A 142,359-nucleotide genomic window follows, 5' to 3' on the forward strand; every position below is an offset into this window, starting at 1 on the left:
GATCTTTTCTCTCCAAGTTGCTTTCCGATTCTCTTGTAGCCCATCCCAGCCTTGTGCAGATCAACAATCTTGTCCCTGATGTCCGTAGAAAGCTCTTGGTCTTGCCCATGGTGGTGATGTTGGATGCTGGTTGTTTGGGTGTTGACAGGTGTCTTTTATACAGGTAACGAGGTGAGGCAGGTGTATTTGATGTAGATAATTGGTTGGGATTGGGGCTGTGTCTTAAAGAAAGACTAACTGGCTTGTAGGAGCCAGAATACTTGCTGTTTGGTAGGGGGTCATATACTTGTTTTTCCTCATCAGATGGTTATCAATTTTTATAAATTCATATGATGTGATTTTCTGGAATTTTCTTTGGGATTCTGTCTTTCACTGTTAGAATGTACATATGATTAAAATTATAGATCGTTGCATTCTTTGTAAGTGGGCAAACCTGCAAAATCAGCAAGGGGTCAAATACTTTTTTCCTCCACTGTACATGTATATGAAACTAGTAATCACAACTGTCAAATAAGTGTAGTGGACAAAAAAAGCACAACATTTATTTTTTAAAATGTAGTGGTGTATATGTATAAAGCTGCATATAATGGAAATACTCATAAGATTTGTACTTTATAGTCTATTTAACGTAGATCTTTTAAATTCATGTTATTCATCTAAATTCCATTAATTCCTACAGATAACCTTCATAACACTAAAGCTTCCTTTTTGCTATATTTGTTAAGTAGAAATATGCAGTTTCTATTAATCCTTATCATTAACTTTTTGCTGCTTCATACAACCCTTCTTTTGTCTTACAGTAATTTCTACCAATGATTTAGCCTGCTCCAGACATCATGTGACAAGGAAGAAACAGAGAATCAGGAAACGACCAGCCGCTGCTGCAAATCATAAGAAAGGTAAAGTCCCAACATTTAGACTACTGAACATTTAGGAAGGATTGACCACACTGACAGCATTAGCATGATAATCACTATCGTGTGAAGCTGATTCATTAAGTCATTAAAAGAAGTTGTTCTCCGGAAAATGACAGAGAAATATCTTCAAAAATGTGCTGCGACTTTGATTATAACTTACTGACGTCTGTAACCTGCTTCATGTTGGAGTCAACAGTGGAATAAAGTTCACACGAAAAAAGCAACTTAAATTCTGATAAGAAGTTACTCAGTTCTCATAGTGATCTTGTATGCCTTCTTTTTCTCGTCAGTGGAAATCTGTTGTTTCCGCATTTTCTCGCTAGCAGTTACTGAAGTAAAGTTAAACGGATAGAGAGGGAGTGTGCAACAGGTTAAAGCAGAAAGCATGGATCAATGTATTTTATCTTAATCTTTAAGTAAAACGCATTTTGCAGTTTTACGGCACGATAGCCAACGTTTGAGAGTTTCTAAGCAGGTGGTTATTTGCATAGGCTACTGGCCATAGTTTCAGTCCTCTTGAGAAAAAAGCACAGGAAGTCTGCGTGACTGGGCTGTAAACATTCCTCACCCAACCCTGTTTCATATTAGGATTAAAGCAGTAAATGAGAGTGAGTGTCCCATTAGAAAATAAAAAAAACTATAAATTGCATATGAAATTGAAGAGTAGTCAATTTAAAGTAGACCGTGTGCTTCAGGTCTATGTGGGACTGTTTTAGTGAGTTAGGGCTAACCTTAGTCCCAGTCAAATGAAATAGTTTATTAATGCCACAGCATAAAATTATATTTTACATCTATATAACGATGTTTTAGACAAGTTGTTGCCAACCTTTTCTGTCAGGTTTTCTAGTCTGGGTCTGCCAGGACAGAGTCACGGGTAATTAAGAACCAAGCCTTCTAAATTGTCAAAAAAACAAACAGGCTTCTGTGGCATGTCTGTGGGAGGTCAGGTTATGATGCCCGCATCCCTTAGCAGTTATCTTACTGTAGCGTTATGATAACCTTAAGTGGGTTATATTTGACGACACGTCGAGCTTGGGACTGTTAATTAGCCTTAAGGTGGAGTTATTTTCATTTAGCTAACGTTAGCCATCACAACGTTAGCTAGCGGTGTTATTCCAGGTGACGTCAGGGCTCTGGGATTCCTCGGTTAACGTTACTATAGTTACGTGATGATTCCTTTGTCTTTATTCTAAGATAATATTAGGAAGTCTAACACTGATAAAACCGCGACTTAATTAAACAATTTGGTTTGAGATTTGTTCTGGCACATGGAACAAATCTTTTAATAGACCTAGATTTAAAGAACAAAAATAACGTTAGATTTTATTAAGTATCCTCCCACGCAGGATGTTCTGTTTATATAACGTTATTATATAGAAATGTCTCTGCATGTTTGCATCCATGCCTTCTCCACTTTAATGTTCCAAATGTGTTCATTTAAAATCATTTAAAGTGGATGTTTAGTAGTGCATAAGAGTGAATATGATATTTTTACAGGAATTTTTCATACATTCATTTGTCAGTGTTTAGGCCGGTTTAGTCAAATTTACATTTATATAACTAACGTTACTACTTTGAGTGTCAGGAGCTGAGCCTTTCAACCATTTATTTATTACTTTTAGCTAATTATTGAAGGCAAGTTTATTTGTATAGCACATTTTAACAACAAGGTAATTCAAAGTGCTTTACATAAAACATAAAAGCAACAGGGAAATATAAAAAAGTTTAAAAGCAACATAAAATATAATAAAAGTTACAGTAAATATTTAATTAAAAGCTGGTATGTGCTGGTATTCATCGGTACTGTCACTTTTACATTTTACTCTTTGGCGTACCGGCAGCGGTTCACTCCTCTGCTCTCTCTAAATCAGGTTCTCTGGGCTCTACGTGACGCTCACCTGTTCCCGCTCTCACCTGCCTGCTAATCTCCGCAGGGAGATCGGGAGCCTTTCACGTAGCCGTGTGTACATTGGCTCGTCGTTAACCAACCAATCACAGCCTGGAAGAGCCGGAACATCAAAAAAAAGTTTGAGGCACTACCGCAAACTTTAGAAATGTTTAGCTTGTCGTTCTGTATGCACAGTTTTTATTTCTGAAAAGTTAATTTGTATAAACAAAACGCCCCCCAGAGGCCCATTCTGAGCCAGGGAAAACCCTGTTTTTAGCTAATTATTACAAACATTTGTCGATTAATTTCAGCTGACTATTTCAAAAGTGTATCCATAGGTTTTAGCTAATTACTTCAACTGTCTATCCTTTATTCAGTTTTTTCAAATGTTTATCCATTACTTTTTAAGTAATTAAACTTCTCTGCTAGCTTGCTAACTAGGTGTCACGTTCTCAATCACATCATGTGTCAGGCATGTGCCGTGTCTTCAGCCATCTGGTAGTTTACTGCCTACTGTGACATTACATTTACTAATGATCAGACCACCATTTGTAATCATTTTTGCATGTTTATTTTCCCCTTAAACACAAATGTGTGGATATGTATTTTTCAATCAAATCAGTCTCTGTTTTTTCAATTACTTGACTTATCCTCCAAAAATAACAGTTGACATTTTTGGTGTTTTGCAGTGGAGAAGACGTGTAGACTGGCTGAATACTATGTTTTTTTTTTCCAGATATCTACAGTGAAGCCTGAACATATTGTCATGTTCAACTTTATTGCTTCTACTGTATTAAAGTTTCAATACGTTAGCCACTACAGTTGTGATAAAATGAGGCAAATTGGCTACAGAGAGACAAAACTCACCCCCACTAACTAAACTGAATGCTTTTAGCCCAAATACCAAAATGTGTTTTCACATGCGAGTCACATGACCCCAGCAAACACCCCAGAATAATGTCTCTGCCTGACTTTATGAATGAATGAAATAACAAACTGTGCTGTTGTGTGTCCTCACAGCTCCCCATCATGGCCTACCAGGCTGGGATACTCAACGAGCCCAGTGCTTTGGTTCAGAGCATCAGCTCCAACATCCAGAAGCTGACACTGCTGAGTAATACACACAACACATACACGCATACAGAAGAAGTTGTCGTCATCAGCTGGAACATTCAGATTACAACCACTTTACTGACTCCAGTATTTGAATCATGGTAGACATGTGGAGATACTTCAGTACAGGTAAACAATGTCTGCACTCTTTCTTCCTCACCAGCCTCAGAGCTGCAGAGGACAGTTTCTCTGCTGGGAACAGAGAAGGACAGCAGCCATCTGCGTCAGACGCTGTGAGTTATGGGGGCTCGGTTGTATTTGCATAATTGGTCTGTTGTCATGTAGATGGGGGAAAAGGATAAACCTTGTAATCAATCATAAAAAAATTATGTTGGACAGATACTGATACTGCATTTTACACATCTGTGGACAGTATTTTTCTACTCAAACAAAACGAAGAAAATATCTGTCTTTGGTGACCAGGCAACAGAAACAGCAGCAAGGCAACCAGCTAGCAAAGGAGACTGACAGACTGATCAAGGCATTCGGTGTACTTCCCGTTGGTCCTGATCAGGTATTGAACTTCTTCCTTAACTATTCTTCAAAGTCACAGTTTCCCTGCTTGTTAATAGCAGTTTAGTACCATCCTGTTAATTTCCCAAATGTTTAAGTTTTGTGGCTTTTCTTTTGGTCAACATTTTTATTCTATGTGTGTGTTTCTTTTAGCGTCAGAGAAAGATACAAAAAGAGCGTCTGCTGAATGACTTCTCCGCCGCCTTGAACAGCTTCCAAAAGACCCAGCGGCAGGCAGCCGACAAAGAGAGAGAGTTTGTGGCCAGAGTCAGAGCCAGCTCCAGGGTGTCGGTGAGTAACCTGCTCTGCCTGCAAGGTCACCAGGTCAAGGTGTAGACTTTTAGGCTTTTTTTCTGTTGACTCTGCCACATAGCTCAATAAAGATATTGAGGCTTTAGATAAAGACAGCAGATTTAGGTAAGAAACAGTTGACAGCAGTAACAAAGGAGAAGACTACCATCACCAAAATGGATGAAAACTGATGTCCACTATGTCAGGTGCTGATGAGCCTGTACTTTGGCATTGGTTTCTCTACTTAAGTTGTGTGTTCATATTTATTTAGAGAGTTTTACAAGAGAAGCTTCACAAGGTATAGCGCACATTACTGTGCCACAGACAGTGTAGACACAGATTCTTTCAGGAGAGCGTGCCTTCTTAGCAACATCGTCCCCTCACACCTTATCTCAATGCACAGAACAGTATCATGTGTTCATGCTGATAAGCAGGAACAGTTCCTTATTGCCTTAAGTTGTTGATTTAAGGAACATTTCTTGGCTGGGAAACTAAAAGCAACGGGTTTAATTTGCTTTAGGTCCCCATTCCATGTTATTGACAATGGACTGTTATGCTGGTATTTAATCAAATTATATTTAATGAGATATTATGTGAATTACTGTGGGATTTATAGCCCCCTGTACATACTGAATTGTTGCTGTACCCATATTTACAGTAAAGAACGTCCTCTGCAGTCACATGTGCAATAACAACCACATTATGTTTATTTAAACTCCTTAATTTCCTGCGACAGGTGGGACAGCCTGAACCCAGTTTTGGAAGTGGGCCTCCTTTCCCCAGGTATGTCCACTATTTATATTCATTATTGTTTCAATCATTATTATGACTATTATTATTTGATCTGCATTTGTTCCTCAGTGAATCCCAGGTACAGGCTCAGGCTGAGGCCATCACTGAAGAAGACCTGAGGCTCATCCAGGAGAGAGAGTCGTCCATTAGGCAGTTGGAGGTGCAAATAAGAATTAACACAATATCAGTATCACAATATCTGCTCTTTGTTTTTATGTTCACTGTTAACCCATGTACTCGAGTGCCCCTTTCACATGAACCATCTGTCTTTATGCTTCTTCAGGCTGACATCACAGATATCAATGACATCTTCAAGGACCTGGGGATGATGGTCCATGAGCAGGGAGACATGATAGGTGAGCTTTTGTCACTTGTTCATAGATTGCTCGTCTGTTCCTCTAATAATGTAACAACTTGCAACTGAAAGATCTACTTAATGACAACAGGAATGTGGGCTGGGTCAACAGTCTTCTCTCACATACACCAATGTTATTCGATGCAATACAATTTTTGCCCAGAACGTAAAATAAAAAAATAAAACACAAACTGTATAAATGTAATGGAAACATGTTTTCTTATGTTCATATCCCACCCTTAACATAATAGCTGACAAAACAAAAAAATAGAACTCTCAAGCTTACACCACAGCTTCCTCCTTACAGAGTAGATGATCAAATTACTTTGTAGTACTTTGTAGTTTGTGCTATATCAATCTGTACATTAATGAAGAAATAGTAATTTCTGAATGTGTCAACGTAACAGTGAAATAGCATTTTAAAGCAATTTTTAATCCAAATATTTGGGAAAGACAGTGGAACTCAAATGTGTTGCAGGAATAGTTTGAAATTTGGGGAAATATGCCTGTGCTCTTTCTTACCGAGAGTTAGAAGAGAAACTCAATATCACTCTCATGTCTGTGCAGTAAATATGAATCTTCAGCCAGTTAGCTTAGGTTAGCACTCAGACTGGAAACACGGGGGAACAGCTAGTTAGATAATAACATGAGATATAACATGCTAATTAGTCTTTGTGCTAAGCTAAACAAGCTGAGCCAAGCTAAGCTAACTATCTCCTGGCTGTGCTTCACACAGAACGGACAGATAGGATTTTCTCATCTTACTCTCTCTTAGACCCTTGGATAAGGAAAAACTACACACAAAAAAACATTAGTAAAATTTTTATAGTTACGAAAAGAAAGATAATATCAGGGAAATAATGAGCATAATAACATAAATTAAGAATATGACTGTGCTGACCTGTCTAACCATCTAATGACTGTGAAAACACAAGTGTGTGTATTTGTGCTACATGATCTTCCCCCGTCTTCCAACCTGCTGCATGAAAATGTATGTGTTTCCTGTGTGTTCTGCAGACAGTATAGAAGCCAATGTGGAGAATGCAGATGTGCATGTCCAGAGTGCCACACAGCAGCTGTCACGTGCTGCAGACTACCAGGTAAAAACTCAATAGGACAATCAGAAGAGAGGAAGGGCAGATACACAAAGAAGAGATTAAAGAACAAGAAGAGGCATTCAAATGTATAAATGTTCAAGAAGTTTGATTGTTAGCGGTGCATCAGTGAAGAAATCTAAGAAAGATTGGTTGCTCTGGTGGTCTCTGGGGTAGCAGTAGATATTCATATGTGACTCCTGCACAGGGGCTCCCTTATCTAACCAAGTTCTTAGTCAGTTTGCTTGAATAAATAAAGGAAAAAAGAAAATTAAAAGCTGAGTCACAAGGTGATCTGATTCATGCTATGTCTTTGAGTCACTTCACTGCATCAGTTAAAAAATCCATCCCTCTATTACAATTCACACTTTATCTTATACCTTATTACACAAACAATCACTTTGTGCTTTCCCCCCCATCAGCGGAGCTCCCGGAAGAAGATGTGTATCCTGGTGATAGTGTTGGTTGTAGTTGCTGTTATTATTGGACTCATCATCTGGGGTTCTGTCAAACAATGAAGGCTTCTTCTTCTTCCTCCTCTTCTCCTCCACGTGTCCTGTTTAGTCATCAGCCTGGACAACGGATCAAGCACATCCTTCCTCTCCCCCTCCTCTTCTCACCCCCCTCATGAGGGGAGTCATCACGACTGTGTGTCTTTCTTTGACCTGATTATATTTTTAAGATATTGCAGTCCTCACTGACAGGACCACACACTCCTTCACTGTGAAAATAAAACTAGCGCTGGTAGCTTTATTTATGTAATCAGCTTGAATTAAATGATTAGTGTCTGACTGGGGCGTGATTTACTTGGACGGAAAAGCTAAAAGGTGTTTTAGCCGTCAACCTGATTATCAGAGGGAGATTATTGCTGTGTTCAGTGGCAGCTTTGTTGGCTCCACCAGCTCTGAATGTTAAAATATAGTACAGACAATGCGTCTGGGTGCAATGAAGCAGCCGGTTGCAGTAGGCCGGTAAAAGTGGATTAACCCTCAGTCTCTCATCGTTTCTTATCAATTAAACTATGAGTGTGCACTGTAAAATTGGGAATAAACAAAAGCCACCCTTGGTTTATAGTGCAATTTAGCCAAATTATATTCAGCAATAAAGTGATCTGACATACATTGCCCTCTTTCTTATCTATTATCTCCTGTATTTTAAGTTATAATTCATTCAAATTGATAATTTCTATTCAAATTGACACTGTTGTATTCTAATGATAAATCAAGAAGTACAGTACATACACATCCTAAATGCTTAGGACAGTATATTACACTCTTCTATCAGCCAATTGTTCCATGTAATAAGATTTTGTTGTTACAGTAAGTAGGTGGTGTTTCCTTCGGCCAGACAAATCATTTTTAACTGTTCTTTCTTCTGTGTATTAAATTGCCTGTCACATCACAGATGATCCTACGCAATGAATCTACATGCAATATGTTAGTTAGTGCAGGAGAAGGTCAAGTGATAGTTCAGTTTTATGGTTTGTTTTAACATACAGTACATAGGTATGTTGATTTTTAAAGGCCCCGCACACCACACAGGTGTTTTCAATCATCTGGTTGATTAATCCTCCTTATGCGTTGATGGTGGCCATAGCTATGTCAGTCAGTCACGGTCCAGAGGAGAGGTCTAATCAGTCCCATTAAGTGGAAACATCTGTGTGGCTTGACGGCTTGCGTGTGGGGCTTCACTTAAAGTACAGTTATCACTATTGTTCTGTGACTGACAACCCACAGTACCTGTCTCTATCGCTATATTCCCGAAAATGAAGAAACCAAACTTAGTAGTAACCTGAAGTAAAATAAATTAAAGCAAACACTAATAATTTTTTACTAACTATTTCACCCAAATGTAAAGTTATGATGACATGTATATTTTTAATACTGAGATTTAGCAGCCTACCATGTGCTGAATAAATTACCCAAATGTACTGAACCTGAAATGAGAAGAGTCATTTTTAATTTGAATGAAATTATAGTTTACCACTTAAAGTTCTTTTTTTCCAACACAAAGCCAAATCTAGTATAACAGAGTCCTTAAGTATGTGTGCATGACTACATTATTCTGCAGTAAAAATACAGTTTATTAGATTTGTTTTTTATTTAAATCCATACTGCTTCTTTGAGTTAGGACTGTTTTATGTCATTCCACCAGTCCTACATAGCACAATTCTTGCAAACACTGCAGAAACAGATTTGTTTATTCAATAGTTAAAGTCAAAGATTGGCAGGTTGCTGGATGAGAGTCAGTGGTCAGGTCGCTTTACAATGTTTTATTTAAGGTGCAAGTGACTTCAGGAACAAAGATTGAATGTCATTCCCTCTTTTTGTCAACATCACAGTATTACTGTGAAAGTGCTAGTTTCTTATTGGAAGACATTTAATGAATAATTCAGGATGGACATTACTAAAATAGTTTTAACAAACTGCAATTTAACAATCTGATGTGACACAGAAGGTTAAATATCTTGGTTGGAGACATTACCAGATCTAGGTTTAATAGCTTCTTTCATATTAGAAGATATTAGAGATCCAGTGACCTCTGCGTGCCTACAGTTAGTCTACTTTTAAACTTTGCAGATAAAACACAAGTGATTTATGAGTAATGCTCTTTCCACCCTCAGTAACTGTTAGTGACCATCTTTTTTTATTCTTGATCAAAGCATTTAACTCAACTGTTTTAGTATAGCTCAGTATCAGTACAGGACAGTAAATGTATATTGGGAGTGAACCTGGAAAACAACATGTGTACTCAGTTGACTGTCCTGGGGAAAATAAAGGTTCAAATAGGTTTTTAGCCCCAGTTATTAACTGGACAAATATAGGCAAGGTCAAATGGTGTACCGGCTGAACTTTGTTGCATAATAGAGAATGTCAGCTCATGATGTTGCCAACATCTGGTCATGTAAGACAGTCATCACTAGTATCTGCCCATGATGCATGACCGTGTTCCTGTGTCTTGAGAACAGCATTAACTCAGCATTTTCTGCATATAAGAACAGCCTACATTCTCAAAGCTAAGTTTGAACCCTATTAAAGGTTAACTAAAGTTGAGTAAATACCTCATTTGCTGGGGCTGAGCCAAATATGTCATCTGTCACAAACAGCATTTTTAATATAGAAACATTAAAAAACAGATCCCTGTGGTACACCTTTTCTGGTCTGATAGGAGTTAAAAATCCCCATTAAATGTCATCTCCATGTTTACCCCATAGACTGAAGAAAGTAAGCTCCAAGCAGCGATGAGAGGATGAGATCAAGGAGCAGACAGGATTTAGCTTGTATACTTCAGAACAGACAGTGCTGGAGTTGGATTTAGATGTGGAAGTAACAGACTGCTGTGACGCAGAAGGCAAAAGTTTCCTTGGCAGAGTGAGGGATGAGGACATTTTGGACAATGTTGTGAATACATCACTCGGGAAGAGAACAGGTTGAAGTGGACGTCAGTAGGACAGGGAGTATTCTGGGGTGGTTACACACAGAAAGTAGCAGCTTTCTGCAAAGAGCTGAGCAAGATTTTCCTTCCCAACAGAAATGTCACAGCTGAGGAGCATGAGGAAAGTTTCACCAGGTGCAAAGAAAGCAGGGGTGTTTGTTTTGAGGTGAATAGACACATAGGAAATTATTAAGTTGTTTTTCAGTTGACCTGTCATTTTCCTTTACATTTATTTTAATGTCTCCTTTAAGAAAAATGCTAAACAGCAATCCACATGTGATTATATGGCAGACAGGAATTGAGGTTGAACTTGTAGGTGGAAGTAATCTGTTGATGCGTCTCCTTCTTTATAATAGTGTAATGTGTCTTGGGCACAGAGGCGGTTTCTGCCTGCTGATGTAGAAAATCACACGTGATGGCAGAAGTTGGACTGGAGGACTATACATATAAGTTTCACTCTTCTGTGATGCAGATAAATGGGATAAATAACTCATCAGTGGGCAAACACTGAGATCACTGAAGTCAGGTCGTTCAGGTGCGTCATTAGAAAAAGGATTGGAGGAAATAAGTTGCTGTGAGTTTTTCTTTCCATTGAAGGACACTCTCTAGGGCAAAGACACTGTGTTATGTACCAATTCAATTTTGTTTTTATACACTTTTCATATCCATTAATTTGTGTTTTTCTTTCATGTCATTTGTGTGTATTTTTTCAGGAAGAATAGCATTAGCAGAGGCTAATAGGGATCCTATAAGATTTGAACAATTGTACACAGCATGTAAGCAATTATTTTGTAAAACTCTCAATGCACTTTTAATCACATCTTCCTGAAATGTGAAGTTGCTGATTGTGGTAAAAAGTCTGTCTTTTCATCAGAAAAAATATATAAGTAAGTAATTATTGTTCCAGCAGGGGGCAGTGCTGAACTGCTTACCATAACCCTCATATTGTGGTTGTAGTTAAGTCTTACCACCAACATACCACTATGTATTGCTATTACCTTGCACCCATGCCTAGTATTGGTATTATTGTAAGTACAACAATACAATAGCCACACAGTATACTGTCATTGCCCGCTATTTACAACTGTGCAAGCACGCAAAGACGCATGCATAAACGTGTTAATAGAATAATACATCTCATATATTAATAGAATAAAGCCAAGCTCTAATAAACTTCATTAGATCTTTATCACAGCCAGTCAAGGCTTTGATCTCTCCCAAGTGAGATTTTTCTGGTCCAGGCCAAGTTAATTAGCTTAGATCAAAGTCCAAACTGTCCTTCAAAGTGGCTGCTCAGTTTTTAAGCCCTTCAGCAGGCAGCATGTAGAAGAGTCCTTGAGTGAGACAGCTCTGCTCAGGGTTTCAGATCAGCACAATAATAATTATCATCAGATGGTGCAGTAAAAGTTATAGAGTAGTACATTATTTTCTCAGCTGAAATCGTGTTAGCAGCAGAATTGTGCTTGTCGTTACTGAATTTCCTCTCCTCTCCTCTCCCAGCACATCTACAGTGTGCTGTATCAATGGCTGCAGATGCCCTCTATTTATAGGGCTAGCTAAAGCCTGCAGGATGTCTATTCTCTTTCAAGACAATAATGTTAATAAAAGATCAATTTACCTGTTGATTCAACATGTATTTTGGAAGGTTACTAAAATGTGAAGAGTGAGATAATTTGCAGAGCACATTAGGGTTTCGTTATTGAGTATCACACCGGTATCAAGATTTAATTAGACTCCACATTCAACAGAAAATCATCAACTCTGAAAATTAAAATCAGCATTTTGCCAGTGTTCATTTGATACATTCTGAATTTTTAACAGCCACTCCAGAGCCAAAGCTGCTACGAGTGACAAAGCAACTTAAAATTATCACTAAAGTATCAATACTTCTGCAGATCTCATCAGTGCCACACAAAGTGCAAAGTTAAAGTCTGTCTAAATGAGCCTGTGTTTGGTGACACCTTCACAACGTATCTGTAAGTGAGAATCCCAGTCTCCATCCGTGATCCCTGTCTTGTAACCCTCAGGTCTCGTCCAGAGCCCAAGAGGGCAGAATTCCTCTCAGCAGCCCAGAAATGTAAACTTTACTTTGGAGTCCAGCTACAGTCCGGCAGGAGGAATGCAGAGTACTTTCTGTTAAAATGTCCTCCTTGAAGTGTACCCTCTCTGAAAAGGAATATTTAGAAAAAAAAAGTCATAAATAAAGATGTGGTAGAGCTGGCACTGGTGGGAGGGCAACTGGCAGTAGAACATAAAAACATGCTAGGAGGAAAGGCCTTTTTTAGATTTAGAGGCATCTGTGTATTCTGGTAAATATTGATGTTTTTCTGAAGAGGAAGTTTCTCTCAGGTATGTGACAGGATGTTCCACGATGAGAGGAAACCGCTGTACTCACCTGCCGTTTCAATGTTAAAATTCCAAGCTCACACAACAAAACCTTCGTACACCTGTTCAGAACTGTTTATTCCATCTGCGCTGATAAACAAACAAATAAAATCAAGTAAGCGCAGATACTGTGCTTTTGAACTTGGATAACCTCTCATATTTAAGCTTACAGCGGGTAACTTAATAGTCTGGTGGCTGCTGGTGGGAGCTAGTGGTAAATGATGCTAAACAACTTCAATAAGCAGAAACCATGTGATGTGGTGTTGGTAAACAGAATGCAGCATGCTCACATTTACCAAAGTGGCTGGGCCTTTCATGCCAAGGGACACCAAAGGGACAAGAAAGTCAGAACATCTATTTATGTTACCCTCAGTCAACCCTCAGTCCCATATCACATTTGCAAAAAGGACAAATTAAAATTGTCTTTGTTGAATGTCTTTGTAGTATGAAAAGGGCCTTGGTCTGAATTCCTGCCTCATGTGATATAGTATGTCTGAGTTCCTCACCTCTAATAAAGTATCTTTAAAGCTGCACTAATGTAACATTTTTAGATAAACGATGGGAACAGGGTTGCTCATAGTAACAAACCTACAGAGAATTATCACTCGTCTGCGGTTCACCTCAGCCCTACAGGATTTTTTTTAGCTTTCTTTAGGTTCATTGTTTCATTTTTTTTCATCTTGCTACTGCACTGTTTTGGTTCAGTCTCTCATCAAATTTGTTTCCAGCTGCACAAAGCAGCTGTTTTCTGCAAAAAATTAAAGAAGCTCTGATAATCCCACGGTACCCTTCTCGCCCAGCAGCATAGAGCAGACAAATGTAGAAACTAGCTGGTTAACACAGTGGAGCATTAAGCATCCAAAACAGACAGATTTTTGCCTCAAGAGTTGGCAGAGAGTAAGAAAGAGCTAAAAGGTCTCCAGTTGGCCAGAAACAAGCCTTGAAATGAATGCTAATGTTGGTCCATCTGGTAATAATATGTCAGTGTTGTGTTTACAGCATGCTGCTTTGCCCCCAAGTGGCTAAAGAATAACGTTATGCAGGTCTAAGTAATCTTCAAACATCTGGAAGACTACAATTAAAATGTTGCTACTTTTGACTTGCCACTAAATAGCCCATGAACTTATTCCCTTGCAGTTTGTAATATAATTTTACAGTTTGAGACTCTTTCAGTTGTGGCTGTTGTCATTTAGCTGTGCTGCTTTTACCTATAACCAATTGTTCCTGTCACCTAGCCTGCAGTTTCTCAAGCTATTACTGTAAATGTCTCACAGGCCTATGTGTTCCACATCTCTGCATGACTGGGAATGTTTTCATGAGTCTGGGTGGCTTTCAGAATGAAAAACACGTCCCAGTTTTAATTTTTTGTTTTCTATAACTACTTGTTCCTTACAGTTTAGCCTTGTGGTTTAAATGCTGACCTTAAAACCAGGAGTTTTATCTTAGGTATGAGCTGATATTGGAGATGATTTCTGTTAACAATTTCCCAAACTCCTACTTTCTCATCCTGCAGACATCTCTTATTACAGCACAAATTGATTTATTCATTTGTAACAAAGGAGAAAGTAAGGGAGGCTTTCATTAACCTCCACCTCAAATATTTTTTGGTACAAGTTAAATACCATTCTGGTTTGCTCACCCCAAATCATCTCCTATATGTGTAGGGGACTGTTTATATAGAGAAATGTAACCAGGAGAAAAAATGCAGGAAGACAAACTATGGTGACCTTGTATAACGCAACGGACGTCATAACCTCCAGCCGCCACACCGTTGGTGGGAATGAAGAATGGAGGATGGAGGAAGGCAGGGAGGTAATTGAGGAATGGATGAGTGTCTCCTAGGTGGCCATGTTGTTGCTCTGGAAGGATGTGGGCACTGGTCAGACCACACACACATACACACAAACAGAGACACACATACGCACACTAATAGCAGGGCCTCGCCAAGCTTCAGCTGTAGTTATTGTTATGCAGTGGTGAGGATTAAACTCTGGGGCTTCACCATGGTGGGACCATAGAAATTAGAGTCTGCATTATTACAGTGGTAGGTATTTGATTCTCGGTTTCTATAATGGTAGGTAATAAATTGTGGGTGTTTGTCATGGTGGGACTAGAGGAATTTGGCTCTCAGTTGAAGTTCCTGTTGAACTACAGTTACACTTGGAGGATCTGCATGAAGCAGGAAAAACCTGCCAGCGGAGTAAGCTAGACGGCTTCCCACCCAAACAACATATTTTAAGTAATCAGGAAACCAGATCTACATCATTTTCTGTTTGTTGTTCTTCCATGGTGATGGCTACGTACAGTCTACCATATTTGGCTATTTAGACTATAAAATGTAATTATAACAAAAAAGCCAGAGAATAAGGTAGCGTGCTGGACAGAACACACCCTGGTAGTCAAAGTCACTGATGCACTGTCACGTCCAATCAGTGAATTACTAGGGCATCATTGCAAAGCTTTGATTATAAAGCCCCTGAAATTTTTTTTTTTATTCTTCAAATATTAATTACTAAATAAGCAACTTAAAACTGAACTATGAATTAAACTTTGGAAAACTCAGCTACTCAGCTATAACTCAGCAGATTCAGAGCAGAACAGTGTGGGTGTGGTTTGACCAGATGTTTGACCAGGTGTGATTAACAGTGATGGCAACATGAGAGGAAACAACCCTGATTGGTGCACAGAAATACAGGGCATCTTCTTTTGTGGAAAATTTTGTGTTCATGTAGGATCCCATCATTTACATGTACTCTTTAGTTATTAAATATCAATTCAAATATTGCTCTGGTGACTGTAATATTATAAAGACTGTTAACAGCATTGTAGACTTTGCTAAATGATTGATTCCTTACAGATATGACATTTAAAAGATATGTGTTGTTTATTTGCACAAATAAGATTTAAAGCTGAGAGTCAAAACACTTATTGAGATAGATTATTCTTCAGTTATTTATTTCAATGTGGTCGACTTACCGGACAACACCACACAAGCAGGAATGCACACACATTATTTACAGATCCTGGCCCTGAGTCATGAGTGACTTATACCTGTTAATCAGCTGCATTGAAAGGCGTTTGACGTCAGAGGGGAAACAAGAGGTGTGAAGAGTGTGTTTGAGTAGGCAGGTGGGGCTGTCAGGGTCAAAGGTTAAGAGGGGTTGATGGGTGGAGCAGTGGTGGTATGGTGAAAGCTGTTCAGCAAACACAGCTTGCTGTCACAAACACACCAGATATATGAATAGTCTATGAGAGAAACAGAGGAAGGACAAGTGTGTGAGAGGAAGCCAGGGAGGTAGACAGAGAGCTCACGAGAGGGAAAGAGTGAAGGCGGAAGGCCCTCGGTTTACTCACAGCTTTGTGATATGTTCGTCATGTTTTCACACTGGGGGGATTCTCAGGCTGCTTGTTTCCATTTCACTGTCTGGCATTTACCTTCAACTGTCAAGATGTAGTTGAGTTGTGTACAGTTGATATATGAGACCAGACAAGCTGAGACACATATTAGAAGGGACTAAGATCGAATAAGGATGGGGAGAAAAAAGAGATAATGGTATATGTATGTATGAGATGATATGTGTAATGACATATAAGAAGAGGTGGGTAGATGAGTGTAATTTAACGAGATGAGACAAAATTCATTGATAAGATGAAATGAGACAATATTAGCGTAGAAATAATACAAAATGATGATTAGATTACATTACATTAGATGAGATTAACTATACTAAACTTTAAATAAATAAATAAACTTTATTAAGGAGGCAATATGAGAGGATGTTAGATGAGATAAAATTTAGATTGACACAAGATGACCTTGACTAATGAGATGAGTGGAAAAAAATAGATAGCAGGAATTTATATGGCAAGATGACATGGTATGAGATGAGACAAGATAAGAAGTCATTAGGTTAGATGAAATAAGACAAAACTATATATATATATAGTATATATATACTATAATATTAGTGATAAGATGAAATGTGAGATTCATTTTATTGATGATGAAACCTGTTGATGAGAAGAAAAGAGACATTACAAAATGAGACACAATTAATAATACAATCAGAGAGATTGATTGCTTGATATTACTTTACATATCATGAGTTGTGATTAATTGTACTGCACATATTAGACATGACTGGAATGAAAAGATATGAACTTGAGCTTGAGATGAGAAGAAATGCAAAATGACAAGATAACACACTGAGATTAGATGAGTGTCATGATCTGGCTCTTGGACCGTGGCAAATATGGAGACACACCGTATTGAAAGTATAACAGACATTTTTAACAAAGGATAACCAATAAATTTAAGTAAAATGCAAAAAAAAAGCATGTAGTGAGAAGTATGAATGAGTGAAAGTATGGTGTATGTGGAGGTGTTGAGGTATAGAAATAAAACAACAACTCAAAATGGCCTAAGCCACATCCGTGGAGGGGGACGCCTCTGTTATGATGGGAAAGAAGTGAGCACGACACTGCATTACTGCCAGGCTCAAGTGATGCGCACACACTGGGGCCCTCAGGTGTTCACCATTTACCTAATGAATGTAAGCAGAGGAATGTGTCAAAGGACATGAGTAATGATGATGTCACATGAGTAGAATAAAAATAACTCCATAAGATTTGATTAACTTTATGATGATGATTTTCTGAGATGAGATGAACTCTACTTATAATGTGAAACTAGATGAAATGAGACATGGTGACGTTTACTAATAAGATGAGTTAACGTGAACTTTACTGAGGAAGCAAGATGAGATGATATGAATCAAGATGAGAAGAGAACAGGGTAGATGAGATTAAATTTAATTAGTTTTACTTATGAGATGAGACGAGATAAAATATATTGATTGAAACTTTACTAATGAGATGAAAAAGTGATTACATGATTACGTGAAGCGATTACATGATGACGAAATTATCATCATTTTTGAGGCTGTGGCAGGCTTTGACAACAGTATTTATCAACAAGTACTCCAACCTGAATGACAACATAGGTCTTTTTAACCAACCTCCAAACCGCCAGCTAGCTAGTTGGCTTGTTACTCCATAACTTTAACTTTTACTCCATAACTTTAACTATGTTATTCTTGACAGCCCCCTGAAGCCAATTACCCTTACCACAACCACCGAGTATGTGCTTAAACTTAAGTTATTGACTATATGCATGTCGACCGGTTAACTGTGCTAGCAGACAGGGTTAACCTCCTTCATGTTGCTGGGCATTACCACCACCACTCCACTAGATGCCGTTGTCGCAAACAAACTACGGTCCTAGAACTGCGTACCCAGGATCACAGGGGTCCCGAAACTACAGCCTCCGGTACTACAGCTACATAATATTGACCGGACCTAGAAATCATGTGACCAACCAATCTGCACAGCTGTTGGGTTCACCGGTCAACATGCATACAAACACTGACTTAGGTTTAGGCACACACCCTTGTGAAGGTTAGGGTAAAGACCTTTTTATATACAGTCAATGGTAAAGACTCGAACATACTCTGGAGTGTACGTGTACACAAACAGCTGTGGACAACACGGACACGGACTACATCTGTTTATACTACTTTCTGGAGTCAGCTTGGCGAACTTGTTCCACACATGCGCAGTAGATCGGCTGGTGCCATGGTAGCGTAGTCTTTGCACAGACATGTCCACGCAGTCACAAAAACGGGAGGTACGTGGACATCCGCACAGAGCCTATGCATACCCCCTCTGATTTTTTCGTCTCACGGACTAGCTTTCGCATTCGCAAAAGCAGAAAGTATATTCCTTGCTTAAGGGTTAAGGGCTATGGAGAGCTGTCAACGCCTTTAAGACTAACATAGTTAGCTAATTAGCTAATGCTACAAAGCTAACGCTACTTAACTTTATTAAAAAACAAATTAATCGTGTTTGACACTGGAACCAAACCCTGGTCTCCCGGGTAGGTTGCTATCGTTAAACCCAACCCACCACCACCCAAGTAGAGGTTGCTGCTGCAATAAACGTAAATATGAGTCGCAATTTTGTGCGGTTAAAACGACCTATAGCCTATGGTCGTTTTTCTGTGGAGAACATGCTAGGATTAATTGGTGCTGTTTGGTAAGACTGATTATTTGTCTTTCTCTCTTTGGGCATCTCCTCAACCACAGATACACAACAGGCTAAACAGCCTCAGGTAAGACTTCAGCTAACTCCATCCCCATGCTTCTGTTCTGGGACCGGTTCAATCCGACCCTCAAATCACAAATCTGCCACCACATCAAACGTTTTCTTTTTAGGCCTCAGTATAGACTTTTGCTTTTTGACTTAATTTATCCTGGGAATATTTGCCAAGCACACATACTCTCTTTCATCAACACCCTGCTTCACATGTACACAGATACACACATTCATATCTGCCAGCTGCCCAGTGCAACCACAGTCTTCTAGTGTCAGCCCACTAGGCAGCTCCACCAGAGCAATTTGGGTGTTAGGACATTTGCGTAGGGACATTTCTATGGTATTAGCAAAAGGAGAAGAGAAAAGGTCACATTCACTCCCATGAACTACATTTTTCTTGGCAGATCAGTAATCCAAAATCTCAATCTTCTCATCAGCCCACTTGTCTAAACATAGGGCCTTCACATATTGGAACTAGTTACTTTGTATGAAAGACATTTATAAGATTCAATTCAGCATTCGGTGAAAAGATTTTGAAAATCAAGCAAATCAAAAAATACTGTCTCTCTAAAACCATTTTATTAATTCTGTGATCCAGGTTATGATCCCTAACCACTTTTTCAAAGCAGCTGAATAAAAACATGGCTTTGATGTGACATTCTTAATTATCACATTTTCATTTTACTTATTATAAATGTAGTTTATTTTAGTGTTGTTCTGGGTTTTGTTTCCCTTTAGTTGGATGCTGTGAAGACAGAGCACTGAGCTAAAAGCTAATATCAGAATGCTACAATGCCACAACATGCTGATGTTTAGAAGGTTTAATGTTTACCATGTTCACCTTCTTAATTTAGCATGTTAGCATACTGACATTTGTTAAAGGTGCAGTAAACGATTATGGAGAAATTCACCACCATGACAAAAAATGTATACAGTGCGAACAACAACACAGCAAGTATTGTAATTGCCAGCTACTTGCGGGTTAGCATACGTTTGTAATAGTGGCAAAGCTAACATGAAGCTAACATGCAGAGAGGAGGAGACTGCTCTCTATAGCTAACATCACAACAACAGCATGTCCTGGTGGACTAGAAAGTAAGCTGAATGTTTTGGGCAAGTCATTTAACTTTACCTGACACACAAATCATCGCTGGAACAGCTGGAATAGTGTTGTGTGCTTGGTCTGAGCCAGGGGTAGAAATGAACTTTTCCAAGGCCAAGCATATTTTTTACCAATAAATAATAATATTTAATAATAAATAAAAAACGTTTTTTTATACTTTTAATTGAGATAATAAGGTATTATGTCAAATACAAACTTAAAGAAGAGGCCAGAGTGAAATTTGAAGCAAAATTATGTTATTGCCATTAATGTTAATATATATTAATTGCCATGTATTTAAGACATAACATAGGGTGACCAGACGTCCCCGTTTTCCAGAGACAGTCCCCAGTTTTAGTGGCCTGTACCCTTCTGGAGCTGTCCCCGGAAATATCCCTGTTTTTAACTGTATGTTCTTTTAATGGAATAATCACATTGTGGCTAAATAAGTGCAGTTTGTACCGTAATCAGGCGTGACATTTACGTGATTATAGGCAATAATAGAAGCATGTTGTTGCCAGTGGAATATTTATTTGGTAGGCCTATGTCTAATATCCTTGTTTACATTTGTAAAACAGACTGTAGCCTGTAATTAACATGACTTACTGCTGAGTTATATATAAAATAAAGACATGATCTTTTTTTTAATCATCCTTATGACTCTACATTAATTAACTTGCTGTGTACCAACCAATCCAGTCCTTTTTACCTGTTGAAATAACTTTTAAATGGCCAAAAAAAACATAACATGCAGTATTTCACTTGCATGAAAGTGATTGCAGCTTCTACTTATTGACTGAAAGGTAGATTCTGTCTCAAAATGACTCACCTAGAACTTTTTACCTCTTAAAATACCTTTAAGTGGCCGAAACAACACATAAAATGCAGTATTCTACTTGCCAGAAAGTGATACAGCCTCTATTGAGTGAAAGGTAGATTCGGCCTCAAAATGGCTTGATTTCAGTCAGAAGTTATATTTGACAGATTATAAAACCAAAATTGTCCCCCTTTTTTATTATATTTTTTAATCACATACTGACCACTAAACCAAAAAATGTCCCCGGTTTTAATAAAAGATCTCTGGTCACCTTAACATATCTGTAAATTGTTTTCTAAACTAATATTCTTATTAATCAGTCACCTTAAACCTCATCACTGCTCACTCTTAATCGTGCTTTATCATTCAACTTAGACCTCCTCATCAGACTGCTCACATTCTGCTATCACCCTCTTCTGGCTTCCTGGTTCTGAGTCATGGTGCCAAAGCATCACAGCTTTTGTGGGATCAGTCTATGGATCATACTGCTTGATCTCTAGGGAGGACAGCATGACCATTCGAAGATCTGACAGTGTGTCAGACACTGGCTGGGCCGCCAACTTTATTATGTTCTACTTCAGCCTCCTCTTTCTCTGCTTAATTTTTTCGTTTTGTTGGTTTGGTGGTAATGTTAAATGTCGGCAGATTGCGCTGGTGGCTAGCCAGCTAAAAGCTAAAAACACTAGTACAAAGTACAACTTTTGTAATGTGCTCCAAACCCTAGCAGCTTTCACGCTGCCTTATTTCATGGGGGTATTGAGCCAATCTGCCGCCTCGCTGTGCTGTATGAAAGGTACGGAGCCTGAAAAGGGGGGTTTGATTTTATCTGCCTCTGAGCCGTGAAAGTTGGTGACAGAAATGAGATAGAGAGAGGGAACGATCTCTGTGTGAAAAGCCACAACCAGCATGCTGGTGTTGTTTTTATATACAGTCTATGGTTACATGTGACAGTCCTTTTTCATGCCGCTGGTTCTGGTAAAGCCAGACCACTATGTGAAAGCACACACGGTTGCGGGATAATGTTGCGAACTTTTGTTTAGTATGAATTAGTGTTGTAGTACACAAGACCGGTCTTGGTCTTAAGACCGGTCTTATCAATAAATCAATATCAATAAATTGATCTTGCATTGTCTTAACATTTCTTAACATCCTAACTTTGATTGGAAGTAAAACTTATTGCTTCAAATGCAACCAATAACCCTAAAACATGTTGTTACCGTTAACGACTGTCTCCCTGCGATGCTTACGTTGATTTCAGCTCTTAGTGTTTGCATGTGGGTGTTTTAATGGGAAAGTGGATCTTTCAGATCACTTTGAGAAGTAGCTATGATCTCGTTTCACATTTTATTGCGTGCCATGTAATGCTGGAAACTGGTCTTGGTCTTGACTCGGTCTCGCCCTCCCTCGGTCTTGACTGCTCTCAGCCCCTAAAAGTCTTGTTCTCGTCTCGGTCTCGATAAACTCTGGTCTTGGTCTTGACTTGGTCTAGGTTTGGGTGGTCTTGACTACAACACTAGTATGAATTTGCGAATGCGACATATATATGTGAAGCAGCGGATATTCTTTCCACTTTGATCTCTGTTTGAAAGCAGCTATACTCTCACTCTTCACTCTTCCCCTCCCGAGTCCTGTCCCCTAACGCCCACCCCCTTACAAATCTACGCCAATCAAACACAAGTAACATGAAATGAACATAAACAACAACCAATGACCCAGCCTAATCCGTGTGTTGTTGCTGTGTGATTTTAGATCCCTTGGTTTTAAGTGCGACACACAACAAACAAGAACGCCAGTTGGCTAATCGCTATTAGGCGATTTCATGCTACATTTACCTGCCAGTGGGGCGGGCGGCCTTCCAGAATTTATGTAAACAAGATTTTTTTTCAGAGCACACACAGAACGGACAGCTAGGACAGTGAGGAGATATTTGCTGAATTTGAAAAAACTACTTATTTTGGATTAGAATCGCCTACTCCACCTTTAATTAGCACAAAACACAATGACCACCAGAGACTGATGGGAGTGTTTTATTGGTTGTGAAGATATTTAATTTTTGACCTAGTTTTGAGTGAAAAGTTAAGTAATCTTGCATTTCCAGGGTACCCCCAGGGTTCTCAAAGTTAAACTTTAGACCTTTTTAATACTACTTACTACTTGTACTTGTTGCACCCCTCTCCATTACCTTACTTAGCGCTTCCTTTTTTTCCAGTTGACTGACTCCCACCAGAGCTTGCACACACTCCACGGTCAAGAGCGTACTGTCGTAATTAAACTGACTAAATCTCTCTGCTTTATGAACTGCACATCAGCTGATTTCCTGTCAGCTCTACAGTACCGTTAACTGTGTGTGTGTCTGTTAGAGACACTCTCTCTCCTTATGTGTATATGTGCAACACCGAAATAACAATAATCAATTTTCTAGCGTTATTTGATATTATTTTTAGCAGCAGTAGTATATATTGTTGCTTAAAAATAAACTATATTGTGTTCAGTGAAAAAAAAGTTGATGTTTTTTACCTAGACATTTAAAAATAATACATTTTAGAGCTAGAATCACAATACCGTGAAAAACCGTAAAACCGTGATATTTTTCCTTATGGTAATCATACTGTAAAAATATCATACCGGCCAGACCCTCAGCTAAAAACAGATTAGCCATGTAACAGCTGTATGCGATTTCAGTCCATTATGCTCGAAAAGTTGGCACATTGGGCCTCATGCAAAAACATTTTCATATTCTAATCTAATCATATTCTAACTTAAATCTTAACTTTTTTCATACGAGTATACCACGTCAAATTCAGCAAACACTTAACTGTGTAAAAATACAGTATTTAACATAACATTATGAGAGTTGCAAATTAGCATAATTAAAGCCCCAGTCTATGGTCCTGCCCCATATGTCAGGAAGTGTTCAGTTATGAAAATGAAGATGATGATGTTGAAGATTAGAAAGAAGAACTTAAGGAATTCAGAAATTAAAGTCCTGCTGTCGGAGGTGCATAAAGGAAGGTCTATCATTTTTAACAGCATCAGCAGAGGAATTAAGGGAACAGAATTGGATTGGGGTGTTTCTCTGCATAGTTGAAGCTCTAAAAGGTTTCACATTTGCTCAGACAATGGTAATCTAAACCATAACGATAACAATTCATCTGCCATCTACTCTACCAATACATCAGCACGCTGTCACTCTCCATTCAAAAGATTACACTTCCAGCAGACCTTGTTATATCCAGAGACAAATTAAATTTCAATTAGTGCACAATCTAAGTCGTTTGCAGTTTGACATGTTCATATTGATTTTGTGGTGTTATAGCATCAATAGCCAATTTAAATGGATGATAACATTAGGCTATATGAATAAATTTTGAATTGTATTATAATTTCAATTGCAGAGTCAAACAGGATTCTTATTTATGAAGGATTTTCAAACTCATTTTATTTTCAAAGCAATACAATCAATTAGTAAAAAAAACTCTGGGATCACAGCAGACTATTTGCAAAGGACTCCTACTACATGTCTGAACCACCTGTAAATTGTGTTCGTACCTAAAAGAAAATTTAAAATACGGGAAAACTGGTCAATTCGCAAGTTCTCCAAATCACTCGTACAAGCCACTTATGAACAAATCTGTTCGTACGAGTGGTTCTTGCATGCGGCCAATTGTCTAACAACACTTGGCTTCTAGCAGAATTTACATTATATAAGTGCCAGACAGCACGGATGATCATTCTCAATGGTTTCAACTGTGGCTCACTGTTCCAGGCAAACAGCTCGGTGCTCACCTCTTAAGAGGCCTCCCTTCATGCGGCAACATGTTGCTCTGCTCAGACCAGTCTGAACTGCCCCTTGCTAGGACACGGCCGCTCCAGCATCAAACGATATTTTTAATCAAGTGGTCAAAAGGTATTGCACAAACATTCTAAAGTAGCTTAGGTCAACAGTGTCCCAGAGCCTGTTCTGTTAGCTGGAATGCTCCTGTACGCTGCGAACAGGCCTCTCTTTGTGCTTCAGTCCAGCAGCCTCACGCCACACCGCACTGCTCTGGAATCCTGTTTGTTTTCTTTCAAATTTCTCAACCTAGTTCACTCCGACATGCAAGCGCAGTGTGCTGTGTGTGTGTGTGTGTGTGTGTGTGTGCATACTGTGTTGTAAGGTGTGTGCTAAGTGTGCATATGTGTTTGTACACATGCAGCAACAGTATGGCTCATTGAGCATGTGCTCATTTTAAGCTGTTGCCAAAGTTCACAAGCTTTAAAGTGGAACATACTGGAGGGTTAAAAAATTATAAACTTTGAGCCTGTGTAAATCCAGCCAGCCCGTGTATGTTGTCAATATGAAGAATTACAGGTAGATGCGTATTGGACCAAACTCTGCTTTCTGTAGCCAACAGGTATGGTTTTTAATTCACAACTGAATCAATGCAGGGTTTTCTTTAACACAGTTTGCTCTGGTATTTTAACGTGTTTGTCTGACTGAAATACCAGGATTCCTGAAGAGTCGTACATGTTGAATTTCCTCTATATTCAGGGACAAGACAAAACCTTGAACTGCAATCTGTTATTTTACAGTTCTGCACTCCCCCACATTAATTTTTAGTCTAATCCACTTATCTAGCCAGTAATCTGCAATTATCCACAATACAGAGAGCTTGTTAACGCCCTAAGTGCTTACTGGATAAACACCCAAGGCCTTCCTCTCATACTTTTAGTCCTCATCCCCCTTCTCCTCATTTCTACTGGTGGCTTACCAAACCAGAGGAATTCATTATCCCGGAAACTTAAGCGTGAGCCAAGCAGAGCGTGGCTATTCTTCTTTCCTGTCCTTTCTGACAATGAAACCATGGCATACAATTGGCCTATTATTACTGCTACTGATGACCACTGTTCTTTTGCCATGTGAACTGTGACCAAGGCTATCTGGAAGCCCTGTTTTTACACTCGACAGCTTGCTTCTATCTGTACAGAGGCAACAAGGATCTGATTCTTTTTGTAAGAAAAATATCAAGTACATCAAAACTTCGATCCATTAGATATCATTAGACACCAACTGCACTTTGACCAGGCATCTTTACAAAAGTCCAGAGTACTAAAAATGTCCTGGTGTGTTACGGATACATGGTGTCATTGTAGACGCGACGCACTAATTTTTGCCTGTTCAGGATCATCACTTTTTCCACTACTCTTAGACATTTTTAACACTAAAATTAAAACCTCCCGATGGAGTTTGCTACAGTTATGCTACCTTCAGATATTTGGGCGACATGACCATGGATAGAGCCCTATGAAATCCATTTTACTCTGCTTTGCATATCTTAGTATAATACAATAATATTTCTCTACATCAGTTTAATTTGTGTTGGAAGAATGGGATGTTACAACAAAAATTGGAGGTATAAAAAGACAGATTGTACATGTATGCAGTTTTTATGTTGTTGGTATTCCCTCAAGTACTTGAGCAACTCAGCAACTTTGTTGTCTTTGTCAACAAGTCCACAAATTTTATAATCTTGCGACCTTCTAACCCTGGGGCATATCATCAGCAAACATAAAACCGACATATGCCCCAATAAAGCCTGTTACCACTGATGTGTACTGTATTAAGCCTGCTAAGCTAACATTTGACATCACAAAGACATCATCGCTATCCTTAGTGAGCTGTCAACAAGAAAACAACACAACATACATAACTTAAAACTAATGATGAGTTATATTTTGTATTATCAGGGACAGAGCAGTTATATTGCTCCTTGTCCACCACTGACAATGACAAAGGGATGGTGCTGCCATTTCAACAACTGTTGAGATTGCCTGATTAAATTAAGATTACATTTTTTAAAAAGACCTGGTGTTGTTAACATTCTAGTGCTTTACATTGTGGGACACAGTACACAAGGTAGACTGGTCCGATGCATACTGGAGAATTTTTTCCAAATATCTGGGTGTTTTTCGCATACTGCAGATTTTGCTTTTGTTTGCATACTGCATACTACAGAATTTAGTGCTAATATCGTTGGCAGTTTCAAATACAGCCAATCCCTCATCAGCCATACAATCACCTGACCTTAGTTCGAACCAACTGTTTAAGAAGTGTTTTGAATGTGTCTTGTGTTTTTTTGTATTTAGGTTTTTTTTAGGTTTTTGTATTTTGTTTTTTTTTAATGGAGGTACAGTTTCTTTTTGAGGACTTAAAAACAAAGAGAGATTATGTAAGCTTTACATACAAAAAAATTTAACAGTAGTATAAGATACTGCAATGTTAAAAGTAGATATGGGAAATGGTTAATTTTTGCTTGCGTGTGTGCACGCATTGTTGTTTTCCGGTAAGTACAGACCTTGTCCGGCCCAGTATTCCTCATGGGGACCGAAGCCTGGCCCTAATGAGGCAAAACATAATTTCTGAGGTACTGGTTGAGGTTAGGAGGTAAGTTAAAGTTAGTTTTTGGGTTAGGCTGTTCAAAAATCTTTAAAGTCAATGCAAGATAGCTATGCAAACTTGTGTGTGTGTTTGTGTGTACCGGACTTAATTTATGCAACCCCTGCAAGTCAGTGCCCCACTTAGGACACCCATTCAAAAGTCTTGAGATCCCACTGTCATCTCCTCCACATTATTGTTAATTCTGGGAGCATGAAAATGTTTTTGCATTGTGAGAAAAAGAGTAAAAATTAAGTTGAAAATTACTGTATTTGAATGTCGTGTCTACAGTATGTTCTAGAAACTACTTTGAGCTATACATTTTTGGGACATACTGTACAACGTAGTTTGTAATAAGAAAATGTGTTGATCTAATGCACACTCCTTTTGGTCATAAAATCTCACAGTGTATTTCTGAGCATCCATCTTTTGCCTGTTATTAAAATATTTCTTACGCTGGTGTGTTTGACTTTGTTTTAAACCCTTTACTGCTCCATTTCCAGTAACCTGAGGAAATGCCTTTTCTGGGCTGTCCCACTAAATGCCACATATAGGCGGCCCCTTCTAATACTGCAGGGTAGGCTACTCTGAAAAGCCCCTCCAAAATACTCAGGAGGGTGGTGTGTCCTGAATGTCCTGCACCTGCATAAACACACCAAGCCAGAAGAGTTGCCTGCTGCCCTGCCAGGCACGCTAAACCACATGTCCAAAAGGCAGGAGAATAACATACCTGGGAACAGTTACCGTGAGAAGCAAAGGTAAAGCAGAATACAGTTAACCACAAAAGGTTGCAGTCAAAAGGCACTCTAAGAAAGGTGCAACCCTCAGTTTATGGTTTATACATGCTTGGTAAAAGTTAGAGTGCAAAGGAAGGTTTAAGTTTTGCAAAAACACACAAAACATACCTTGTAAGAACACTACTGTATGCGTGATATAAAACAAAGAGCTAGTAAAAGATCTCTGGCTATCAGACTCAGGGAGAGAGAAAAAAAGAAACCAGATGGGTGGAGGAGACAAGGAAAAGGAAAAAAATGTCAAAAGTGAAATCAGATTGGGTGAGAAAAAGTATTTGGAAACTTCAGGGATAATTAAGTAAAATGAGCTTTTAAAGGGTAAAAGGAAAAATGTGTTAGGACCCGAGAGAGTGAGAAATGGGCCTCCAAGACAGGCTTCGTATTGACATGCTGTGACAGAACACCTACCTGTCAGACGTACCCTGTAAAGGCTGTCCTCAGTGGGACAAGGCTTCATATTCACACAGCATCACATGACACCTTGTACGTTACATAACTGTCGCGCCCTTCAATCATTGTACTGTAAGTGAGACTGCACAAGGGTCATGCATCCTGCTTTAAAGCACAGAAGGCTCAGTTTTAGCTAGCAGGGTCTCTATATTTGATCCTGGAGGATTCTGTACTGTAAAAATGTCCTTAAGAAGTGATTTAGTCCAGCGTTGCATCTTGTTTGCTCAATTTAGAAAGATGAGGAGTGTATAATAAATGTCTGGGTGACCCCATGTGGGTTTGAGACCTGTGGTTTCTCCTGTTTAGCTGAAAACATAACAGTGATCTCAGAAAGAAGAACAGAAGTTAAAGCAAGAATTAAATGCTATAATTCAAATTAGCATGAAAATGAAAATATTATACATTCTGGTAATAACTGGTCATTATGTAGTCACATCTACAAAATTTAAAACAGAAATTACATGAGTTGCAAAATCCTTAAAAAATCCTATTTTGCTGCCACTGAATTGACGGATACCCAAGTGATAGTTCCTTCCTGTGTCATTGCCTCCTGCTCTGCTGCTGATGGGTTTATATATACTGAGCAGGAATGGATACAGCTGGAAAAATTACAGTGAACTCACACTGTTGATGATGCATGAGACATATTTGGGGTAACACGTGGATAGTGATACTTTTAACTGGATTAAGATCTGTAAATCTGACAAACTAATAATCCTTAAAGCAGACATTACAGCATGTTGCTGCTCTTGATTAAGACTGCTGTCATCGTGGCAGCCAGAGATGTACTGAAGGGTAAACTGAGTTTTAGATGTGTTTTAGACATTTTACTTATAAGGTGACAGCCTATATGAAGAACATTTGTGGAGATCTATAGAAATAATTCAACATATGAGAAATATACTTTTTTGCTGAGAGTTAGATGAGAACATTGATACCCTTCTCTATGTAGCAGGAGACAGTTAGCTTAACATAAAGAATGGAAACAAGGGGAAACAGCTAGCCTAGTTGGCTCTGTCTAAAAGTAAAATCTGCCTACCACAACCTCTAAAGCTAACATAACATCTAGTCTGTTTAATCTGTACAAAAAATGTAAACCGACAAGTTGCAGTTTTACAGGTTATGTGTTCGACTATTTCTTGCCTATCACCTTGACTTCCGAGCATCTTGTCTTACTAGGCTAAGCTGCCTGTAGCTTAATTTTTAGCATACAGATGGCAAGAAAGCAAATAAATGTATTTCCCAAAACGTCAAACTATTTCTTTAAACTGATGTAAGTGAAGTAGAAATGTTTTTGCTGAGGAAAAAATTAACCTTGCTCAGATCAGCTGGTGTCCACATTGTAGTTACACCCAAATGGACAGCGTGGTTTACTTTCCATCAATGTACTATACCACTACACCATTTTAAAACATTTGTGTTTATGCCCTGATTCACCCCAGCTTAGAATGGAAAACATATTTTGTGCTGTCTGCGCTGAGGTAGGAGAAACATGTGAAACTTGGTTTGTCTGCTGTCGGTTTGACAGCTAGCTGAGCGATGACTCCTTCCTGCGTCATCACTTCCTCCTCACTTTGCTGAGGAATCCACCTTCCGCTGTTCCAGCTGGACAATATTCCATGTTGGTGTGAAGAGGATGATGGGAGCATCATATTTTCCACTGTCAGTTTGGAATGGACAGGTATGCTGCAAGGTAAAGAGCAATCTCTCAGCAAATGACATTTTTGACTTATTTATGTGGGTATGGTGAGGTATTACACTTTCCTCTACGAGTTTGTGCATTAACACAGACCCTGAACTTATTCCTACACATTTTTAACCTGCATCTTGCCCCAAAATATTGTCATTGTCCTGTCCCTATTTTACAGAATTACTGAATTACTCCATTTCTCTTGGTTAATTTAACGTATTGGAAAAAGCAGAAGCCATTCTTCAGACAGACCCACAGAAAACATACAGTGAGAGCTACTTTCAGCAAAGGAGAGAGAAAACACTGAGTAACGAGAGGCCAGCTGTGATCTTTCAACTAACAGACACATAGATGAGCACAAAGGGGTCAGATTGCCACCAGGCAGACAGACAAACAGACAGACAGACATAGGTTGTGGGTGTAGGCTGCAGTCTGACCTTGCAGCTCGCAGACAGTTGGGGAGAGGCCTTTCGTTTCAGACACACAGACAGACGGGGAGGGGTCCCGTTAGCCACTGTGCAGAAACTGCATATCTGGAAACAATTAAAGCAGATGGGAACCCTGGCCATGCTGTTTCTATAAGGCACAGCACAATTCTATCAAGTTTATCAAGTATCAAGTTTATTGGGAACAGTTTGCTCACCAAAACCACCGGTCACAAAAGCACAGTTCCATCAACATGTTATGACGCAGCAGCTAACAATATTATTTTTCAATCCCTTATTGAGTTAAGAACACATTTGTGTTTACAGTGACAGCCTAGCAAAAGGGAAAGCCCTCGAAGAGCAATATTTTTTCAGCTGTTTATGAAGAAACAGTCCTCCTCACCCTAATCGTTCACCTTTTGCTCATTCTGATGAGTCATCTGAAAATGGTGTTCCCTTTTGCAGTGTTCAGCACTAACAACTCCATCAGAGGACAGCTCTATTGTTGACTTTGAATGTTCTTTCAGTCCAGACACCACACAGACGCTGGTTTTTTTGGTCGTTGATGCCAAAGGGTCCGAATGGCTTTTCATCTGTAAAGCCAAAGCTCCAGCAGTGATGAAAGGGACTCATTGCACACTTCCCTAATAAGAGCGTTTGTGGCTTGAACATTGTTCTGTCAGATCGATCGGTTGTTTTTCTTTGCGTTGATGTTAGTGCCAGTATGGGCAGCAGAATCTGTGGGCTGGTTTTATGTTTAAACCACAGTGAAGTATGAAGTGTATGAATTCATGCCATTAGTCATAGAGTTGCTGGAGGAATACAGTGCTACTACTATTTTTGATTACATAAGGGGAGTAGAGAGTGTACAGACACACTTAGTAACCCTTTCTTTTATTGATCATCCATTAATATGACAGTGTGACCTGTGACAATATTATTACAATGCCAATACATAAAATATAAAAGTGTCAATAAAACGATATTAACTCAAGGTCCATTTTGCTCTGGAACTTTCAATCATATGACATGATCTTTATTCCTCAGTTGTCATGCAATTAATATTTTTACATTAATAATTAACGATTAAGGTCATTTATTTTGGTTGTACAACAAAATTAGGCTAAAAGTTCAGCATTTGGTAAACATCGATGTAAACACAGAGTCAGTCTCCTCTTATCTTGCCAGAGTCTTGCGCTATGTTGATGGAGCAGGTCTCTTTAAAGATATGGGCACAACATTCTCTGATTTCCTGTTGCTTGGCAGATCATTGTCCCATTGTGTTCAGAGCAGAAGGAGCTTCATCTACATGACAAACACAGAGAATTATCACCTGACACTTCAGTTTCCCTCAGCTCTAGAGTGCTTCTCAGCATCTTTTAGCTCATTGTTTTGGTATGCTGTTCTGCAAATTCACTGTTTTGGTTCTATTCTCGCTCTCAACAGCAGCAGGCAGCTGTTTTCAGAAAAGAAGCCCTAATAAACCCACTCTATGCTACCTGCCCAGCACCAAACAGCAGATTGACACAGTTAGTGTCTATCTGGTGAATATAGTGGAACATTTGGCAGCTTAAGAGCCAGATATGTCCTTCAGGAGGAGACCAGATTGGAGCTAAAATAAGAGTTAATATTTGACTTAGACTCATTGGGTGACCTGAAACACGACAGGTTTGCCCTATCAACCTAACATATATATCACAGATGATCATGATATGATTGAAAGCTCCAGAATAGCTACTGGTCCAAGTGGGATTGTTTCCAAGGTCAAGAATGAACTTTGGACCTCAAATGTGTCCATTATGACTGCAGGAAAGACATACAAATCTTCACATGACTTAGTCGTTGCTGTTGCAGTCGTTCTCCTGTAAATCTCTTAAGGTCTGTGAGGGGGTGTGGGTATACTCATCTATGAGGTAAACAAGCAGCTTGTAAATACTTGGTAAGTTTGACTGAGGTACAGTGAATTCAGATTTGTGCTATGCACTGCTAAATAATCAGAAACTAGTCAACAAGATCTGTGGCAGGAACACTCCGTTTCTGACAGTAAACAAACAAACAGTAAAAGCAGCCACTAAGTTTTATGTGAAACTGTGTGCAGCACAGTTCTCCTGCTGACAGCCAGTAAATACCCATCCAGTAAAACACGCACTTTCAAGATCAGTTTGACATCTCAGGCAACCTTAGTATGAGAGAAAAACAGCATATGAATTTAAATGAAAGCCTTCAAAAAGTCTAATGATAGAAAAACAGTCAGAGTTTATTTGATGTTGAGGAATGTTAAGGTGAAGTCTTGACCTGGATTGCTGCACATCACAGATTGAAACACCTGTCTGGGAAGCAGAAACCCACAAAGCAAAATGTCAGTTTTTTTCTCTGCTTGAAGTAACATTTAGCTTGGCAGTGAATGAGACAAAGCAGCAGCGTGTGATTAAAGCTGATGTTTTTATTCAAGGCTTTTACAGGAAGCTAATTAGCTGAGGTATGCAGTCGTGTGCCAAGCTAATAGGGGGAAGCTGACATTCCTGCAGGGAGGCAGTGGCCTCAGAAGGCTACAGAATATGCATTTACATTCACGGCCTACTCTGTGTGAGCCACAAGACCTTCAATTCAAACAGTTCACAACATGGATTTTTTTCATATTCAAATATTGAAAAAAGTTAGGATGTGGTCTGGCACAGTGAACCACAAGGTGAGTAAATTTGAGAACACTGAAAACCTGCCGAGATTATTTGCCCTGCTGTAACTGGATGATAAAAGTCACTTTGAAATTAAAAAAGCAACAGTGACTGATTGTGGTGCTTCAGAGACTCACTTCCACAGATGTGTCCAATTAAAAAATGTCTAGGTGGCTTGGACCTCATCCGGCAAAACAGTGTAACGTGTCTGATGCCACGAAAGCGCAAAGCATGTCGTAAGAAAAAAGTACATGTATTGTACCTTTGAAAATCAGTGGTTTGCAGGCATTTTGGTTTCAGCAACATGTCTCTTAAGGTTGGCAGTAATTTGATGACATTTTTCTCTTGTTTCTATGGAGGTTAAAAGCACTTATAGTAAGCCACTTTTCACGAATGCGTATGTGTGATCTCCAAGAGCTTTTGAGTCGGCATATTTACAAAGGCAAAAATGACAGATTTATGGCAAAAAAACACCACAATGATCATAGGCTTAAAAGCAAAATATAATGGCATTTTCACATAAAACCATCTCTTACTGCGGAAATTTTTAGGTTCACACAAGCAAAACAACTAGAATGTGACCAAAAAGAAGCCCTGCATTTGATTTTAGCTGCTGCATTGCACACAGCTTACTTACCAACTTGCAATACACCGTCACCTCCAATTATTGCCACATGATTGGTTGTGCAAATAATACTTTTCGGTTTCGTCCATTGGGTTATGTAAGTTTTAGTGTAATTCCTCTTTACTTGCCAGTCCTGTCTTCTTCCACTGCAACTTGCAGGCTTCTCAGTGTGTCCATTACATATTGAGTTGGAGACAGGAGACAGTGAGTCTAGCTTAGCTTACATACTGGAAGAAGGGGGAAACAGTTAGCCTGGACTAAAACTCACTAAATAACACTTTGTATCTGTCTGTTTAGTACGTACACAAACAGAAATGTGAAAAGTCAGTTTGCGGTTTTAGAGGGCGTTACATGCTGTAACTATTTCTCAACGAACAACACTTCCTCTAGAAAGACTGTAGGAAGTTGTGACGCTTGGCTGAAGGCCTTTTTTTACAGCAGATATTTTGACTTGACAAAGCACAGATGTTACTGAAAATATCAAGGCAGTGACAGTGTGACATTGAGCCAACATGCAAAATGCCAGGACCCTGAAGCCACTAAATGGAATTCAGCCATCATAAATTTTATTATTCATACCTGTGCTATTTTTACTGTGACATGTCAAAATGTCTTTCACCATGTTAAACCACAACTTGTCTATCTGGTGCATTTTTTTAGCATTTGACAGAACTAGTCTATGTGTTCCTCTTACATCCAGTTTTAATGTTAAGCTACGCTAATCACCACCTGGCTCTAGCTCCATACTTAAACCACAGCCATGAGAATGTTATCGATCTTCTCATCTAACTTCCAGCAAGAAAAAATGTGGAACTATTCCTTTTTAGTGAACAGACCTTCAGCAAACTGACAAGCTTAGTCATTCTCTGTGTGCTCCAGTTTAATGCTTTCATTGTAGTTGTAGCACTGTGTGTGGCCAGACCCACGCTATATTTAGAAACCATCACCTGTAAAGGGCAGACCATCTTTAAGGTCATAGACACTATATGATCCTCAGCGTTCACTGTTTTAGCACAGGCATCTTTAAATCTGAAAAAGGCAGCTTTCTTAGTTTTTACTGCCAATGGTTTCATGATGATGAAGAGCTGGCTCCATGGACAAGACTGAAGTCACGTTGCCCCAAAATTCTGCCTGGTTTCATCTGACCATCACGGTTCAATATGATTTCCAGAGGTGCAGAGGTATTTCGGGCATGAAGTCTAAGATTAGAAACACCCTTCGACCTTCAGCTGACAGGTCACTGAAACAGAACAGAGGCCATCCTGGAACCACATGGGGCTGTGTTTGAGTTAAGACCACCTTACATCCATATCCATGTGTGTGGCAGTAAATCAACAGCTGAGATGAGTTTCTGCTGTTTGTTGAAAGAGTTACAACCCAAATTCTCATCAGTGTCTGTAGTCTAAACACTTTCCAGGACACAGGTTTTTAAAAAGGCACTTTTCACTCTCTCTCTCTGCCTTTGACAATTCAGCCACCCATCAATCCCCCCTTGTTATATCTGTGCAAATGTTCCCATGCACTCAATCCAGTGCTAGTTTCCACCTGCGAGCTCCACATGCTTTGTCCAAGGCACATGAAAGAAATATCTTCTCCCTTGTTAACAAAGACTGGCAAATGCATTCCCCTCGGTGACCCTAACTAAATGATTTATGAGAAAATTTGACCAAAAAAATGCAATCTACCTTCCAACTATGCCCCTCTGGCATCTAACGGTCAATATATAATAACTCGGCCCATTAGCCCAAGTAATCCTAGACCCAACTATTTTATGCTGGCTGTGCCTGAAAAAGATTGGGTCTCATGCATGTTTCCAGTCTGAACATTTTCCACCACTCTAGGCTTTAAATAGACACAGTTTCCATCTTGACAATTCATCTGCCCACCAACGCCATTGTTAAATCTCAACAAATCATCCCAGGCTCCAAATCCATTATTAGTTTCCACTACTTGTCTCTTCATAGGCAAGCTTCAAACAGTTTCCATCAGTATTCAACTCTTTCATCTCTCAGTAATTGACCTGTCCCTTCTCCATTGTTAAATGTCAACAGATCACCGTCACTTCCATTTAAAATTTCCCCTCTAAGTGTTTTTGCAGACAATCTCCAAACAGTAAAAGAGAGCAGCGATTTACTTTCCCAGCACGTCTTTATTAGCCTGTTTGCTTTGCTGAGGAATTGCACATTGCAGATGACACAATAATGTTTTGCACTTATTTTGCTGTATTGGCAGAGTTGTTCCTTTGTCCTGCATTCCTTATTCGTGGCTGTGTGCAATGTTGATATAAGTATATGTGCTTATTTTTCCACCGTTCTCATTGAAAGTCAACTAAAATGCCTAAAATGTCAATAAATGACAAAATAGCAGTACTTTCTCTCTTGTTTTCCACCATGTTGTTTTCAACTTTTCCACCCTCACCGTCTCTCTGCAGGTCGCCCAGGAGTTCAAAGAAGCAGAAATATACAGGCAGGAAAATCATTTTGAGATCTTGGTTTCATGTGCAGTTTACACAGTGGTATATGATGGTTGGTTTGAAGGATAAAACCAAGGAACATTCCTCAAATAGGCTGCCAGCTACCACTAATGGAATTTAGTTGAAAGGACAGCTGAGTGCAGATAACACAACCAGAGCTTCAAATATGGACCCAGTTTGGGACAGAACGCTCTAGGTTCATATACATATACACTTAGTTGCCAGTTCAAACAGCCTCCAAAGTGATCCTAAATTTGAACGACCAAAAATTGAATACAGGCATTTATTGCTGGGTTGTTGTATTAGACTGCCTTTTAACGTGTAGATGTGAAGTCCACTAAATGCAGCGTGGTTTGGATAAATTCATCCACTAAACCTTACGCATTTTTCTAAAACTGGCATAAAATCGAAAGTACACAAACGCAAATTAAAGACAGATGATTTTAGAAACCCTACATGAACTAAAAACTTTCACTGTGAAATTAAAGTCTATATGTGACCCAGTGTGGAACAAAAATGTAGCCTCAGGACAGAGTGTTTGGTGTGACTGATCTGCCGTTTTTTACTTTTGATGTTTATCTAACAATTTAGCTTTGAAAGTGGGAATGTATGACTGCAGCTGTACTGAATACAAGCAGTGTGTGGGAACCATGGAAACAGCTAGAAGAGGTCCCACAGGACACAGAGGCCTCTTCTGTGACATCAGCATCACGTATGACATCATCAACTATGGTGTGATGGAAATGGGAATAATATCCCCTTTCCACGTCTGAAGGAGCGACTGAATGAGGATGGTGTTGTCACCATCGAGCCTGATGTGGGCATATAAAAATGTTGTCTGGTCAGACACTGAGTCTGTCATCTCCACAGATCCTAAAGTTGGAAAATTCCCAGCTGACACAGTTATGTAGCCTTGTGATGTCACACAGTAGCTATGAAACGAGCAGTGAAGTAATGAGGCTATAAGTAGCAGGAAGCAATGTACGTAAAGCCTGACTAGGATAGATGGCAGGCCAGGAATTACTATGAGTCACATGGCCTTAAATCAGTGTGACTTCAAAGCTAAATAAGGAACATCACTCTACCAGTTCATTGTCTTGGTAAGGGTGGAGGTGCTGTGGGTACATTTTTATTTAGAAACATAAAAACTGTGAAACAATATATCAGCATGATGTTATCATTGTGGTGTCAGCTGTATCCCTGAGACCGATTCTAGTTTTCAGTGTTACTGTATATAGTATACCTACTCTCCCCCACTGTTTTGGTTGAGTCTCACCGTACAGGCAATTGTTTTTATAGTGGTGTTCCATATCTGCCAGATGTGTAAATAGGCTAACAAGTTTGCCATATCCACTTATGTGTTAATGTGTCATTGTTCTGTTTACAGCTTGTTTCCGCTGCCCCTAAAAATCTTAGTTATTGGAGGTTTAAAGGAAATAAAATACATTTTATATTATAGGGGTGTTATTTAGTGATGGTTTTATTGGTTGGAGTTTTTATGTACTTGTACATAACAAAAAAAGATCCACCAGTTTAAAAAATGAATTTAAAGCTGCACATGTTTTGGCTTTTACTGTTAAATTTTAGTGTCAAGTAGAAAGTTATCTAATAATTTCAACGGGACCCTAACAGTATGAGTGAATCCCAACATCACCGGCACACTTATAATTTGCATGCATTGGTTTGCTCAAAGAACAATAATTAATTTTTCCAACATGCACGCAGGTATGTTTAACAACACTGATGCCAACAAGCACAAGGCTGAACAGACTCCCCCGACGTTGTATCACCACCACAGTTCCATTACTGATTTTAATCCACATCTACTTTTTTAGACAAATAGCTTGGTCTATACTTAGCCTAGACATATCTGTTTCTACCACACACAGAGCGGTTTCCTTTGGCCACCACAGTCAACCCATCCACACATCCAGATCTGCAGAAAAGTGAGCACATGGCCAGTCGGCCTACTGATATTCAGCAAGGAAACCTGGAGACTGACAGACTGAACTCAGTTAACATTACAGTCAAAACAACATTCATTGTGTTTTCTAAAAATCTTGCAACTCATAGATGCATTTTTCTGAGTAGACCACTCAGATATACCTTCAATACTCTATTACTCTGTCTTGCAGTCTTTAAAAGGCATTCAAATGAGTTTAATCACCCAAATAAGGACAATTACTGTAGGATTTTACTTTATTTTCAAATGACATTCCTTGAAACCATTCAGAAAATTGCCTGTGATGTATGATAAATTGAATTAATAAACAACCTGACAGAAGCTGCATTACTCTGCACGTAAGATACAAATGTCAGCCAAGTTTGAGTTCTGTTTTGCAGCGTGGCCGGCATACGTTCCTCCATCAAGCTGTTTCCATTAGATATCATGGAGCTGAAGTTTGGGCCCTGAGGCTGCAATGACTGACAGCACACACACACACACACACACACACACACACCACACTTTCACTCACGGCTGTGTTTTTCCTTGCTCAGATGGTCTAACAGGAGCCCCTACTGTACTGAGCCAGCATAGAGAAAGAAAATATCCATATTAGGAAAAGAGCAGACGTCCTTATATGGGAAAGCTTCCTCTGTAGTAAGAGCCCTGTCTGCTGGCTTCTCCCTCACATTCCTTCAGCTCCAGGTTTCTCTGGGAGTTTTTCATTTCCGATTCGCTGGCTGGAGAAGCAGCAGGGCCGCCTTTCATAAGAGTCTGGCCTGGTGTGTGATCCCCTTTTTCAAAAAAATACACAAACCTCCGTCTAGCCTCTTTCCTGCAACCCTCCACGCTAGGGTTTGATGTAGTAAAATAAGCCTGGCCAGGGACAGGGCACACCTGGCCTTTTCAAGTTAGTCAGAGACTAAACCTCATTAAGCAGGTGAGAAGCCAGAGAACATGTAGCCTTTGTTCCCGTAATATCTGCCCCTCATTCCTTCATGCACTTTCACCAGAGTCAACTCTTTTAATCATGATTTGTCCTGACTAAGACCCAGTGGAGTCAAAAAGCCCTGTCAAATGTGAGATAAAATCCTCAGGCTTTGTTCCTCTCAGCCTTTTCAGGGAGTAAAAAAAAAAGCAGCTGAATGCTCAAGTCAACAAACAGCCATTTCGGGAAGTGCCATTAACTGAGAACATTAGTCTTTGTCCCCTCAATACCTGTACTGCATACCTTGGCAGGGCAGCACATTCAGCTCAGGTAACTCAGGAAACAGACTGTCAGGATCAACTTGTAGTATTCCACAGCTTTAATAAAGGACAGAAATATACAAAGCATATATTCTATTATTCTACCTGTCAAATCTGTTACGTGCATCACAAATTAGGAAAACTGGATGAAGTGGGTATGTGATGCTGAAGTTATTTACAGACTAGTAGCTTGCATTTTTGTAATCATGAAAGTTAGACTGGGTATTCCTTGGAAAGTAACAAAGTAACAATACTCAAGTATTGCATTTAGGTACAAGTTACACAAGACATTACTGCAATGCATTGTGAAAGATTAAACCAGTGATTTCAGATAGTGTCATAAAAATAAGCCCAAAGAGCTGCAATGAGAAAAGTCCAGACGATTTATAAAAATTTGTGTGGCAGAACATTGTTTTTCTTCTTTTGTATGTCATTAATTGTGTCGCAACTCCAATTTATCACTCTTTGGAAGGGACTCGACGGCTAGGTTGGAATCATCTGGATCAACTGTATACACAGTAGTTACAACTGGCTCCACCACAACAATAGTAGAATGCTACTTATGCACTGACGCAGCAGTATTAACAACCTAATGATGTAAAATATATGAATATATCAGTCACAGGGACCAGTTTTCTGAGGATTTTAAATGCAGGGCTTTTACCTGTATTGGGGTATTTTTGCATTGTGGCATTGCTACTGTTTGTTGAGTAAAGGTTGGGAATGCTTCCACCACTGCTACTTTTAAATGAGTCTGTATCTGGTGTACATATTATGGGTCAGAGGGGGGTCAGATCATGACAAAATAATTTGTATAATATGTGTATCATGAAACAGGACTGGAGGAAGTTTTTGTGATCAAAATGTTTCATTCATGCATAAGAGATCACAATGTTCTCATAATGCGTTTTAATAAGTAGCGCTTAAAGCTGCAGTTCAGCCACTGCTGTGTCCCAGATGTAACCACACCAGGGCAGAAGACAAAGTTACAAGACTTGCAGCGGTTGCCAAGTCTCTGTGCAGGATCGAGCACCTTGATAGATAACCAGCTCAAGCTAATGATTCAAATGAATTTCCTTTCCCTAACAGCTGTTAATTTACTAAAGTAGATGCTGGGTGTGCTCGTTTGAAGCCAAAGCTGATGAATGCTTTGCGGGCTTAAAGTCTTAACCACCCTTTACACTTCAATCAGTTAATTGAATCATTGCATGTTTACAACTTTCTACCTGTTGTCCATTTTTCTTTCATGTTAAGGTCTTTGTGCCTTCACGTTTGAACTGTGCTCGTTTTTTTTTTTAAATGAATATTTATAGGTACCGGCTGTCTGTTTGTGAAGTCAGTGTTCAGGAATTCCCAGTGTGGGGTCCCAGGTCTCTAACCAGACTTAACCTCCCATTCCAGATGAAAGCCGCTCTGAGAGAGAGAGAGAGTGTTGTTTGGCCGAGCAGCAGAGCCTTGCCTTCAGACAGCAGGAATGTGGGATGTCTGGAGTGGGGGTCAGGAAGCGAGGAAAGAATGCCAAGTATGTCCATGTTTGTCCAGGGCTGGCTCTCCATTCAGCCCCCAGTGACGTGCTTCCAGGGCCAGCGAGTATAAAGGGAGCTGGGCCGTGCAGTCAGAACTCAGATCAACTCCTCTACCGAAGCTAAACTCTAGCTTTCACTAAGGCAAGAAAGGAAAGACTGTGACCGGAGCAGCAGAGAAACCTTACGAGGCGAACGAGACAAGAGATCAACTTGATCAGAAAAGGTTTCTCAAGCTCAAACTCTGAGACTAAAGGAAGACTTTCTCAACAAGACTTAAGGAACAACTAGAATCTATTTCTACAAGGAAGAAAAGATGTCTGCTGGAATGAAGAAAATGATTTTGCTGCCTTTCCTGTGCATCATGCTCTCACACATGGTAAGTCTAAAAAACACTGAAAATGACTGCCCTGGTCGATTTAGGTTTATCTTTAAATATACAAGCAATGCTTTGAAACTTTAAACTTTGCTCTTCTCAAAACATGACATAAGCTCTAATCTTAAAAACACTGAATTCACTTTGTGCTGGATGTAAAACTACAGCTGTAATACAGTTTGTGGAGATTATATTTAACTAAGCACATGTCTGTGTGTGTCTTCTGCTCAGGCTGCAGGTCAGGAGTGTGGCAACCAGTGTTCGTGCCCCTCCACCCCCCCTCAGTGCCCCCCAGGAGTGAGCCTGGTGCTGGATGGCTGTGGCTGCTGCAGGGTCTGCGCCAAACAGATGGGGGAGCTCTGCACTGAGAGAGACCTGTGTGACCCACACAAAGGCCTCTACTGTGACTTCGGAGCCCCCATCAACAGACGTATAGGAGTGTGCACAGGTGAGCCATGGAAAAGCAAAATAATGACTTTTTCTGTGACGTCCTGCTGTGCGCCATTACAGAAGTGTCTTAAACGTCCTTAATGCATGAACCGAATCGTGACCTTTCCCGTTGTCGTTTCCCCCACAGCTCGAGATGGAGCCACCTGTGTGTTCGGAGGCATGGTGTACAAGAGTGGAGAGACTTTCCAGAGCAGCTGCAAGTACCAGTGTACCTGTCTGGACGGAGCTGTGGGCTGTGTCCCCCTTTGCTCCATGGACATCCGGCTTCCCAGCCCCGACTGCCCCATGCCACGACGGGTCAAGGTGCCAGGGAAGTGCTGTGAGGAGTGGGAGTGCGATTCTCCCTACAGACACAGTTTTGTGGGTTCTGCTTTGGCCGGTAAGTTAGTCTCCTATTCTGTATCATAAGGTCGTTTTGAAGCACACAAGGCTGTAGTTTCTTTGTTGGTCTTCATACAGAAATTAGCCATAATCAGGATCTTTCTAATCCAGTGTTTCCTCCTGTGTTTACAGCCTACAGAGAGGAAGAGACTTTTGGCCCAGATCCCTCCATGATGAGGGAGAACTGCCTGGTTCAGACTACTGAATGGAGCGCATGCTCAAAGACTTGCGGCCTCGGGATCTCCACCAGGGTCACCAATGATAACCGCGAATGCCGCCTGGAGAAACAGACCCGGTTGTGTATGGTGCGACCATGCGAGTCACAGCTGGAGCAGAGCATCAGAGTGAGTTTTTGTTAAACTGTAGTGCTTTCATGGACTCTACAGACAATGTCAGCATTTAAATAACCAAAGAATGCTTACTGAAGTTTCTGTTTCTCATCCTTTCCCTCCTACAGAAAGGAAAAAAGTGCATCCGTACTCCCAGACTCTCCAAGCCCATGAAGTTTGAGATCTCTGGCTGCACCACCACCAAGTCCTACAGGCCAAAGTTCTGCGGCGTCTGCCTGGATGGCCGCTGTTGCACCCCCCACAGAACCACCACCCTGCCCATGGAGTTCAAATGCCCCGACGGACAGGTCATGAAGAAGCACATGATGTTCATCAAGTCCTGCGCCTGCCACCACAACTGCCCCGGCGAGAACGACATCTTCGAGTCCATGTACTACAAGAAGATGGTGGGAGACATGGCGTGAGCCACTGAAGGATGATCGCAGCTTATGACTTGAAAACAAACAGAACTCCATCTCATTTTGCAGCTCAGTATATATGTTTTTTTAATGTTTTATTTTGTCATTTTCTCATTGTAAAAGTAGTCCAGACACTTGTCTCAGTGTCTGTGTGTTTTGTATGGCTGGTGCACATCAGCCACATAGACTCAGACAGAGGGTTGCGTAGCAGCTCCAAGAAATTCCTGCACTATAACTTCTATTTTTGACAAACCTACTGTCAGGTTGCCGCCCATTCCCCTTGAAATCCCTCTAACAGACCCGTCCATTTTAATGTATGCATTTTTATACCTTATCTAAACCATGACCTCCTCTCTAAATGAGGTGTCGAATAACTGCCCCCACCCCCCAAGCCCAGACCAGACCAGAAAACTCTAAGCAGCTGTAGATGGAGCACGCAGACCACAGCAGGCCAGTGTGCCCCTGTACAAACAGGTTTGAATGTTTCCTTGTGTGTATGTGTGTGTGTGAGTGTGTGGGTGTGTGTGTGTGTGTGTCTGTTAGCGCAGGCCTGAATGTCGGCCTTGTCTCTGTGTCTGTGCAGCTCACTCTGCTCACAGAGTAGAGGAAAGGTCAGAGTTTCCGCCCAGCATGTGGATGAGAAAGCAAGCTGCGAGCTGAGTTTAGGGTTAGATATGGAACACAGTGGGCTTTGCCACGGCACTGAGAAAAAAAAACTAAATAAGACATGTTGACTATTTCTGATTCAGGTCAGAAGGAAGAAACCAAGTGTCTATATAGAAACAAAAGTGTACAAACATAGAAGAAAAGACTGGAAGAATTGTAATTTCATTCCTTTTTTATTGTTGATGTGTAAATTATGTATATATTTGTACAGTTTAAGTTAATTTAAAAGGCAAATGTGTTCTGTGCTTCGGAGTGTATCAATAGTGTATGACAGTATTTTTTACTATTTTATTGAGAAGTGTGACAAATATGTTACATGTTTCACTTTGTAGCTGGAAATAAAATGTTATATTTTTTATACAAACATGAGCTCTCCCATTTTTCTTGTCTTCATTTTTAACGAATATGTGGACTGGATTTTGGTTCAACATCCACTGTTCGCTCCATGCACCATAAGATTTATTAATTAACTAAGCATGTTAAGAGGAACAAGACTCATGTTAGTTACCTGCATAAGTAGAACATAATTTGTTCATGTTTAACTTTTGACATCTCAGACAGTGAAAGTATTAATTAATTAATAACAAAAACAAAACAATCATTGTGGATCAACCTTGCTCAATCACTATTGCAGTTGAAGTAAATAAAATGGTGAAATGAGTCATTCAAGAAGGAGTTTTCTTTATGCTGCAGAGGTGTGTATGTGTCTGTGGATATTGATATTTTATTCCCACCACAGGAGTAACATATGATCCCTTCAGTTTTCATGTGATGATCTTTCAGATATTGGCTTGTTCTTCCACTTTCCACTCAGGTTTATTTAACACAGGGGTTTTCAAAGTGGGAGGCGGGCCTCCCCTGGGGAGCACCAAACTGTTTCAGGGGAGGCTTAGAGACTTGAGGTGTACCCGATGTTCAAGAAGGATTTCTAACAAACAGATTTTTTTTTAGATACCAAATGAGAACCATGCTCTAGGATTGCTTAAATAACTCTAAATTGGTTATGGAAATAGTTTGGGGGAATTTTACTGTTTTCCTTTACCTAGAATCTTGCACTTGCACGCAGTTTTAAATTATGTCATTATTAGGCTATTTTAACTCAACTGTTGGATGTATATTGGATCACGTAGCTGCTACATGATCCCATCTACAGTACATGCTAGAACTGAACTAAACTAAAAAGCGGGCACGTTTTTCTAAGCTTGGTCTGCGGGGAGGCCCACAGTCTCACACACTGAAAAGCCCTGATGTAACATACTACCATGATGCAACTGATATTACATATCACCTTGCTAGTTTTATGGTTTCACTTGTATTTTATGCATTATTGCTTCACCTATTTTTGTGCCTAATGTACTGTTTTTTTAGAAAAGTGTCTCTGAGTATCCTGAAAAGCGCTGTTGAATTAAAATGCATTATTATAATATCATTATTAACATAACTTACTGTAATGCCTCCTTCAGTGAACAAAGACATTTAAAAGATGTATGAGTTCTTATAAAGCAAACAATCAGGAAAATGGACTGTGGTGGCCAAATGACTATTGCCCCCTATTGAGTAGTTAGCTGAACTGAAAAATTATATTTAAAATGTAATAGTTTATGCACTGTAGCAAAGATTTTTTGCTTTTGGTCATTTTTACAAAGTAGAAGATGGAAATAAATAAACCTTGGTTCCAAAGAACAAAAAGTTAATGTCCTAACGTGACTACGGTGCCCTTTAAAATCTCCCTTGCTGACAGTAAGCACCTCTGCAAATGAAGGCTCAGACAGACTAATGTCGCCACCTGGTGCCCTTTTCATTTTGTTGTCATTCATTTTTAATATCACTTTCGCCTTGTTTTGGCATCCATATTCATGCAGCTGAAAAGGAGGAGATCTGCACAGCCTTATATGAATCTGTCTGATCCATAATTATAATAGTTGGTCAAACAGCATAATGCTTTGCTGCAGAAAGTTCAAAATATAATATGTCTAACAAGTACTGTAACCACTGTTGTGAAGAATTGTCCAGTGCTAAACACAAAAGACAAACATGACTGTAATCTATTTTTCTTCTTCCTTTGTTATCGCTGATTTGTAATTCAACCATTTTTATAGTGTACTTTTAAGATCCTCTGTATTTGCATACAACAGTTTCAGTTTCCAGCAGTCAGCAGCTATATTTATTTAAGCTGCCAGAGGAAGCAGAACTTTTGCATTTTCAGTTTTGCCTCTGCCCATGTTCTAGTCTTGTCTTCCTTCAATCAATTTTGTTTCACCGCTGCTCAAGAGCTCTCAATATACAGTATTGCTCACCAAATATAGCACTGTATTATTCAAATCTCCACCAGCTCTTTCATCCTGATAGTAGCGACTAAAGAATAATGTTATGCTCATGCAAAAAAAAAAACTAAGGATCAAAATGTTGTCTTGGAATTTAATATACCGTATAAACAGCTTGTGTGTCAGAGTGGTGATTCATGTTCTCAGCTCCTTCACCCACAAACACAACCAAGTGCAGACTGCATCTACAGTGTGAAGTAATGTCGCTTTACAGTGAGAAAGTCGGTTCACTGCAGTCTATGTGAGTAAAAGTACAGTATATGAATATATTATACAGTATTAAATGAACCTTCACTCTGGTAGTTCACTTGCCTTTACCAGTTTCACTTATATATATAATAAGGTGCTATGTGATGAAGTGTGCAAAAATAGTTTATTGTAGGTGTAAATTTGTTAGTTTATTGTATTAAAGTCTTGTGCATTTGATTCTAGAGACATTAAAATAACTTACCAACACATAGATTTCCAGATAAACTCAATTAAATTTATTGGTTTTCTTACATAATTAAGTACAGTTTAAGATTACAATCCAGCCATTAATCTGCTAAAAATGTTCACTTATTGCCTTGGCTTGATGTGAGTCATCTGTATATATAATTGGTAAGCATCTATATATTGTCCTTCTTCTCCCTTAATAAGTAAGTAAACATCCCAGAAAGAGCTTTGTACATGTATACATGCCGTGACTGTACAACCTCACTTTGTTGGTGTGTGTGCGTGTATGTGTGTGTGAGTGTGTGAATATACCTGGATCTGCCTCAACCTTTCAAATAAATCAATGCGCTATGTTAAAATCATTTGAAAAGCAGGCATGTTACACTTGCAGAAAGACAGAGATGATTGTCAGAGAAAATGAAGGAAAACAAGCTGTCAAACTTCAGCGATGGACAGATTTTTCCTTTAAGAGCCTTGCTCTGTGTTCTGAATGTTATATGCACGTGTTTGAATGCACAGAATTTGGATATTTTTTATGCATGTCTAGCTGCAATGTGCATCTACTGGATGCTAATCTATGTGAGGGACAAAATGTCACAAGAGAGGCTGCAGCAGTGTGGTGCAAAGGGGGCATCCTCTAGAAAAATAGCAAAAGATAAAATATTGTCACATATTCACACGCTCTGTGTATGTAGAAACCAGGCAGCTGGTAAAGCGGAGGAGGACGAGAAGGCAGAGGAGGTTGCGGTGTCAAGTTTTCTACCAATCTCTCTCTCTCAGCCTCGCCGCAGCTCATGGAGTTTCTGGGCAACGTTTTCGAGCTCCGACTCGATGGCTGCCAGGCTTTCAATCTCTGGCTCCTGCAGATATAATGAGGGGACAGCAAGTGGGAAAAAGATAATAAGAGTGCGATCAATCATAAATACAGTTTGCACAAAGTTTCTAAAAATATCTGGAACAATCAGCTTTCATGCATTGCTGTTTTGGCTGTAGGAAGGACACATTACTACCAGAATTAAGGCTATCACAGTCTGAATAGCTTCTGTTGAACATGGGGCCAAGCAGCAGCTGCACCAATTTGTATCTTCATGGGATTTGAGCTGTAGGAAGGATTCTGCTTCTTTTTTATTTCTTTTTTTTTACAGTAAAATACAGAAACAAACTCAAATTTCTTGAACTAGCAAACCAGACAGCTCAGTAAAACAAGTAAATGTTAACCTTGTTGTGCAGAAAATAACGTTATTAGCCTTAACATTAACATTAAACGTTATTATTTATAGGAATAATTTAACATTTTGGGAAATACATACTCATTGGCTTTCTAGTCTGAAGTTAGATGATTCTTCTCTCTTACCTGTATGCTGAACAGACTGTTACCCTACCAGTACCACTAAAGCTCACTAAGTTACATGCTTATCTAGTTTGTTTAATCCATACGCATCTTCTAAAAACAATTTGCAGTTTTACTGGGGGGGGGGTGTCTCACACAGTAACAAACAAGATATAGCGTGCCAATTACTGAGCTTTATAAGTGTAGATAGATAGATTTTGTTACCCTTGGACAGAGGCTAGCTGTTTCCCCCTGTTCCCAGTCTTTATGCTAAGCTAGGCTAACCAGCTGCTGGCTGCAGCTTCATATTTACTACACAGACACATGAGCGGTATCAGTCTACTCATTGCAGTAAGAAAGCCAGTAAACTTGTTTTCTTTGTTATTTTCAGCTGCTGTACAAAGTTACAACTTGTTGGGAGATAAAGGGATGGACAGCACACCTCTGACTTCTGGCTGGCGCTCCCCTCTTCCTCCGACCCCCTCTTTTCCTCAGGCAACCTTCTAGCAATCATCTGCAGCTCCTTCTCCTCTAGACTTCGCTGCATGCCTCTTTTCTTCTTCTCCTCCTCCTCTTCCTCTGTGAACTCTTTTGAATGGTGTGGCACTTCCTGCTGGCTGTTGAGCTGCTGCGCCTCCTTTCCGACTGCTTTCTTCGTCAGTGACAAGGCCTTACCCCTCTTGGTCCATCGCTTTAGGCTCTCCTTATTCCCTCTCTTCGTCTCCCCTTCATCCTTCTCTTCTTCCTGCTCCACCTCTTTTTTATGTGAGAAAAGTGCAGATCTCTTGTCTTCCTCCTCTGCATCCTCTTCATTGGACTTCTTCTCTTTTGATTTGTTTCTGGGTGCATCTTTCTTTTCACCAGATCCAGCTCCTGGGAACATGAAAAATAAAGGAATGAGGCCTACCAGACCACCGGCAGAATACATCAGCAAGATACCACTCCTTGTAATGAAATATTTCGTGCCAGCTGGCAGCTGTGCCCCCAGTACTGCTAGCTATGCTTTATGGGAATTAACAACGTGGCTGGAGCAATCAGATGACTTGGCTGAAGCTCCCTTTTGTAGAATAGGATGCATATTTTATTGTACTTTGTCGTTTTAGCTCAAAAAACTTTTCTCTGATAATCTGTTGAAAAGTTTGGAGAGAGAAAGGACCAAAACTTGATTGCAGTCTTGATCAAAGGGTAGCGATTATCGTGAATGATTCCAGCTGTAAGCATGCACACCAGCTCATTTGAAGTCTGGGACATGGAGGCATTTAATCATTTCTTTTGGTGTGCTGTCAGAATGCCAGCCATGTTGGCCCCCCTTCCCTGTTGGGGGACTGAAATTCATCATGTAGATGGAAGCACTTCCATCAATCACCTAGTACCGTGGCGGAAGGCGTTTTCATCTGCAAGACAGGGTTGTTTTTTTGCAATCTCCCCATCTTAAGATTCTGCTATCTGCCTTTGGTATTCCTTATTCCATATTCTAATTTGATAGGGTGCCCTTTGTTTCTTGAATAAAAATAAATATGACTTGACTGGGCCTTTAAATGATCAAGCTCTAAATCAGAACTTTCATGTTCCCTGTCATCTTATTAGTATATTTTTTGTGTTCCCTTCATGCATCTGTTTTACTGTAACTAGGATTAATTTCAAAAGACATGCATACATTAACAAAGAAAATATCCACTTGCCTTTCTTATCCTTGGTCATGCTTTCCTCTGAATTCTCCACTGAATTTGCTCTCTTCTCTTCATACTCTTCTTCTTCATCTTCCTCGCTCTTTTCAGCCTTTCCCTCACTCCACTCATCCACAGACTCAGCGGCGTGACTTCCTGGGCTCTCGTCATTTTCCCCCTTTGTTTGCACTTCTTTAACGTTGCCACTGTCCTCTTGTGACTCTCCATCTCCCAGGTCCTTTTCTTCCTCTCCGTCTCCATTTCCTGTCGTCCTCTTCTGGGACAGGATGGATCTTTCTCCAGGGCCTCCTAAAGCCTCCAACATGGATCGATCTGAAAACGAGGAGGGGTAGAAAATTAATTTACTAGAAGACATTGATTTCCCCATGATGCTGAAAGTGCTTACACAACAGCGTGGCCTTTTCATTATTGGGGTCATTTTGTGCCGTAACTGTCAACTTTTTGTGTTTTTTCTTAATGGAGTTGGTCAGTATGTCAGATTTTACGTGACAATAACAAAACTATGCATCATGTGATGCTTAAATGTGTCTGCCTTTATGATTCACCAAAAGCTCATAAGGACATGCCGATTTTTTCAAAAGAATTATTGAATTGATTTTGATAATCGATCAATCGTTGAAAGTCATTTTTCAATCATAAATGCCAAATATTTGATGGTTCCAGCTTCTTTTTTTATGTGTTGTAGTTATATTATTTCATAAATCCTTTTATTCTGTGTTCAAGTGTAAAGCTTTTGGCTCAGATGTTTGTGACGCTGATAAATGCCTTTTTTTTATCAGTACTTTGTCTAACAGAGCTGAAACAGAATTTATGGTAATCATTTCTGGTACATCCTTCGGTAGACACATACTTTGAGCCACAGATGTATTGTATCCTGTAACTCTTTTAATACAATTTTATCAGTTTTGCGGTTCTCAGAGAGCTCAGACGAAATGCACTTTATTTAATATTCTTTGTCATTACTGTACTCGTACTTGCATTGCTACTCCTCCACTGTGTACTTTACAGAGAGTCTGGCACTGACTTCAAAAGAAAGCTGGGTGTGCTGTCAGGTGGAAGGACCTCCCTTGTGTATGTCCTGATTTTGTCCACAGAAAGCATCAGCAGAGTCTATATTCACTTCAGCATATCTCATCTGTTTGTCAGCCCTGCTTTGCTGACAGCATAAAAAGGGAAGTAATGGAAGTGATAAATCATTTTGACAGCTTGTGCACTTAAAAATGTTGATTAGATATTCCTCACAAAGGAACTGACTGTAATGTTGTTGAATTGTGATAAACAACGCGGAAAAGTATGGATATGCACGAGTCTCAGCTCAGGGCATTTTTCTCATGAATCTGAAGAAACTTACCAGCAACATCACCTGGATTCTGAGGAGTGTGTGTCAGTGGGTCAGGTGTAGCGGCATCTCTCTGCAGCTGAGCTCTCTCTTGACCACCTAAAATGAAAATGAGTTGCTTTCTGTCTGTGCCATCTTTTTTGTCTTCATGTACGTGTAAACAAACATGTTCCGCACCCAAACAGACATCAGCTACACGTGGTCTGTGACTCACCTTGAATGGCAATCTCCTGCAGCTCCTTCAGAAAGTTATGATGGCGAAGGATAGAAACAAGCCTTTCATCTGTGTAACACACACACACACACACACACACACACACACATCAAAATGCATGCAAATGAGTGGTTAAATACCTCAGTTAAGAAAGAAAAGAACAGACAAAAGGCAGTATTGGGATCCTGCAGGGGGTAAAACACAGGTATATGTCTTTTCCCTTCAGTGTTTCACCGGACTCAGCAACTTGCTTCAGTGGTTCGTCAGAGCTAATTGCCCTGAAATTTACTGCTTTTAAAGCAAGAGCACAATTAATCATTTGGCCCAGAGAGACTCCCCCAGTGAATTACAACAGCAGTGAGCATTGGACTTTCTGCTGACCCACAAACGGCACTGCATACTGTACGCAGCAAGCACAAAAAAGATAACAACCGTACAGTGCAACGCTCTAATATCGGTCTGTGATCTTTCTTTTTTTTCCTTCTCTTTCCATGACTTTGACTCGCCTTTTCTCCCTCCCCTCTCCCCTCTTTCCATCCCTCTGGTGGTGTACAGTTTCCCTCTCTCTCAGCGCGCCAGTAACAAACACTCAGTGAGTAATGCTCTGATTGATTTTTTACAACAAGGACAGCATCAAGGTAACACACTGGCTATGTAACTGAACAGTCTTTACTGAGTGATAGTGACCCCGCTTATATATATATCACAGCGGGTTTTTACTCAGCAGCCATCGCATCAATCCATTAACCTTATGATGTTGGCATTGTGCTCTGGATTTAAAAAAAGGACAGCCTGTATTGGTTCTCTTAGAAAGGCAGTGTTGTGCCAGCGAGGGCTGATTTGTTTCAGTCCTGGTTTATAAATAAGGTTGCAGAATTTAGAAAATAATTACACATTTAGAATCCGTGTTACATAAAAAGGATTACTTTATTGCTTTAGAGCTATCACTATACTTCAGCATTTTATTTAAGACACAAGGAAGTTAAGGAAAATAAATCAAAGAGGATGACATCATCTTTTAGTCAAGAAATTTGCATTTAACATCCTTTTGACTGTAAGAACTCGAAGTGGTAGCTCTGGGTAACACAGTATGTCCATATATTATCATTGATGGGATACAAGACAAGATACTGGCTGGAGTTTGGTGATATAGCTTAAATGTTTATCTTTCTTGCTCTCACAGTGATACAATTTTGCATTCAACTGTTTTAGGTGAGTCACGTGAACAAAAACAGCGGAAACATCCAACAAAGCAGCAAAAGAAATATTTAATTCATAATTTCATAAATTTACTCTGCAAATACTCATTACGCATTCCTTGTTATTTTCACATTTAAGCTATTGTGTAGCATATTGGTCACAAGCAGCATCTACAAAATCAACATTCAAGCCTCAAGCCTCTCTGATGGATCCGATACCATCTGATGTGCTCCTAACACGGCTTTATTCTAAGATGAAATATGTTAAGTTGTGATCATTTCATAAAATTTGCTATTATAATGCACATTGTCCTGTTTTTTGTGTTTTCTGGCTGAGTTTTGTGTATTTGTAGAATGGGATGGGTATCATAAACTAGCTTATAGACTATAAATGCTAAATGGTATGTGGCATTGCTCCATGCTATACAGACCTGTCCCTAAACAAATAAACATTAAATAAAAAATAATAATAATAATTTAAAAAAATATATATGAAAGCCAGAATTACGTTGACATTATCGAAAGTTTGAGGTTTTTGGTCAGAAATACTGTGAGACCCTATTTTGTCGTCCTTCAGGTGGGGCTTACCTGTCCTCAGTGTGGCCAGACACTCCTGACTGACAGGCATGGGGTGGGGCCTTGATAGCACATCTGCCAACGCCTCCACAATACATTTCATCACCTGCAGACACAGACAGTGCACAACATGACCCAAACACCTTTGCTGTTGCATTCTGATATTTACCTGGATAGTGCCTGTATGGTCAGAACATTAAATCATTTGTTTGAATTGCCAGCTCTGGTGAGTCAGTTTCATACTGTGAGCAAAGATGTTACAGTTAGAGTGAATTCTGGATGTTCTGGTAAAAGAAAAAAAAAAAACTGTTCTCCACTTGTCTGCTTTTCTTTGAATGCAGCCCTTGTGCCAGCTCACCCACTAACTTCAAGATGTGAAACCCTTGGAGGAGATATCAGAATCATTTCCTCTCCCATTGTGCTTTCAGTGCCAAGCCAATCCCACTCGCCTGATGATTTTTCACTCATTTTTTACTCCCTTCTGGCAGCCAGATCTTTGAATTTACTCAGTCCCATCTCACAACTGTCATCCCTCTTTCACACATCATCCACATATCCACCTTATATTCTCATCTGTCCAAACCCTTTTCTGGAAACTCTCTCTCTCTCTCTCTCTCTCTCTCTCTCTCTCTCTGTAGAGATGTGAAATGGATCCAGAAATAGTCTACCAAATTATGGAGGTCAAAACTCTGTTCAATTGATTTGAACAAGGTCATACTGAGATTTCATCCCAGTGGAGAAGGCACTTAAGTGAGAGTCAATTTGCTTGGATCAAGTATCTCTAATCACTGCTTGCCTTTTGAGTGTGGCAAGAAGAAGGACTAGACTTCATCACTGGTATTGAATATATTTAAATATATTTTGTCAGTGCATATAATTTATGGAATTTCGAATACACATATAATACTGTAGCCTATGCTATTTCTACATCTACAGTAACACTAACATTAATAGTGCAAATACTGCTAATAAAAACACAATATTTACCTGTACGTCCTCATTCTCCAGCTGACTTTGAGTCAGTGGCAATGACAGAACTGCAAGAAAAGCAAGAAAAGGAAAAAAAACATGAATCATTCCCTTCATAATAGATCTGCTAATCGCTAAAGCTCGGATGTTATTTCCCGCTGTTACTAAAACACACCGACTGTTTCAGTAACAGGGGACTGAATGTGCCAAAGGTGCAGGTGCGTTCACTCCATCGTTAGAGATGTGTTAGTCGCTGTCCTTGGTGCTGAACGCAGACAAACCGCATCTCTTAATGCAGGTTTCTCTCAAACAACCCGACTGTAAGCATAATGTCAGTTAACTTCAACAAGGTTTCCTCACCGCAGTTGGACAGTATTGCCAGAATGAACAGTCCTCTCCCGATCATTGTTGGAGACCGGGCGCATAAAGCTCTCCAGGAATAGAAAATAGCGAAGCTTATATCAGAAGGTTTGATTTCACCCCTTTGAAGACAGTCAGTGGATTACGGACGCATTCTGAATAAAACTTAGCCGCCTATCGCTTATTTCTGGAGAGCTAAATCTCCTGCAGCATCAGTCCTCTCCGGTCTCTCCACCAACACCTTGCCGCAACAGCACCCGCTTTTTATAGGACGAGCTGGAGCAAGGAAGTGACATCATCCACTTGACAAATGATCACTATTGTACCTGTACCTATACCTCGTTGTCAGGGCGTGCACAGGTTTAGAGTAGGGGAGAGCAGGGGCGAAAGTACCCTTTTTCAGAAAAACCTGATTTTAAAAGATAATGTTTCAGACAGAATTATATTTTTGCTGTGGTCACTAACTCACACGTGTGGTGTGTACCACACAGGTGGTATTTTGTACAAATGTAGAACGACTTCCGTATAATTTCACTTTAAACATAAGTGGCACATTGTTACTTTCGACCCCTGTCAGCTGGGACAAAAGTAACACAACAAGCTAGATTTTTTGTGTTACCCTTGTATTTAATAAATAAACATGACTGTGACCTTGTTAATGTGTAACTGCAAATATCTTTTGTGCTTTATCTTTAAAAAAAAAAATTATTATATTTTTATTTTAAATATTCAGTTTCAAAAGTAACCTGACAGCCCAAACTTGAATTGTTTAGAATATTTCATATTATATTAAGCATATATTATAAATATATAATATAAATGTGCAAATGTGTGCACCTAAAACAGGGGGGAAATGGTTAGATGGAGATTGTTTATGAACCTGACTTGATTAAAATAAAATAAGACTTTACTGATCCTGCACTGGGGATATTTTCATGTTGTAGCAGTTTCAGAAACAGTGAAAAAATAAAACATAATTTAGAAAGATAAGACAAAAATGAAAATAAATTTTATTTACAGAAATGATTTTAAATTTGTTTTAGTAAGAACAGTATGAGCGATCTGCATTTTGAGTGCTTTTTACTGACACCTACTACACTGACCTCCTTAGGAGACAGGCCAAAATAAATATCAGCCGCTCTCTTAATATAAGCATGCAGCTTCCTTTCCTAGTCCAAGGAGAAGACTTAATAATGTGATCTGTGGTCTAGTCTTCTCCCCAATTATCTCTGCCCTCCTCCTACATTATCTGAACAAAGCGCTTGGCATATGGCATGAGACTTTAACAGCTGACCTGAGACTAATGTTTCTAATAGAGATGTCCAGAAACGCCTTCTCAAACATCTGGCTGAATCAGACCTCTGTCTTTCTGACCCACGCTATTGGCATATTCTGTTGGTATAATATGACATAAACATGTTTGATAAATGCTGAAACACAGAGAAAGTCACCACATTAGCAGCTGGACAAAAGAAACACTTGTGGTCAGGTGTAGCGGGACGAAAGTAACAAGTGTTACTTTTGTCCGGACAGGAACTCCTGACATATAAACACGATTTATTTTTATACTGAAAAACTCTGACAGGGCAAACTTCATGGTGTGTTAAAGCACTAACTAGCCTGTAGATTAATAATTACTGTGACACATGAAACGAGAGACACAACTTGTAATTTGAAAAAGAGTCCCATTTCAGAAATTTACTTGCCGTGCTTGAAAACAGTTTGCGGTCGCAGGAAACGATGATGAAATCATGCGATATTTGAAAATCGCCTTGTTACTTTTGTCCCATGTTACTTTTGCCCCGGTTTACCCCTATACTTTTAAGTAAGTTTATTCTATAGTTAAATTTACATATACATACTATACATGCGCGTGAGTCATCAGACAAAGTCTGTTACAGCAAGAGAAAAACATTGTTCTTTTAATAAACTACCTGCTTTGGAAGCTGATCATATAGTGTGGCATCTATTTTTCTATTGGGGTGTAACAAGGGAACACAATGCATTTGACATCAACTCACAAGGTCTGTGATATTCTTGTAGAGGATTGAATTGGTGCCATTTGTAGTGAATAAGTATGGATACTTTGTATAAAAATTTGAGAACTGTAGCTAAAAAATTCAGTGAGTTATAGTTACTGAAGCAAAAAGTGTTACAACCATACCCGGTCTCCCCTACTGCTTTGTAGGCTGCACTTAAAAAAGGTCATAAAACAAAAACTAAACCCAGTATGTCGTCAGAGATGTAAAGATGTTGACATAGGGTATCATTTCATTTGGTCTGCACTCAGTTATGGTAAAGTAATCAGTGAATATTGTCCAACGACGGACATGGTTGCACATGTTTTGACTAAGCCTGTAACGAAGTTCAGAAATGAGAAATTCATGGGTTATATGTTTGGAAAATTGACTGCCAGAAATGTGTGAAATGTATAACTGTGAACTAAGTGTGTACAGTAGTTGATAAAGTTAGCTTTACTACGACTTGTATAGTATAAGAGCAAGAGGGGGTGTTAACATATCAACTAATATGTTGTTTAAGTGTGTTCTTACCCTGATATAGTCATGCCCTGTGAGGGATGTACAACTGCGCATGTGCAGAAATAAAAAGTGAGAGTACGAGCTCCCCGTTCTGGTTGAAGCACCAACGATGAGTGTGTGTGTTTATTCCTCCGTTAAGTAAGCCGGTATTCCTACCCTAAAGATGACAGCACCAACAATACTATATTTTATTTTATATCACTGGAAAATGTCTTTAGTGTGATCAAGCAGGTGTATAGACAGATGCAATGTCTTTGTCCCCATTATCTTGTGATCCCATACAGGACAAAGCTGTATCATCATGCTGTATCTGTGTCTCTTGACTACCTGAATGTGTTGCTAGGTGACTAGTTTATTGAAAATTATTGCTGTCATGGCTGTTGCCATGCCTGCTTTGATCATGTGAGCAGGTGGCCTGAATAGAACATAAAAGAAAAGGCCTTTTATCACATTTCATAACCCAAGACAATGCAGCATGTACCCTTCTTATCTGTGACATAATGTATATAGTACCCTATGTTAATATTTATGGAGCTAATATAACTATAAAAATTAGTTTGTTAATACTTCATAAATATAATTAATATCTGATATAGCTCCAAGATGTTTTGCTACAGACATGATCATTTTGAAAGTGGTTATAGGTGGTTAAGACAATTTCAAATGTAAAGATTAAACTTGTATCATGAATTCCTGTTGCTCACCATTCATAAATGATCAACTCACTACTTTATGTGTTTAATAAACACTTAATTGATGATCAAATAAAGAATGCTAACTCAGAGTTATTTTGCCACCAAATTAGATGAAATCTAATTTGATGCAACCTCTCAAACAGTCCACCAGTAGGCCTACCTGTAATCACAGAAATATTGGCCATGCCAGTGGCTGTATGTATGGGAGAAATTTTTATTGGGCTTCCAAGAGACCACAGCCTCTGGCAGCACGCAGTCACATACAATCGCACACGAATAACATTAACAGCTTTCAACATATACAGTCACACAACACATAGCAGTAGTCACAGTGAAATAACATTGAACACTTAGATAACTACATAATCCCCAACAGTTAAACATTCACCCACAGCAGCTGTAGTGGTAGAGACTTCACGATACAGTATTCCCCACAATAGCAAACTATTAGATTTTACGAGTGCCTACAAAATGTATTGCATACAAATACATTTTACAATTAGCTCATTACGTACCAAAATTGCACCGTCCCCTTTAACGCCTGATTCCGCATTTCCTACAAATAAAAGTTAGAGACCGCACATTCACCAACAGTAAAAAGTTACAAATTACATTTTCATTGATTTCCATTCCTGGTGCCCAGAGGATAAAAACTGACTTTTTCCAACCACCACAATGAGATTAACATTTGTGGTTATGAGTGAAAGGTCTCAACAACTGTTTATGTTTATGATTTATGTGAAATCTGCTACACTCATTCATGTCCACCTCAAGATAAACTGTGCTTTTATACCCAGATTTTTCCTCTAGCGAAATTTTGTTCGATTCTGCAAAACTACTAACATTCCTATCAGCTTCAGTTGTACTTTGTTTATTGCTAATTAGCAAATGTTAGCATGCCAAAATGCTTATGATGGTGTACATGGTATTAACATTATACCGGCTTAACATCAGCATATTAGCATGGTCAGTGTGAGCATGTTAGCATGTGCATATTAGCAATTAACTAAAAGCTCAGTCTCACACTGCATGCCTGTAGACTGACACTGGTGGTCGTTTTTCAAGAAGTAGAGTGTAGCATGGAAGAGAATGATGTACTGAAACTAAAACCACTGGGCAGGTGCCAGCTGACAAATTAGGAGAGAATGGAGAGACTTGCTCAAGCATACATCACTGTAATGAAGTGAGAAAGAAAGAATGGGAGACAGGAATCTGATTGTGACTCGTTAACATTACTAGAGAGACTGATTCTTTTGACCGTTGTTATATGTTTGCATCTGAAATTATTTTCTGTTTAACTGGATTTCCAAGAGGCAGATGCCATCTGATTTGGTGCAATATAAATAAATGTATGAAGTAACTGTAAGTTAATAATCATTACCTGATGATTGTGTGTTATTTTATTATTACATAAGCTTGTGTTTTTAGAAGCTATTATAAAGTGTTACCAAATGGCCCATAGTAAATCCATTAAAAGTTCTCAAATTAAACAAAACACACAATGCACAATTGAGTTTATTGTCTTACAGTATTGTTGCTTAAAGGTCTATCTACCTATTAGGCTCATATACATGCAACCTATGGAACATCCCAAAGTTGTTTGCTCTCTTTTACCTCATAAGTGCTGAGTACCAGATGTACTTATGAGGTCATTTTCGCTTTTGTTACTGACACTTAAAGAATGACAGACAAAGAGGTTTCTGAGGTGTGGGTTGCACTGTTTGCTGTTTCAAATGTCCTGCTGCACCGTCCACTGAGATCCCACAGATCTAATTATGCTTTTACAGTCAATAAAGGCCAATTTATGTCATCCATATTTGTCCCACATAAACCGACGAGGCTTTGTTTAAACATGAAGAGGCTTTTCTTTGAATGCAACAATAAGGTTATTATGAAATCCAACAGCTACAAGGACTGACTGAAATTCAGCCCTCTGCCAACATCCAAGAGAAATGTTAGGAAATGGGGATACAGGAAATATATATTTTAGATGTAGTGTAAGTGTATGATTAAAGCACACACTGATAACAATCTTCCTTTTAAACTCAAGTTTCAGAGCCTTTATTCTCTAAATATGTTTTACTAAATAAACACATTAAAACGGACCTCTCCCATTAAAAGTCAATGTCCAAAAGGTTTTGCATGCATTGTATGCTGTAAGCCATGTTTACCTTGAAACAAGTTTTAGAAAATCATCCCATACTGCTCTATACAACTCAACCCTACCATACTGAGTACATACTGTATAATTTTCATTTCCATCGAGACCTAAATGAACATTTCTCAGCAAACCAAGTAACCTGAGCTGCGCTTAATATAGCTTCCACCTGGCATTGTTATACTAATTAAACAGAGTCAGTACATACTGTACTGTCTATGCTCTTAACCAGAAAGCAGATGAATATGGAACTCATACAACAGCTACTTAGGTTGAATGGTGATACATGTGTGTGCAGATAAACAACAATAGCTCCTCTGCTCACCATCCAGCAGCATGTAGAATATTTAATGTTTTTGTTCAGTGTGCTCTTTACCTCTTCCAGTGCTCAATGCATAATAATGGAGGTACTGGAGGACAGAGAAGTGGAAGTGGGCCATCAGCAGCCTGGAGATCTGAGGAACAGACGTGAGACTACATTGTCTCTGGTTTGAAAATGTTCAGTGGCTGATATGGATGGCAAACTACTTTCTACCTCCAAATTATTTCAGTGAGCTGATCAGGGCCCTCTTGGACAGAGCCCCTCTGTGTGACTGCACATGCACACTGCATGTTGCTGGAAATGAGAATTGAAGCTCCGTCATCCAACCTTTTCATTGTCAACATAATGCACTTTAACAATATCAGACAAGTTCACCTGAAAAATGTTAAGGATTCTCTTGAGGGACCTAAGAGACAGACCTGACAACCATTAAAGACAACACTTTCACAGATTTATCAGACAGTCACTTTAGTTTTGGGCAAAGTCTAATTAGTTTAATATTTATATATGAATGTATAAATGTCACATGAACAATTCAATGATTGTTATTTAATGCTACACTAGTTACAAAATTTGCAGTTGATATTAGGTAATACATTATAGTTAAAGCAGCACTTTGCAAGACTTTTCCTTAAAAATACACCTACAGTCTATTATTTTTAATTACAAACATGGGAGAAACATAGACGATTGTCCCAGTGAGTGTGTCCTCAGAGCAGGTAAATCATCTTGGTGCAGGAATGACGAAATCAAATTTTAATAAAACTTTCTGCTTTCTGCTTCCTACAGCAGCCGTTTCATCCAAAGAAAGCTGCTCACCAACAACAACTAAAAGTCTTCGCCACCTCCAACTGCCTCTAAAAATGAAATGAATGAAATAGTCAGGTTGCAGTATTCATGATCACATTATCCTCTGTGCTGCTATTTGGGGCTGCAGACATGCAAAGTTGCAAGGAGTGGCTTGCAAAATCTCCTTTGCAGGTGATCGACTGTATCACCTCAGCAGCAACCAATACAGCAGTGACGTGCTTGTGAAATGGTCCAGCAAAGTGAAAGCTACAGGAGTCCAAGACATCCCAAACCCACAAGGAGTGAGAGCAGCAGGAAGGCGGCTGCCTGCGACAGAGCGTCGGACTGAATTTGAGGCTTGCCTGACTTGGCTGCAATCGGCCGGGTGAAGATATATGGGTGTTCCTACAGATGGGACACAGAGAATATGGGATGTTATAATCACTTTGTGTTGTGCATTTAAAAGCATATAAATGTTTTTGCATATTTTAGCTCTTTTTAGCATGTGTATGAGTTTGCTTGTATGTGTAAGAGCTTTTCAGTTGTGTACGCAAATGAGTTTGGTTTCATATGTATATGTGAGAGGAAAAGTAAACGTACATGCTTGGTAATTCTGTCCCTGTCAGGCCTGATGGGTATCCATTCATTTCACAACGATATATATATCAACTTGCAGACTTGCAATTTACAATTAATATTTCATTTACTTCTATTTATTTAATTATTTTGCTTTTGGTCTTGAAATGTATTTGTTGGTGTATTTGAGATGTTCTGAAAACTGAGTCAAACACCGACGAATTGTTGGCAAAATAAACCCAGGGGACAGACAACAAGCAAACATGTACCAAGATAGTGAAAATGATCCAGTGAATTTGAGCATTAAAAGGTTTGCTGTAGAACAACTGACTCTGAAGTCTCAGAGGTCTGAGCTCCTTGAACGCATTAACAGAGAAACATTTCAAAATAGTCCCTTTCACAAATCTAAACTGAGACTGACTATTTATCTTTTATTTTTTATCCTCTCCTAGATTATATTCTCTTTCCATGCTTAAAATATAATCAATCAATTTGTCCCCTCAAAGGTACGAAATGACTCAAAAAACTAACAAGGTCCTTTTGAAATTGCAGCTGGCTCTAGTCCATTTTTTCTCAATATAACATGCTATTAAGAACAAAGGTCAGTGCTTGCTTGGTTTATCTGCTTCATTAAAAATGCTGGAAACCTTTCAGGGTTAAAGACACAGGTAACAGGCGCTGCTCTGGGGTGGTAACAACACTCTCCTACCATAGGTGGACAGATGAGGCTGATGGGGTCGGAGAAACTGCTCACAATCATCTTTCCTCCCTCAGGCTGAAACTGTGAGCAGAAGACAGAGAGAGGAGTTCATTTGTGGCATCACTGTGGACTATTTTTGCTCTGTTTAAAAAAGCATACTGCGGAAAAAGCCACTTTGTACACATCAAAAAAAGATGGACTGTCTCTTGAAAATGTTGAAGTTATTTTTTCCAAATGAAGTTATAGTAATAGCGGTTGCCTTTGAAAAATAATGATTACAAAAGCTGTGTCCTTAATTTCCCTATGCTTTTCTATTAGATTATTAAATATTTTTCATAGGTTTGTGAGCACAGAAGTCACAGATATTTGTTCACAGACTAAATCCTTCTGAATGGCAATTTGGGCTGTGTGTTGACCGTTAACCTCCTGTGCCATTAAATACAAGCCTTGTGACTCATTATTTACCATGTTGTTCCACAGCCCCTTGGCCAGCTCCTCGTGCCCCTTTATGGTGAAGTGGAAGCAGTCGTGAGTGAAGAAGGTCATATCGATCTTCCCATTCTGCACAGAGAGACAAAGACATACACACGAGCGTGGATTAACTGAAGGGGGTGTGTTGGGAAAAGCTGCAGCTGTCACACTCGGCATGTTAATGATTCTGTGTAATGTTTCACACTGATTCATCTCCTGCCACGTTGATATTGTTGAGGCCTTTGGAGTGAGGCTAGACTACCGGGAGACGGGGAGGGTCTGCGTGCTTCAGGAAGGGCTGGAGAACAACAGCAAAGTCGTCCCTGAAGAACCTGTCGCTGTGCAGCAGCTCCTCAAGTCTTTTCTGTGGACATTAGGAACATGAAAATCAATTTATCTGCCGGTTTCCTGATTTATAACAATAGGGGTCATGCTTAACACAAACTCAACATGTAATATTTTGGGTCCATGCACCAGTTTGCAGCAGAATGGTTCATGATGATTTAAAATGCAGTTTCTCATTGTGGATAACATGCACACTCCATGAAAGGTGAGGTGAAAACTGCACCTGAAACTCCAGATTGACTTCTACCAGCTCCCGCAGTTCAGGAGACTTGGCTACAGGCTCTATCAGGCATGAGCAGAAAGACCTAAATCAGAGTACAAAAAAAAAAAAGGAGCAGGGGGGATGGATGTAAGACGTTAAAAAAAATAACTGGCAAGATTCCTGTGATGAATTTCTAATATTAAACATTATAAGCATAATAAAGAGCACAGGACCAGTGCCACATGTCAAGTACATAAACGGTATGCTTATTCAGCAGGATTTGGCTGCTTTGAAGTTCCCCTCCAGACATATTTTAAGACACAAATACTCTGCATGGAATAACATAACTTTAAATACCGGACACAAGCATTGCACGGTTTCCACACCACTCAGTGATTGGCTAAACTAGTTATGATATCACAAAATGTTCATATGCTCATATGCGAGCACAGAGAAACTTTCCCTCCTCGGCACATGAATGGGAAAACAGCCATGCAGTGTCAGACGCTCAAACATCACAGTGAAATGACAATAAACAACATTTTTTTGACTGAAGGGGGACTTTAAGGCTCATGTAAACATTTACTGTTAAGAAAGAGTGACTCACCTTTGGAGCAGGCACCCTGGGGTGGGCTTCTGCACCTCCCTCAGAGTCTGCATGGGCAGGATCTGAACGACATTAACGATCATACGAGGAACCTGAAGCACAACACGGAGAAGACGTCCACGCTGTAGTGAATTCTAGCAGTATGCTGAAACCTCACTCATCTGAATGTCTTATCTCCTTTTCTTCCACTTTACCTCATTCATAAGCATTTCCAAGGAGACGGCCATATAGTGAATGAAGTTATCCACGGAAAATAGAGCCTAGAGAGAACATGGACACTCTGCAGAGATTAATGACACGTTTGTCATTCTGTAAAAAGCTTTTTTTATATATATATAAACTTTTTTCAAAAAGAAAAAGAAAGACCTTATCTTTGCAGTAATCACAGATGTCATTCATGCCCATGAGAATGGTCAAGAGCTTCCAGTCTTTCTCAAAGTTTAGACCCTAATAGAAGAGACAACAAACAAAAAAACACATTCTGGGATGGCATCTTGCTGCAGGATATCTCAGATTCTGGCTGTTTAGCTTATAACAAGATTAATAACAAGATTTTTTAACTCTTTCATCCCTCTGTTGTTACATTTCAAAGAAAACGGAGCATTGCTGTACCTCATAACCTCTCAGTGTGTCAATCAAATGTCTCGTCTGGCCGGGGAGGTTGCTAAAAAGACAGAATAACAAAATCTTTCTAAGATTATTAATAAAACTAAAGGTCACAGAAGCACATTTTTTAAACCTGAAGCACAAATAGAGCTAAAATCAGGCTAACATGTTATAATATTACAGGTTGCACAGTAAGCCAAACACTGGACACGTCACTCTGATGTGACCCTACAAGGTGTTGTGTCCAGTCACAGCCAGGTTGAAGCCAGTTTCACTGATATGAGCCTGCATGCCGTGGACCGTCTTGCCAGGAGCAGCACCCAGCAGGCTGGGATTGAACAGCTTGATGATATCTAAAGGAAAAAATCGGGAAAAAAATGTGTAAAGGCAATTTGTATTGTGTGTTTATCTGGAACATTATGCAAAACAATGATGTCAAGAGAAAGCTGAGATAGGATCAGTGATTAAAACATCTTACTTGCCAAAGTAATGGCATCCTGAAATGATCCGTAGCCTCCAATGCTGCAAGAGGAAGACAAAGAAAATAGCATTTGTATCAAAAAAGTACATTTACTCAAGTACTGTATTTAAGTACAAATTTGAGCTACTTGTAATTGACTTGAGTATTTTCCTCTCATTCCACTTTGTACTTCTACTCAACTATGATTCAGATGGAATTATTGTACTTTTTACTCCATTAATAATTATTTGAAAGCTTTAGCTGCTTTACAGATTCAGACAAAACCTATGAAAATATACAAATAGGGCAGAAATGATTAGTCGATCGGTCACTGTCAGCAACAAAATTTCATGGTTCCAGCTTCTCAAATGTGAGGATGTGTTGCTTTTCCTTCCAATAAATCATTTTAAATAATTTTGAGGTTTGGACTGTTGGTCGGACAAAGCAAGCCTCATGAAGGTGTCACTTTGGGCTCTGGCTAATTATGATGGCACTTCTCACTATTTACAAACAAAGCAATCGATTAATGGAGAAAATAATCAGCAGATGAATCCATAATAAGAATAATCATTAATTGCAGTCCGAAACAATATAGATCAAAATGAGCTCCACCTCAACCAACCAAAACAATAAACTCTCACTTTTACATTAATGCATGGTTAATAATTAGCTAATGATATAATATATAATAGTCACAGTAACATTTTCTGCATTAAGACTTCACTTCTAAGGTTGTGACACGTGAATTTGAAATGTATAACATGCTGTCTACATGCAAAACCTCTACAGGAGATCCATCACAAGCTTCACACATGAGTCACCTCCAAGACACGTGACGAAACTCAATAGGAATCCCGAGGACAGTGGTGGCGTTGGCACCTATGGCTGTCTAAAAAGGAGAGACACACCATCTGAGGGAAATCTGATCAGGATCCAGTAAAAATAAGGGTGTGTGTGTGTGTGTGTGTGTGTGTGTGTGTGTGTGTGTGTGTGTGTGTGTGTGTGTGTGTGTGTGTGTGTGTGTTTTGAGGATGTGATTCTTGCATTGCTGGTGTTGTCAGGAGTTCTTGTATCTTTGTAAACATTTACATTTCACAATAGACAACTGATGTTTAGTAAGTAGTTATCTGGCTACACAACTGTCAATGCAACATTTAGTCATCATGATTTGAATTGCATATTAATGGTCCAACACCGGTGTTGTTTCCATGTATTACTTACTCTGTATAGTCATTGCAGCTGAAGACAACAACAAACAAATAACACCTACTGTCAGTGAATCCCCCAAGGCAGCGATGACTTTGATATCTGCCGCCTTCACAAATTCAACTACACCAAAAGGAGAGAAAAAGATGGAGATGAAAGAGAAGACATGAATCTAAAATTTCAACTCTTGGATTACAGATTGATTTGGGGGTGGGGATCTTGACAGACCTGAGGAGGGGACGGAGGGAGAAGGACTCATATCTGGGCACTGGAACACAGGATGTTTGAAGCTCACCGGTCGAGCCTTCTCTGGAAACTCCTGAGAAAGAAACGAGAACTCACTGCCAGCTCTAAACCTATTATGTCAGATACGGATAAAATATGTGTGCTATGTGGGGCAGTCCTCCTTAAAGTTGGAACCTGTCTATTTTTTCATTTGTTTTTCTTCCTTATGTCACCTATAACCTGTTGGCTTTGATAGGCTGTACAACTACATCATCTTTTCTTTAGTCTGATACAGCTATGCTTGTTGTGCACATACTCAGGATGCCTGCTAGTCCATGTGGTGTGGTCAGTTGTCCCCCCATGCTAGCCTGTCTCTTATGAACCATGTTACCCATTGTTATATACTCAGATTGTTGTTTTTCTTTACTGTTTTCATTTTGTCCAATCGAGTGTATTTTTAATAAACCTGTCAATCAAGTCCTTTAGGTCATAGTCACATGTTGACTTGCCAAAATACAAATCAAATGACGTGATTTTTTTTTTAATCTTGTCCTGTGTCTAACAGCATTCATATGTTAAATGATAAAACCAGGTGTTAACAGTACCTTGCTCAGGGCCTCCTTGCTGTAGTGTCGTATCCCCTCCTCATACTCCAACCACCAGTTGTTGCCTTAAAGAGGATTATTTCCAAAATGTCCATTTGAAACTTTTGTAATAATAAGTTACTTCTTAACACACGTTTATCAATTAAACAAGTAGATTTCCTTTGATGTCATTCACAGCACAAAAATAGGTTCTCGTGTCACTTTTAGGAAGTTACATCAGTGTATCTCTATATAAATGTTTTTTGTTACTAGCTCAGAACATTAAATGCGGCACAATCGTAAAAAATAAAAAGGCCCCGTTTCAGAGGCTGTTGTAACAATAAATATAGGCACACAGCCTCACGTGTGGCCTGCCCTCCTGCTTATTCTAGCACTTACCTTTGACAGAGCGGGACGTGAGCATACATGTTGCCAGGGCGATCCAAAGCCACTCCATAGTGGTGCGTATGGGCCAGTCAATGGGTCACCCCTACAGACTGCACAATGAGATGCTCAGTTTTACAGCACTGTCACTTTGTCCCTCACCCACCCTCTAAAGCTGAGTGACAACGTGCAGGTCCAGCCAGAGCCAATCGGACTGTTCAATCGCTGTCAGCACTACAACACCTCATGCTGGGATTGATCTTTAAAAGCAAATTAGGCCACAATCAATCATTGTATTGATAGCTATAAACATGATTTCACAGGTTTTCTACATTACAGGGAGTGTGACTTACAAATAACCTCCGACATTAAACATAAGCAATAAAGACAGCATCCAAAACAAACATTAAATATCCATATATCATTTATTAATTTTTTTATAAACTTATTTGCGATGGTAAAAATGCAGTCTTCTCGACAATCTTGACCAGTGTTTCATTTTAGACAAACTGAATTGTGTGGGTATGAATGTGTGACGGAAGGAAACAGTTTGGGATTTATTTTTTTTTAAATCCTCCCGCAAATAACATTTTAATGTCCTTTTCGACTTCTTATACTTCATGCAGACGTGTTGGCAGATGACTTCTCAATACTTTAACTACAAGCACATATCGTGGAACTAAACAAATGGAAATTAAAGAGAACATGGCAAAATCAGAAGTTTCTAATCTTATTTTTATAAATACTGTGTGGCCTAACCAGTGTGGCTTCGTGTCTCAGATTTAGGTCCATCTGAGCCGAAAAGTGTAGGCAGAGTACAGAGCTCCAACTTGGACTTTTGGTGAGGGGGTGGATATTCTCACAACAGTTGTGTAACTAAACACTCACACACACACAAAAAAAAAAAAAAACAACTGATCCTCTTCCTCTAATGTAGAAACCACAGTCTGAGGAGCTGCTATCTTTAAGGCTGCTCTACTTTCTGCATCAGCTAACACAAGGCTTAATAAACATAACCAAAAAAGGGGGGGGATGAGATCAACAACCCTCCAAAAACAGCCACTAGAATGAAATCAAAGCCTGTTGATGGAAAAAATATCACACCAATGTACAGTATACCTTCAAAAACGGTTTCTTTCACTAGACTGTATACATCATGTTTGTTCTTCAAATCCAAAATTTCACTCGGCTTGGAGATTTCGGCGGGAGCTTAGTTTTGATCAACATGTTGAAAAGGTAACAAGACGCCAACTTGTGTACTTAAAAATTAAATTATCTATGCAGTCCAGCTTTTCTATTAAATCAACCCCTTAACAGGTTTCTTGTTCTTATACTAATGACACAACATGGCTTTAGTGCATTTTAGCACTGCTACTAATGTTGAAACCTGAAATCTAAACAAATAACTGATGAATGCAAAAATTTATGCAAAATGTGTTCACATGTTAAGTATCTGGAGAAAAAAAAAAAGTGCCTTAAATTGAGAGAAAACATGCAAAAACATGACTTTCTTTAGCGACTAGGGATAGAAAATAAAATTCTTTCAGTTCCCATTTTTTCTGCTGGACTTATTTTCTAAATACAGCTCAAAATTAGGACTAAAGCAGTTGAACTGAGTGTAATGATCTCAAAAAGGGAAAGTGAGAAGAAACTAATGCACATATCAAATTCATTCTGTTGATTTGTCCAAAATGCCTTTGATCTGGCAACCATGAGGCTATTTTCATGGCGAGGACACGGGTGCTTCGGACAGTATCCTGAGTCACAGACTAGCAAGTCCCAAGTCTGTGTTATCCTCTCAGCACTCTTCTTCTGCTGTGTAGCATTGTCAATAAACACGCCCACTGTCTTTCTTCAACACAGGACCAGCATATTTGAAATGGAGGAAGGGAGTTGTGAGGTTGCACAGTTTAGCAGCCTTCTCAGTCTTCTTTAAGCATGTGGAGGGGAGCGGGCAGAGTGGGAGAGGTGCTCAAACTAGCAGGTATTCAGCTAGTAAGCACACCAGCTGCTCCGCCGGGCGGGCTTGGCAGAGCCTGTTGTCTGTCTTGTACTGCCCTCGCTCCGTCTGGCTTCCTCTCACTGTTGCTCCTCTTCCTCCTGGGCCGGGCCCTGGGCTTGCGTTTCTCCCTGACCCTGGGGCTCGGCCTGGGCTTGCGACTGTTCCTGAGGTGGTCTAGGAGGGGGTGCTGGGGCGGGAGCAGGTGGGCGAGGGGGAACTATGATTTGGTGCTGCCGCTGTCTGTAGGCGATGACTGTGCCTAACAGCAGGGCGATGACAGTCATGAGGTAGAGGTCCCACTCCGGGCCCAGAAGCTGGTCCAGGTCCACCTGAGAAATCAGCTCCTTCAACTGACAGGAGCAAAAGCCAAACGGGGAGAGGACAGACTGATTAATTTCACTTCCCTCTAATGAAGCTTTTAACTCGGCTGAATTATAATTCTGAGTTTCTGTTTAAAGCCAAATTGTCATGGCTCCAGCTTGAGAATTTAGTACTCACATTAAGATCCTGCAGGTACTGCAGAGTGTAAACCAGGCCCAGCTTGCACAGAGCCAGGAAAACTGGGACCTGGGCATCAGGACTGGCTTCAGCGGCCATGTCGTAGAAACGCTTGGCTAAATGGATGTCCTGCAGAAACCACATGAAACAATACTGAATCACAAAATCAGTCTTTAAATCCAATTAACTACACTCTGCACTGTAAATCAATGTGACATATTGAGAGCTAGCTGATGTTTAAGAGTCACCTGTTTGATGCCCAGGCCTTTCTCATGCATGTAACCCAGGTTAAACATGGCCTGGGCACTGTGCTGCTGCTCCGATGCCAGCCTGTAGTGGATAACAGCTGTCTCATAGTCCACATCTGTCCCGTAGCCGTAGAAGTGGTAGTCCCCTAGTTTTATCCTTGCCACAGTGTAACCTGGGAACGACAATCACATGCGTCAACTTTTACTCCAAGCAGAGGCTTTGCCTTTGAGCATCCAAATTCAACTAGTTTTCTTTAAGGAAAGCAATTATAGATGGATTCCTGATAAAGAGTAAATGCTAAAAATAAAATCGAGTAAAAATGGATCAGGGACAGAGTGTGCTCACCTTGGGCTGCAGCTCTTGTCCAGTGGAGCAAAGCACGAGGGTAGGTCTCATTCTCACTGAAGATCTTTGCTCCTTCTGTTTGTCCCAATCCATACAAAGACAAAAAAGCAAACATTCAAAAGGTTAGGTTGTTACTTTTCCCAAAGTTGGTGGGCTATAAATACTTTTGGAAGATTTGCATAATATAAACACACACGCAATTTCCCCCCAAATATGTATTACTAAATAAATTTTGTGATGGTTTACCAGAAAAGCTGAAAACTATGATCTTGTATTTGATTCCGATTTGATCATAGATTCTACTTTTATTGTATTTTATTCTTTTTACTCTTTGCTCTACATTCCATTGTGATGCTCTGCATAAAGGAACAGCTTATCTTAAAGTAAGGCGAAGGCCAACTGGCATTTTATTAATTTGAGGCAACTAAGATAAATATTCATTGTGTGATCACAAACTAGTCACACAACATAGAATACAGAAAACACACACACCCACACCCACACCCACACCCACACCCACACACACCTAATAGTGACTAGCGGCAACAAAGAGTGGCATTTGAACTTCCTGTCATGAACCTAATGTCATGTTTTTTTTCTTACTCTGGTCCAGAACGAAGGCCACGTTGCTCTGGGCCACCTCGTAGCCCTGCTCAGCCAGCAGCAGATACTGGACCAGTGCAGCGTCTGTCTCACCCTCCTTAAAGCTGCCGTAGGCCGTCATGAGACGCTCTGACCAGCGACCACGCTCACAGACATTCTTGAAAAGCTGCAACGAAGATACAGGCACACAGTGTGACTAAACTAGGCCTGTGTAACAGTGATTTCAATTTAGCTGTTTATAATGTTTTAACATGTAAATTAGATCACTTTCCAACTTGTAATACAAGAGAGTAAAGAAAGACCACTGGAAGAACACCAAAATGAACAATAACTAAGTAAAGTAGAAAGTAATTGTCAGGATATCCAGGCTTTAATGGATGAGAATGGAGCATCATCTCCAGGGTGCCTCACCTCCACAGCAGTGTGGCAGGAGCGCATCACACCTGTACCAGTAGCATGCATCTGGGCCAAGTTGTAGAAGGCCAGGATGTGGCCCGCCTGTGATGCCAGGTTGAAAAATTTAAGTGCCTGCTTGTAATCACGTTTCACACCAATACCATCTGAGGAACGACAGGAAAGAAGGGAGAGAAAACCAGTGAATCACATGGAGGAGAAAAAATGTACTCTAGTCAACAGAAATGAAAATGATGCAAAAAAAAAAACAAAGAGAAAGAAGGACTGAGGGTTAGTGAACAGATTATTCAAACCTTCAGATGCCATAACAAGACTTACCAGTCAGACATCCAGGATAAGCTGTGACAGGAGGCCGTGACACATTGACAGACACTGTGTACCACGAGCACACACCATGCACAGGTGTACATACACACTGACATTTGGCCCTCAACACTTACTGTAATACATAGTGCCCAGCTGGAGCTGTCCGTCCACCCAGCCCTGCTCCGCTGCCTTCTGGAAATATTTCAGTGCCAGCTCATAATTCTAAAGACAAAAACATATAACTTTCAGACGTCTGCTCTGGTATCAACAGGAGCGACACTGATAACCTTGCACACCAAACTACTTTACTGACATTTAAATGTCACCTTATTCCTATTTCTAGTGCCAAAAACTGTCGCTGCCAGGTTAGCAACACAGAGCAAGCAAATGGGTCTGAGAGGGTGTACCTTAATCTTAGACATGATTTTAAAAGAGATTTTAAAAGATTGTAATGTGGGTTTGTGTTTGTTTTTTTTTACCACTGGGACACCTCTTCCATATAGGTAGGCCATGCCCAGGCCACTCTGTCCCACTGGATTACCCTGAAAGAAAAAGACAACAAACTAATAACCTGAAAACCCTGATAAAGGGTAAAATAGCCAGTTCAGATAAAGACATTAGTCTACAGCTTTTTTTCTTACCAAGTCAGAAGCCTTCTTAAAGTACTGCAGGGCTGTCTCGTTGTTCTGAGGAATAAACTCGCTGCCTTCTGAGTACATCTGAAGGACAGAAGGAGTCATATTTCTTAGAAATCAAAAAATTAATGGAGTGCCCTCTGTTAAAACAGCAATGCCAAACCATTGGCCTCATTTATTTTGGATTCAATTTAGACCATCTCTCCGCTCCAAACTTGATGACTACTTCTCCCTAGTTCTCACACAGTACGGGCTACATAATTATGATGTTTACAAACAGTAGCAAAATCTGAATACACTCAAGTATCTGTTTTTATAGGTCAGCGACTATGTCTAACAAGCTTATCAGTGCAAAAAGAAGAAATGTAAAATAAATAAAAAGGGTTTCTTTACAAACAAATAAAACAGTTTCCACAAGCTATTAGAGAAACATCTCACCAACCTTGCCAAGGAAAGCCATAGCGTGTGTGTTTCCCGCATTTGCAGCCTGGGTGAAGTAGTCATATGCCCTCTGTTGGATAGGAGGCATCAGAAATACATTTACAATCACAAAAATCTATCCATCCATTATCTATAACTGGTTATCTGTGCAGGTTGACGAGGGGCTGGAGCCAATCCCAGCTGACATTGGGTGAGAGGCAGGGTACACCATGGAAAGGTCGGCAGTTCAATCACAGGGCTGACAGAGACAAACAACCTTATACACTCACATCTCAGGGCAATTTAGAGACACCAATTAACCTATTAACCTGCATGTCTTTGGATGGTGGGAGGAAGCCGGAGCACCCAGAGAGAACCCACGCAGACACAAGGAGAGCATGCACACTCCACACAGAAAGGCCTGGAACAATCAAGGTTCGAACCCAAGACCTAGGTGTGAGGCCACAGTGCTAACCACTGGGCCACAGTGCTGCAAACCACAAGAATGCAATACTTAAAATATAAAAAAACAAACAAAAAACAAAGAGTCACCTGGTGATTCTGTTCTACTCCACGGCCTCCGTGCAGGTGTAGCTGACCTAATCCCACCTATCGGGGGAAACAAAGAACCTAGTTATCTTCAATGGCCCATTTTAATTTCAGATTGATAAATTACATTCACACAATAACGTATCGTCTTCCTCTGATTACGTAATTCTAATGTGGTTGAGAGATTTGCATGCACAGTGAAGAATGTTCAACAAATGTGTAAATTCTCACACAACTGTGATTATGACTGACCATTGTCAACTGCCGCCGTCCCCTCATGCTATGTATATTATTAGCTTACTGATTATAAGACGGATTCAAGGACAAAAACTGTAAAATCTTGGCAGAAGATACACTGTGACCAATTCACAACTACCTGTGGAATTGCTATGTGGGCAAAAGAAATTTGAAAATACAAAATAGATTTTACCAGGAGAGCATGCAGTGGTTTGTCATGTTGTTAGATGACATAATAACAATTGTAATGAATTTGTCACAGATATGTATAATAATTGTTTTGTAAAACTGTCCCTGATATGATTAATATTCAGATACATATAATGCATGGGAAGGTGATGCCACCTCATCCTATTATTAGGTTGTCTTGAAGTTGCTGCATTGAACAAAGGACACTGATTGTAACACTATTTTACCTGAGCTTGTACATCTCCTTTCTCAGCTAGAAACTGGTAGTACTGGATCAAGTCCTCCTCCAACATCCCACTAGTAGATCCCGGGTTCTCTACTTCATCCAGCAGCCTGATCCTCTGCACTGCTGAGCCCCCTGTCAGAGACACATCGCTGGCCACTGCCGGTGGTGATGAGAGTAGAGCAGAGAAAATTTAGATGTTTTGTTATTTGGTCATTTGCCCAAGAAGGACCAGAACATCACACCTGAATGTTGCATTAAAAAAAAAAAAATGTCAGTACACACTCACCCTGATTTGCCACAAGCCTATAGTGTGTTAGTGCTGACTCACAGCTCTGGGGAACACCCACACCTCCCCAGTATCTGTAACCCTAATGAAACAACAAGAGGAAATGTAATGTAAGCTTATACTTGACTGTCATTGCTCCACTGACCGACAAGTCAACTTACCAGAATCATATGAGCTACCAAGTTTCCACCAAGAGCGCCAAAGGTGTAATAAACCAGGGCCTGAACAGAAAATTTAGGTAATGTGTGAATAATTGTTGGGAAAAAGAGACAAACATTGCATAACATTATTTTCAGATGGTTTTGTCCAAAGTAGCCTACAACAGGTGCATTTACAGTCAGACATAACTTCAGTCATGCAGAATAAAAATGTACCTTAGCCTGACTTGAGTTAACTCCAAGTCCTGCTGCATACAGAAAGCCAAGAGCCTACAGCAAAGTAAACAAGGTAAACAGTGTTACACTCTCTAAATAGTCACATTTAATAAGATGTCTGATAAAAATGGTTTCAACCCTTTCCTCAAGAGACACATTAACGTTTTGAAGGAGATCTTTACCGTCTGAGCTTTAGGCGAGCCCTCTATGGCAAGCTTCTCAAATATCTCTTTGGCCTTGGTGATGTTCTGGTTTATGTAATCTCCAAACAGCATGGCGTACGCCACCTTCTCCATGGCTTTCTGGTGGCCTTTCTCTGCTACTTTCTGCAGCTTCTCGTATAATCTGAGAGAGTGTTTGGATGAGCAGAGGTGCCATGGGTAAAGACAGATTGACACAGGCATAATAAAAATAATGTGTGTCTGTTTGCTTGTGTGCATAAAAATATAAACAGTAATATGACACCTAAAGCAAATAAGGATGTGCAGAGCAAAGTCACATGGTAATACTGCAAACATAAAATAGACATAGCCATATCAAAACTCCATTTACAATCAGATAATGCTGTCTGCTTGGTAAACAAGAAGCTTTAAGTCACATGACACAACAGCCTCCTGCTTGTGAACAGCAGGAGGCTGTTGTGTCTTGGCTGTAAGGTAAGTTTTAATTTGCAGTGTTTCAGAATAAACAATGAGACATCTTTTCCTCAGCTCAGGTGAGCTTGCTGGTCTTCTGGTATGGTAATGCTAATTATCAACTCCAGAACAGAACTGTGAAGTTTATCTTACAGCCATATTTATTAAAGATTCAGAAGGTTGATGAAAACCAGTTGGATAATTCAGTGAGCAGAAACTCACTCTTTCTTCTGGGTCTTCCTGGTGGTGGCATTGAGCATGCGCAGGACAGTCTGGTACTGCTCCTCAGCTTCCTCTGCCTGCAGCCTCTGCTGCGCCTGCTCCTCCGCTAAGGGCAAGACAGGAGAAGCCAAGACCAAAAACAAACAAAAAAACTTTTATAAAACCTTGGCAGCAGAAGGAGCAATAGTAATTTCTGGAAATTACCATGATGCATTCCTGGGCTGTTTTTGTCGTCACTTTCAGCAGCTGCTGAACTTTTCCAAAGGCTTTCATTTTGATAAGCAAATAATATTCAGTAAAGAAATTCTTTAATTGGCTGTGGTTGGGAAATGAGCCAACCACACTGGAAAATGTTTATCCAACAGTTTAAGCAAATAAAATGCTATACGAAGCAGATGAATGATTGCATTTTGGCTTCAAAACAAGACACTGAAGGTAGTTCGAAGATTGTCATATTTAGTTGAAGACTTACTCTCACAGAAACCCCACTTCTTGTCCTGGTCATAGTCATAGGTTGTGGCGCACCACAGCCGTCCATCCCCCCGTCCATCAGTGGTACAGTCCGAGTACTCCTGCCCCTGGAAGAGGAATGGGAAGATGCAGGGCTCTCCATGGGCTGTACCTCCATTCACTACAGGAACTATATTAAAAAAAAACAAACACATAATAATATCAGATAACAGAAAAAACTAAAGTTAATACCACAGTAAAAATAACTGGATATAGTATGATAACATAAAAACAATATGTTACCATGTCCATTGTGATCTATTTTTGAAAAATAGAATCATGGAAGATATTAAACATACAAAGTCTGTTAATTGTAATAAATGTCAGTAAATCTCCATCTGCGTACAAGCTCAATATTATACTTGTGCAAGGTGCTAGCAGGAAAATTACTAACAATCCCTAAGTAAAATGATGCAACTGTCTGCAAGACGACCCACAGGTGCAAGGCGCTTTTCATTTCTCATGGGGTTTAACCATTTATACAATCTGGCCCTGAAACCACAAGTGTTGACTCGGAGTCAGCAAAAGTGAAAACAGGTTAACAAGTAAAGACTCAACAGAGCTTACAAAATAAGACAGTATTCAGTCTCAAAAACAGATGCGATTTAAGACTAGATGAAATCCTGAATACTCTGAGGAGTCAGTAAAGCTACTGATGCACTATCACTGCTACAGGCCAGCCACATTAACCATAAAGGCTTAAATAAAGATGTCATTGTAGGTTCAGACCAGAGGTTCCTGAAATTTACGGCCTAATGTCCTACTACTCAACACACTGACAAGAATCTTTATTTCAATAACTCATATGGAGTTAAACTCTGTATTTAAATAAGTCAGCTGTTATTTTTGAAACTGAAAAGTCCAAGCCTCAACCTCAAATCTCACTTATAGTTTAATCAGACGCCCAGTGGCTCACCAACCCTAGTTAACACAGCTATGTGAAGAAGAGCTGCAACGATTAATTAGTTAGTCGCCAACTATTAAATTAATTACCAACTTTGATCAACGATTAAACAGATTGAGTAATTTTATAAGAAAAAAAAAAAAAAATGTCTAAATGCTCTGATTCCAGCTTCTTAAATGTGAATATTTTCTGGTTTCTTTACTCCTCTCTGACAGTAACCCTAATATCTTTGGGTTGTCATCTCTGGCTTTGGGAAACACTGATCGGCATTTCTCACCATTTTCTGACATTTTATAGAACAAACAACTGATCGAGAGAGAAGAAATTGGCATAAAATGACAATAAAAATAATTGTTAGTTGCAGGCCTAGCGGGAAGCCTTACAGGATAAATGACTATTTCTTTAGTGGTGTCCTAGTGGGTGTCCACATGCAATTGCTTATTTTAAAGCACTATGAAAACCATAAATTCTCATTTCTGAGGTGACTGGAGCCACATTTTCTTGTGTAAAGTCTCATAGCTACTCCACTATCCCATTCATTCCTGGCTTTAATTTGAAAGGCAAAAACACTATTCAAATGTCAGCCTGCTACCGGTGACAGAAAGTATGCCAGCGCAAGAGCTCACAAGACATTTGAAGACATATATCAGAAAAAAAACCATTGATGAAAAAAGTGTGTGTTTGGTAGTTAAAACACAGAAGCTCAAAACTCAGTTCATAACATTTAACGCATTAAACACAAACATTAAGACTTGTTTCATGATTTAGTATAAAGTATTTACAGCTCAGCTTTTAAGCTAAAATTTTTGTCCTTACCTTCTTTAGGTTTCTCCTCAACTGGAGGAGGCTGATCAGGCAGTTCCTCCTTCTCCTCTCCCTCCAGTCCTCCCTCAGGTGACTGTATCTCCTCTTCTGGCTGGGAGACTTCATGACCAGAGGTCTCAGAAGTACCAGTCACAATTCCTGATGCCAGACGGACATCTTCCTCTTCAGAGTCTGGGTCATGGTAAGACTGGAAGGATAAACAAGAAGTTATTGTAAAAGAACAGATGAAAGGATAAATCACACTGCATATTGTAATAGGTTTAATTCAGCTGAATGAGGCAAAAGCTATCGATTGCTAACTTACGGAACATTTCTTGATATGGATTACTTGTAAACTTAACAGTGATTTCTCCCAAACGTTATTTATCCTTTATTGCATTAGAAAAAACATGACTAGAAATGCTTTTATTCCTCTATAACTTACCTGATGAACACACATTTGGGTAATAAACAACATACTTTCCCAATGCAATAAAGATCTATCTAACCTAAACTCTTTTCGGAAAAGGTAAGCCAGTTTTTCCTCACTATTGAGTTTAAACTTAACATTGCCAAATTGTGTTTAAGTAGATCCTCCTAAAATTAAACCAAAGCATCTGGTCAACACCAAGTTGATTTTAGCCAATAGTTTAGATAAAGGTAAATTAATCCACATTATGTAGACAAATAAAACCCTGAGATAACGCACAGGGTAAGGCAGTAAAATGTGTCATATTCAACCCATAAAAAGATACTAGGTAGCTTCCATCGCATCTACATTTCTAACTTATAGATCAATTCAATCATCCTCAGGTTTGCTAACTAGAAGATCAATATCAAACAGCTCATGTCGTACCTTCAGCTCTGGTCCGTCATTCCCGTGCTGCTCTTCATCTGAAAAGTATTAATAAGGCAGCCGTAAAGACAGTGTTGACTTGAGAAGGGAAAAGCTGTTCCCCAAGTATAAACAGCTGCCTGCAACAGTTTGATGTTAAGAAACGTGCAGCCACTTCTGTCCGCGCAGATAAGTTAGACAGTAATAAAACGAAAACCGACATACTTACCAGCTGTTACTCCTTTGACGAAGACTACCAGCAGAATGGTCAAAAAATAAAACGTCCTTGCTGTCTTTAAATACCTCTTATAGCCCATTGTTGACAAGCTAACACCCTGCTAGCTGTAACTGTTGCTATTTCTATCAGCAAACATTCAGTTACAGTTGAGTCACACTGTGACACGTAAGTTAGATTAAATAAACTCTTACACGTGATCACCAAAACGGAGCCGATGTCTCTCTGGATAACAGCTTGGTTAATTTTTGCTACTGTAGCTGTCAAACAAGCTAACAAAGTCCAGTGCAAAGATACGCTAGCTGAATAGTAACTGGCTGTTGGTTTACTGACTGGACGTTTAGCTAGCTAACAAGCTAATGTTACATAGCCACACAAAAGACAAACCAAACAGCCCATTGGTTGCAATTGACGCAACTCCTCGGTCTAAATATTGGTTGACGAGTACCTCTCCGTACATCAGAACATCCGAGTTTAACGGCGATGTGCAAAATATTTATCTTGTGGCTTATTATGACCAGATATAAAGCTTAGCTACCAATGTAAACCTAAGCCCCTACTACTGACCGACACTTCCTATTCTCACATTTCGACCAATCACAGCGAGTTTAGTTTGAGAATAGCCAATGAGCGGGGGCCAAGGATGTGTCAGCGAATCAGGTGCGTACACAATTATGTTTCTAGTAGATGGGTTTGTCCACGACATCAAACCACGTTAGGAAGGTAGAGATGGTTGATTTGGAGACATTGATAGAAGCAACACAACCAGAGTAACAGTCGACATGCAGAAGTACGTAAACGACACCAGAACGTTTGGTTAGGCTACTATGCAAACACCTTATGGGGCCTTGAAGAGCTTCAGGGACATAAAGAGCTCCAAAATGGTTCATTGTATAGTTGCGGTAATATTTGCGTTTTTACCGCTTGTTTTATGCCTCAGTGTAATTATGTGGTGTACTGAGGGTTCTATTTTGCTTTTGTCTTCTTTGAACTCACCAAACCACGTTCATATTTACTCTGTTACAACAGGAATCCTGAATTGTATTTGTGATATCCCTGTTATCAAATTCAAGGCAAGCTGTATGGAGGGATTATAAAGTTTATGAGTTGAAAACTCATTTATTGGGGGTCTATACACAAGGTAACTTATAGGTTGGCAGGCTGTGAACAATAGCCTACATTCATCTGGTATCATCCTCCAGAAGTAAGATTAACTGCAGACCTGCAAATAAGTTTGAAACCTAGAATCATTTTACCGACATTAGTAAGAACAGTCAATGTTTGAGAATAAAACAGAAAGGATTGTCTACTATTTAAAGCTATAGTCCTATTTCTAGTATAGTTTACTTATACAATATAACTGTTTAAAATGATATACTACAAAATATCTATTAGTTTCAAGGAAAGCCTTGCATCAGATAAAAAAAATATTTTTGATACCTTTCTTATTTCTGAATTTCTTACTCCTGAATATGCTGTAATATTGTTCTGTTGCCTATTGGTTTCAGCACATTCAGAATATCAGTTTCCTATTTAAATCCAAAAGACTGTACAACCACTCCTGATATTATTACTGTGATGATTGACTTCTGTTACCACAAAGGAGAGGTGACAACGGGTATGCTGTGTTAAGTTCGGTTTCTGTCTCTGACCCACAGTAAGCCAGTGCACTCTGTTGCAGATCCTATAAGCCACACCAAACCCATTAGCACTCTGACCATTTGACTGACTGGGGCCATGAATCCTCACAGTAAATTAGTTAAATGAAATATTACCTGGTCAGGGCTGTCAGTGAATGATGAAGAGAGGGAAGTTACTGTAAGGAAGTCTGCACATTTAACAGTGGACATTATGAGCTCATATAAAATACAAACAGGCCTACACACAGTAGCAGATTATACAGCCCACACAATTGTATTCAAATTTCTCTTAGTTACTAAACTCTAAGAATATCCACAGAGCATTCTTAAATTTTTTTAGTGTGCATGTACTCTTGTTAGATTCCTTTGCATATATAAGCACTGATTCCAGCAGATGTGGTAATTAAAAACGGCATGTTTATTTACAGGCTGTTTTAGTGGTCATTTGAGAGGCAGTAATAAGACAAAGACATCATTATTTGGAAAAACCCACAAGCATTCACAGTAAACAAGATAATACAAGGCAGGGAGTGACTCAGTTCATAAAACATTTCAAACAGTAATTTGTTGTTAACACTCCATAGCTTTCCACAAGAGAAACATCCGTAATGTTTGAATTTGTGGTGCAGATATGATCCTCCACAGGCCGTTGAAACTGTGAGAAACAGCACAGGATCATATTAGACTTTTGCTGAAAGCCAAGAGAAATACAGCTATGTGCCAAAAAGATAAAATGGAGATTTTCTACAACGGATACCCAGACTGTGAAGAGTACAGAGCCAAAATCAAAACAGCAAAAGCCAAAGGTATTGGTGTCCAGATACCTTTGCAACCCATCATGTGAGAATGTATCATTTATGAAGGCCACGTATACATCAACAATTTATTTATTTCAAATTATTGCTTAAGAATCCAACATATCTTTAAAATGATCAAGTCTTTGGTGCACAACTCGTAAGGTAATTGACTTGATGAATTCCATCCGAGCTTACACACAGGCTACTATATATACAGTACACATTTCCTTTTCTTGTACACTGGTGAGTAGCAGTTCTTGAAGATGGATTCACACATTAACAACCTCAAAACATCTCAACTCAACTATGGTTTAAAAAGTTACAAAGTACAGGAATATTAATGTACCATAAAAACAGTGATGTCATCATTGAGTTTCCTGGTTAGCAGTCGAGGCCTGCCACATAAAGGGCCCCCCTCCCTCACATACAACTTACACTACAGTAGTAATTATTCACCGCTCCGCTACAGCCATTCACTCCCCATGTTCATTCCCTTCTGGTTAAGTGCTTTGATATATAAACATTCAATATGGTGACCAAATATTTACTTTTTAGGGCTTATAATGAAAATATAAATAAATAAAAGCCAATACTCTCAAAGTTAGTTGTACAGAAAATAGAACTTACTTTTTTTTGTTATGTAATTGATTCGTTATTTTTAAGAATTTTGATATTTTATTGTCCAAAAATGTATTAATTCAGCTTATCACAGCAGAAACAACAAAGTGATTAGTGGCAAAAAAAAAAATCACAGTATACAACTGCAATACTTACAGTATCACATAATAATTAAGAATCACAATGTTGTGGCTCAAGTACTGTGACAAACTGGGAGAAATGGTATATTTCCACCACAGTACAAGAGTGGTCTGTCAGGACTCCAGAGGTTTTCTTTCACCTGCACGACTGTCTGATACTGTAGGCTAGCTGAAATCCAAACTGTAGCATAAAGGTCTTTTAATATAATAATTAGGCGAGTCAATTGCTCCCCGTCTGAAAAGACCATAAGGCAGGTTGGGAAAAATGGAAATGTATGCACGTAATTGCCCTTTTTTCATGTCTGAAAATCTGTTTGTTGAGCTAAGTGGATAAAAAATATACTATACAATATTTCCACAAAGATTTCACCAAACCTGATAGGTTTCATTGGTTTAAAATTGGACTAGCCTACTTGTATTTTTTGGCAGTTTCAGGGCCAACCAAACGTCTCTTCTCAGCAGGACACAGTGGTGAAATAAATGTGGAGCAGTCCAGCATGTAGCAGGGCATGATGGTAGGAGTTTATCGCTGTACAGTTTTGATGACCCATTCTGCTGTAGGGTTGAGCTGGAAGAGGTCTTTCATATATGTTTCCCCATCTAGACATCTTTCCTCTGAGGGACGAGCAGATAGAGCAGAGGGAGACGTGCAGAGAGAGGAGGAACATTAAGAGAGACATGATGTAGTTACTATAACAAACACTCATCCGTGCCTTTTACATATTTTGACCTGCTGGCTCAGTAGCTGGGTTATCAGCCAAGAATACACAATCTAAACATTGTAATTAATCTGTTTTTAGTGGGAGAAGGACTTACGGATGTTCCCACCAATCTCATAGAGACACAGCTCTTCTTGTTTCACTGCCATGGAACTGGGAGGACAGAAAGAGAGAAAGCACAAGAGAAGGAAAGAAAGAGAAAAAGTTAAGGATGGGACTCATGCAGCCAAGACAAATACTGTACTTGTGTGTATGCAGTGCTGCATGTACACACATTACCTGTCCTGGCTGAGGAAGCGTGTTAATACATCAGCAGCTTGCAGCTTTTCAGTAAGCTGAATTGCCATGGAGACTTTACTGAACTGTGGTGCTTGGACTCTAATGAATCCTTGTGAACTCTCCTGATTCGTAAACACAGGCGGAGACAAACAGAGTGTAACAAAGAGAAAGATACAGTCAATCAAACAGCCATAAACACTATCCTCATCACACACAAACATTCACATGAGACAGGGGGTTAAGATAACAAATAAATTCCTGCTGTTCTGTTTAATAAACTCAAAACACTGTCTGGACACAGACAGCTGAGCATGCAGGGTCAATTGTCACTACAGTTCCCCACTACACTGTCAAGAAGAACAGTACTGCTGCTTTACTCTGCTAGCTTAGCTGCCCTTCAGTATTACACCATAGTACCTTGCTTATTTAGTTATTATTGCCTTGAAGCAGAATACTAAGAGAGTTGATTAGGTGATCTGTATTCTAGAAAAGGCTAAATCCCAATTGGTGAGCATCAGATAGCTGACGATTACGTTGATCTCATCAGCAATGGCACAGCCAGGTGAACTCTGGGGAGGTGCAAAGCTGACTGACATACTGATACAAGAAAGGATCCAAAAACATTTCACTGAGTGTGTGTGAAACAGTCGAATGTTTTTAAATGTTCAGTATAACTGAATTTGCACTCATTAGATACTACTAAAAAAATCAAATAAAAAGAAATACTGTGGACTATGCGATAGGAATAAGATTCTTATGACTGACTAACTGACGGTCATGTTTTTATCTCCTGATGTTGCACCATAGAAAATATATGCCCGCTAAGAAACAACATTCCTATGCATCACCACTAGGTGTCACCCTTTCTCAATAGACTGTATATACAATCTACTCAGAGCAGCATGGTACATTATGACCGTGATGGATGAATAGTTGGTATCAAATTGTGACTGTTAAGGTTTATAGTTTGTCTTAATATTTCATTATTTCAAGCTATTATCTATTTATCTAGCACTGCCACACATGGTCAGTGTTCAAAAGATGCACTGGATGTTTACTGATGATATTGAAGATGAGGCATACAGTGCTCTGCTCTGAAACACTCTGGATAAGCGTGTCCATTAAATGACTATATCATTACATATTATAATGTAGTCGAGAATATTTGAAACAGCTGGTTTACACAACAGTGTAGACGACAATTGTATTATGTCTTACAGAGTTTACAGAGTACCTACTGTTATTGTTTCTCAATGGCACATTTCTTAGTAGAATTATTGATGGTGATTTCTCAAAATAGGTCACTGGCAGCTATATAACAATAACATTTTAACTCCTACCTCTGGGGCAGCTTTATCAGATGGTTTGTCGGTAGTTATCTTCTTCAGCAGCTTCCTTACAGCTCGCTCTTTATTTTGTTTCCGGTGACTTTCCATGTTTTGTTCTCTGACCTGAGTCACAATGAACTTGGGAATCTGGAGACGAGAGACACACACAGTGAGATTTGATCCCCTCAGTATACACTGTACCGCCCTCCATACTCCATGGAAAAATAAATCTAGTTACTTTTACGAGTAGCTATGCCTAATCACAATGCACTGAGTGATAGTGTTGTTTGTTTGTAGTGGTGATTTGAATGGCAGAACATATCAAGCTGGAGGTCTCCTTTTGATCCTTACTGTCCATAGAAGATTCTGGTATCTAATCAGCAGCCGGACGATGTTGGCCGTGCTTGTTGCCATGGAGAACTCCTGTTGTTCAGTCACCTTGGAGCGAAAGCCTTTGAACATGAAGATGTTGGGTGCAATGACAACAGAGACATTGTTGAGGGTCATCTTATTCTTGGCCTGATGGTCAATGACACGTTGGAAGAACTCCACAAGCGCCTGGGGGAAGCAAGCAGAAATCTAACTTATGATAAAAATATTTAATTTGAAGTTTCTCATTTGTAGAAGTGAAAATGCTCCACGATGCATGTACCTTCAAAGTATCCCGGTTGGCCTCAGGTAACAAAAGGACCAGCAGGTTCAAAGCCTGCAGCTGTTGCTTCTTTGTGGGTAGCTCTGTAAACAGACAGACGCACAGAACTGCTTAATACAAGTTTTTTGGTTCATGGTCTCATAATGTGGCTGTAAAGCTTTTGTGATTAAGCAGAATGCTTCATGAACACATACTGTTGACAGCAATAAATGCATTGAGGTATTCCACAGTCAGTAAAGGATGGGGTAGCTCCCTGATGAACAGCTTCAAAAGGCTTGCAGCATCGTGCTGTTTCAGCTGTTGCCATGAGAACATCCCATCATAGAAAGAGGACTCGAGCTCCTGGCACAACGTCTGGACAGACACAGATACATATGTTGACAGAAATGCAATATAATATACATAACTATGTTTTCAGTGATGCATAAAGACCTTACATAATGAACTGTTATGTTTTTATTACCTTAGAATGAGCCATTTCTATCTACATACACCACGGGTCCTCTTACATGGACATCGCCATGTAGCCCTGCCATGTTTCTACAGTAGCCCAAACGGAGTAACGGTGCTACACAGCGTGTTTCATCACTACGTTGAATACGTATGAAGAAGAGAAAGAACAAGGACAAGTAACGGTAGTAGTAAGAGCAGTAGTAGTTGACTGGTTTATTAGAAGTAAGAAAGAAGAAATTTGGACAAATGGAGGACCACATGTATTATTTAGCACAAGAGCCAATAGAGCGTGTCGGCCACCGCAGCTTCTCCTGCGCGCTTGGAAAGTGAGGGCAGTGAGTGAATATATTTTTCCTCCTTAAATCTTTATTGCAAAAAGAGAAATAAAGTGTACATGAGTCATAAAGAAGTATACAGAACTTGGATTTGTGTAAAATCACGAATTACATTTACATATTTTGCTAACAAGTAATGTGTAATATGCTTATAACGGTTTGTTTGCTGTCCATGTATAGTGAACTAGATCTGCGTGTTGTTTATACGCTCTGATAACGCTGATTAAACACATCTTTGTAGTAGTGTCCATGTTGGTTCCACATTCCGACTTAAGAGCGCATGAACACACACTGAAGTCAGAAGAACATCTTCACAACTCGGGAAATGGGACCATCCGAGGAGCACGTGAACGCATGCCGAGACACCGGTTCCAGTTCGCAACCCTCACAACTAAAACTTACACACTGAACCTTTAATGTTGGTGCCAGTCTTTCTTTACACTACCTACCTACCAACCAACAATTTTACAATGAGTCTGTGCTGCTGGCAGTCAAATTCTTTAACCGACCTTGACTCTAGTGGCCGCTCCAGGGATCCGTAGCAGCCCCTCTGTGTCTAATCCTTCCTCCTCAATATGACTGATAAGCTAGGAAAAAGAGAGAGGTAAAGCACCACAAGTAGAAATTGTAAAGACTACAATTTAAGTTGGACATAGTGGTAATAATGATTGCAGGATTCAGGTTGTGCTACTGTAATGTAAATTGTGAGATACATATGGGAAACACAGAGACATCAATTGATATATTGCTGCTGTTTAATCAGTAACTATTATGAAACTTCCTCTCATTATTGTTGTAATGTTGAATTGCCCATATCTCTGACTGACAACGTGGCTGACTGGCATGCTCACCCTCTGCAGTATGAATGGCACTTTGGTCACAGGAGCCCGCCTCTGGTCCTGATCCAATAAAGTGGCAAGGGGAACACCAAACAGACCAGTTTCTGCACAAACACAAATATTTAGTAAAACAGAAATATCTTCATAAACTTACCACACATGTTGACCAGGAAGAAATAGACTGTAATTTGTACTAAATCTTGTTATTTCTAATGACTTTGTGAGTGTAAGCATTTGCACATATCCCTATTTGTGTTTGTGTAAATGCTCTTATTTGTTGTTTTAACTTTAACTCTTAGTTTGTGTCTCTGTGCATGTTGTAGTGATTTATTTGTTTGTGTCTGATTAGAGTACCTTCAGTTTTGTTTAGCATTCAGGGCTTTCACAGCTGTATATATATATGTGTCAATATAGTGTGTGTGTGTGTGCGTGTGTCTACCTTTAGTCTTAACTTTGACAGCTTTGTGAGCCTTCACGTCTATCCCGGCAGTGTCAAACAGAGCAGTCATCTCCACCAACACCAGTCTACGCACCTGAACAGACAAAAATATATATAAAACAATGATTTCAAATATTAACTGCATTTACAAACAACTCAATTAACTTATCTCGTTTGGTGCAATTTATCTCACAAAGGGCTGTCTGAAAATGAACATGACATGTACGCGCATGCATCTACAAATCATCCTGGAGGAAAATGTTACCTTTTTCATATCCAGAGGAGACAGATCTCCTATTCGCGTCTGACCTGTTTTATCTCGGAGCAGCTTAAAGTTCTAGAAAAGGAAAACAAAAAGACAATTTATTATTATTCTTTCTTTCTTTCTTTATTTAAAACAGACATGCATATCAATGGACATCTTAGCGTTGCAGCAATGTAAATATGCCAGAATTAGCCTGAAGGTTACTTTCCATCTGTATACCCCGGAAGGAGCCAGAGGGGCGTCCGTAACTGTGGGAGAAAACATTACACTGCACCAAATTAATTTCTCACTGTACTGTTACATTGCCTGCTGAATGGGCACTGTGTCATACTGAAAATACTGAATTTTATAAGAAGTGGCTACAGACCTTTTATGAACACAGCGGGAACAATCTGTTATACCAGGTTCAACCACCAGATGGCCCTACAGACCAGCACTAACACTGCTCACCAAAAACGTTGCTTTCTGCGGGCATGCAACACAACCCTTATGCCATAGTGTATGCTCAAACAAAGCCTAACAGTACTGTTTAACTAAAACTAACTATACAAGCCATATTTTAATGTGTATTATTGGATTTTACATTTCATTCAGCACTCCTGTTTTTATTACATTCCAAGGCCAAATTATTGCCATAATATAATAAAACAACCGGAGTAAACTATAACTTAGATAGCATTATTTTCATTATTAATCCGATTAGACCAACATTTTGTCACACTGCAGAGTGAGCAGTAAAAAAAAAGGTTCTTAAATTGCTGAGGTTTTAAAATTTCTGTTGTGAGATCTGTTTCTGCGTTCTCTGGCAATCATTGACCCACAACAATTAATAAGTTATCAATATAAACTCTAATATAACCCTGCACTAAAAATAGTTAAAGCAAGAAAGCAATGCCAATGCATTAAATCAGTCCCTGCAGTTTGTTCATTGCACCACTGGCTCTTCCACAAGCACAGACACACTAAATGTATCAGTAAAGAAACATTCAGCTGAGGAAGCGAATGTGACTATAGCCTTTGTGTAGTGTGTGTGACTCACCGGTAGTTTGTCGTCAGGTGAGTTAGGGCTTGTGGTGACCTTTAACCTTTGGTGGATGTCCTTGTATGTGAGCGCCTGCTCTGAAAACGCCACTTCAACGTTCAGTTCTGTCTCTGCTTCTGTTGGGCCACAGACAAAAAAGGAAATAAAAGATCGCACAAGTAGTTAAGTACAAATGTGTTTATGTAGGTGCAGTCGTATATACACAGAGACACCAATTAAATGTGTGCTTCTGCCACACTGTTTAAGTCAATGCAGCAGAAAGAGGAGGTAGAGGCCTACTGCCTTTGAACTACTCTACTGGTGAATGAACCCGTATTTTTAAGGCTTTTCCTGAATTGTCCACCCATGTTTTGTTGTCTTGTTTCTTTTATACAGTAGTGTATCAATTTTATCATGTTTTAATCTTGGTTGCTAGACAGACGTTTATTTGGGCCCTATTCATAATTTTCCATGTTGACTCATACTGTACAAGCGTGTATGTGATGCACATACCAGCTGAAGTGACATCTTTTCGTCCATTCTCACTTCCCCCTTTGAGTTTACTCGGCTCCTCATCCTGCAGCACACAGCATAACACAGAAACTCATGACTATACAGCAAACAGTGAAATGTTTAACTAGTCACAAAGTTCCTCCCTCGTTACATTATTCATGTTACATATTATTTTGTTACTAAGGCAAGGCAAGGCAAGGCAGTTTTATTTATAAAGTACGTTTCATCCACAGAGATGATTCAAGGTGGACAAACTGCGTGTGGTTCAGAGCTATTTATTCTGCTGACTGGAGTAGTTTGGAATTCTACCCAAATAAACACATATATTTTCCATTATTTAAATATGAATCTAGTCAGTCTAGGATATTGAAGGGACTTGATTTTACAGTAATAGAGTTGGATTTGGTGGTGAAACAAACAGCTTGGCAATTGGTTACTGATTACCATCAGACTGGAGATGTAACAATAGACGCCAGGTTGGCAAAGCTGTGACCACTTCCTTTGTGGTAAAAAAAACAACAAAAACAAAACAAACAAACAATTTCCTGTCCCTCATAATCACTGCTTACTGTGACATATTGTGACAGACATCATTTAACACAAGAAAAGAAAATAGTAATAAAAAGGCAATCAACATTTTGGGAAATACACTTATTTGCATTCTTGCCGAGAATTGGATGAGAAGATCGGTACCACTCTCATGTCTAGAAAGCAAATATAAGGCTACAATCAGCCGCTGGATAGCTTAGCTTAGAGAGAGTCCAGGAGTTACTACACTCAGCCAAGAAATACTCCAGCATATAGCCCCCTGACAAAACCACAACTCACAATATAACATATTAATGAGTGACCTTTTACAGCAGCTGGATTTTGTTATCTTTGGACAGAGCCAGGCTAGCGGTTTGCCCATTTCAAGTCTTTATGCTGATCTGAGCTAACCTTCTGGCTGTCGCTTCATATTAAGCACATAAGAGCTGTATCAGTCTTCTCAACTAACACACAGCAATAGAGCAAATAGGTGTTTTATTTTTTTAATGAGGCTTTAAAACTAATTTGGTGGACAAATTAATTTGGGCTTGTGTCACAGTTTACGGCAAGAGAATAAAAAGCAGCTGAAGCTTCAAGTTTACGATACAATTACAATAGTTTTCATGTTGATACAATATAATTACTTTGTGTTCATGCACAGTATGTCTGCACTCCCTAACCTTTTCAGGAGGTCTGAATATATCCCTAACATCAGGAACATGTTGCCGGTTGCGTCGACGTAGAGTCTGCTGTAGTGATGCCACACGACGTTCCACAGCGGCCGCCTGAGTTCTGGTCAGAGTAGACAGGAACACTGCGCTGTCTTCTTCCTGTCAATTAATCAATCAGACTTCTACATGAGTCAACAGGTATACAGTATATCCATCCAGCTATCTAATGTCTTCTTCATTCAGTCTGTCTTTTTTGTCAAACACATTCTTACTTGTATAAGCAGACATAAGTAAATATTGCAGTATATGCTCACTCAAAGATGTGAACTGCAAATATGAAACATAAATTATGACTAAAACTGGATTCAGATCTAACTATGTAAAAAAGGCATAGATGTTGACACCTGATCCAGGTCAGCTGCCAGTGAATCATCAAACAGCCGTGCTAGCCCCGCCTCTGTAAGCCACGCCTCCTCCTGTTCACCTTCTGAAGAGAAAGGGGAAAGGAGGGGAAAATAACAAAGGAAAGATAAAAGACTTTTATTTTTTAATTCCTGAGAAGGTACATCACAATCACCATTTTTTGACTCAAAATGGGGGAAAGCCAAAGAAAAAATAGGGAAAGAAGCCTCTACTTATTCCAGTGTAAGACACTCAAAAAATCCTACAGGTGCAGGAAAGGGAAATGAGTAACCACAGGCAGAGTTGGACACACACACTATAGAGGAAGTGTGTGTTTGCTCCAGAGAACAATAGTCTTTATAACAGGCTAAAAAAGACTCATAGAAATCCACACAAGAATTGCATGGCAATGCAGAGCTGGTCTGCTCAAGTCTGAGCTGGCACTGTGATTTTGACAAACAGCTAGCATTTACATTTAATAACAGTCTCTCCAAGTCATTTTACTTCCTATTCATAGAACATGTGACACTAAAACACTTTGCAATTTAAGTAACGTAGAAAAGTACATAACGTTGTTTGTCCAACCTTTCTATTTCTTACAAACTTCAATAAAAAAAATAAACGTTTACTGCATCATTGCATAGTTACTGGTCTCAATTTGAACTCTAATAGTATGAGAAAAACAGTTGTTGAGTTGTAAATTTTCACGTCTGAGGCCTTGGATTACTGAAAGACATACCAGACAAGGGGTCAGCGTCCCTTGGACCAGAACCTTCGTATAAAGTTAAACATTTTTTTGGAAAATCAATAAAATAACCACATAAAGACACCAAATAAAAGGATGCCGAACAACTACAAAGAGATGCAAAACAACCACAAAGAGCAGCTAAATGACTACAGAGACACACCAAATGACTACAAAGATATACAATGCAACAACAAAGAGATGACAAACTACTACAAAGAGATGCACAATGAATACAAAGACATGGAAAACGACCACAAAGAGAAGGAGAAAGAAAGACGCAAAACATCTACAGAGAGATTTTTGTAGTTTTGTGTGTAGTTTGTGGGTGTCTCTCTCCTGTGTAGGAGGTACTACAAAAAGACACAAAAGAGATGCAAAATGGGCATTTTTCTCCTATGTAGGAGGGATGACGGACTTTTTATGTGTCTGCGCCAGGGGTCCGTTGTCTCATTACCCGTCTATGTCTGGAACTACACACATGCCCCAACTAACCTATGATCAAACTCTGCTGCTGTATTATCTCTTCTATAAGTACAATGCTCTAAATCAAGAATAGAAACACCCAATTTGAATACTAGTATATGAGAAGAAAAGAGGAAATGTATGTCTATTTCAGCCTATCCATGGACACAGTGTATCATACCCTCAGGAGTTTTCTGCTGCTCCTCCTCCTGCACTTCTCCTTCTCCTCCACCTTCTCCGCTCCCTGCTCCTTCTCCTGAGCGAGTGATATTCTCCACCTCCTTCCAATAGGCGTCCATCTCAAGCTCGTCCAGAGAGTCCTACGAGAAGTACAGATTTTAAGCATATTAAGCATACTACCCAGACCACATTAAAGAAAACCAACCTAGGTCCAGCTTTGCCCATGAACTATAAACACATATTTAAACTCTTTAGAGAAGGTTGTGGTCAACCAGCTCACTGCAGCGTTGGAGAGGCTCAATGTTTATGATATATTTCAGTCAGGGATTTGGCAAACTGCTCTTCTGAGGGTCTCTAACGACATAATGTTCCCTGCTGCAGGTGAGTGCTCTCTGTTAGTAGCTGTTGACCTCAGCCTGCGTTTGACACAACAGACCATTGTGTTCTATAAAGAGCCTTCATGACAGGGTGGGTATATCAGGCTTAGCAAAGTCTTTTGGAGACTTTGTGTCCGAGTCCTCTCCACTGTCTTGTGGTGTCCCTCAGGGCTTGCTTCTGGAGCCCCTGTTATTCTCTCTATATCTGTAGCCCTTGGGACAGATCAAAAGCATTTATTTGCGGGTGATAACCCACTCCACTTCCCATTCAAACTTAGTGAGGCTTTTGGTTCATCTAGGCACACATTTACTACCTAAATGTTATTAGGGACTGGACAACAGAAAGGTTTTTACAGCTCAATACTGATGAGACAAAAGTTCTGGTTGTATTTCCAGAAAAGTTGCCCCCATGATTATGCTAAGTATTGGGTCTTTCTCCTCTGCTACCAACTCTAACCTGTGTAATTAAGGGTTATTCAACAACCAGATTAAGAGGCTGACCAGATCTTGTTTTTTTTCCAAATAAGAAATATTACTATATTGAGATTTGTAGTTTCAACTGCTGAACTAGAAATGCCTGTACACGCACTTATTTATGGCCTCTCGCCTTGTTATATTTCTTGCCTTTTAGTCCCATACACACCAGCATGTACCTTGAGATCCTCGGGCAGAGGTCTGTTGTCTGTTCCAGAGTCTCGACTGAAAACTAAAGGGGACAGAGCGTTTGCTGTCAGGGCCCTGAAGCTCTGGAACAGCCTGCCCGAGGAAATCAGGTCGGTTGAGTCAGTGAACTCTTTTAAGTCCCTTCTTAAAACACACTTTTATAGGAGAGCCTTTCCCGATCTTATTTGACTTTATTTTATCCCTTTTATTTTATTCTATTTTACTTATTTTATATTTATCTTAAACGTGTATTTTAGTCTTTTCAATGTTTTCCTGCTTTTATCTTGTATTGTTTCTGTATTATTGTTTTTTGGGTATTATTGTCTTTACACTTGTTAAAGCACTTTGTAACTTGTTTTTGAAAAGTGCTCTACAAATAAAGATTATTATTATATTATTATTATTATTTCATCTCGCAGAGACTACTGTAATGCACTATTCTTATCACTTATCACAACTGCATGTTGCTGCAACATTACTCACTAGGATAAATACACAGTTTCACATTATCCCTACACTAAGATATCTTCACTGGCTCCCTGTTGCATATAGGATCCAGTTTAAAATTCTCACTATTGCTTTCAGAGCATTGTCAGGCTCCTGTATATGTGGCTGAACTGCTACGCCCTTGCTCATCAGCTTGTTATTTACCTTAAAGACTTGTAGTGACCGAGCTTTTGAGGCTGTAGCCCCTAAGTTATGGAAAGATCTGCCCACAACCTTACAGTCTGCTGATTCTTTTAAAAGGCAGCTAAATACATACAGTACGTGTTTAGACAGGCATTTGGGTAATCTGTGTTGTGCTTCTGTTTCATATCTGATTCTTTTATGTGCTAGATATGAGGAAAAGAGATAATGAATAACAGCACAAGACTCATATCCAGTCTGAACATTTTTCAAGGATGTGCAGCTTCTTTCAGATACACATACCAAACACACACACACATTTTACATGTTTACATGTTTCTCCACTTTTTCCTTAAAAGGCACTTTCTTTTTCATACTTAGAAAAATCACCAGAGACACTGAAAATACATCCTCCCTGTCTGAAAGCTACAAATTATTTAATAAATATGACGGACAACAATTGTATACCTGCTAACCAAACCCCCTGTAAACTTTTAACTGTTATAATTTACATATTTATAGAAAAATTCTTATCTTGATTCGAAAACAAGATTCCCACAGTGTGAGTTGAATGTTAGGGAAAACAACTCACAAGTTACCACAAATATATCTCATCATCATTTACAGCATACCTGAGAGTTGCAGCGCTGACATGTGGGCCGAGGTCTGAACCTGGAAATGGGACTGTGCCTGGGGCTGGAGCCTGGTTTGGGGCTGGAGCCTGGCTTAGTGCTGGAGTAGGGCTGAGAGCAAGCGGCCAGGCTTGGGTTGGGTAGTGACGATTGGTCAGTACTGGTGGTTTTAGTACTACTGGTGGTAGTGGAAGGCCCATATCTGTCTACATGATGTGTGTTCTGGTTCTGCTGAATAGTGTAGTGGCCTGTTCTGCGGCTACAAGAAAGACAGACAGAGACAAATGGTGACAGAGACGGGTAAGTCAGACAGTTAGCAAGGTACAAAATCTAGTGATCAGTTTTCAAACAGTTTTCCCATTTTCCAACAAAACTTTCAAATCTTGATTTAAAAGAATCCGACGCTCACTAGCCCTGGAGTGAAACTTGATCCCAGCCACAAGGGTTTCACTTAAGTTTACTTTGCACCTTGTTTACCAGTGATGCTATGATTAATGCCTCGTATCAGCACCTCTCATAAAAATATTCCTGGATTATAAATGTTAGATTCTCTGAGAACTGATTGTGTTTACTGTGCGCTGTAATAGAGGTGTGTTCAAAAGGCAGGTTTTGGCTTTGATTTAGATTCATCTTGCAGTAAATGCTAGTATGCCTTTAATGGTGAGACCGCTTTTTAAATTTATATTATAATCAAAACGTTCAGTGAGTCATACAGACATAAGTCGGCCAAAGACGATGAGCCAGCAGCATGTTGAATTCCCATCTAGTCAGCTAATGAGGACAACCTCAGCAGGGACTTAAAATAGTAGCTCTCACACAGCGTGGACTTCTCTTTGCTAGCTCAACACAGTTAGCAACATGCAATAGAGGTTGTTTAGCCTAGCCTAGATAAGACAGAGTAAACCATTAGTGACAATGGTGGTAAGGATGATCTCATATCTAACAGTGTCATCAGACACTCCTAGATGTGACGTAGCAACCCATATGACAATTAATACACAACTTTATGAAGTTATGTGCGGTCATGGAAATGGTGACCCAAATGTCATGGCTTTAATATTTGTTGCATGGGATCTTTTCTAATTAATTAATTCTGCACAGTGTACACAAACATGCTCCCACAACACAAACACACGGCCACAGTGCTCCAAAACAGGGTGTCACTGTTGCCGCTAACTCTACCATCAGGAGCACAACTACTATTTTGTATTGTATTGTATAATTATAACATCTGAAAGAGTGATAAGAAAGAAACTTGTCAATATGACACTACATCTAATCAAAATGCATACGCTCAGGACATTTGGCAAAGTTGCACAAAACATAAAAAAAAAAAAAGGGTTTTGGTAAATCATGACAACAAATTGCTGATGGCCGACTGAATGTCCCCTTTGTTGTGACAGGAAGTTACATTATCTAACACAGCACATTCTCTCCTGTTTCTCTTCCACTTCAAGCTACAGAGCTTGGAGCGAGAAGCCACAGTTATAGTACAACTGACTGATGGTATAGCAGCAGGTCTGTGGTTTCTGTGTCCCATGCTGATCAAGCTGAAAGATTGCCACCAACACTACACAACACAGAGCTATGTATTTGACAGTGGGGCTGTTAAAAAGTTGAGCCCTACCACAGTAACAGCTGAAACTGGATCTGTCAACTGTAACTGTGAGAACAAAGCAAGTTTCAAGTCTCTGTAAGTTGATTTGATTATATCACACTGAAATTCCCAATACTATATGGGATGGTGTTTAGAATACCTGACTTGGAATAAATTAAGCAAAAGTTCAAGAAAGTAATATTTTAGACACCATTGGTCCAGATTTTATTCAGCTTTGAAGACAGTCTAGAATTTAAAAGCACTACTACTACAAAATACAAACTGGCTTAATAGCAAAGCTTTAAGTAAAGGTCACAATTTCAGAGGTTGTAGATGCTATAACACTGATTTAAAAAGAGTGTCTCATTTGCGGGAGATGAAACATTAACATGAATGTAGTGAATTAAAAACATCTTAAATAAGATATCGCAATTTGGCCCAGTCACTAGGACATGGTGCAATTAAGGCAAAAATAATGAAATACTTAGCCACCAAATTTGCAAACTCTTGAATACCATATTGTTAAAATATTAGGTTAAGAAAATAACACTTCTAACAGAGATGAAATGAAGTAAAAGGAAATAAATTAACCCGTGAGGCTACTGTAAAGTCAGAATGAATAGCATCGTGTTGATGTGCTGTATTCATTAATTTGGAATTATCAGCGTATTACACTTTGGGTTCAAGCTGAGCCCAAGGCCACATACCTCAGCAGACTTCCTGCCACGCACACAAATACACACACAAACTGTGGGTGGACATAAACTGGTAAATATAGACATACATACACTTTGATCTGGTTTTAATAAAGAACATCAGGTATATTACCAACAACTGACCTCCTCCTCTCTTTCCTTCCACTAATCTATTTTCTTCCCCACTCTTCTCTCCTCCTCCTCTTCCTCCTCCTCCTCGCCTGGGACAATATGTATCTCCTTTTCCTGTGCACTTGGTACTTTGTAGTTCAGCCCTGCCTTCTTACTTATATGTCTGTCTACTTATGGTACAATCTCCCCTCCAGCCAGTAGGACTTAGTCTAAGCACTGTGTGATTACACATGCAGAAACATGCTGACTCCTCTCTATCCCTCTTTGTTTTGATAACAGCAATTTTAGCAGGTCCACTGACAAATGTCCATGGCCTTCCTAAAGCCTCACCAATGCTTTCATTTGTGAGGAATGGCAAAAATGTCCTTGTTTTCTGATTCATAGTTAAGAAGATTTGTTTACCTTGGAAGCAGATTTAAACCTGGCGGACAGGCATATGAGCTCACAGGATGAGTTAATAATTTACCTTCATCCAGAGCGACAGTATGAAGAATGCTTAGACTGAACCATGAATCAGAGATTAGCACACACACACAAAGATATATTGATACATATATTAGTTTGACAGTGTTGGTACTCAAAATTATTTAAGACATTAAGTGGTGGTTAATCCAGCAACAGTATATACATTTGCATACCATTTTAGGGCCAGAGTATGATACTTTGTTACCAATGTGTTCACACTGATCTTACATTTGTACTATTTTTAGCCATGCTAGCGGCCTGTTGGTTGGTCCACCACTTTGGACAAGACTAAAATATCTGGTCAACTTTTAGATGGATGGCCATAACGTTTTGATGGTTAATGGTGGTATTTGCAAAACTAATGACATTACCAACAGCCCCAGTAACAGTTTGCGTTTACTTTAAATTAGCTAATGTTTGCATGTTAGCCTTCTCATTGTCAGTATGTTGCCATGCTAGCATTAGCGTTTAGCTCAAAGCACCACTGTGCCTAAATAGCATAGCAGTAGACTTGTTCAGGTCTACAGCAGTATCACATATTTTGTAGCTTAGTGGTGGTTTGTAGATATTTTTGTATATGCATTTGGGGTTAGTCCAAATCTGTCTGATACACCAAAAAGCCAACAAGAGATAGGTGTAGCTTTTGATTGGACATTGAAAACTGTGAGGTAACACTACCACTTGCTCTGAACAATGTAATTGGCTATGACACTCATGCCTCGTTTCCCATTTAACTTTGATCATGTAGTCTGAAAAAACATATTTACAACCATGTTAAAAATTAATCTTTGGAGCTTTCACATACTTGTTGAGTACTTGACTGAAATTATTGTGTCCGTTTTTGGAGTGCAGCTATCCTAGCTGTAGGCTGTAAGTGTTGAAAAAAATACCTACTACAATGCAAACCAAAAATTTAGAGATTTACATACAATGGCACCAATGACTTTGCTCTCTTACACACACACACACACACACACACACACACACACTCATAGAGGTCAGGTGGGTAGCCCTTGTGAACAAACACATTCTTTCTCTGGCACATTTTCATGTACACAAATAACCTTTAAAGGAAAACAGTGCGTGCGTAATTGTTCTACTCTCTGTACCTTTTTCCACACACCTTTTATCACCCGCTTAGAGCTGCTGACAAAGATAGTGTGTGTGTGTGTGTGTGTGTGTGTGTGTGTGTGTGTGTGTGTGTGTGTGTGTGTGTGTGTGTGTGTGTGTGTGTGTGTGTGTGTGTGTGTGTGTGGAGAGAAAACGGCTTGCAAAAAAACACTGCGAGGTGCAAACAGGAACAGAAGGAAACAGTATCACACAGCCAAGAGCAGGTTTAGCACTGATGAGCTAAATATGAGCTAAGGTCTGAGGAAGCGACTATTTGAGCCCACATGACCTGAGAGTGTTTATAGAGTACCACTCAGTCACAAATCTCCCAACTAAACCACTGCAGCATGACATGATACTGCATGATTTACATAAAAAGACAATGACAGACATAATCTTTGAGAGATGAGCAGTGGTAGAAAGTAACTAAGTGCTTTTTTCAAGTACTAGAGAAATTTGAAGTACTTGGACTTTACAGTATACTAACTTAATATATAACTTAACACTCCAAAATAAGCCATTCTGCATATTCAGTTTACAGGTTTACAGGCATATTAGTTGATTAGTTTTTTTAATGAAATGAATCACTTTTATTGTGTGTGAAGGGGTTGTAACCTCACATAAAAACGATCACTTGCCGTGTTTTTCTATTACTTCTGATGGCCAGTATATTTCTATGTGAAGACTCCGGGTCGGATTTTCCTTGAACTCCCTTGGCAGTTACTGTATGCGCTCTCCCGAGCCTCTTGTCTGCTGAATATGAACCGTAAACACAGCAAGAACACTGCAGCTATCAAGATGGAGTCCACTAATACCCTAAAACAACCGGTTCCTAGCATAACAGACTACAACACAAACTGCACGTCGGGATAAAAACCAACAACAAAGTTTTATGTGCTGGAGCCCATCAGGCCAAACAAGAATCAGATCGACTTTGGGTGAAAACACAGTCAACATCAGAAAGAGTCAAAGAGAGTCACGGAGAGACCTCCACTTAGTTTTGGTACAAAACTGACCCAGAGTTGGCTTTCATCCTATTGGACAAGTAAAATAACATTACTGCAAAACATGTGAAATATATCGATTTTGGGATTTCGTTGGCTCAGGATACTCAGATAACATTAGCCTGCTGAGTCCCAACTAACTCCGACCAGTTGCTAACGTTACCCTGTGCAAAACACTACAGTTTTATGGCTTTCCACATTACTTCACCAGCTAACGCAATCCATATTACTATCCTGGGTACCACCAGTGTTATGTCAAAGTGTTGATTTTAGCCTGCAAGAAAGGATGAAACAGCACAAAGCAATTGTGGAGCGATTTGTTTATACTAGCCTAATGATCCCTGCTCCAACACAGCTGATTAAGCAGCTTCAGGAGTTCATAAGGAGTTAATAGTTTTAATTAGCTGTGTTGGAGCAGGGAGAGACCTAAAACACACACGGTTATATAATCAGTTAGCTTACGTTCTCCACAGAAAAAAAGCTAATAGTACTGTTACAGTACTATTTACTTGCAGTGAAGTGGATGTGTCTCTAATTTATCAAAAATGGATATTTAGGATATTTACAGAATTATCAATAGCCTACAAGTATACAGGTTGTATTGCATGCATGTTCATTTTTACAGATTTTAGTTTTGTAGTCCACTAGCTACAGTCCAGACAGATTTATTTAGGTATGTTTTAGAAAGACGAGAAGATAGGCTTAAGTTCCCAATAATCAATCAATCAATTTATGTTTTTCTGTGAATTCATGTCACTAGGCTGTATGGAGTTCATGTCCCACTTTGACAGAATAAATCAATAGGGCTTGTAAAAAAGACACTAGATATTACTAGCAGAATTATTGAGTTGATATACAGTAGGCTTTGTTGCTACACTGGCACAGATAGCCACATCACGTGTCATGTAGATAGAATATGCTCAAGTTAATTACGTTACAATGTTGACTAATTAATTAAATATAAATCAACAACAAAAGTGCTTCCCCTAGAAGTGTCTACATGATTTTATTTTATAGTTTTTGCATGCATTTCCTGTTTCCTGTCACAATTGTATTTTGTATTTTTGTTGTGTTTCCTGTCCTGACAGTGGAGGAAACCACGTTGGCGTCTTGATTGTTTAATCCCTATATAAACTAAAGTGTAAAAATTAAATGCTCTGGTTTTAGCTTTGTATTTATTGTACAGACATTTGTGGGATACATGTGTGAGCGGTATGAATCTTCTCATCTAACTCTTATGTGGAAAATAATATTTTATAGGATCGGAGAATCTGAAAGTTTTCCACCGCAGTAGATAGTTGTGGAAGGTAATTTTTATGAGGATGTTTTGCAGCCGACATAAGCTGGGGAAACAGAATTGTGTGTGTGTGTGTGTGTGTGTGTGTGTGTGTGTGTGTGTGTGTGTGTGTGTGTGTGTGTGTGTGTGTGTGTGTGTGTGTTATTCCCATTGAGATCAACAGGTGCCAGCTGCCCACTGTGTAAAACAGAGGCTGCCTCTGTTCCCCCTCTCTCACAGTTACTGGTCTCAGCAATGACACATTGGTTGAATAAATCATCCGCCTTTAGTTCTGATGAATCTACACAACATTATCTGTTCCTCCGTTTTTGCTGAAAGTCTGAATCAGCTGAATTCCACTTTGCCTTTGTCAAATCTTTCTGTCTCTATCCATGTCTGGTACCATATTTCTCCAGTTTTTGGGGGCTATCTGTCAGTCTTATGTTATTTTTCAATTATTTATGGTAGAATATTGAGTCCTGTTCATCGAGAAACGTGCCAGTGTGAATCTGGGTGATACAGATTCACAATGGCCCAGCTGTGCGATTGTGATTTCACTATGACATTTTTGTTGCGGTCCATGGTTGTCTGATGTCTTGTAACCTCTCACAGCTTGTCTTTCTTTTCTGCAGATGTCATTTCCTGTGCAGTGTTGTATTTCTGCTGTGGGGTTCGGCTGTCTGTTGCTCAGTGAATTGATTAAAACCATGTGTGTCCACTAACTACTTTTTTACTACAGAGATGCTTGGGAAGCGCTGTTTCCTTTACAACAATGGAAAACACAAGAGAAACACACTGCCCTTTCGCTAAAAACTTAATTTCTCCTTCTTCCTTTAACTGATAAAAAAATCCACATAGAAGACACCCAGTGGACTCGTAACCTAAAGCTCCTTAGGTCGGATGTCCACTACTGGTAAGAGGCCAGAAGCTCACTGTCTGTCTGTGTCTCTCATTTCCTAATTTGGGGAAACAATGACTGCAAAACTAAGCCTTCACGTCAACCTAGACAGGACACACACACACTGCGGTGGGAGGTGAGACAAAGGCAGGCTGTAACATGATGCCAGTTTTTTCTTTCTAGCTAGCTAGATATACACACACATACACACCAGTCTATGATACACACAGAGGCAAGTGGGTCCGTCTGAATGCCAGCTGGACTATTTGCTCTGCAAGCTGTTTACTTTCACCACACCACGGTTGTTGACAGCAGTTGTTTGCTGAACTAAACATGTACTGGACACACACATACAAATAAACAAATAATGTGCTCTGTTATAAATAAAAGACTAGTAGTCATTTCCACATGAGCTTACGACCCGTTTAGTGTCTCCGCTGTGACAACACCCCAAAATGTGTCTTTTTCTCAGTGTAAGGAGCTGACAAGGAGGTGATCATGTAATGAAAACACATGATGTGACTACATCAGTATTAAAAATGCATATCGTTGCATGCAGAGAGGATAAAAATTTAAAAATATAAGAAATGCAGTCCTCACTGAATGGTTTGATGACTATGAAATTCACCAGATCTCAACCCAATTGGACACCTATGGGAGAATTTGAAACAACATGTGAGGCAGAACCCTCGACCACTATCTGGAAAAACACCAAATGAGGGAATGCCTTTTTGAATAATGCCTTTCATCCCTCCAGCAGAGTCCCAAAGACTTGGAGAATCTATGCCAAGAAGCACTGAAGTTGTTCTGGAGGCTCAAAGTGGCCTAGCACCTCATTAAGACACTTTATGTTGCTTTTTCTTGTTATTTGTACCCATCCATGTATATTCGTTTCTAAAACAACAACACACCAGTCAACAGAAATGTAATCTTCAAAACTCCTGTATTAAATCTTTCGGTCATTTAACACGCAAACAAATCACTGAAAACTAAATATCTTTGGGTTTTGGATGGTTAGTCAGACAAAACAAGACATTTGATGCAGTCATATCGGGCTGTGAGAACTTGTGACGGGCATTATTATTTTTGTGAAATTTCATTATACTAAATGATTCATTGAAAATTCATAAATTCAAATAAGTAATACATGCAGCTCTGGTATTTATTTTGTCATCAACTGAAAATAGTGTTAATCAAACTCCTTTTAACCTGGTGGACCTGCTGTTTTATGCTATACTGTTCTGTTCCTGACAGTTTCCCCATAAGTTTAGGGCTGCAACTACAGATAGATTTCTCAGTGTTTATTATTATGTTGATTATTTTCTCCATCAAGTAATCATCTGACCATTAAAATGAAAAAAAAACAGTGAAAAGGCACCTTAATGGTTTCGCAAAGCCTAAGGTGACGTCTTGAAATGTCCTGTTTTTTTTTTATTAATTAATTAATTTTTAAGTGTGCAAGAGACACAACATAGTACAGTTCATTACCACCCAACCCTGGGTTTGCAACAGTGTTCTCTGCAGCTGGGGTGAAGCTACAGATAAAAAGTATTACAAAAGGTAAATTAATATTAATAAAATTTGCAAAAAGCAGTGGAGGTAGAGTTCTGAAAATCTTTATTCAACTAAAAGTACAATTACTCCCATAATAAAATACTGAAGTAAAAGTAAAAATGACCATTTAACAAACCTACTCAAGTATAAAAGTACTTGCTCAATAAACTACTCAAAGTATAAGTTACTTTGTGTTTTAATATTGTTTAATGTGTGCCGGCCAGATATCTTCACAATTCACTTTATGTAATTCTAGGCCAAGTCCTAGGTGCTTCAGCCGCCGTGCATCAGGTTAGAAACTGTGCAACACAGTTATTTTTAGAGAATGCACTTTGCTTTGCACTTTGATTAGTACTAATTTAGCCATTTCTGTTTAATACAATTATTTAACTTTTTTAAAAGCTACATGAAGGTATTTATAAGATCACTCTAAAAAAATCATAGTTGCTTGCTGTCTAGCCTGCTGTTGTTTCCTGTATCTGTTCTTGATATGCACTTATATGCGACCAAACCACTTGCTTTGATATGAACAGGGCTGCATATGATTTTGACTTCTACAACAGCATCTATGAACATAATCTTATAATGTAAAGGATTGCTGTGGCAATAACAAGGGAGCAGCCCATTGCTGAATGAAGTAGTGTAAGCTTCTATATAGATTTGTGCGTCACACCAGACTGTTTTATCCACCCGTATTTACTCTCTCCTTTCTTCTCAAAAATGATTGTTTCCTAAATAAATAACTGGTAGCCTGCCCAAAGAAGGTTAAAATCAAGGGCAACTGGACTTAATGAGGTTAGTATGTTTTATAGTATCTTCTATGCAGAATCTTAAATTCTAAGAGCGTGCGTCTCGAATTGTGTGAGTCGGAGTGTACATTTGAACAAATCTGTGACCACCTCTCCACATTAGTGTTTCCTCATTCTTCCCATTTCCCCTTGGTAGAAAGAGAATCATCTGAAAAAGCCTCTATCAAGCCTTGGAAATTGGTAGAATTGTGAGCCGGGAACCTCATATTTATCCTGGATCTGTTTAAATGAGAGAAGAACTCTATTGTCATACAAGTACGAGAGCCGCCTGTTTGAAAATATTTTCATTAAAGAAAGGCAATGCTGGGTTCTTCCATATTGGAGAATATGATGATAGAGAGTTCACAAACTTATGAGTGCAGTCCCATGTTTTCACAGAGTGAAGTGTAAATGTTATTGAGAAATTACTTAAATAATTGATCAATTATCAAAGTGGTACCTGATATATTTCTGTTGATTGGCCAATTGAATAATCGTTTTACATCATCCAACAACAACTGTCTATTTTATATCGCAAAAATTAAACTCAGAGCACTGTGTTTTCTAAATCTTCTCCTCAGACCCACAGAAGTGCAGAAGACTTAGATAGGCAACCTTGGCAAATCTGGGCTAGTAGCCTATAACAAAGTCAAGGTTAACCTGCTGCTCTGCTGATTAGGAATGAGGTAAAGGAAAATCATAACCCAAGGCCAAGGGCTGGGGGTTGAGCCCCATCAGGGGGAGAAAATAAAGTAGCCTGCCTGGGTGCAATGAACCAGGTTCTGTTGTTAAGTACCAGCTGGGTTCTAGTTCTCCAGGAGGATTAACAAACCGCAGGCAGGTGGGTTTCATTTAACATTTTTCTCCATGGCTCTCGAATTTAGAAAAAAAAACACCACCACTGTCAGTGCGACCTTTGCTCACTCTCTCTCTCTCTCTCACAAACACACACAGTCACCTTTAACAGCAAGTGCCCTCATTGTAAAGTGTGATATTACAACCACGCGCACTCATATGTCCCACCTGGGCTCTGTGGACCCGGGGTCCTGGGCTGGCGGCCCGCTGGGAGCACACAGTCCACTTTTCGGCAACAGTTCCGCGTTGCTGTGGTAACCCGTTAAAACCACTCCCTGGGGCTGCTGCTGCTGCTGCCGACTCATGTTTCTCCTGCTTTTCTTCTTTCTTCTTCACGCACAGCCGACATCCACTCTCTAACTGATAATAGTAATATATCTAGTCACCTACCGAGCTATCGATCAGTGCTTTCCATCGCTGGACTGTTATGTTGCCGACTCATTCTGACACCAAACTCTCCTCCTGCTTTCCCTCCGTCTCCCTCTTGTTCCCGTTTTTCTCTACAACTTGGTGTGAGAGGCACCGCAGTACAGGGGCTGGATTACACACACAGCACAACACAGCACAGGGATTGGCTGAACCCGCAGGGCAGTTTCACAGCTGGTGGCGCCCCCTTCTGCTCTGTGCAGTCTTGGCTACTGCAAATATCTGGTGGGGCTATTTAAAAAAGATTACTTTGGATGTTTAGAGTGTGTTTCCATAAATCTTTAAGAAATAAGTTAGCATAATGTGTCTCTTCATTATACTACACACACTTCATAAGCTGGTCTGTGCTCTATTTTGAACAGTGACACATTTTGTGTAGGAACCTTTTTTAAACATGCCTACCCACTTTTTGGGCAGACATCAAACACACAGCCAAAAACAAGCAATTCTTTTTTTTAAGGCCAACTAAAGTAATGTCAGACACATTTTAAGGCCCTATGAGAACTTTGGTAGTGTCCATAGCTGTATAAATTGTCGTGCATTTCACTTGCTGAAGGCAGAAAGACCCAAAAACATACAAGGGAAGGTGGCTTCAGTACAGGGACTACTAGGCGCTGACATCTATGGGTCAAAGACTGTAGGCTATGGCAAGCCAGTCGTTGACTCCAATCAGACGGTAAATTATACATTTACATAAACATCAAGCTCTCCTAAAATTGTGTAATATTATATATTATATTTCCCCCATTTTATTGTATTTTTTGTAGTATCAGCTTCTGGCTTTCAAAGTAAAAGTAGCAACACTACAATATGAAATCTAAAATTGTTACTGCATAAACAGTAAAATGTACTTTCTCATCCAAGGTACACATTATTGTGAAGACTGGTTCATTTCAGTGTTTTAAAATAGTAATGTGTTACATGGAAGTCTCATTTAAATAGATGGTCCAGGTGGTGCTTGGTCTGACTGCTTCATTTGCTGCTTGGCTTGTTTAAAACGTTGCCATGCATCATATAGTTTATCATATATCTTGCAAGTAAAATATTGCACAGCACATAAAGTCTGAATAAACCACCACCTTATTAATTACTTTTGTTGTGTACATGCTTGCAAATACATTGTAGGCTACTTTTATAGACCTCTTATTTTGAAGCTAAACCTCTGGACAGTGTTACAGTATCAGTCATCACAGTAAACAAACACCAGGGAAAATCATACTCTTGAATTAAATGACAATCAATAATGTCCCCTATTCCTATAACTCACAAAGTGTAGTGATACTGCTTAGTTTCAACATATGAAACCCATTTTAACATTTGATACTACACCTTTCCAGGACTAATGACATTTGTTTAGTAAAAATATTAACACACACTCAGTTAGCAACATGCATGTGTCAGGGAGAGCAGTCACACATATTTAAATTAGTAGAGAGAGACTGCGCGTGTGCTTACTGCCTCACTCTTATTGATTACCTGAGAAGAAGATAGTAGACAAGTCTGGAGACCATCGTGTCTGTCTGCGTCCGGTTAAACAGTCTTAAACAAAGCATGACCTACTGGCCATGTGCTGGGAGATGATGGTAAAAGACTCACGCTGCGACAAGAGGATTAGTCAAAGAAGGTCAATCAGACTTTGCTGCTCCTCCATCTGCCCCCCCACTTCTGATCCCGTCATCTTACACCTCCCTCCCCTCTTCCCACTACCCCATCCTCTCTGCCCTCCTCCTGTCCTTTCATCTTTCCAGTTACTACGAATCATCCTCCTCCCTCTTTGATTCGTCTGCACTTGTGCCAAATATTGCCTCCTCACACAACATGGCAGCGTGTTTTGGTTTACATAATGAGGTCTGATATGGAGGACACTAGAGCAATTGGTTAGTTACAGTTAATAGTAAAGCTCAAAATGAAGTGTGGGCCCTGGCACATATTTTAATATCCTCAAGCAGCCAATTCATGAGACATTTAACCTTTCATACTATATAATTCATTAATTAATATCTCACATCTTACTTGCAATTAGAATTTTCTTGCCAAAGCTTGACTTTAATATTTCAACGCTTTCTTAAATCACATTTTATAAATGAGCAGATTCTGGAGGCAGACTGTTCCAAGTATGCCCCCTGGTGTTTGTTGGTGCACGTAAGCTAGAAGTGCCTCACTCAAAAATGCAAATGATCTGTAAGCACTAAACCCACCATCACAGACCCTCTGACACTAAAGCTGCATCACACTTCACGCTCTCAGTTATCCGTTTTTGCCATACTGTGAGCCAAATCTCCCACACACGCCACATGGGACTGAAGAGAACTACAAGTACTTATTATCCACGGCCCTAAGGCGATTAATGAAGCCCACGTCACAAAATCTAACTTTTAAGTAAGCATATTAAATGCACAAACTGTAAATAAATAAAGAGACAAAATTGATGCTAGCTTGGTGTCTGATATTTTCTGCTAAAAACAGCAATTTCAAATGTACACATTCACTCAAAATATGCAATCCTTTATTTTGCAGCAAGAGTAATGAAATTATATTCTGAATGAAGCAGTAGCCAAGTGTCAATATAAATTTTAATAGAGAGCTTTGTCAGAAGCTGAACTCTTGCCAGATTCAACATCATGAAAACGTGCTATTTTTAGTATATCTGCAACAAAGACAAGATAACTTAGTAGTGAAAGATTTTTTCATTATTTTATTTATTTTTTCCATTATCACCTCATAAGTGCTTAGACCCCATTCAAATATACACCAGCAAAGTGTCTAAGGAGGAGAGGTAGCAACTTTATAGAAAATGCAGCCACTCAAGGTTCCCTGGGACTGTTCATGCAAATGTTCTTCCCGCCTTCATATTTAGTAATTTGAGGTGAAAGCAAATTCTGAAAAAGCAGATCTTCACACAGAAACACAACTGTTGAGCTACATTATTGCCAAACATTTGAAGACTTTCAAAGAACTTACTAAAGAAGAACGCCAACAATACAGCTGTACAATATTTTTCCTTTTGTAACATATGCAAAAACACAAAAACAGTGTAACTTTCAGAATTCCTGGAGAGAAAATGTGCTCCTTACGATCATCTGCAACACACAAAACATTTAATGATATCAGTCTTTCTGTAAAGCTCAAACATAGGACATATGAGTGTTTCTCAGGACATTAAAAGACTGAATAAACTTCTCAACTCTCTCCTGCTTAGACCAAGGAAGGGATTAGTGAACCGGATTTCTTACCATTTTACTCATCTCTACATCTTCATTTGCCTCGCAAGTCTCTGAACATCTTGGAGCACATCTCTTTCTTTTTGTCCAAGCTGTCTTTGTAGCATCTGAAACATGAAAACCATTTATGCACATGAATATCTTCAGACCGTTCTGTCTTGACTCGCACGAAACGTTTTGAATATGTCAGCGGAGGTTCATCTTACATAGCCACTTTCCTCAGCAGGTTGTTAATGTCACTGTCAAAGGGCTTCTTTGCTTGAGCAGTTATGAGGCAACCCTGGGCACTCTCATACTCATGCAGCTCCAGATACGCCTGACAGAGATGACATCAGTCTGCATAATGGACTAATTGTTATCTAGAGTGTAAGCATATTAGCAACATAGGGACCCTGGAGTTGAAGGAAAGGCTGTCCGACTATTCAAAAGTGATGAAGATGTTGTTCAGTCATCATAACAAACTTAATAAAACTCTCCAAGGACTGAACATCTCTTGCGTGTGATCCTGCTTATGCTTCTTAGACAACGTTTTGTACAGAAAGAAAACATTTAACATTCCTTCACTGCGGATTTTTAGCTGATGGTTTAGAAAAGGAACAAACAAGAGCCCCCCCTTTGTCTGACCTGTCCACAGCGGAAAAGAGCCTTTGTGTTGGTGGAGTCTATCTCCAGGGCTTTGTTGCCATATTTCAGGGCTTTGTGTGGGCTCTCCAAACGGAGCTCAGTGAGAGAAAGGTTCAGATAGAGAGGAAGCAGTGCTGTCTTGATCCTCTCCTTCTCTGCATCGCACTGTGTTTCCCTGTTCCCCAGCACCATCAATGCCTGAAGGCCAAGCACAGAACCCATTACAAAACACATTTTAACCTTCACCAGTGCGCATATTCACAGCGGCATGGCACCTCATTGGCAAATAAAATTAAATGTAATGGCATATAAAGGCTTCCATGACACTTTAAGACCGACCTGTTTATAGCGGTCTTTGGCATTGTCATAACGGCTCTGGTTGAAGCAGCGGTTGCCAAAGCTGCGTACTGTGTTGACCACTTCAAGAAGCGTGGAGAGAGGAACAGTGTTCTGCTCCTCCTGAAGGCAGAGAAGTTAAAAATGGATGCAAAATAGCCAGCAATACAAACCGATTTTTTTTTTTTACCTCTTTCTGCCTTATGTTGGCTATTAACAAAATTGTATTTTAAAAAGGAGCGATACATATATTGCCAAATAATTATATTTGGCTGTGGCTTCTGGCAGTAAAAATAGTAAGTTTCCTCTGTTCTCCACAGCTGCACAAATGTATGCATATGTGAATGAAAATATAAACAAATCTACTGCTAGTTGCATGACATTAGCACTGATTTGATGTGGAAGAAGTACTTCTCGGTACTCTCAGACTGTGACAACAGGACACCTGAAGCCTCCCTACCGGACTCAGTGCGATAAAGTCGTCCACTTGTCCTGAGTCAAGGAAATCGAGGATCTGGACCTCATACAGAACCACAGCAGCAGCAGGAATGATGGGAGGACATCCCAGCTCTCCGTATGCATACTGGGGCTGGAAGAGGAAGCGAGAGAACTCTCCTTTCTGCATGGTCAACAGACCCAGCTCCAGTCCGCACAGTGTCACATCTGTTTGAACGATCACATGGTTCTCCTGTGGGCCACCATCTTTATAGGGCTAACAGGCAAATTACTGTTGTATCTGCAAAAACAACTACTGACCTCTCCCTAACTTCATCATCCGCGGGTACTTGAGGTTAGTGGTAGTTTCAAAAGGCTGGTTAGAATATTCCAGGAAAGCAGAGTAATTGACTGGAGGAGGAAAGAGAATAAGGAGGAGGTTATGGCAGAACAAAATCATCTGCAAAATAATAACTGCATCAGGAGTTCAATTGTAAATACTCAATACTGAAGCATTTTGAGGGATAGGTGGGCCTTCTCCAGGTTGGACCACCTCTTTCAGGATCCCTCCATCTCCCAAGATATCGTTCATCTGCTGGCTAAGCTGCTCAAACGGACTCTAAAAATGGCAAGAAATAAGCCTTGAAAGAAACTCCAGTGTTTTCCCGATCATTTCAATATGTGTGTGTAAAATCACGTGTATGCACTACCCAGTGCATTCGTCATTGGTGTTGTTTCATCATAACTGGTGTTACCTTTAGTTATTATCAGTGTTGATTCAACTTTATGTCCAGAGGAAAGTTAGAAAACATTTGAGAAGCTTTGAAACGGAAACATCTAAGTTACAGTAACGTCAAACTGCTATGATGCAATCTGATAAATAAAACCCAGCTCATTACACTGTGAAAATGTTGGGCTTTACATCCTTCACTTAAACTCCTAACAGGCATGATCATGCTTTTATAAGCCTCACTTAAATCAAATGGAGACTGACAGTACGGCTCATTTATTAGCTGATTTAAATTAGGAGTAACGTTAATGACTTCAAATGAACTGACAGGGCAGGAGTAATGTGAATTTTTAAACGCGGCTATCACAAATGTCGCTTTAACACGGACATAAAGATAAACATCACCTAACTAGCACTTAGCTAGTTAGCTGACGTAGCTACGCTGAGCCACTTCAACATGTTAACTCACCGGAGTCCTCGGCCGCTCCTCGGGGTTTATTAGCCGCCGGAGACTGGATATTAACCCGTTTCCTGACATCTAATTGGCGGTAAATGCGGGTTTCTTGTAGTGTAGTTAAACAAGTAGCTTAACTGACAGTAAAAGTAGGTCCTAGCCTTGTTTTGGCGCTCAGGTTTGGGTCAGTCAATTGAGAGTCAGGTGACCTTCATAAGAAATGAGACTCAAATGTGGGCAGCCCGGAGGTCCAAAAAGTACAGTGTGTGTCCAATGACTACTGCTACTCAGCGGTGGGTAGTAACTCAAATGAGTTTAAAAAAAAAAGTAGTAGTAAGAACGGTAACTTTTCATGTTCCTTAAATGGTACTTTTACTCTTTATGCAAGTTTTTTGGGCGGATAGTCTAATACTTAACCAATAACTTCGCTACATTTTCCATTTATAACTTCTTCTTTTTTTTTTTTTTTTTTTTTTACAACTACTGTGATAACTAGGCTACTTTGCATTTTGCTACATTAACTGAAATGACCTGCCATCCAAGCTGTGTGAAACGCTGGCTGCACAGATGAGCTGTGCAGATGAAAAAGTTCAGCAAATCGGGCAAGTACCTTTTCACTTTAAGGTTTGGTTGTTCTATTAATGTAAGTCAAATCCAGTAACTGCGGCCTGTGCCACTGGTGACCGTGCCTGCATCGCCCTTTCACAAAGAGACAGCAAGATGGCGCCGCAGACGGCCGCCTCGGGATTACGCTCCTTAGTGCTTTTTGTGTTTTTGTTAATTAACGCTGTTTTCTGCCATCCCTCTCTGGTAACTTTTACCAGAGAAGAGCTCTTAAACATTGGACTTTAAACTGCTCATACTATTCCACTGCTCTTTCACTATGCTCTATCACACTGTGTACATGTGTACATGTGTACATGTATGCATGTACCTGTATATCATATCCACCTTCAACATGTACATAATGAGAATAGTTTACTCTTGCATTCTTTGCACTCTGATCACTGCACTATTTGTCAATATGTCTATATTGTTTTGTTCATAGTGTGTATATTAGTGTTGTCTGTTCTGTAGTTTGTGTCTGATTTTATTATTATTTTATTATTGTGTTATGGTATTATTGTATAAGTAAGCACATTGTGAGCAATGTACAATCCTGAGTCAAATTCCTCGTATGTGTACACATACCTGGCAATAAAACTGATTCTGATTCATTAATGGCGGCTATTTATTCTACACAGAACAGATCCTCTCGTTGCGCGGAGCATGGCTTTCTTTTCACGGAAATGATCTCTTTTCTCTTGCACACTTCTCATAGGTTGTTACATGTTTAGAGCGATGTCTGCTGATCTTGGCTTTCACTCAGCAGGCTACCAGCTGTTATTTATTTAGGAAACAACCATTTGAGAAGAAGGGAGAGAGTGGGTGGACAATACACTCCTGTTGTGCTTTACACCTGATGCAAAGGTCTATACACAGGCTTCATTATACAGTATGCTGCTGCCCTGTTATTGCCACCATAATACTTTACATTATAAGATTATGTTCATAGATGCTATTGTAGAAGACAAATCACATGCTGGTCATTCATATCAAAGCAGGTGGTTTGGTTGGTCCATATCAAGAAAACAGATACAGGCAACAACAGTAGGCTATACAGCAAGCATGATATTTTAAAGTGATCTTATCGATATCTTCATGTAAATTAATTAATAAAATAATAATTGTATTAAACAGAAATAGCTAGCTATAGACAATCAACATGCAAAGCAAAGAACATTACCTAGTAAATAACCAATTTGCACTGTAGAGCATGATTAGTTGTCAACTAATCGCCAACTATTTTAATAAGTAATTAATCGGTTTAAGTAATTTTTTTAAAGAAAAATGTTCTGATTCCAGACTCTTTAATGTGAATACTTCCTGGTTACTCCTCTATGACAGTAAACTGAATATATTTCGGATGTGGACAAAACAAAGCATTTGAGGACATTATCTTGAGCTTTGGGAAACATTTCCACAATTTTCTGACATTTTATAGACCAAGCAATTAATCGAGAAACAGTTTCTAACCTGATGCACAGCAAATGAAGCATGTGACTTGTGAAGATATCTGGCCTGCACACAATAAACATGTATTAACTGTTCTGGCCCCAAATTCTTCTTTTTATGTAAGTTATCCAATAACTCCAATAAGTTATTAATAAAAAATAAGAGGGAGGAAAGAAATATACAAGAAAGCATGTTGATATTAAGAGAAAACAGTTGTTGTCATGCAAAGTAAACTTTGGAGTTACTGATATGAAAAACTGGGCCTAAAAGGAGGGTCAGCCCTGTCTTTTTTTTAAGCGAGGTCTCAAAACATTGTTTTTCCTTTTGAATCACTATTATACAGCATATGTTCCTTTGTGTTGTTTCTCTGGACAGTGGAGACCAGTACTATGAGTTTGTCTTTGTGACTCAGGCAGAGTGTCACTTTGGCTCTTGTAGTTTCAATCAGGGAGTCAACATGCATGCAGACAAAAAATCATTTTGCTTTAAGTATTTAATGTAAATCCAGTTTGAACTTATATACAAACTCTGCATTAAAATCATTATGTATTTGTGGCATCAATCACGGCTCATCATGAAGATTGTCTTCTGCAAGCACAATTTTGTTTCATTTTGCTGTCCAAATACACTCTGAAAGTGTGGTATTTGACACATGAAAATATAACATTAACACTACAACAGAAACATTGCTCACTTAACCCACCATGCAAAATGCAATTTCTATTTTTAGCTGGTCATATTTAACAGCTGGACAGCCAGTCTTTTGCAGAATGCTACAGGTGTCATCTTTTTTATTTCCTTTACCCTTTTGTGTGGAGTTTGTGAAGAAACTATACAAAATAACATTTAAACCGTACAGAATATGTTTTTAAAAAAACAGTTGTTAAATAGACAAAGTAGGCCCATTTGTACAAGGAGAGATCTGACTGTTGACTAATCAACACAGTTATCTTGTAGAGAAAGTGTTTCTATATATATATATATATTTATATATATATATAAATCTATACAGTATATTCTGTAAATGCTCATACCAATGTTAACATGAACCTAGCAGTACAATATTTGACAAGTGAACCCATTGGCATGTATCTGGATCTGAGGTTAAAGAGTAAGCCAGCTAAAAGCTTTCCTCATTATGTTCATTAGAAGTTCTGTAGATCAGCTGGATAGACAAAGTTGCTTCTAAAGAGTTTATAGGCCAGGAGCTGTCCTCCAAAGATCATCATGACCAGGCCTGAACCTGCAGAGAGAGGGATTAAACAAATAAGAAAAGTAAATAAATGAAAGGAAGGGTTGGAGGCTAGCAGCTGTCCTTAAAAAGCTTGAATCTGAAGGGATGCAGGAAGTGAGTAATAGTGAGTCTGGGGACATGCAAATGTAATGTCTTGGCCAGAGAGAGAGAACGAGACGGAGAAACATAGAGAGTGGAGTTCTCATGTTTTGCAAATGGGAGAAACATAGGGATACACATGGAGGGGTACAGAGAAAGATGGACAGGAAGAAAAGAAGAAATATTACCCAGAGCTATCCACCAGTGCTCAGCTGAAGGGAAGTCTGACATCACTGCAGAAACATGGAAACTGTGTGTGAAATGTAAAAACTACCTGTACACAAAACATACTGCAAATACTACACTTCATTTACAAGTGAAAGATGTAGAGAAAAGGATGCAAGTTTAATGTTGTTTCAATTTGGTAAATATGTGAATTAAAATTGCACACAAATAGATGGTGCCTGTGTGTGTGTGTGTGTGTCTGTCTATACAGCTCCATCAACTACAGCCACTGTATCCAATTACATAAACAGGCCTCCAATCCTATCAGATGTTCCGCTCTAATGATCCACTTTGTGTGTGTGTGTGAGTGTGTGTGTGTGTGTGTGTGTGAGTGTGTGTGTGTGTGTGTGTGTTTACCTACTACAGTGATCGCAACATGCAGCAGTGTGACAGTTATGGCGTAATCCCAAACCCACTCCTCTACAATCCAGGCAATACCAGCCCTCCCAAAACATAGGTCAATTCTGTGGAAATTACACCAACTGGAGGGAGGAAGAGAGAAACAACTGCTTCATATATGCTGCTTCATCTTTTTATTTTCTAAAATACTTTTCAATCACACACACAGTTGTTATATCATATCTAATTGTACGGTAAAGCAGAAAGCAACAGAGATTACACACAATAACTACTGTTTGACAGAATAGAAGGTTTTATTAATCTTTCCATCCATATGAGGACATCTGATCTTCAAGTATGCAAATAACACTTTTTAATCACTGTTTCTTTCTTATTCATCCAGACATTTTTACTTGTCACAGTAGTAAAAAGGCACAGGTGTTATTATTGAACATGTGGTATTAACAAAGGCTTTGTTCTATTCAAGTGTCGTTGTAAGCTGTGACAGTGAGCCACTATGCACGATGCTAGGACCCTGAAACTGAAGCAGCTAAAAGGAATTCCTATTGTTATTCACACATGTGCTTTTCCTACTGCGACGTGCACCTTTTTTTGGCAAAGGCCAACCAGTGTAAAGATGCTTCTTGCCAGTGGTGGAAAAACCTTGTTTAAGTAAAAGTACACACTAAATGTACTTAAATGTAAAAGCAGTGATGATGCACCCGAATGGCCCTCATGAAAATTCATATTACACAATTGTATTATTATTACTGGTGGATTGAAAGGAGAAAAAGTGATTCTGTAGAAGGATTGTTGATGTTTGAACTCAACTGCCAAACCAATAACACTCGTCCTTTCAGAGCTCCCTCAGAAGCTCCGCCCCCCCAAATGTCATATCTCTGAGTTTTCTCCAGAGTTGGAACTTGCTTGGTCATATAACTGTCTTCTCGGATTATACTCTTCAGGCCTTTTTCTCTTTGGCTGTTTCTTCACAGTGCCTGGAGTCCAGCACGTTCGAAAGTGCCAGTGTATAGAACTCTCTCTCCCACTGCCCCCATCACTCTTGTGCAGAGCACTAACACCACCTGCTGCTGATTGGCTGGGACAATGTTGTGTGGCAAGGTCCACACCACTTTCACTCTTTATTTTCTATTCAGAGCCAGGGCTGTGTAGGAAAACCAGATTTCTTTTCAGAGCACACACCAAGCGGACAGCTAGCAAACTGTGAAGAAATATTCACTACATTCAACAGAAAGTGCATTGGATTACAATCGCTTACTGTCCCTTTAATGTGTAAGCATCTTTCTCATGTTATTGCTGAAGGAGGTGAAGCAACTATAACTTCAGTTTAATAGCCTAACATGATTTATATTCCATACAGTGATCATGTTTTTTATATAAAAGCTAAATCTGCAAAATAACTAGTAAATCTAAGTCTAAGTAGTGCAGTAAAGAAAAAATGTAGAAGAATCAAGTACCGTGAAACTTAAATACTCTAGAAAATGACCTAAAATGAAAACTACCTAAAAACTATACTTAAGAACAGTACTTCAACAGTACTTGTTACATCCCACTAATGCTACTCACCCAGGTATTTGGTGTTCTGCCATGACGGTTGTGTTGTGTAGTCAAATGGAGCCAACAAGCTGTTAATGTCATGAACCCTAGAGACAAACACACACACACACACACACACACACACACACACACACACACACACACACACACACACATTTGTAATTAACTTTATCTTTGGAGCAAATTTTCAAGGCTTATCTGACGTCACTGTGTGTTGCTGCAGCAGGTCACAGGTCTTGTGTGTGTGTACCTGAGCACTCCGATGCAGAGACTGACCACGATGTAGTACAGCGAGTAGAAGCACACCATGCACATTAACAGATTCTGCAGGACGACCTGAGGAGAAGACAAAGCTATTAACATTATACCTGCAGACCAATCATGCCCTGTGGGTGTGAGGGTTTTAATTTGAGGGAGAGAGTGAGAAACAGCATCGCATCTGTAATTTCAGTTTGTGATATTGATTAATACTTGATCTATATCCTACTACTGTATGTACTATTCCTGCCAGCATGTTTACATGAATTGTATGAAATTACATCCCTGGGCAAGGTTAAACACCCAAATCAATTACATATATGAGAGCCATTAATCAATGAGTGGATTAAATTCTATGTTTTCTGGCTTTTGAAACGTCTTCCATCGACCATCTGAGGATGTTTGCTTCAATAAACAAGGTTTTAACAAAAAAAGAAAAAGACTATAAATACCAAGAGAAACATAAACCTTTATGTCAGTGATTTTAATCTGACTAGAAAACTCTACATGTGGGGGTATTTAAAGGAGTCATCACTATTTAATGCCATCTGTGTGTCCCAAAGCGAACAGAAAATCCCTCTTCCTCTGCTTCATGACCTAGAAAACTAACTAACACTCATGACAGCAGATAGCAGTTGCTGCTTGCTTGCTAAAGTCTCCTTTCGTAGATGATTAATTGCAGCCGTTACAGGAAATGGGTTACACGACACCCTCGGGAGGAGAGATAAAAGACAGTTTCTCACAGCTGACATTTCAACTAGTCAAACACCTGTGTAACTAATTACGTTAATAACGGGCTGTATTCCAGTCAGTTGTGCGGGTGCCAGGGCCCTGCATGTTGGCTGGCTGGCTTGCTTGCTCACCTTAATGGAATAGAGCCATCGGTAGTTCCACATGTGCTTTTCCTGCTGTGACAGGCCACACGGCTACTTTCACTACACTGTCTGTTAAAAGGAATATAAATCTATTACACTGGAGTAATTTGGTTGTGTATTTACTGGTTTCACTGACTGGTGATGTCCTGACGCTTTGGTTATGACCAAATAACGTTACTTGCAAAACTATCAGCACCCATCAGCCTTTAAATGAGCTTTGTGTGTCGCGCTAATTAGCAGACGTTATCATGCTAACACACTAAACCAGTGGTTCTCAAACTTTTTGTGTCATGCCCCCCATCAGAAGCCAAAAAAAGTTAAATTCTTATCAATCATTAACTACATTGGGGGAGTGCTAGCATATTAAAAAAAGGAGCCCAGTTGCATTTGATTGAAATAAATTAAATTTTTTCAGGTTCAGATTCAGGTCAGCTGTGTATGACTTAAACAGGTAATTAACTAACTTCTAATGACTGTAACATTTGGCATGACTTTGTCTAAGTTTGATCATCCTGTACTTCTTTGTTGCTTTTACCTCATTTTTTCTAGGTTACTTCCATAGTGAAAATGAACGGCATTGAGAAGTGGAAGGGGGGGGGGGGGGGGGGGGGGGGGGGGGGGGGGGGGGGGGCAGCATTTAAAAGGGAATTGTCTGAAAGTTGAAAGTAATTTAATCACCCACATTTAATTTTATTGTGGCCCACTTAAACCATGTGTAATGCAGTCTCTTCCTGTCAGATAGCCATGAGGATGTGGGTGTGTTTCTAAAGCAGGAAAGTGGCTGAGCTTATGCTAATACCCTCAGAGACAGCTAAACACTTTGGCTAGCTCCCAGTTTGTTCGTCACCTCCAGACTAGATTGCACTTTTTAAAAACAGCTCTAGAAACCAGCTCTGAGACTTTTACCTCAACCCTAAAGCCCAGTGAGTTTTGGTTAGTTACTCAAAAGCATGCTTGAAAAGGGCAAACAAGAGTCTAATTGTGACATCAGGATGTAAACTACTCAGTTAAATGTTGATTGTGTCTATAATGAGGATGGCATAATTCAAATGACATTCAACCAATTGGAATAAATTATCTGTTAAACTGCATGTATGAGATAAAGTAATGGTTGAGTTTATATCACACTCTTTATTGTGCCAACAATAAAGCTGGAATGAAACAGACTTGATTAAGTACCAATTAGCTCTATTAGACATATTTGTAAACACTCCAGAGTCACTTCACAGTCCTTAACTTGCTATTCTAGCACACTTTCCCACATCATACGAGTCCTTACCCAGGTGTCACTGGGTGTAGTCTTGAGGGAGAAGGGTCCATGGCGCTTTATGAGTGTGAATCCACAACAACGACAGCAGTAGTCCAACAACATGAATGGCTGCTGGTCTAAATGGGAGAATGTAGGCTACATGTAAGTATTTGTGTGAGAGAGCATGGGGGCGGGGTGGGGTGAGTAGTGGTGTGATGGGTGGGGTGGATTAGAAGGAATGGGATTACTACTAAGAAGTCTGAGTAAATCCCCAAAAGCATAATGGTGAACATACTCTAGTATAGGTGTGCACACATAAACAAGACCCAAAAGAAGGAAGCTGCAGACACCAATTCTTATTTGGGATTGTAGTGGAGCCACATGTAGTGTTATTTTGTTTTATTTTACTTACCTTCAGGTCTGCCTTGCTTCCCTTTCTCTGTTTTTTTGTCCGTTCTTGCCTTCCTTCTACTCATTCCTTTTTTCCCCTTCCCTTACTTTGTTTCTACCTAAATGTCTTTCTACCATCCTCTTACTTCTTTTACCTTCTTTCAGCTACCCCGTTGTGTCCATCTTGTCTTTCTTCCTCCCTACACTCCCTTCACACACATTATCCTTCCACCCCTCCTTTACTGTTTCTCCTACTTCAAAATAAAAGAATGAAGCAGGAGAAGAACATGGGGTATGAAGCAGAGCTGAAACAATTGATTGACTAGCAACTATTTTGATATTGGTTGACCATTTGAGCCATGTTTTGGGCAACAATGCCAAACATTTGCTGGTTTTCTTTGTTATATTAGATAGTGGACTACATATCTTTAGGTTTATAAACTATGTCAATATGTCACCTTAGAGTCTATGAAACTATGATCTGCATCTTTCACTATTTAACATTTTATAGACAAAACAATTAATTGCTCATTAATAAAATTGCCAGATTAGTCATTGAATAAATGAAAATAACTGTTAGTTACAGTCCTAGTATGATGATATTTTTCACACTGACAATAAACAACTAAACATGACCTTTAAATGTATTTTGAAGTGTGAATCTTTCCTGGTTGATCCTGGAAGTCCAGCTAATGACAAATCTGCATCAAAACATTAAAAGAGACACGGTCACAATCTTGTCTGGCAGTTCTTAACATGAACACTAGGTGGTAGCGTAGCCTCACACGCACAGAGAGAACAGCCAGTGAAGAAACAACACAACAAGAGATGATGTGAAACACATGCACGGGAATAGCAGCAGATAAGATGTTTCTTGATGCATCATTCATAGGTATAAATTTCTTATTATGGCTCCATGTTTTATTTAACTTTTGAGATTTTGAATGGAAACAGATCGGCGAGGGGAAATCTCTTCATCCATCCAAAGACAGGATAAGAAAGAAAAGAGGTAGAGGTGAATGTAAAAATGAGATGAAGGAACAGCCCCCGTCTACCACCAGAAATAGCTGAAGAAACACTATATTCAACTCCTCTGCGTCACAGCCCGCGTATGTCTGTCTGTCTGTCTGTCTGTGTGTGAGTGTGTGTGTTTGGTGAAGCACATGCACGTGCGCCTTTGTGTGAGTGTGGGGGTTTACTTGGCTGCTACGGTAACCTGCATCATTGTAACCATAGTGATGGAGAGCAGGGGGGGTGGGGGCATGTAGAGCACTGTGTGTGTGTGTGTGTGTGTGTGTGTGTGTGTGTGTGTGTGTGTTAATACTTTAAAGCTCACTAATCATTCAGATCACCAATCATACCTTTTTTATATTTGTAGATGTTGCATGTATGATTCATTTTGACTATCCTGCAACGTTTTTTCACTTTTTAGCCTATGGTGTCGTTCATTGCTCTGTGTAACTGCAGTGATACACAGTCATAAATAAGCTTGCACAGGAATATTTAGCTTTCTTGCTTTATCTTTGGAGCAACTTTTCAAGGCTTATCTGACGTGTGTGCAGCAGGTCTTATGTATGTGTACCTGATCACTCAGATGCAGAGACTGACCACGATGTAGTACAGCGACTAGAAGCCCCCCCAAGAACAGCTGGGACTGGTACTTTAGAAACGATGACGCAGCCGCTTGCGTTCGGCTCTCTGATTGGGTCTCATAAGTCATGCAAAGCAGAAACACGATGCTACTGACCGGGTTTTTGTCATAGTATTTTTATTAAAATATTCTGTACAGTGCAAATATCACTTATCTGCCTACACTTGTATTGTGCATGTCGTTTACTTCGCAACAACTCCCAGTCTGTTTTCCCGCCGCCACACTCCGGTGTTACATTCAGTAACAGTCAGCTCATTATTGGTGCATGCAAAAAGAAAATCTGGTCTGATTCTTCGTCCGTATTTATTTATTATTTAACTAAATCGTAACTACATGATAGACCATCTGCTTCATGTTTACACCGGCCAATGGAGTGAATGGCCAATAGATGTGCGTTGTAATGTAGTCCTGGATCACCTCTGATACGTAGCTAAAACGCTGGTGTGGACGAAATCGTATTTGTTTTAATTCTCCGTTTGTAAACTAAAACGGAGTAGTGTGGATGGGGCCTTTGAGGTGCTGGTAGGTGGATTTTGGCAGCCAAGCTGTTTCCCCCTGTTTCTAGTCTTGATTTTAAGCTAAGCTAACTGGCTTTCTGTGTTGTTCAACTTCTGCTTTAACATGCAGGTACTGTAGTGTGTGTAATTTTTCTTTGATGACATTCATAAAGCCTCAACATCAGGTCAGTGAACTAAATTTGACCATAAAAAACCAACACATTATCACCAACTAAATCCTGGTTTCAGCCCAACACAGCTTCAGCGGCGGCGAAATAACAAGAACAGTGAAACGTTTGAAGCTGAAAAGCATTTAAGATGGTTTTGATTTCAAAGCACTTGTGAATTATTAAGCCCATACTTAACCTCAAACGACAAAACAACAGGCATTTCTTTCAAGGAGCACAGTGAAGATAAAACAAACTATAATTCTGGTAGCCTGTTTTTTTTTTTCAGTATGAAGTATGTTCCAGACCTGATATGAGTATGAAAAAAGGGGACTGGTGGAGACAATTCACACACAGAGACCTCCTGTATCTAGACAGAGTGTTTACACCACACAAGTGAGTTTATGCAATCTGTGTTGTATCCACAGAAGCAGAGAAATGAACGCACTGTTTTGTCCTCTGTTCTCCTGAGTTTTTAAGTTCTTTAAAAATCAATTCAACACGCAGAGCAGGGGAGAGATACTGAGAACACAGAGGCTCATTGACCTACATGACAGCATGTCGGGGCAGAGGGGCCGTAATTATCATACAGTGTGTGCATGTGTGTGTGGTACAGATTTTGACGTCACACAAACACATAAAAATAGGCTCGGAAGGACAGAGAGGAAGGGGTTTACATGAAAAGTGGGAAAAAGAAAGGCAGAACGAAAAAAACTAAGAACAGGATTTTTGGTATATTTGGTTCCAGCTTCCCAAATGCAAGGATTTGCTGCTTCTCTCAATTTTATGCCATTGCAAAATTAATCTCTCTTTGGTTTTGAAGTGTTGGTCAGACAAAACAAGATCTGAATACGTGCCCTTACGTTTCTCGGATACTGTGATGGCCATTTTAAAACATGTGCAGGCAATTACCCAATCACTGAGCCTCAAACAACCCTTGTGTGTCTGCTGTTGGCTGTCACCGGTCCCCCTACCTGTCAATCATACATGAGATACTCATTTGAGATATTCTCATTTCAAATAATAAAATGCTCTACTTTCCTCTCCTCGCACCTCTCGCCTTTTCAACCCCTACTCCTCCCTCTTTCCCCTTGCCTCCTCATGTCCTCTATTCCCCCCATTCCCTCTCCTCCTCTCTGTATAATCCTTTTCTGTCCAAAAATCGTCTCTTCTCCGACTCCCGTCCACAGCTGCTTACAATAACATGAAAAAAAAGTTAACACATTTTGTAACTCCCATAACCCCAAGTGGGCTTGTAAACAAGAAATGTAACAGTCAACAATGTAAGGCTTTGTCGTCCCCCCCCCTTTTTCTTCCACACTCTTATCCACCATCGGTTCTCGCTGTCTCTGTCCTGTTCTGGTGCTCGCAGTCCCTCTACAGCATGTTTTCATTTCAATCTCCTATGGAATGTAAATACAGCAATTGACTGTTCATGGCACCAGGGGTATGAGCCTCAACTAGCGGGTTTTATAAGTTTGAGAGCAGGCATTGGGGTTTGTGTGTCAACAAGATGAGGCTTTTTATGGTCTTCCAGGCTCCAGATGTCTCCATGAAAGCAACAACAAAAAAAAGTGGTCATGCTTGAGGGACCCGAAGAGTTATTTTTAGCACGCGTCTTTTAGCAGAGGCAGAAGGTGTTACAATGAGAGTTAAGGTTGGGGTTAAGGTCAAGGATGTCATGGTCAGGTTTGAGGTCAAGGAAGGCCCTGAGGACGTACAAAATGCCCTAATGATTGTGTACAAATGTGTAGTAAGTGTACATTACACAAGTGTACATGTTCAGTTGTACCAATCTGCTCTCTTTTCTTAGCCATGTGAACAAATAAGTCTCTCTCTCTCTCTCTCTCTCTCTCTCTCTCTCTCTCTCTCTCTCTCTCTCTCTCTCTCTCTCTCTCTCTCTCTCTCACACACACACTTAAAGCTTATTGTTTAAAATATCTGCCCAAGCCTCTGTGTTACATTCTCTTCACCTCGCCCCAGCTGGTGTATTTTCACTGAATCACTTCCAGCATGTAAATACAGGAAATGTCACGCATGCCAACATCTGCAATGTTTTTGCTGCCCTCACTTTCTCTGTGTGTGTGTGTGTGTGTGTGTGTGTGTGTGTGTGTGTGTGTGTGTGTGTGTGTGTGTGTGTGTGTGAAGACAGAAAAGCTGAAAACACACAGACGACTCCTAAGTTCTTCTCCTAACTAACTTCAGGGAATTTGTTGTATCTTACATGAACACACAAGGATTCACACATGCCAGTATTACAGCTGTCACACTTTAACACACTTTCCCACATTGGATATGTTGCTGCAGGAATGTTGTATCTCCTGAGCCCAGTCCTGCTGCTTGTTGTGTGTGCGCTCTTGTTGATCCATATCTCTCCTTGAGCATCACTAAGGCTTCTCCCTCTGTATTTTCTTGTCTGCGCCTTGCAAATGCAAGAAAAGCATGGCAAAGCGCCTTGTTTCCCTCCATAAACACGCACACAAACTCTCCATAAAGGGGCGCATGCATATATCTTCCCAGTAGTTCACCCCCATCTTTCTCTCTCTCTCTCTCTCTCTCTCTCTCCCCTTCTCTCAGATTCACATACACACACCTCAGTGAAAGCCTCTCACATTCCCACAAGCGTAGACGCGCTTTGGAGGAACTGGATGGAGCTGCCTCGTCTCTCTCCGCATCAGAGGACTAAAAGCACGCTTTTACTCTCCGCTTTACCCTGCTCGACGCTTTTTCTTAAAAATGTAACAACTTGCTGCTGAGATTTTCTAACAAGAGTTGTATTTTTTTTCAAAGGTTAAATCAAGTTTTTGGACGCAAATATCGGGAAATCGAGTTTTACGCATTACAGCCAAGAAGGACCTCACATCAGCCGCTTTTGTCTTTCCCCCAATGAAACAAGGAGTATTTTTCCAGCTGAGGAATTACAACCTGAGCGTTTACGACTTTAAATAGGCGGAATGTGTTGAAGGATTTTCCTGCAGTCGTAAAAAGGAGCGTGTTTCGCCGCCCTCATTGTTCTGAGCGCGCGTTCTCTCCATATGGCGTAAAACGTGTTCCGCGCTGAAGAAAGTCGTCAAGCAGACACGTCGAAAGCTCGCAAACCCAACTTGACACGGGCAAACTTTAATAATGGCGTTGCCTGGTCCCCATTAAAGACCTTGCATGTGAGTAAAGACCGTGCTGCTGTTTTCCAGACCCTGCAGGGAGCTTTAACTGTCTCCTGTAATCTACATTTTCTCCGGAATTGCTTTTCATTGGAAGTAGTCTTCAAAGTAGAAGATGGCTTTTTACTTCCCACCAGTTTACAGCCTAATCCCCCTCCTTGCCTAATGGCACAGTGACCGTGAAAACTCGGCTTTTTGCAAAGGTAAGAACTGAGCTGTATTTGACCTTTCCAACTCTTAAGCAATTTAAGTTCACAGCGCCACCATCTATGTTTTTATTTACATCCATATTTAATGACGTTGTGTTTAATAGTTGATGAGTACATGGAAGCTACATCTATCTGCCATCTTCCTACTGTAACTAATGGTGATCATCTGACAGGATAAGCTTGCTATTTGTCTAAGATAGTCCAGCATAGTGTAAGTTGCTGTTGTGTGCGTTTGTGTTTTATTTATTGATCGATTTACTGAGGAGTGAAAAACATGATCTCTTCTAAGTAGCCTAACAAGATGTCAGATTGTCAGTATCCATGCATTCAAAGAACGGACAAAGGTCATCATCAAAGGGTCAGTGGTCTTTTTCAATGAACCGTCAGTTATAACCCTGCAAACAAAAAGATCCCCACCAGACATACACATTACCCTGGTTAGAATATTACTTTGTTTCTGACGTTTTTTCTGCATAAAAAGTAAATAAGTGAACAGATGCTCTGCCACTGGTTTTATTGTCTTCATTGTGGTTTAAATGAGGCCTAGGAGTAACTGTCACCTTGAGAGCTGTTTGAAGAACTAGGGTAACTCACTGTGCTAAATGGCTCATTGTGAGACATCTCGTTGCCAAACGTTTTACGCAGAAATGCATCTGAGTTTAATTTGAGAGTCATTAAGAAGTCAGGCGACATAAAGCTCTCCACAAACTGGATAATCCTGTTTAAATACCCCCACATCAGCGGTTCTTTCACTTTGCAGCTCCCAAGACTCCCATAGAGAGATGTGCAAGCCCACAAACCACCACCTGATAATACGATGTTCATCCAGTAGACCCCCATCTGAGAAAATATTCTGGTTTATCTGATTATCATTTCCACTGAGAATGTTTTAAAGGCCAAATTAAATTAGCTTATGGAAAACAAAGCATGGAAGTGATTTGTAATAGTGGTATTAAATTTCAAGGGTTGACCCAGAATGGTCGAAGATTCAATGCTTCGATGGGCAGAGCCTGATTCGACTGTCAATCTTACAGTCGAAGCTTCGTGGCGAAACAAGAATCATGACATTTTGGCGATATGGGTGTGTTCAACTTCTGATTTTACATAGAACTACCAGTTTTCTCCCAAAAAGTTAATATACAGCCTATTACAATACACATTTCAACATTTAATGCTGTAAATAAACATGTAAAAAGAATAAAACTTTCAATAAATGTCTTTAAAGTACGTAAATAAATAATTGTAACCCTAACCCTGGGTCGTCAGTGGGCATGTGTAGGCGTAGCGTGTATGTGTGTAGTGGTAGACGAGGAACACTTGCTGAAGAGACCGAGCCCCAACTTCACTGGTGTTGTGCTGAGTTGTTCGCTCCTCGCGGGACTTTCGGATCATTTATCATCGTTGATGAACCACATAAAGAACAAAAAACACAAATACACACATGATTCGACTATCAGTCGACTACAGGCAGGAATTGACGATTCTGATTAGACTATGTAAATCCTTAGTCGGGGACAGCCCTATAAATTTCTTAAGCTGTGGAGAGTGGGCCTCTAGAATCCAAATATGGACCCTTACAAACCGTGGTCCTCAAACCGGTTTGGGGACCATTGCTGCAGGGCAGTTTGGGACAGCTCGTTCCTCAGGATAAGTGTGGGTGACTGATCGAAAACTGGGATTGTGAGGAAGACAGAGAGAGTCATTTTGCTGGAATCAACAGCTGGAACCAACACACACACACACACACATCTGGCATGAGTATCTGATGATTCAATTCAAAACGTAATTCAGCTGAGTAAAAGCTGAATTGATCACGAAAGGATACTAATGCAGTGTGAAGGATGCAAGATTTAAAAAAAGCACAGTATGTATCATCAGAATAATAAGGACAGATAAAAAAAAACACAAACAAGATGGTGAAGATGGCACAGGGTTTGACACTTGCATGCTGTGCATCAGAAAATGTGCTGTTGAAAGGTTAGTGGGAAAACACAAAGTGACATATTCGCCAGACAGATGAGTCAACCTTGACCGTGAGTCTGTAGGAGTAAAGCAATGCACAAACACATGCTCGCTGTCTGTTTATCCTTTGTTCATTCTTCTTTCTCTGATACAGATTCCTCCTTTCACTCTTCCCTGCACAGCTTTCTCAGTGGCGTTTTCCTCCCTTCGGCCTTATCCATTGATAGCCGCCCCCCCCCAGAAAAAAAGAAAAGAAGAAACACCAAATGGCATTCTGCTTCTTTAAAGAGCTTCAAGAAAGACTCAAGCAGGATACTGTATCAGGCTCATGTTGAGGAGACTCAGACTCAGATTCAATTTCCATCAATTCTGTGATTCAATTCTAATCAGTGTCACAATAGACAATAAGACGTTGAACATTGTGAACCAACTCAACAGTGGAAAATGTGATAACTGCAAGTTTAAAATAAATTTGGTTCAGTCCAAGCTGGTGGTTCCACCTCAGGGTTCATGTCCTTGTCGCTAGCTACTCTTACTGGCTGGTCAGGGTGCCGGGAGGTAGGGGACAAAAAGCAACACAGTCAGCTGGTGTTAGCTGTGGGGTGCTTCTCTGCGGCCGACTCTGACCTCTCTGGAAAAACCTGAGAATTCGACCTCAGGGATCAACAAAGATCTGTTCCTGCTGTAAGGCCCATCATGCCCCGTAATACATGTCACAGCTTTGTGTCATAGGTCATCTCATCTCTCTGTTTTACCTTTCCTGTCACATACTGCCGGGTGAAGGAGAAAATCATACTCCCTATTAAAACCGCTGTTTAATGTCTTCTGGTGAAGATTATTCCTCACAGGAAACAGTCTATTTTTGTCCGAGCCATGTCATCATTGTGTAGTAAAGTAATTACAGATGGGTGAGTTTTGAATACTCCTTCATGTTAGTGTGTTTATGGACGCTTTAGGGACATCCGACATCCAAGACGTTATCTTGTTTGAAATAAATAAAACCCAGTAGGCAAAAAACCCCCACTGTAAATAGGATCATGTGAAGTTCTTCCACTAGGCTGATGGTTTTTAGGTTTTTAGAAGGCGCGTGCTGTAGATTTCATTTCCTTCCTTAGTCAGTTTGTCCAGTATACTATCCTATATTATACATTATACTGTACTATACTGTATACTATATTATAATATATTATACCATATTATATGGTACCATATTGTAATATATTATATATACCATTTTTTTGACCTAACATGTAGTGGAAAGTATGGCAGCTGTCCCACTGAATAAGTTAGGCAGATCTTACTTTAACAACAACAACATAAATGTCAAACATAAAATAAAGTCATACCTAATAAAATCAACCCATGCACACGCTCTTTTCAACAAACCTGAACTCTGTTTGTAATGTGCTTGACAGCAGTGTAGGTGTACTCTGAAATGAAGCACTTAAGTGTGACCTGGGCATTAAAACACTCGACAGTCTCTTTATTTCAGTATTTCAAGGTACAAGCATTATCAAGAACAGACTGTACAATGATCAAATATTGTTCACTGCATATTTGCCCTTGACTCATGCAGGTCATTTCTTTGGTCATTTCCATCAGTCTTTGCAAGAGAACAAACAGTAAACTGCCTTTTGATATTCTGCACATTAGCCAAAACTTAAATATTTGGCACACTGGAGAGACAGTTCTTACTATGTTTTGAGGGCAGTCTTCCATGTTTGACTCCCAGCTCTGTGACATTATGGCAACTGACCTTGAAGTTAGGGTGAGTGATGAGGAGAAATCCAACACCATGACAAATACCATGTTATAGAGCGAATGATGTCGCTAAGTTGTGGGATAGCGAACTGCCGTTACAGTTGCTGCTGCGAAGCTAACATGCAGAGAGGAGGAGATGGTCCCAGAGGCAGCACACCGGCTCCTGATAGCAATACTTACAGCTCTCCTGCTACTATAGCTAACATCACAACAACAGCAAGTCTTTGTGAACTAAAAAGTAAGCTGGATGTCCTTGGGCAAGCCATTTAACGTTACCCAACACACAAAAACATGGCTGGATTAGTTTTGTGCGGCTCGGTCTGAGACACTTTGTTTTCTATTTACAGAGACAGGACTATGACATATAAGGTATAAGGGCCATTGTATATGTAAAAAAAAAAAAAACACATTCACAGAGTCGGGAGAGGGGGTTAATATTATGAGGAAAAAACTCTCATTAAAGTAAATTTACGAGAAACAAACCCAAATTTTGATGAAAAAAACTTGTACAAACTATTTTTCAGATGTGCTTGTTGATAATAACAATAATGTTAATAACCACAGCCGCCACACCCCTCACCCTATTAACCTTACCAGAGCAGTTTATGACCCAGAAACACATTAGCCATTGTAACTGTAATGGGAGAAATAATGGATGCTATTTTTTCTCTCTTTACCACAATCCATTTTTATCCTCATGCTCATTCCTCCTTCATTACATCTCTCTTTGCTGCTTTCCTTCTTACTCTATTTGTGTCCACATTAGATGCCTTTCTCCATGACGTGTTAGCATACAGTTCAGTGAAGTGAGTCATTTGAGACAAACTTTTTTCAGCATGCCTCTAGAGTCAAAAAAGTCAAAGCACCTTCTCTAGTCTCTTTCACCCTGTCTCCCCCCTCTGGCTAAGTTCCTCCAGTCCTGATTTCTAGCATCTTTACTTTGCCCTCTACCTTACTTCACCTCTTTTTATCTTTCTATCCCACCTGTCCTGTTCTCTTTCCTCTTCCACACTCTCATGTGTGGAATTTAGAGAGGATTGTACAGCTTCAAGCACAGATCGCATGAACAAGATGTAATTAACACCCCGATGCTGACGTGTAAATGTTGAGTGCAAAAGAATTCAGGTCTTTTTTCTTTGCAAACACCTTTCATGCCAAACTCTCTGTTTCCCTCACCCTCTCTCTTCATCCCTGGTGTCTCCCTTTCACTGTCTCCTCTTCTCATTTCTTGCCAATTGCCCGTCTTCATCCATGTCTCTATCCATTCCCTCCCAATTCTACGCCTCCTTTCCTCCCCTATCACACCTCTTTCAAATTGATGGTGAGGTGCAGTGAAATCAGTCCAAACCATGTGGTGTTACATAAACGTTTGTTTTTGCCCAATATCTGCACACAGAAATAAAAATAAAAATGCCCCTTTGTTAATAGGATACAGTGTTAATGATATATCTGTCATTCCTGTGCACACAGCTGGTAGTTGCTATAGAAACGTGTCATCAGCAGCAGCACAGGTAGTTGCTATAGGGACAGTACATCACACAAGGTCCCCTATAGATAGGTGACTTGTCGTTATCATGCTAAAAAAGGCGTCTCCTCACTCAAGCACACAACACATGCAGAGGAATACCACAGAGGATGTTTGACAGTGTACGTGGGGAAATCTCCGCTCTGCAGGCATGATGTTTTTAAAAATGCAACTTGTGTGAGAGCGTCTCGAAATGTTTAAACGTCTCCAGTAACAGATTAAATCTGCTTCCTTAAGGGTGTGGTATATTAAATAGTTTTCTTGTCACTGTTGAGTATGCACGGATAAACAGCGGAAGCAAATGCGTCGTTATTTAGGTGATCACACTGAGGCTAATTCATGATTCATCAAACACTAATTTAGAGAGCTGCTTATTAAGGCAGCGAAATGGAAAATGGAGCAGTGGATATCACATTCTTTATAACTTTTATCTGGTAAGAGGTGGAAAAAACTAACATTAATATTTATACGGCCTGTGTGTGATTACTGTGTGATAAAGTTGATACAGAAAACAGCAAACTTCTCTCTCTTAAAAGATCAAAACACAACACACTGAATGAGGTTTACATACAGTATGTACGCCCAGCACAAACCCACTGATTAGGTGTTAGGTGCTGAGCATGGTTACTGAATATTAATTAGTCATATTATGTGGTCACTGCACAGGTTCTCCGTGGTAGAGAGCCATGTTGCGTCAGAGACACAGTGGTTTCTCATTAGGCTGTCAGCATGTCCTTCTCTTTGCCCCACTTGTTTCTTCCTCACACCTTGATAAAATGGCAGATACACATACACCTCAGTCCTGTCATCACTGACAGTAAAAGCACTCTCCTGTCCTTTACTGTCAGGCCTTTCTATCTATATAGGTATTACTGTTACAGGTCTTTGTACAGGCTTTTCAGTCTCTGGTCATGACTCAGTGTTGCAGCCAGGTAGATGCACTGATATAAGTTAGGGATGGGTATCGCTACTCGGCCTTTATTGTATCGACCAAAACAGCTCCGTATCAAGTAGAATCAAAATGTCTCCAGTCAAACCAGTACTTCAATCGATATTTTTTGCCGTGATCTGGTTACAAAAGTAACTATTTATATGGTTTTGCTTGCAGCCAAACACACAAGCAAAGAAAGACAAGAACACGGCTCTTTTTTAATCTTATGTACCTGCACCATAAACTGTATTAAAAAAGGCCTGCACGGGCCGAGTCCATGCGTGATTCACCTTCGGCTGCGTCTCAGGCACGTTCGTCACTGTTGCAGGTTCTTCACCACAAGCTTGGCTTTTTGTTGGTTTCATCTTCTGGTATCATTTAACACTTCTCTGTACATTTTTATTTGTTATTCACATCACTTGTCATTGATCGATCACTGTGTTCCATCACATCAAAAACGCTTTTGTGGCGCAGCAGCGATCAGCTGATTTTACTCACAGAACCTCTTCAGGTGTAGTTGGGTTGATCGGCTGGACATGGAGCCTCTCTTTTCCTCTGTTTGTGTCTTTAGTGTAGTTAAGTGACTTGTTTAAACAGACTCCTTACTCGATTTCCATTTGTGAATGTCGTTTTTGGGGGAGGTTTGCGAGTCATCAAAAAAGGGGATCAAAAGAGATCAATTCAGTTCATTGACTGAAAGTTAAAATAATTTTCCGTTGTTTACTTTCAACACAGATATCAAAAAATACCTTAAATTTGTTTCCCACAACTTATTTGGTCACTTAACTATTTCACTCTTCCTCTGTCATTCAAATATAAAAAAATCGTAAGCTGTAGTCTTTCCCTGTATAATACTACCCATGAGGATGACGTAATTAGGATGAGGAGCGATCTGATACAATTTCCCAATACTTTTACAGTTAATTGAAACAAGAAAAAAAAAATAGATAACCATTCTTGTCCATAACAACAATAAAAATAATAACGGGCTACCAATCAACTACTATGGCTTCAACAGGTGGCATTTTATGCAAGGTATATCAAATGAAGTACTGTATTAGTATTGGTATCATTTTAAGGGTATTGGTTTTGGTACTTGTATCGTAAAAATTTAAAGGATACCAAATCCTAATGTAAGTGCTTCTACAGCCCTCTCATCTTAGCTTGCCTTCATACTAAGGCTGACCCTAGTCCATGCTTCGATGGCCGGAGCCTGATTTGACTGTCAATCTCACAGTCAAAGTTTCCCAGCGAGACATTGTTTTTTAATAGTGGGCTACTTGAAATAGACCTGCAAGGAACTGCAACATGCATGTAAAGTTACTTGTCGGCTGCACAGCATGCATGCAAAACTCTGCACTGGCAGGAGATCAGAGAGAAAATGGTCAACAATAAACCTCAGTTTAGCTGGAAATGTAGGCCTACAGTGTAAGTTACACTGACTAATGATTAGAGACTTGAGCTCTACAGCTTCTCAAGATTAAAGCTACCGTGTGTTCCCACAGCCCCGCTCGCAATCACCGCGCACAAAAACACACGACTCAACAATCAGACGGCTATAGGCAGGACTTGCTAATTCTAATTCGACCATGTAAATCCTTAGTCAGGGACAGCCCTAATTCATACCCTCCTTCTCCTCCTGTTCCCATATTCCTGTTATCTTTTCAAAAAAATGTTGTCATCCCTGTCTCTCTTCTTCTATCCTCCCCCTGTACTACCCTCCACCCCTTGCTCATCTTTCAGTGAACAGAGGAAGACTCTCCACCTGCTCTTCAAACATTGTGTGGGTTCCTGTTTGACGCACACCAAGAGAGTAGAGAAAGAGAGAGGGAGCGCGAAAAAAACAGAGAAAAGAGGCCATTTGTGTTTGTCCTTGTGTGAATCACCATCTGTGGTATAGCATTTTCCTACAGCAGTATTACCAATAAGTTGATTGACATGAAAAATACATTAAGATGTGAGAAGGAGAAAAGAGGGTAGGAGGAAAGAACGTCTGGTCTTGTGTGTGATTCACAGTCATGTTACTTTGAATACTAAAAGCTTTGTGTAACTCTGAATCTTAAAGCAGACTTTATTGCTTCAAGATGTGTCGGAGAAAAAAAAGAAAGGAAGGGAGAGAGGAAGAGGACAGTGACCAGAAAATAAAAATAAAATTAGAGACAGATTAAAAATAGATCTGAGAGGACAGAGGGGGCGGAGAAAGACAAAGAGTGATAAGAGGAGAAAGAAAGCTGGAGAGGAAGAAAAGTAAGCGAAGGTAAAAATTATTCAGGGTCACAACCAGAATGCATTAGCTGATAGACAGAAGAGAGGGGGAGAGATTTATAGATTTTGGAGGAAGAAAGAGCGAGAGAGAGAGCGCGAGAGCGAGAGAGCGCGAGAGCGCGCGCGAGATAAAAAAATAGACAGACCAAGGTCATGGGTGTGTTCTTGTTCCCATGCTAAATCAGTTTTATCTTTTATACACAGACATGCACACAATAATGCACACGGTGCAAAAAACCGATGACCTAATAAATACACGTACTGTGAAAATTGTACCACAGTAACTTCGGAGTACTGCTCAGAAAAAGTAGTAATACTGAAATCACATTACAGTAATGCTGAAAGAATTACACAACACTTGCATTCAAAGTCAGAATAATCACATAATTTATAATCTAACTGAAAATAATACTAATATAATAATCTTTATTTGTAGAGCACTTTTCAAAAACAAGTTACAAAGTGCTTTAACAAGTGTAAAGACAATAATACCCCAAAAACAATAATACAGAAACAATACAAGATAAAAGCAAGAAAACATTGAAAAGACTAAAATACATGTTTAAGATAAATATAAAATAAGTAAAATAGAATGAAATAAAAGGGATAAAATAAAGTAAAATAAGACCGGGAAAGGCTCTCCTATAAAAGTATGTTTTAAGAAGGGACTTAAAAGAGTTCACTGACTCAGCCGACCTGATTTCCTCCGGCAGGCTGTTCCAGAGCCTCGGGGCCCTGACAGCAAACGCTCTGTCCCCTTTAGTTTTCAGTCGAGACTCTGGAACAGACAGCAGACCTCTGCCCGAGGATCTCGAGGTACGTGCTGGTGCGTATGGGACTAAAAGGTCAGAAATATAACAAGGCGAGAGGCCATGAAGAGCTTTAAAAGTGATCAATAAAATTTTAAAGTCAATTCTAAAACACACTGGGAGCCAGTGTAATGAAGCTAAAATAGGAGTACTGTGGTCATATTTCTTTGTTCTGGTTAAAAGCCCGGCAGCTGAGTTCTGGACAGTCTGGAGTCGATCAATAGATTTTTGGGTTTAACAGGTGAAAAGGCTGTTGCAATAATCCAGGCGTGATGAGATGAAGGCGTGTAAAATGGTCTCGGTGTCCTTAAAAGTTAACAGATCGAATTTTTGCTATATTTCTAAGTTGATAAAAACATGATTGAACAAGCTTTGTGGTGTGCTGCTCGAAATTTAAATTACTATCACACCAAACACCAAGGTTCTTTGCCACAGGCTTAATGTGATTTACTAGGGAACCAAATACTGCCATCTGCTGGGACCCAATGACCAGGATTTCTGTTTTGTCTGAGTTCAGCTGGAGGAAATTATTTGACATCCATTTTTTAACTTCACAAAGGCAGTTGTTAAGTGAACTCAGCATTCCAGGGTCTGTGGATCTGACGGGCAAGTATATTTGTGTGTCATCAGCATAAATGTGAAAAGAAATGCCATGTTTATGGATAATATGTCCAAGGGGAAGCAGATACAAGGAAAACAAAATGGGTCCTAAGACCGACCCCTGAGGCACACCATATTTAACTGGACAGAATGAGGAGACATAGTTGTTTACAGACACACAAAACTTCCTATTTGACAGGTAGGATGAAAACCATTCTAGGGCCGTACCAGAGCTCCCAACCCAGTGCCTCAGTCTGTCTTAACATGATGTTGTGATCAATGGTATCAAAAGCAGCGCTAAGGTCCAGGAGTACCAGGACTGAGCACATACCTTCATCAGCAGACATTAAAAAGGTCATTGGCGACTTTAAGCAGGGCAGTCTCAGTGTTGTGGTACTTCCTGAAACCAGACTGAAACTTTTCAAATAATTTGTTATTTTCCAGCACAGTGAGCAGCTGTTTGGACACAATTCTTTCTAAAATCTTTGCAATAAAAGGCAGTTTTGAAATTGGTCTAAAATTTTGATGGAGGGAGTGATCTAAACCAGGTTTATTTAAAAGTGGGTTCACGCAAGCTGTTTTAAAATAATCAGGAACACAACCAGTAGATAGGGAGCTGTTGAAAACAGAGATCAAATGGGGCCCAACAGAATATATTACTTTCAGTAAAAACTTTGTAGGTATTACATCAAGTGGGCTGGAGGACACTCATTTGTGATACTGTTTTTAAAAGCTCAGACAAGTCGATGGGATAAAACTGGTTAAAACTGTCTTGTTGCTGGTGAGGGACCTCTGAGTAAGAGGCCGTGGGGGTAATAGAGGCTCTGATTGACACCACCTTATTGGTAAAATAAGATAAATACAATTCACAGTCATTACTTCCAGCTAATGCACAAGGAGGGGTTGGGTTTACCAGCTGATCCACAGTCTTAAACAGAAACCTGGGATTGTGTTTCTGTGTAGTAATGAGTTCAGAAAAATAGTGTGTTCTCGCATCCTTAACCATGTTATTGTAGTTAATTAATAAATCCTTCAGACTGAGGTAATGGACTTGGAGACTGGATTTTTTCCATCTGCGCTCTGCTTTCCTGCATTCCCTTTTGAGGCTGCGAATGCTGTCATTTATCCAGAGTTGCTTACTAGCTTTAGACGTAGTTGTGTCAGTTGCATTAACATTGTTGGGGTCATCAACATGAATATTAAAATCGCCACAAAGAACAACTCTGTCATAATTTAAAACCAGAGTAGATAAAAATTCAGGAAGTTCTGATAAAAATCCTCCAGGCGGTTTTGGGGGGCGATAAATTATAACATATATATAATATGATAGGTTGCAGCCCTCCAACTTTAAGAGAGAACTTCAAAGGAGTTAAATTCATCACAGCCTACTTGATGACAGCTAAAATTTTTCCTATACACGCTCACTAGCCCACCAACACGACCACTGACCCTCGGTTGACTAAAAACAACCGAGGGTCAGCTGGTAAATCCAGTGTCTTAAAACAACCCTTCTGAGTGTATCATGAGTAACTCAGAACCACTTTGCTAGTGCTTGATACCCTTTTTTGTCATTTAAATTAAATAATGCTCATGATTAATACAGTTTTTAAATGCTGTATGGCAGCTTTCTACAGTTATTCACAAAACGTCCTCATACATAAATGACAAAATAGGTCGATTTTCAACTGTCCCAAAGTGACATGTACGAGCATTGGGCGTACTGGACCTTAAGTACATTTTGTCATGTGACCTAAGTCACATAACATTTAACGCGTCGTAAATGTTGTGAAATGGTGGTAGTTCGGTGAGGTTTAGGCAATAAAAACCACTTTGTTAGGTTTAGGAAAATATCCTGGTTTGGGTTAAAGTAAGTACATTACTTAAGTCATGTGAGGTAAGTCATCTATTGTTTAACTTTAAATAGGACAACTTTGACTTTTTTTTTTCCACACAGGACTTGGTCTCTTGAGTCAAAGTCCTGGGTTTACTTGACGCATCCATCCACCCCACCATCCTCCTGACTTCTTCTGCCACCACAGGGTCGAGACAAAAAATGTAAATATGTGTCGTAATAAACTGCTGCATAATCGACCTTCATGCTGGTTATTCAAGAAGGCTGAACAGAGCTATATAGTGTATGTCTCAGGGTTAGCCTGAGTATGCTAAATGTGAGCAAGAATGAGTGGAAGCAAGAAAATCATGTAAAAAGGTTTAAAATTTCAGCACCAGTAACATTCATTGTGAAGGTGGTGCTTAAGCTAAGGTAAATGCTCCGTACTTGTATAGCGCCTTTCTAGTCTTTTCGACCACTCAAAGCGCTTTTACACTACATCTGCATTCACCAGTCACATACATTCATACACTGAGCCTAAGTGCTCAAACGGAAACTAACATTAACACTCATTCATACACTGGCGGAATAGCCGGGGTTCAGTATCTTGCCCAAGGACACTTCGACACGCAACTAGGGGGAGCCAGGGATTGAACCGCCCACCTTCCGATTAACGGCCAACCCGCTCTACCTCCTGAGCCACAGCCGCCCCATTCAGACAATCTTATGACTGTTTCAAAGTTCAAGAGCAGAACTACCAATGTGGCACCCAACAAAAACAATCAGGTAATCTGTAGCAATGAAGTCATTTTGCCAGAATTTTATACTTTAAATTTCCATTCAGAGTCTGTACCTCGGTAATTCAACATCAAATGTAGTCGGTTTAATCCTCTTAATACTAAACAGGACAATGCTAATGTTCATGTGCGCCCAGATTAACAGGCATTTAAACTCAAATGAAGGCTCCCAGAATAAGCCTGTGTTTGTTTTAAGCCCTCTTCCTTTTAATAACTATTAATAGATATCTGAGCAGCTGGTGAGCAGAGACTGATTCATTTGAATATTATGTCAGAAATGCAGCACTATATTTCCAGTTTTATAATTGCAACAACGATGTAAATAACAGCAATAATGGCCGCAATTAAAATATAAACACAATAAATGGCAGATTTGAACTTAAGTGAGTAAAGATTAGAGTGAAATACACAGGCCATGCATGTTTCTCTCGGCCTGTTTGCTTTCCTCTTCTATTTCTCGTATCATCTTGTTTCCTGAGTTTCTCTCTCATACGCACAGGAAGAATGCAATAAACAAACAAACATCCTGCAGGAGTAAATGTATGTATGACTAAGATGGTACACACAAACACCCATGTTGTCCTGAAGGCTGACCGCCAACAACAAAGCATCACCAGTAAACAGGAGAAACAGCATTTCTCAAACTTGGAAAGACGCTGAAAGTCTGACACACTTTCCCTGTCAAAGTGTGTAAAAAACCCTGCTTTTTAAGTTACGCCTGAGGTGACACGCCTGCTAAAAATAAAGCAAACAAAGCTGTGATCTGGAATTGGTTCAATCTGCTTGATTGTGAGTAATGTCGCACTCTGAATATTAAGTGTCTCACACCTCCAATATTCAGAGCATCTTTGACTTTGACTATGCAGAAATACACATGTGTATCCCTAGACCTGTTCTTATATGTAGCTGTTGGTTTTTCGTCATGTTGAATTGAATTTATTTCAGGATAACCTCTTGAGATGCATCATCTCATTTTCAAGGGGGTCCACGTGCATCTGTGCCTCTACCCAGTGGAAATTTTGCACCAAACAGTTGCACTAGTTCTTCATTAGTGGTCATTTAGTGCAGTGGTTCTAAACCTGCGGGGCGTAGAGCCACTTCAGGGGGGTCGAGGATTTTGAGCAGACATAAAGTTGCATGAATAGTGATCTGATGCTAACCTGAATTGTGTTTATTTTAATTACCTCTATTGTTTGATTGATAAAAATGAAATCCAGTTTTGCTTCGGTGGGGGTGGAGGCATGAACTGCTCTTGACTTTGAAGGGGGGAATGACAGAAAAAGTTTGAGAACCACTGCTTTAGTGACGTGGCAGTACAAACACACACACCCCAGGCGCTGGAGTGGTACATGTTACAACTCATGACTAATTTGTTTCTGCATGTGTATCTGCAGGTTAAGTATGACTGCAGCAGCAGGTGTTCTAACAGGCTTGGCTAAGCTTAAACGGCAAGACTCTGCCCGTTCTCAGCACCGGCCCATACCACCTACATCGCCAGGCCTGGGAAACCCCAACCCAGAGGCTGCCCCCAGGTGATCATCTTAGTCTTCTTTTCATAAATTCAATGAAAAGAAGACTACTACAAACATTCCGGTGCCAGGTGTTAGGCTGAGTGTACATTTTTGTATGGTGGCTGTCGCTAGATAAATTTTTTTTTTCTCTTTATACTTTTCATTTAGAAAGCGTAAAAGACGCACCGATGTTGTGGTAGTACGAGGAAAGCTCCGCCTCTACTCTGCCTCCGGGTTTTTTCTCCTTCTCGGACTGGTCATCTTGGCCATCGGTATCGGCATGGCAACACTGGGTTACTGGCCGCACAGTGAAACCATGCCCTCTGGCCCACCGGCCAAATTGGCGACTGGAGGAGGATCTAAGATAGCAACTGCCGGAGGAGCTAAAACATCTTCCACAGGTGAAGGAAATGGAGCCAAGATGGCCGTCACAGAGGAGGACGTGGCTAACTCCAGCACGAGTCACAATGTGCAAGGTAAGTGAACCAATGTCTTCTTGAATAGAAAAGAGTGTGTTCCTGAAATACCTAAGATGCCAGAGTGAGTTTCTCGGGACTGTCTGTAAACACCTCTTAATATTAAACGGCTCACCCCCTCCATGTGTTCTGCATGTAGGTACGCCCTCCAAGCAGACTGGGGGTGTTCTGACGCGGTTCCTGGAACAGCATCTTCACTCCGAGAGGATGAAGATGCTCGGGCCTTTCACCATGGGCATTGGGATTTTCATCTTCATCTGTGCCAACGCCATTCTTCATGAAAACAGGGACAGGGAAACAAAGGTAGGGCTGAAATCAGAAAATCCACACACACACACTCAAATACTGGAACATGCATCAGAGAAATCAAAAACTGGAGTTGCGAGAGGATTTTGGTTCTAGAAAAGGTTTTGAAGGAATATTTTAAACCGATATTTCAATTATAAAACACAAAACCCCATTGTCAATAGAATATGTAGTTAATATTCCTTCCCAGCTCCATATTTCTGTTCTTCCTCCGTACTCCATACAAAATGAGGGGCATGCACACTGCAGTCATCCACATTCATCATCCCTACATAACTAACATACAAATCATATTTCTGCCAACCTCCTTCCATCCTCATCACTGCAATATTCCTCTGATCACATTTCCTCTGCTCTTATGCCCTTCCCTTTGCTTCCTTGATTTGATTATTCCTCTCCTCCTCCCTTCCAGGTAATCCATGTGAGATCCATGTATTCCAAAGTCACAAGCATCCACAAAAAATAAAACTGTAGAATAAAATCCCTCTACTGCACACATTAAAAAATTTTCATCATATTTTTAGGAAGATTGAGGGATTTATGTGTTGCCTCAGGGTAACGTTGTGCTATAAGGGTAACCACCAAGGAAAATCTCAGTTTTAGAACATGTGAAGTGAAAAGTAGCCTAACTTCACAATGTTGCCATAAGACAAGAGAAAACCCCTTAATTATTTCTATTTATATCTAATGTTTTTCTCAAAAACCTATCAAGTGTTTTATATTTTTGAAGTTATTTCTATTTAAACATGCAACCCTCCCTACTGCAACTACTAATAATTTATTTCTCTGCTGTACTAGATAATCCACATGAGAGACATGTACTCCACAGTCATTGACGTCCATCGCCTTAGGCAGAGAGAGCAAAAACAACACCATCACCGCAATAGCACCTATGCAAGAGAAGCTGGGGATCTTCGAGCCTTTGGAGCTGAAAACGCAGCACGACTGGCCAGCAACTCCCTCCTCGCATTCTCCTCTCGGGCCGGAAGCGGAGGGTCCACAGAGGAGGAAGAGGTGCTATTAGGGGACGAGGAGTTTCACAGACACAGGGGGCAGGCTAAGTTGGATTGTGGCTTTGCGGGGCTGCTGGCGCCGCTCTACAAGGATCGCCCCTTCTGCGGCCCAGGGCTGGGGTTCGCTCGCTCGGATTCAGTGCGCCACCAGTGGTCAGTGGACGGAGATGGGGAGAAAGGAGGACACCATGCCCGCTCTATTGTGTCCTCCTCTATCTCTGCATTTACTCTCCCTGTTATAAAACTCAACAACTGCGTTATTGACGAACCGGAGATGGAGGCAATTACTGAGGAGGACAGAGGAGGAAGCAGAACAGACAGAGAAAGGTCACAGCCTCTGAGCTCGATGGAGTCTCTGGTGATTCCTGTAGCATCCGTTGCCAAGGCCTCCAAACCACCGAGCTTACACCGGAGTCACTCCGCCTCCTCCTCTCACTGCTCCTCTGTCTCCTCTTGTTCCCTATCCCCTGCTCCCTCCTCTACCTCAGGCTGCTGGCTCTCCCCAGGAGCAGCAAGGAGCGACTTTGGCTCCAACTCTTCTCTGCACATACTCAGCAGCCACTCCAAGTCTCTGGACCTGGAGCGCGGGCCGAGCATGCTCAGCGTGCACCCGGAGCAGCGGAAGCACCCCAGCTGGCCGCGCCTCGATCGTAGCAACAGCAGCCGCAGTAATGGTGGCAACCGGGGCAGCAGTAAAGGCTACATGCGGCTGGAGGACAGGGAAGAGCAAGGGGAGCGGCTGTTAGAGGTGTCACCGTCTCTGACAGTGACGCGCGACTACAGTAAGCGGGAGAAGCTGCTAATGATATCTAGGTCGCACAATAATCTGAGCTTTGAGCATGACGAGTTTAACAGCAGCACACTGAAGAGAGGGAGCTCTGAGACTCGATTCTGAAGACCCTTAACTAAAGGTTAAAGACACTTCTATCCTGTTCTGTAGATTACTCTCCAGACAGTAGTGACAGAGTGTACAGTGCGTTTGCGGCACACAAACTGTTGAGTTTAACAGCTGCACCCTGGAGAGAGGAAACTCGAACGTGGTTTCAAAGACACTTCACTGAGCATCAGGCTGGAGAGTAGTCAATAATGGACATTGTTCATGCCTCATGTCAGTAAGACACTAGATGCCGACTGTACCAGAGGTGCTGTAGCTGAGCCTGACCTGTGACCTCTGTGGAGGGAGGGAAATGAAAAGAGAAGTTAATCATCTGTCTACTTTATACAGACATAGTTCTAATAAAGTTTTAAGAGGATCTCAACCCTGAGACAATGCTTTAGGATCGATACTGTTTCTTTGTAACAGGCTTTGAAATGAGCTTTTCTTAAAGTCTTACACGGTTTCATTCCAGCAGCCGCCGGCTAAGTCACCTCAGCGGGTAGGAGTAGCACAAAGTCAAATCTTTTTATCTTCTTTTAGGTCTAGGTACAACCCAAGGAATGAGCAAGAGAAGAAGCTCTAAGACATTAATCGTAATATTAATATTTGTTTGTGCGGCCCCTTTGAAAACAAAGTTTGCTAAATAGCGTTGTAAAGAGAGACTAAGACAGATCATTTTTAACTAATCTACTGGTCTTGGCATACTGCAGCGACAAGGCTCTAAAGTCGAAAAAGATAGATTTTAGTGGTAAAGTATTTGTTTGAATCAGAAATACTTTATTGATCCCCGAGGGGAAATTCTGTGCTCCTTGAAAGGTGGTTTATGTATGTTTGTTTCTGTCTCATCCTCAGATTGTAGCAGATGTAGAGTTCAACACAAAGAGCAAAGTAAGACAAAACCAGTTACTATAATATCAATACACTACAGGACAGAACAAGTTTAAATCTAGATGCCAGGCTGCAAAACACAATAATGGAGTCCGTGTTGCCCTGCAGTCACAATAACATTGCCCTTTCCCAGGAACTATAGAGAGAAGTTTTGTTGTGTCCTACTGAAAACTAGAATTAACAATCTGTGTCTATAGCTCTGCTACAAAGATTTAACTTTGATTTCACTCAGGATATGCAATCTATAATTCATATTAATTTTTGTCGAACTATTCACAAACCTATTCAGTATTAGCAAATAATATTGGAGTACGACCTAACGTATGATAAAGTGGGGTTGGTACTAATTATTTTCAGCACTGTTCCACCGC

The 142,359-nt window shown here is 39.9% G+C and overlaps 10 protein-coding genes across 18 annotated transcripts in view; 3 read left to right on the top strand and 7 right to left on the bottom strand.

The window, feature by feature from the left end:
- LOC123977700 (protein LEG1 homolog) overlaps nucleotides 1-2,036 on the bottom strand; it is a 9,307-nt gene extending 7,271 nt beyond the window's left edge. The window contains exon 1 of one of the 3 annotated variants that reach the window (XM_046060593.1): nucleotides 1,900-2,036. The gene's annotated coding sequence lies outside the window, so the exon portion shown is untranslated. Of the gene's footprint in view, nucleotides 1-1,077; nucleotides 1,096-1,743 lie in introns of those variants that run through there. The other 2 variants (XM_046060592.1, XM_046060594.1) reach the window with 2 other exon arrangements.
- Nucleotides 801-8,898, top strand: stx7l (syntaxin 7-like). 2 transcript variants are annotated; one of them, XM_046060597.1, is made up of 10 exons: nucleotides 801-899; nucleotides 3,826-3,919; nucleotides 4,082-4,151; nucleotides 4,342-4,432; nucleotides 4,585-4,722; nucleotides 5,459-5,505; nucleotides 5,584-5,674; nucleotides 5,798-5,870; nucleotides 6,887-6,969; nucleotides 7,386-8,898. In XM_046060597.1, exons 2-10 carry the CDS (start codon nucleotides 3,835-3,837, stop codon nucleotides 7,479-7,481), a joined length of 774 nt encoding a protein of 257 aa, XP_045916553.1. In that variant the 5' UTR covers nucleotides 801-899; nucleotides 3,826-3,834; the 3' UTR covers nucleotides 7,482-8,898. The 2 variants fall into 2 exon arrangements, with proteins under 2 accessions (XP_045916553.1, XP_045916552.1); XM_046060596.1 differs by having other exon boundaries at nucleotides 7,528-8,898.
- Nucleotides 8,899-41,205: 32,307 nt separating this feature from the next.
- Nucleotides 41,206-44,103, top strand: ccn2a (cellular communication network factor 2a). The gene is made up of 5 exons (XM_046061209.1): nucleotides 41,206-41,497; nucleotides 41,726-41,942; nucleotides 42,072-42,323; nucleotides 42,458-42,669; nucleotides 42,783-44,103. Exons 1-5 carry the CDS (start codon nucleotides 41,435-41,437, stop codon nucleotides 43,077-43,079), a joined length of 1,041 nt encoding a protein of 346 aa, XP_045917165.1. The 5' UTR covers nucleotides 41,206-41,434; the 3' UTR covers nucleotides 43,080-44,103.
- A 2,444-nt stretch (nucleotides 44,104-46,547) lies between these two features.
- chga (chromogranin A) lies at nucleotides 46,548-54,377 on the bottom strand. Its single transcript, XM_046061021.1, has 8 exons — nucleotides 54,174-54,377; nucleotides 53,832-53,881; nucleotides 52,857-52,950; nucleotides 51,070-51,138; nucleotides 50,868-50,954; nucleotides 49,511-49,828; nucleotides 48,271-48,701; nucleotides 46,548-47,358 (listed from the first exon to the last, which is right to left on the bottom strand). Exons 1-8 carry the CDS (start codon nucleotides 54,217-54,219, stop codon nucleotides 47,275-47,277), a joined length of 1,179 nt encoding a protein of 392 aa, XP_045916977.1. The 5' UTR covers nucleotides 54,220-54,377; the 3' UTR covers nucleotides 46,548-47,274.
- Nucleotides 54,378-60,936: 6,559 nt separating this feature from the next.
- Nucleotides 60,937-67,160, bottom strand: LOC123978210 (phospholipase B1, membrane-associated-like). The gene is made up of 16 exons (XM_046061379.1): nucleotides 67,059-67,160; nucleotides 66,681-66,745; nucleotides 66,079-66,169; nucleotides 65,915-65,973; nucleotides 65,466-65,533; nucleotides 64,663-64,706; nucleotides 64,417-64,537; nucleotides 64,191-64,242; nucleotides 63,945-64,025; nucleotides 63,773-63,838; nucleotides 63,579-63,670; nucleotides 62,993-63,074; nucleotides 62,687-62,788; nucleotides 62,419-62,514; nucleotides 61,963-62,034; nucleotides 60,937-61,082 (listed from the first exon to the last, which is right to left on the bottom strand). Exons 1-16 carry the CDS (start codon nucleotides 67,114-67,116, stop codon nucleotides 60,945-60,947), a joined length of 1,287 nt encoding a protein of 428 aa, XP_045917335.1. The 5' UTR covers nucleotides 67,117-67,160; the 3' UTR covers nucleotides 60,937-60,944.
- A 289-nt stretch (nucleotides 67,161-67,449) lies between these two features.
- sel1l (SEL1L adaptor subunit of ERAD E3 ubiquitin ligase) lies at nucleotides 67,450-79,083 on the bottom strand. Its single transcript, XM_046060936.1, has 21 exons — nucleotides 78,516-79,083; nucleotides 78,308-78,345; nucleotides 77,464-77,659; nucleotides 75,706-75,873; nucleotides 75,234-75,339; nucleotides 74,559-74,721; nucleotides 74,377-74,430; nucleotides 74,164-74,223; nucleotides 74,003-74,084; nucleotides 73,718-73,872; nucleotides 73,068-73,124; nucleotides 72,538-72,606; nucleotides 72,102-72,179; nucleotides 71,940-72,002; nucleotides 71,595-71,682; nucleotides 71,152-71,300; nucleotides 70,741-70,906; nucleotides 70,138-70,212; nucleotides 69,792-69,964; nucleotides 69,544-69,672; nucleotides 67,450-69,395 (listed from the first exon to the last, which is right to left on the bottom strand). The coding sequence occupies exons 1-21, from the start codon at nucleotides 78,601-78,603 to the stop codon at nucleotides 69,123-69,125; spliced, it is 2,430 nt and encodes an 809-aa protein (XP_045916892.1). The 5' UTR covers nucleotides 78,604-79,083; the 3' UTR covers nucleotides 67,450-69,122.
- A 1,478-nt stretch (nucleotides 79,084-80,561) lies between these two features.
- arhgap18 (Rho GTPase activating protein 18) lies at nucleotides 80,562-104,730 on the bottom strand. 3 transcript variants are annotated; one of them, XR_006826850.1, is made up of 19 exons: nucleotides 104,392-104,730; nucleotides 93,850-94,108; nucleotides 91,552-91,690; nucleotides 90,163-90,245; nucleotides 89,768-89,917; nucleotides 88,560-88,623; nucleotides 88,065-88,183; nucleotides 87,026-87,097; nucleotides 86,761-86,854; nucleotides 86,334-86,425; nucleotides 85,992-86,069; nucleotides 84,889-85,048; nucleotides 84,695-84,777; nucleotides 84,394-84,600; nucleotides 84,055-84,189; nucleotides 82,715-82,836; nucleotides 82,533-82,588; nucleotides 82,130-82,331; nucleotides 80,562-80,816 (listed from the first exon to the last, which is right to left on the bottom strand). XR_006826850.1 is itself a non-coding variant. In XM_046061149.1 (18 exons), the coding sequence occupies exons 1-18, from the start codon at nucleotides 104,526-104,528 to the stop codon at nucleotides 82,240-82,242; spliced, it is 2,139 nt and encodes a 712-aa protein (XP_045917105.1). In that variant the 5' UTR covers nucleotides 104,529-104,730; the 3' UTR covers nucleotides 80,562-82,239. The 3 variants fall into 3 exon arrangements, 2 of the variants coding, with proteins under 2 accessions (XP_045917105.1, XP_045917104.1); XM_046061149.1 differs by having other exon boundaries at nucleotides 80,562-82,331; nucleotides 90,163-90,242; XM_046061148.1 differs by having other exon boundaries at nucleotides 80,562-82,331.
- A 2,591-nt stretch (nucleotides 104,731-107,321) lies between these two features.
- Nucleotides 107,322-111,194, bottom strand: fkbp6 (FKBP prolyl isomerase 6). Of its 3 annotated transcripts, none has more exons than XM_046060629.1 (9): nucleotides 111,060-111,194; nucleotides 109,767-109,884; nucleotides 109,587-109,676; nucleotides 109,291-109,493; nucleotides 108,834-108,953; nucleotides 108,495-108,692; nucleotides 108,077-108,186; nucleotides 107,883-107,977; nucleotides 107,322-107,729 (listed from the first exon to the last, which is right to left on the bottom strand). In XM_046060629.1, the coding sequence occupies exons 2-8, from the start codon at nucleotides 109,855-109,857 to the stop codon at nucleotides 107,905-107,907; spliced, it is 885 nt and encodes a 294-aa protein (XP_045916585.1). In that variant the 5' UTR covers nucleotides 109,858-109,884; nucleotides 111,060-111,194; the 3' UTR covers nucleotides 107,322-107,729; nucleotides 107,883-107,904. The 3 variants fall into 3 exon arrangements, with proteins under 3 accessions (XP_045916585.1, XP_045916584.1, XP_045916586.1); XM_046060628.1 differs by lacking the exon at nucleotides 111,060-111,194 and adding an exon at nucleotides 110,465-110,770; XM_046060630.1 differs by lacking the exons at nucleotides 108,077-108,186; nucleotides 111,060-111,194 and adding an exon at nucleotides 110,465-110,786.
- Nucleotides 111,195-113,600: 2,406 nt separating this feature from the next.
- Nucleotides 113,601-118,484, bottom strand: tmem244 (transmembrane protein 244). Its single transcript, XM_046061529.1, is given in 7 exon segments — nucleotides 113,601-113,747; nucleotides 114,026-114,070; nucleotides 114,420-114,497; nucleotides 114,500-114,544; nucleotides 115,989-116,065; nucleotides 116,230-116,315; nucleotides 118,392-118,484. Coding segments are annotated over 7 exon segments (522 nt in total). The 3' UTR covers nucleotides 113,601-113,649.
- Nucleotides 118,485-123,732: 5,248 nt separating this feature from the next.
- Nucleotides 123,733-141,495, top strand: tmem200a (transmembrane protein 200A). Of its 2 annotated transcripts, XM_046061526.1 has the most exons (6): nucleotides 123,733-124,430; nucleotides 136,244-136,344; nucleotides 138,312-138,449; nucleotides 138,597-138,904; nucleotides 139,044-139,207; nucleotides 140,009-141,495. In XM_046061526.1, coding segments are annotated over exons 2-6 (1,722 nt in total). In that variant the 5' UTR covers nucleotides 123,733-124,430; nucleotides 136,244-136,342; the 3' UTR covers nucleotides 141,119-141,495. The 2 variants fall into 2 exon arrangements, with proteins under 2 accessions (XP_045917482.1, XP_045917483.1); XM_046061527.1 differs by lacking the exon at nucleotides 136,244-136,344.
- The last annotated feature ends 864 nt before the right edge of the window (nucleotides 141,496-142,359 follow it).

The sequence above is a fragment of the Micropterus dolomieu genome, linkage group LG10 (assembly GCF_021292245.1).
Source record: "Micropterus dolomieu isolate WLL.071019.BEF.003 ecotype Adirondacks linkage group LG10, ASM2129224v1, whole genome shotgun sequence".
In the NCBI taxonomy this organism is placed as follows: domain Eukaryota; kingdom Metazoa; phylum Chordata; class Actinopteri; order Centrarchiformes; family Centrarchidae; genus Micropterus; species Micropterus dolomieu.

Bases quoted from the DNA above. Each gene is read 5' to 3' on its own strand.
- stx7l (XM_046060596.1), top strand. From the start codon at position 3,835: ATGGCCTACCAGGCTGGGATACTCAACGAGCCCAGTGCTTTGGTTCAG. The intron at 3,920-4,081 runs GTAATACACACA...CTTCCTCACCAG, and splicing joins CCAGAAGCTGACACTGCTGA to CCTCAGAGCTGCAGAGGACA. The intron at 4,723-5,458 runs GTGAGTAACCTG...TTCCTGCGACAG, and splicing joins GAGCCAGCTCCAGGGTGTCG to GTGGGACAGCCTGAACCCAG.
- ccn2a (XM_046061209.1), top strand. From the start codon at position 41,435: ATGTCTGCTGGAATGAAGAAAATGATTTTGCTGCCTTTCCTGTGCATC. The intron at 41,943-42,071 runs GTGAGCCATGGA...TTTCCCCCACAG, and splicing joins ACGTATAGGAGTGTGCACAG to CTCGAGATGGAGCCACCTGT. The intron at 42,324-42,457 runs GTAAGTTAGTCT...CTGTGTTTACAG, and splicing joins TGTGGGTTCTGCTTTGGCCG to CCTACAGAGAGGAAGAGACT.
- tmem200a (XM_046061526.1), top strand. The intron at 138,905-139,043 runs GTAAGTGAACCA...TTCTGCATGTAG, and splicing joins CACGAGTCACAATGTGCAAG to GTACGCCCTCCAAGCAGACT. The intron at 139,208-140,008 runs GTAGGGCTGAAA...CTGCTGTACTAG, and splicing joins ACAGGGACAGGGAAACAAAG to ATAATCCACATGAGAGACAT.
- chga (XM_046061021.1), bottom strand. From the start codon at position 54,219: ATGATCGGGAGAGGACTGTTCATTCTGGCAATACTGTCCAACTGCG. The intron at 51,139-52,856 runs GTAAGCCCCACC...TGTGTTACACAG, and splicing joins TCTGGCCACACTGAGGACAG to ATGAAAGGCTTGTTTCTATC. The intron at 49,829-50,867 runs GTAAGTTTCTTC...CCTCGTTTTCAG, and splicing joins GAATCCAGGTGATGTTGCTG to ATCGATCCATGTTGGAGGCT.
- arhgap18 (XM_046061148.1), bottom strand. From the start codon at position 104,528: ATGAGTCGGCAGCAGCAGCAGCAGCCCCAGGGAGTGGTTTTAACGGGT. The intron at 84,778-84,888 runs GTATGTGTTCAT...GTCTGTTTACAG, and splicing joins TGCATTTATTGCTGTCAACA to AGCTACCCACAAAGAAGCAA. The intron at 82,589-82,714 runs GTAATGTGTGTA...CTGTCCTCCCAG, and splicing joins CGCTTCCTCAGCCAGGACAG to TTCCATGGCAGTGAAACAAG.
- LOC123978210 (XM_046061379.1), bottom strand. From the start codon at position 67,116: ATGGAGTGGCTTTGGATCGCCCTGGCAACATGTATGCTCACGTCCCGC. The intron at 63,075-63,578 runs GTGAGTCACTCT...ACTCTGATTTAG, and splicing joins CCAGGGTGCCTGCTCCAAAG to GTCTTTCTGCTCATGCCTGA. The intron at 61,083-61,962 runs GTAGGAGAGTGT...TCCCATCTGTAG, and splicing joins GCCTCATCTGTCCACCTATG to GAACACCCATATATCTTCAC.
- sel1l (XM_046060936.1), bottom strand. From the start codon at position 78,603: ATGGGCTATAAGAGGTATTTAAAGACAGCAAGGACGTTTTATTTTTTG. The intron at 74,224-74,376 runs GTACATTTTTAT...TTTTCTGTTCAG, and splicing joins TTAACTCAAGTCAGGCTAAG to GCCCTGGTTTATTACACCTT. The intron at 73,125-73,717 runs GTAAAATAGTGT...TTCCCCCGATAG, and splicing joins AAGGAGATGTACAAGCTCAG to GTGGGATTAGGTCAGCTACA.
- fkbp6 (XM_046060628.1), bottom strand. From the start codon at position 110,533: ATGTCAGGAAACGGGTTAATATCCAGTCTCCGGCGGCTAATAAACCCC. The intron at 108,693-108,833 runs GTCGGTCTTAAA...CTTGGCCTTCAG, and splicing joins CCAAAGACCGCTATAAACAG to GCATTGATGGTGCTGGGGAA. The intron at 107,978-108,076 runs GTAAGATGAACC...TTCATGTTTCAG, and splicing joins CTGCTGAGGAAAGTGGCTAT to ATGCTACAAAGACAGCTTGG.